The sequence below is a fragment of the Podarcis muralis genome, chromosome 11 (genome assembly GCF_964188315.1).
Source record: "Podarcis muralis chromosome 11, rPodMur119.hap1.1, whole genome shotgun sequence".
NCBI classification, from domain to species: Eukaryota; Metazoa; Chordata; class Lepidosauria; order Squamata; family Lacertidae; genus Podarcis; species Podarcis muralis.
In genome coordinates, this window is record NC_135665.1 from 55,603,501 (window position 1) to 55,709,854 (window position 106,354).

At 44.8% G+C, this 106,354-nt stretch overlaps 3 protein-coding genes across 5 annotated transcripts; all 3 read right to left on the bottom strand.

The window, feature by feature from the left end:
- Positions 1–13,547: 13,547 nt before the first annotated feature.
- On the bottom strand, positions 13,548–41,977 carry SMAD4 (SMAD family member 4). 2 transcript variants are annotated; one of them, XM_028748116.2, is made up of 12 exons: positions 41,562–41,977; positions 27,471–27,792; positions 27,018–27,192; positions 25,250–25,279; positions 23,208–23,423; positions 21,181–21,300; positions 20,944–21,057; positions 20,295–20,345; positions 19,731–19,908; positions 19,144–19,312; positions 17,218–17,356; positions 13,548–16,211 (listed from the first exon to the last, which is right to left on the bottom strand). In XM_028748116.2, exons 2-12 carry the CDS (start codon positions 27,717–27,719, stop codon positions 16,000–16,002), a joined length of 1,653 nt encoding a protein of 550 aa, XP_028603949.1. In that variant the 5' UTR covers positions 27,720–27,792; positions 41,562–41,977; the 3' UTR covers positions 13,548–15,999. The 2 variants fall into 2 exon arrangements, with proteins under 2 accessions (XP_028603949.1, XP_028603948.1); XM_028748115.2 differs by having other exon boundaries at positions 19,731–19,914; positions 41,562–41,976.
- A 2,449-nt stretch (positions 41,978–44,426) lies between these two features.
- On the bottom strand, positions 44,427–55,371 carry ELAC1 (elaC ribonuclease Z 1). 2 transcript variants are annotated; one of them, XM_028749147.2, is made up of 5 exons: positions 55,237–55,371; positions 55,058–55,100; positions 50,046–50,226; positions 48,457–48,924; positions 44,427–45,088 (listed from the first exon to the last, which is right to left on the bottom strand). In XM_028749147.2, exons 1-5 carry the CDS (start codon positions 55,329–55,331, stop codon positions 44,604–44,606), a joined length of 1,272 nt encoding a protein of 423 aa, XP_028604980.2. In that variant the 5' UTR covers positions 55,332–55,371; the 3' UTR covers positions 44,427–44,603. The 2 variants fall into 2 exon arrangements, with proteins under 2 accessions (XP_028604980.2, XP_028604982.2); XM_028749149.2 differs by lacking the exon at positions 55,058–55,100 and having other exon boundaries at positions 55,237–55,353.
- A 3,469-nt stretch (positions 55,372–58,840) lies between these two features.
- On the bottom strand, positions 58,841–101,402 carry ME2 (malic enzyme 2). Its single transcript, XM_028748551.2, has 16 exons — positions 101,247–101,402; positions 86,427–86,548; positions 82,383–82,516; positions 76,454–76,603; positions 74,788–74,863; positions 73,012–73,173; positions 70,976–71,079; positions 70,440–70,549; positions 70,235–70,332; positions 69,157–69,270; positions 68,938–69,052; positions 67,115–67,257; positions 65,685–65,787; positions 64,969–65,039; positions 64,408–64,506; positions 58,841–63,593 (listed from the first exon to the last, which is right to left on the bottom strand). The coding sequence occupies exons 2-16, from the start codon at positions 86,532–86,534 to the stop codon at positions 63,429–63,431; spliced, it is 1,752 nt and encodes a 583-aa protein (XP_028604384.1). The 5' UTR covers positions 86,535–86,548; positions 101,247–101,402; the 3' UTR covers positions 58,841–63,428.
- Between the last annotated feature and the right edge of the window lie 4,952 nt (positions 101,403–106,354).

The window sequence follows — 106,354 nt, forward strand, 5'->3', positions numbered from 1 at the left end:
CGGATCAGCTGATAAGCGGCTTAGCGGATCAGCTGTTAAGCAGCTTAGCGAATCAGCTGATAAGCGCCTTAGCGATCAGCTGTTAAGCGGCTTAGCGGATCAGCTGTTAAGTGGCTTAGCAGTTCAGCTGATAAGCGGATTAGCAGATCAGCTGATAAGCAGCTTAGCGGATCAGCTGATAAGCAGCTTAGCGGATCAGCTGATAAGCGGCTTAGCGATCAGCTGTTTAGCGGATCAGCTGTTTAGCGGCTTAGCGGATCAGCTGTTTAGCGGCTTAGCGGATCAGCTGTTTAGCGGCTTAGCGGATCAGCTGATAAGCGGCTTAGCGGCTTGGGGAAAAGGGGGGGAGGGAAAAAACCCTGCAGGAACTCGCAAGACATTTTCGTCTTGCGAAGCAAGCCCATAGGAAATTCGTTTTGCGAAGCACCTCCAAAACGGAAAACCCTTTCGTCTAGCGGGTTTTCCGTCTTGCGAGGCATTCGTCTTGCGGGGCACCACTGTACCTCCCAATGCCAGGGTCAGCCGAAGACATATTGGCACTCAGGTGAACCACAAAATGGTCCTCCTGCCAGGGAAGAAGGGCTGAGTGAAGATCTACATCAGAAACAAGAGGGAAATACGGATCTGCATTTGGAACACAGTGGGATGAGACCAGTACAGTGGTACCTTGGGTTAAGTACTTAATTCGTTCCGGAGGTCCGTTCTTAACCTGAAGCACCACTTTAGCTAATGGGGCCTCCTGCCGCCGCTGCTGCACTATTTCTGTTCTCATCCTGAAGCAAAGTTCTTAACCCGAGGTACTATTTCCGGGTTAGCGAAGACTGTAACCTGAAGCGTATGTAACCCGAGGTACCACTGTAGTGCCTATTCACCAAGAGGTCTTCAAGGTGCCTGCTGCAGACATTGCTGCCACCATACATTCCTTGGAGGTGGCAGGAGCTGCTGCCACTGTGGATCCTGCCGCCTGAGGCGGTCACCTTGCCTCATGGATGGGCCGGCCCTGCCAAATGCCTTCAGAATAGAAAACCAGGGGGCACTCGTTGCTCCAAGGTGGAAAGCAGACTTACCCACTTTATAATATTGCCAGGAAACTGATTTCTTTTCTCGCACAACGGACCTGGTACAGCCAGATATCTCAACAATTGTGTTTGAACCACAGCTGGGCGGATTGTGCAAAGGAAGCAGTGTTGTGGAAGACGGTCACCATTTTGGCATGGGATTCGGTCATATTATCGGCAAATTCAGGCTGCCCAATCGTAGTCCCGTTTGAGAGGGCTTGCGCAAGAAACCCGCTTTCCCCAAAGACTGGAAATTTTTGTGAGAAGGAAATTGATAGGGAAAGCAGTGGTAAGTGTGAAATGCTTCAACACAATAATGCTTCAGTGTTGGCTGGGGTTACACTCCCCTTGAAGACTCAGGCTTGTAGTTTGAATGTTCTGGATTTCTCCAGCTTTCAGTGCTGGCCAGGAATGTGTTTGCACAATTACAGCTCGTGCAGCAACTGTGCCCTTGCAGGATATGGCCATGGCTATGGGGAGGCACTGTGGGTTAAACCACAGAGCCTAGGACTTGCTGATCAGAGGGTCGGCGGTTCAAATCCCCACAACGGAGTGAGCGCCCGTTGCTCAGTCCGGCCCGTGGGAAGGTAAACGGCGTTTTCGTGCGCTGCTCTGGTTCGCCAGAAGCGGCTTAGTCATGCTGGCCACATGACCTGGAAGCTGTCGGCTCCCTTGGCCAATAAAGCAAGATGAGTGCCGCAACCCCAGAGTCGGTCACGACTGGACCTAATGGTCAGGGGTCCCTTTACCTTTATGCATGCCTTAGTTACATCCTACCTGGACTACTGTAATGTACTCTTAAGTGGCACTTCCTTTGCAAAGTGTTCAGAAGCTTCAGCTGGTCCAGAATGCTGTATCCAGATTGCTAAGATCCTCTGGTGAGTATCTTTTCTCACTCCCATCAATACCAGACACATTTTGTGGTGACACACAAGATCTGCAAGTGACCTGATTTTCATTTTCTTCCAAGACTTATATTCCCTGTGTATGTGTTGTGGCATGTGCAGATGAGCAACGCATTTCAAACAGGACTTGGGAAATCACTCAGATGTTCATGAATTGCCATATTTGATACTGCTGCTGCTAAGGCAACGCACAGCTCTTTTGTAACAGCTTATATTCAAAGCAGTTGAGACTAATTACCTTTTAGCAACGTTTTGCTTTATCTCAGCTGTGGAAGAGGAATATTAAGTCAGATTCAAGTTCTTTCAGGCTTTTAAAACTGCAAACTGGAGAAACATGTCTTTGCATGCGTACATTGTCTTTTTCCAAAGAAAAGGCAACTGATCTAGACTAACAAAATCTACCAGCTGCTCCATACTCATTACGTATTAAATTTCTATACAGCCGTTCATGCAAGGATCACAGAGCGGTTTATAATAAAACAACACAAAAATACACAAAGTAATAAAAACAATGCAGTTGCACACACACATTTTAAAAGGATATAGATAGTTGAATGAATGAACAACCTAGGAGAAGGGATTTGTCTAGAGATGACTCACTTGTGTAGATAGAAACCAGTGTATAGGAAATTGTACCTGATAGTTGTCATGTCTGTGTTTGTGCATATTTGTTGGAATGTTGACAGTGCAATGCTCTGTCTACTCGCAAGTAAGTCCCCTGAGTCGTGTGTTTTAGGGTGCTTTTGACACACAAAAATTGTTGTGGAATCATTCGTGTGGGCACATTTGTGGAGTGGTTTTTTTTTTTTGCAGAGACCACAACAAAAAGTTATCCCATATCCTCCCCCCCCCCACACACACACACTTGATTCAGATTTACCATTTTTTGTTTTTATTTACTTACTGGATTTTTAGCCCCAAATAGCTGTAGGGCACCAGGGTGGTGTGCTAGACCTTTGATTTACTCATGCCTGGACACAGCAGAATGGACTCTCTTCAGAGGCAGCTTCCCTGGGGCATTTGAATGAATTGCACAGAGTTGCATGCAGCAGGCTCTCTTCAACACAGGGAATTGTGTGTGTGTGTGTGTGTGTGTGTACAACATACTGGAAGGGCTGAAGCATATGGGATTCGGCATAATTTAGGTTCAAATCGGGTGGCGCTGTGGGTTAAACCACAGAGCCTAGGACTTGCCGATCAGAAGGTTGGCAGTTCAAATCCGCACGATGGGGTGAGCTCCCATTGCTCGGTCCCTGCTCCTGCCAACCTAGCAGTTCGAAAGCACGTCAAAGTGCAAGTAGATAAATAGGTACCGCTCCAGCAGGAAGGTAAATGGCGTTTCCGTGCGCTGCTCTGGTTCGCCAGAAGCGGTTTAGTCATGCTGGCCACATGACCTGGAAGCTGTATGCCGGCTCCCTCGGCCAATAAAGCGAGATGAGCGCCGCAACTCCAGAGTCGGTCACTACTGGACCTCATGGTCAAGGGTACCTTTACCTTTACCTAGGTTCAAATCTGGCTGCAGGGACCTTTGATCTGTGATTGGAGCCACAGCAGTGCTGAGGTGTAGTGGTACCTCGGGTTACAAACACTTTGGGTTACAAACTCCGCTAACCCGCAAGTAGTACCTCGAGTTGAACACTTTGCCCCAGGATGAGAACAGAAATCATGCGCCAGTGGTGTAGCGGTGGCAGGAGGCCCCATTAGCGAAAGAGCGCCTCAGGTTAAGAATGGTTTCGGGTTAAGAACAGACCTCCAGAATGAATTAAGTTTGTAGCCCGAGGTACCACTGTACTTTGAACCTTTTCCTCTATGGCATTTCCTGGGTCTAAATCCTGCTCTTCCACCCCCCAGCTACTATTTCCCCAGCTGGGACGGTGGAGAGCAATACAGACAGTACCTATTTTGCTCCTTGCCACTTGGCGCAGCCTCTTTTAAAAACCTGTTAGTGCAAGTTGTTATTCTTCAGGTTTCAGTTGACTATCCCTCAGCTGCAGAAGCGCCAAATCCAATTACACCTTTCCATTCACAGAAAGGCTTTTGATCCAGAGACTAATGGAAGAGGATTTTCACCAATTTACCCTATAGGCCTTCCGCCCTCCGCCCTCCATCTACTCCAGGACCAGGGGGGCTGGGGACCCCTCCAGTTCTGCACTGAAGGCGTTGGGGGAGGGTGTTAGGGGAAATATAAATTGGCAAAAATCACCTCCCGTGGCTTGGTATCGGAGACCCATTACTTGAAATGATTGGGAATCCATTGCATATCTGCAATTCCAGGTTGTGCAGTTATAGCTGATTGGGCGCAAGAAGCCCACTTGCCCCAAAGGATTGGACTTTATGTGATAAGGGAAAAGTGACGGGGGAAAGTATGGGATGACAATGTCATCTAAACTCCCCACAAGCAAAGAATTAATACTTGCATCCAACATCATCTAATCTCTCCAGAAACAAATGTTTATGACTCCTCAAAGTCCACTCTTCTGCGTACCAAAGGATTCTCCTTTTGTAAAAGGGCACAATTGCATCGTTTCTCTAGTGCCCATGCAGGCAAATGAAGAATAAGGCCTTATGCCTTTAATGCGGTTGGAGGATGGATGGCAGCTAACGGATTGAGGTTGAATCCTGACAAGAAGTACAGTGGTGCCCCGCAAGACAAATGCCTCGCAAGACGAAAAACTCGCTAGACAAAAGGGTTTTTCGTTTTTTGAGGTGCTTCGCAAGACGAATTTCCTTATGGGCTTGCTTCACAAGACGAAAACATCTTGCGAGTTCTTGTGAGTTTGTTTCCTTTTTCTTAAAGCCGCTAAGCCGTTAATAGCCGCTAAGCCGTTAATAGCCGCTAAGCCGCTAATAGCCGTGCTTCGCAAGACGAAAAAACCGCAAGACGAAGAGACTCGCGGAACGGATTAATTTCGTCTTGCGAGGCACCACTGTACTGTTTTGGGGGGATAGGGCGGGTGGGTGTGGGGGACTCCCTGGTCCTGAATGGGGCAACTGTGCCCCTGAAGGACCAGGTGCGCAGCCTAGGAGTCATTTTGGACTCACAGCTGTCCATGGAGGCGCAGGTTAATTCTGTGTCCAGGGCAGCTGTCCATCTGGTACTCAGGCTGAGACCCTACCTACCAGCAGACTGTCTCTCCAGAGTGGTGCATGCTCTAGTTATCTCCCGCTTGGACTACTGCAATGCGCTCTACGTGGGGCTTCCTTTGAAGGTGACCCAGAAACTACAACTAATCCAGAATGTGGCAGCTAGACTGGTGACTGGGAGTGGCCGCTGGGACCACATAACACTGGTCCTGAGAGATCTGCATTGGCTCCCAGTACGTTTCCGAGCACAATTCAAAGTGTTGGTGCTGACCTTTAAAGCCCTAAACAGCCTTGGTCCAGTATAACTGAAGGAGCATCTCCACCCCCGTTGTTCTGCCTGGACACTGAGGTCCAGCGCCGAGGGCCTTCTGGCGGTTCCCTCACTGCGAGAAGTGAGGTTACAGGGAACTAGGCAGAGGGCCTTTTCAATAGTGGCACCCTCCCTGTGGAACGCCCTCCCACCAGATGTCAAAGAGAACAACAACTACCAGACTTTTAGAAGACATCTGAAGGCAGCCCTGTTTAGGGAAGCTTTTAATGTTTGATATTTTACTGTGTTTTAATATTCTGTTGGGAGCCGCCCAGAGTGGCTGGGAAAAGTCAGCCAGATCGGTGGGATATAAATAATAAAATTATTATTATTATTATTATTATTATTATTATTATTATACACACTACAGACCCTCAAGTCTATGGTGAACTGTTGTTCATATATAATTGAGCAACCATATTTGATAAAAAATGTTTGAACTGAAGGCACATGCCAACTGGTTTATAAATCTATGGAAGACAGACTATGCCTTTAAAGTACATTCTCCAGCCTTCCAAGAGATTTTGTCAATGTAGTTTGCACCTCGTAGTTACAATTCCCAGCAACTCTTAAACTTACAGTGCCCAGAATTATTTGAAGCAGGAAATGGGCTTTGACTGTGCTTTAAAGATCTAATAGGTCTAATATTTCCTAAAATTTATTTTCATCTGTTGTGCTTCTGTCCAGCTCTTACAAAAGAGGCTTCCAGTGATCTCTTAATCCCAATGAGTGCTATACCTGCCTTGCTCAAGCAATTCTACAGCATCTGTAGCTTCCAGACCATTTACTAGTCCCAAGGCCATAGTATTTTGAATTCAGGCAGGTGTACCTGAGGACAGAATGTACAATGAGAACCATCGTACATCAAACAACTCCCATAATTGGCTAGCATGACCACATCTCCAGTGTCATGGAGTCGGACACTGGTTTTCTTCCTATCTTGCTTTGTCCAAGCACAGTGCTGTTCTGAGTATATTTCCTGTTAAGAATACAACAGAAGTTGGAAATGGAGATGAGTCAGCCAACTTGGGCCTTGTTTTTCAAGGTGTGGCTATTGCCGTTCCAGAAAGGCCAGCATCCTTGAAAACAGTCCGTGGGATAATTTCACCAGTGACTCACCTGTACTGCAAATAAAAGAGCCCAAAGGTAATAATTAATGGTATATTGCAACATCTGGATAATTGTCTGCTTTTTGTGGCTGATGTCAAGGCGGGAGGGGATCGCAAAGCTGCAAAGACTTCAGAGGCCTGCTCATTGTTAAAATTAATATTCAAGGCCTACTTGACACCGCAAATTTAAGAGCTATGTAGTATAGTACTTAGGGTGGTGAAATCTTTGCTGATGCTTGGTGGTGTCATTAGAAAATGTTTAGCTGCTCAGGAAGCGGCTGGACAGTCCAGCTTCTCTGAGGGAAGGGCACATTGTCAGTTTGGCTCGGCTGGGAAGAAAACCTCCAACACAGGCAGATTGGAAACTCAAGAGAGGATCTCAAGACCTATGGAAATAAAGAGGAAGGGAACTTCTAGGCAACGCAGCAGAAGGATGAGAACACAGCAACTTGCAAAAAGAGTAAGTGGAGAATGAGACTTGCCAGGTAAGGACAGATAGGGAATTGAAAAGAAAAAGTGTTAAATCAGAGAGGGAGTGCTGAAGAAACTTCACAGCATGTAAGATGAAAAGGAGTTGCATGCTAGGGGGCAAGAAAGAGTACTTGAGAGTTTGGGCAAGAGCTGAAGCAGCAAAGGAAAGTGGGACAAAGTAGGCAGTGATCTGAAAAGCAAGAACCTGAGGGAAGAAGTGTGTGGTGAAGACAGGAGTGGAAGAAAGGAGGTCAGTGTCCGACTCCATGACACTGGAGATGTGGTCATGCTAGCCAATTATGGGAGTTGTTTGATGTACGATGGTTCTCATTGTACATTCTGTCCTCAGAGTTTTAGGGCAGCAGCTGAAGAAGGAACAAAAAGGGTTTTCTTGTAGGACCACTGTAGTCACCCCCAACGACACGTTCTCAAGATGGAGGGTGAGGGAACAGCTGCAGTCGCCTGTGGTTCCTGCGCAATGTTTGCCATCTTGCCAAAGGTTGCAGGCAGCTTTACCTGCAGCAATTGCATGTTGATTGCCCTCTTAAAAGACAAAGTCCAGCAACTGGAGGAACGTGTAGCTACGCTCCAAAGAATTAGAGACCTGGAACTCTTCTTGGAAGCAACAGAGCACACCGTTTCCACCAAGGAAGAGACAGGGGACTCCCCTGAGAAGGTGGCTAGTTCACCAACACAGGAGCCAGATATATGGAGAAACGTGACTCAAAGAAGTAGGAGGCCCAGGGTTCGCTCTGATTGTTTAGAAATACGCAATCGCTTTGAGGTCCTTTCCCCTACCATGGAAGACGAAGAGCAGACTCCATTTGAGGATCTCTCCCTCATTACAGTCGATCAGGTATATGAAGATGAGCAGCAAAGGCAGTCCTCAGGGAATGTCCAGGCGACCTTGGAACGGACAGCTCACAGAAGAACCCCGACCAGACCTAAGAGGAGGCGTGTGGTGGTGATAGGGGATTCCCTACTGAGGGGAACAGAAGCAGTGATCTGTGGGCCTGACAAGATGTCTCGGGAAGTGTGCTGTCTCCCCGGGGCTAAGATCCAAGATGTAACTGAACGACTGCAAAGAATCATAAAACCCACTGACAAATACCCCTTCCTCTTGGTTCATGTGGGAACCAATGACACTGCAAGCAATAGCCTCCAGAAGATCAAAAGAGATTACGAGGCTCTGGGCAGGAAATTGAAGCAATTAAATGCACAGATTGTCATCTCATCTGTCCTCCCAGTTGAACGACGTGGCCCAGGGAGAGAGGGAAAAATAGTGGAAGTGAACAACTGGCTTCGCAAATGGTGCAAACAGGAACGGTTTGGATTCTTAGATCACGGACTGCAGTTTCTTGAAGATGGACTTCTGGCAAGCGATGGGCTGCACCTCACAACGGTTGGGAGGAATGTTTTTGCAAAAAATCTCAGAAACCTCATCAGGAGGGCTTTAAACTGACTAATGTGGGGGAGGGAGACAGTGCTCCTGAAGGTAGGAGTCTATCAATTGATGAAGATGATCATCCAAATGTCATAGACCGAATGGAGCAAAGAGCATGCAGACCTAGTGGTGGGAGGAAAAAATCCTTAAATAAGAGACACGGGGGAATGATTAATGGACTTCAATGTCTGTACACTAATGCGCAAAGCATGGGAAATAAACAAGATGAGCTTGAGCTCCTGGTACAGCAAACTAAATATGACATAATAGGAATCACTGAAACCTGGTGGGATAAATCCCACGATTGGAATGTAATAATGGAGGGATACAATCTATTTCAAAGAAACAGACCAGACAAGAAAGGAGGAGGAGTGGCGTTATATGTCAGGGATGTGTATACCTGTGAAGAGATCCAAGATTTAGAACCTCAAAGCCAAAGTGAGAGCATTTGGGTGAAAATTAAGGGAGAGAAGAATAACAGTGACCTCATTGTGGGAGTTTACTATAGATCCCCAAGCCAAACGGAGGACATAGATGATGCCTTCCTGGAACAGATGGCCAAGCATGCAAAAGGAAGGGAGATAGTAGTAATGGGGGACTTCAATTACCCGGATATTTGTTGGATGTCAAACTCAGCCAAGAGCATAAGGTCAAACAGATTCCTCACTGCCCTTGCAGACAACTTCATTGTCCAGAAAGTGGGAGAAGCAACAAGAGGAACAGCCATTTTAGATCTGGTCCTAACCAATGTTGATGACCTGGTTAGTGGGGTAGAAGTGGAAGGATCATTAGGCGCGAGTGATCATGCTCTTCTGAAGTTTACTATACAGCGGAAAGGAGCAGCCAAGCATACTAGGACTCAATTTCTCGACTTTAAGAAAGCCGACTTCATAAAGCTTAGGGAAGTGCTGGGTGAGATCCCATGGACAGTAATACTAAAAGGAAAGGGAGTTCAAGATGGCTGGGAGTTTGTTAAGAGGGAGATAGTAAAAGCACAACTTCAGGCAATACCAATGAGACGGAAACATGGAAGGTGCCTAAAGAAGCCAGGGTGGCTATCTAAAGAACTTTTAACTGAGTTAAGATTAAAAAAGGATGTGTACAAAAAATGGAAAAGGGGGGAAACCACCAAAGAGGAATTCAAACAAATAGCCAGCACGTGTAGACACAAAGTCAGAAAAGCTAAAGCACAAAATGAACTCAGGCTTGCTAGAGAGGTTAAAAGCAACAAAAAAGGCTTTTATGGGTATGTTCGTAGCAAAAGGAAGAACAAAGAAACCGTGGGGTCACTCAGAGGAGAAGATGGTGAAATGCAAACAGGGGACACAGAAAGGGCTGAACTCCTCAATGCTTTCTTTGCCTCAGTCTTCTCCGATAAAGAAAACAATGCCCGACCTGAAGAATTTGGAGCAAATGATTCAGCAGAGGAAACACAACCCAGAATAACTAAGGAGATAGTACAAGAATACTTGGCTAGTCTAGATGTATTCAAGTCTCCAGGGCCAGATGAACTGCATCCAAGAGTATTAAAAGAACTGGCAGATGTGATTTCAGAACCACTGGCAGTCATCTTTGAGAATTCCTGGAGAACAGGCGAAGTCCCCGCAGACTGGAGGAGGGCAAATGTTGTCCCTATTTTCAAAAAGGGGGAAAGAGAGGACCCAAATAATTACCGCCCAGTCAGTCTGACATCAATACCAGGGAAGATTCTGGAGCAGATCATTAAGCAAACAGTCTGTGAGCACCTAGAAAGGAATGCTGTGATCACCAATAGTCAGCATGGATTTCTGAAAAATAAGTCATGTCAGACTAACCTGATCTCGTTTTTTGACAGAATTACAAGCCTGGTAGATGAAGGTTCCTCTTCATCCTGGAGAAGAGTGACTAGTGGGGTGCCACAGGGTTCTGTCTTGGGCCCGGTCTTATTCAACATCTTTATCAACGACTTGGATGATGGACTCAAGGGCATCCTGATCAAATTTGCAGATGACACCAAACTGGGAGGGGTGACTAACACCCCAGAGGACAGGATCACACTTCAAAACGACCTTGACAGATTAGAGAACTGGGCCAAAACAAACAAGATGAATTTTAACAGGGAGAAATGTAAAGTATTGCACTTGGGCAAAAAAAATGAGAGGCACAAATACAAGATGGGGGACACCTGGCTTGAGAGCAGTACATGTGAAAAGGATCTAGGAGTCTTGGTTGACCACAAACTTGACATGAGCCAACAATGTGACGCGGCAGCTAAAAAAGCCAATGCAATTCTGGGCCTCATCAATAGGAGTATAGCATCTAGATCAAGGGAAGTAATAGTGCCACTGTATTCTGCTCTGGTCAGACCTCACCTGGAGTACTGTGTCCAGTTCTGGGCACCACAGTTCAAGAAGGACACTGACAAACTCGAACGTGTCCAGAGGAGGGCAACCAAAATGGTCAAAGGCCTGGAAACGATGCCTTATGAGGAACGGCTAAGGGAGCTGGGCATGTTTAGCCTGGAGAAGAGGAGGTTACGGGGTGATATGATAGCCATGTACAAATATATAAAAGGATGTCACATAGAGGAGGGAGAAAGGCTGTTTTCTGCTGCTCCAGAGAAGCGGACACGGAGCAATGGATCCAAACTACAAGAAAGAAGATTCCACCTAAACATTAGGAAGAACTTCCTGACAGTAAGAGCTGTTCGACAGTGGAATTTGCTGCCAAGGAGTGTGGTGGAGTCTCCTTCTTTGGAGGTCTTTAAGCAGAGGCTTGACAACCATATGTCAGGAGTGCTCTGATGGTGTTTCCTGCTTGGCAGGGGGTTGGACTCGATGGCCCCTGTGGTCTCTTCCAACTCTATGATTCTATGATTCTATGATTCTATGAGGAGCTAAGGACAGAGGAATGGAGTTATGTGCTGTTAGGAAGTGAGCAAGGAAGGGAGAGTTGGAAGACTGGCAATTATGGACCATGGAGCCAAAGCAGAATAGGGTCGCTACAACTGGAAAAATTTGATGTCAAGGGAAGTCGGCTACGTGGGGTTTTTCACTGCAGTTTTGGGAGCTGACCACAGGTGTTTTTTTAGTGGAAGTGCTTAGCTGTGCAACACACACACCCCTCTCACCAGCAGCCCAAAATACCATCTAAGAAGCATGTAAAAATCCCATGAAACTGAACTGCAGAACACAAGCAGTATTGATGTCTAATGGGCATGCTTGACTTCTGCTGTTTTCCCCAAGCCTTCCAAGTCTCTAATGTACATTGACAGCCAATGTGGTACAGTGGTCAAGAGTGTTGGACTAGGACCTGAGAGACCAGGGTTCGAATCCTTGCTCGGCCATGAAACTCACTGGGGAACCTTGGGCCACTCACTGCCTCTCAGGCTAACCAACCTCACAGGGCTGTTGTGCGGATTAAATGAGGGGGAGAACCATGTACACCTTTGGAAAAAAGGTGGGATATAAATGCAATAAATTTATATTTGAATAGAAGACGCAGCCCGCAATTGGAAGAAGAAATGGCATTTGTGCACCCAATACATTAATGTCTTCTCCTAAGGGTCAAACTAGATTTTTGCAAATAAATTTTTCTTTCTTCATGAGAAAGGGATGAAGCAGACACATTTTATGAGACATTTCCTTCCAAACGTGGAAGAGTGAGGACACCTAGTGGCTACTTGCACTGTCAAGAGTTGTTTCATGCAGCCCAATTATCATCAAAATTTAAAATCTGCCCTGATGGATCATAGCAGAGCCAGCTTCTCTTCTAGTAGATGCAAGACAGATCCCAAACCCTCTGGACAGCATGGTTAAACAGGAACTTCCTGGCCACCACCAGCTGGCATATGGCTCACAGGAAACTCTGGGAGACAAGTTATCCTTCACCACAGGTCTCATTGGTCCATTTCATGGAATTAATCTTGCAGCTCTTGACCAAAAGATTTTTATGTGGGCATAAGCTTTCATAATAGGGATGCGGGTGGCGATGTGGGTTAAACCACAGAGCCTAGGACTTGCCGATCAGGTCGGTGGTTCGAATCCCGGTGACGGGATGAGCTCCCGTTGCTCGGTCCCTGCTCCTGCCAACCTAGCAGTTCGAAAGCACGTCAAAGTGCAAGTAGATAAATAGGTACCGCTCCAGCGGGAAGGTAAACGGCGTTTCCGTGCGCTGCTCTGGTTCGCCAGAAGTGGCTTAGTCATGCTGGCCACATGACCCAGAAGCTGTACGCCGGCTCCCTCGGCCAGTAAAGCGAGATGAGTGCCGCAACCCCAGAGTCGGCCATGACTGGACCTAATGGTCAGGGGTCCCTTTACCTTTTTAAGCTTCCATAAGCACAAACCAGCCAATGAAACATATTTCAACTTTTTTAAAAGGTGCCCACAAGAATGCTTGTTCTTTATGTAGTCTGAGACAGACTTGACACAGCTGCACCTTTTAAGGATTTGCAAACTCATGCAATCCACAACTGCCATTTTCCCCACTGAGAGCAAAGGTTAAAATTAAAACCACTTGGTACAATCGTATTGAAATCTGCGAAGACTAAATACCTTGGCTGTCATAGACAAAAAACAAGGTATCACAGCAGCTCAACATCTACAGCAGGTAAGGTGTTTTTCATGACCAAATAATGCAGAAGTGGGGCTGTTCCCCCAAATATGCTTCTCTTACCAATTCCTTTGTGCAGCACAGCAAACTGTTATTTTCAAGCAATGAGTGTATGCTCCAGGGGGCATTCTTGCTTGTTAAGAATATCCCAGCAGGCAATTATACACAGCCTATCTCTATATTTTATTTTGCAACAGGAGTGACATCAGCTCTGGAGGTTTTCGAAAATGGGGAGTGTTTTCTTTTCCACTTTGAAAGACCTAGAGCAGAGCTGTTTCTCAGGCAAGAGTTTCACAAGCAGGAAGGTGCCAGGACCATAATTACCTCACAATTCTACAGCTGCATTATGCAAGCACATATAGATCCTAGAAGCAGAATTCAGCCTGAGAATTTCAACTTTCACTTACTTACTTACTTACTTACTTACTTACTTACTTACTTACTTACTTACTTATAAAGAAAAAAGTATCTTGTCCCAAACACTGTAAACAGAAGCAGGGGATAAGGGAGGTGACCTATGCAGGTTTTCCAACATGCCCAGTCTCGTGACAAGAGGAGGAATTATGCAAAATAGGCAAGTATGCAAATTTGCTTTATTTCTATTAATTCGTACAGTTTGAAGCATTCCATTTTTCTTCACACAATTCTGGGTTTTCATGATATACATAGTCTCCAGGTTGGAATAAATTGTTTGGCTCCCCCCCCCGGGGGGCTACACAGGGTTCTCCTTCAACCACTGACCATTCAAAGTAGCCCAAGATGTATACGGAGGATAGACTTGGGAGGGGAGCAAAAATTGGCACTCACACACTCTCTCCCCACAAGGCCTCCCATGCTTTTGTTGAAAGAAAGCCAAGGCAACTGGTACATTTGCATCTCTGAAGTGAGACTCGCCTAGGAAAACCTGTCTGACTGCTTTGATGCTTCTTGCACTATTTACAGACTTGGAAAAGCTCTAGCACACATTGGGTTCCAGCTGCCCTCCACTCTGATGCCCTGGTGTGCTTGTCAGGCCCTACACTGATGACTAACTCATTCAGAGGCTACATCTGGGGTTAGGTTAACCATTCTGCTGAGCCTGATTTAGAGAAGCCCCTGTGTTTCAGTTCAACATTTAAGAGCAGGGCAAAAAATTCTCTTCCAGGAATTGCAAAGTTTCAAACACCCACACCCCACCCACAAGATGCAAAGCCTTATTTTATTTTGCTTAAGCGTGGGGGCAGGGAAGAAATTCTACATAAAAAATACTGAGGACATAAAATTACTTAACGTCCATTGGGGCTGTCACTCATTTAAAGAACTCTTTCGTTGATTAATTGTATGGCTTTTAATTGATTATTCAATTAAGTCTGCATACATTTGCATAGGAATAACATAGTTTTGAAGAAAAACCATGCTTTGTCTTTAGGTTATAAAAACAGGCACCATCTTACAGAGCACTCCTTTTTCAGGCAGCAGGGGAGAGGGACGCCTCCACTAAAATTGGAGGTTGCCGCCTACAGTTTTATGTACGCACTTATACTGACAATTATTAACTTTAAAATAAAATAAAGAAGTTGCCTGATTAATCAGGACACCTTTTCAGATGATCAAAAGTTTTATAATCCTTTGGTTTCATAGAAAACTGGAGGGCGAGGCAGGAAATAAGTCAGGCTGAATTGAGGAGGGAGACTAATATAGGCAGGGGACTCAGATAACAGGAGCTGGGTTGGGCATAGGGGAGAGATGCTGCAGGCCAGATGTGCTCCTCACTGTTCTGTATGCCTGCTAGCTATGGGAACTGCCAGTGTCCATTCCTGCCACCGTTTGTTCTTATAATACTGGATCTACGTAAAGGGGAAAGACAGCTGACACCACAGGGTTTGAAAGCAAGCCGGAAAGTGGAGAGAATCGCTCCCATTGCTTCCTGCAGAATTTTCAGGCAGAAACTTTATCCAGGACTCCGGATGAAAGGATTCAAAACGTAGGAAAATACTTACAAAAACTGTCGATAAATTTCTATCAGAGTTCTGAGGGTTTTTTCCAGTAGTTTTATTAACTAGAGAAAGCATAATATTGCATCTGTCATACAGCCAATACATTTGCAACTTCTACCTGAAATTCTCTATACAAAGTCAATGCAAATAGATAAAATCATTGATGGGATAAAGAGCTTAAAATAACCAAGAGGTATAAAAACAAGTTTGCCATCTTGCCCTGAGTAGAAATGTTAAAAAATATAAAATCTGGATTCTCGGCGATGCAACCATCAACATGATTATGAGGTTTTGAAATGGCACTCCAAGTGCAGTAAAACACATATTAATGCTATCTCAACTGTCCAGGTTTTACAGCCTTTTCACTGTAGCGGAAATCAGTTGGGAATAGTAATGAAAATATGTATCATTGCACACTGGTTACATAATTTAGCTGGCAGTTCTCCTTGCTGAATATTTTATGTTGCATTTACATTTAGTGCCAGCTTCGAAGCCCATCCATTTCTAGTGTGTTTCAAATGATTATGTGTACATAAATATTTCACATACAGAGCCTTGCTATGAGACGTGCCCCAGTGCTGTAGCAAAGTGCAGCACCAGAAACCATCCCTTTAGAATAATCAACATGATTTTGCTCATTTGGGGTGGATCTAGCTAAGGGGCAGGCTGAATAAGTGCTTAAGCGGAGCCCCCCAAAATCCATGCCACCAAGTGAATGGAGCCGGGGGGGGGGGGTTCCCTTAATCAAGCCAAGTGAGATTTCCAAGGCCTAAGCACAGCAGTGATCACACCAAGACCACAATCAAAACTTTGCTGCTTGGTGTCAGCTTCCCACAACTACAGAACAAGCCCGAAGGTGTGAAACTATTCAGAATTCCTGCAGGTTCTGATTTATTTTTTCTGCTGAGAGCAAGGTGGCAAAGACATTTTCTCTTTAAAACCTGGTTAAAAGATTAAGCAGAACGGAAGCAAAATATATCTTCCGGTTAATAAAATTGTATTTTACAATCCGCCATCCTCACTCTATAACAGCTAAGAACAGCAGCAAGGTCTCAGTCTAGGGGCTGGGGGTCTGCAATAGGCATGGTATGAAGAACTTCGTCTAGGAGCTGCAGGGCCCGGTGCAGGTGGATTTCGATCCAACACGGCGTCTCCTTAATGCTCTGCCTCGGGTAATCAGGTCCCCAACCTTTGACAAAGCTCATCCTGAGGATGCACAGGCGGCGAAGGTCATCCACGCCAATTCCAGCTGCAGCTGACAAACCTAAAAAGAGCCAGGGACTACATTAAACACCCTTCTTAGCTTTCGGTTTCAGGTAAGCAATTTGCCAGCCTCAACCCAGCTTTCGAGTGGCTTGGGTGCTTATACAGCAACAATGCTTGCTGCCAAACACTTGCCAGATTTCTGAAAATATTTAAAATTTGTTTGCTGGGTGAGCAGCAACAGTTTCCAATAGTCTCAAAATGTTTATGCTCTTGGCTAAGGAAAATATGCAACAAATGTGTAACAGATATTACTGTCCTATTAGAATTCTCAAGGCCTAAATCCTGATGCCAAAGCTCAATTTAACAGAGCCTAACATTCCAGCAGCATTTCAGAAGAAACCTACACTATCCCCCCGAATCCATGATTCTTTTGTCCAGTTTTGGTAGCAGGTCCTAGCTGGTGCTTACCAACCCCTGCTTCTGCCCTGCAGGGAACTTTTTTTAACCATCTTCCAGATTTAAAAAGCAGTAGGAGATATAGCTGTCTCATCTGAACTGCAGCCTCCAGTTTCCTGCTTCATGACATTCCAAGCATTTATCAGAAACTGCTGCACCATGTGAATTCCCATGGGAAAGGAATTCTGTAAATGCTTTCACACCCAGCACTCCTGTCAACTCACCATAGGGGTATGTCATGTTGAAAGGGGACAGAACAAATTCCCTGATGAAAAACAAGATAGACACGTGTACAAGCCAGACATTGTACAAAGCTATGGTTCAATAGGGTTGCGAACCACGGTTTGTTTTGTTTGAACTGACAAACCACAGTTCTATTAATTTGTCTGCCTCCAGAGGTCACTGCATCTGGAAACGGGAGTGATGAACAAAAAAAGAAAAGGAAACAAGTGAACAACTCTAAATCATGGTTTGTTTACACATTTGGAAGCTCAAACCACAGTTTGGCATGATCGAATTTAATTTATCCCTGCCAAAATCATTTCGAAAGTGAATAATAGCAAAGAGAGGTGGGGAAAGCTGGTAATTTGCTTTTATATGCCACTTACTGATGGCTGGAGCGATTCCTCCTACAGATCCTGGCCCAGGAATATTTCCTGCAACTGCAGCAGCTTGAGCAGCAGCTGCAGCCTGTGCTGTAGCAGCCTGCTGTTGCATCTGACGGTGACACTGACGCAAATCGAACACCTTATTAAAAAAAGAAACAGCAGAGATTACAAATTAGTCTTCGAAAGAACACCCACCAAAATTAAAACAACTGGGAATTCCCACCATTTAAGGTTTTCACAATGCAGAATGTGCAGGTAACTCAAAAAATTGGGACAAACTTGTCTAGCTAAGTTTATTTCTAGAACGTAAAACTGACTGTTCTCTCCCTTTGCTCTTCTCCTTCTAAGAATCTCCTTCTAAGATTCTGACGCCACTGGTTTGTATGCACTGTGGAAAACACAACAAGGGCTCTGCGAACTGCGAAGGCAGACACCAGGAATCATGCAGAAGAAGCCACATAAGTGTATTCTGTGTAGGGATGGTTACTCCATAGAGTAGCAACTGTTTGTTAAGTTCTTGCCACATACTTTAGGAACAGAAGATCATGGACCAGACTGAATGATGGTGGCTTCTGTGAAAAGGCACACGGGCAACTTAGGCGCCAAATCAGACCAAACTATTTGTGCACATGAGAATTATAATGATTGGCTGGGCAACAACATAAACAGCACGCTTACACCACATGGTTTGAGGCTATTGAACGTTGGAGAAGTGACATGTTGGAAAGACAGAAGCACACACACACCCGGCCCTGGGGAGGAAGCATTAAGGGTGGGGGTATAGGAGAAGAACGAAGTGAGGGGTAAGTGCTGAAGGGGGTGGAAGTGAATTTGGGGGAAAGAGTAGGGATCTATAGTAAATTATGTGGGAAACTGCAGCCCAACACAAGCATGCATGAGTGCTAGTTAACACATGAAGGTTTTAAGAACACAGAGTTCTGTTCCTAGTCTCAGCTAAGTCACACCCCTTCTCTTCCACAAGGGAAGGTGTTTCTATTCCTTTCTCAAACTCTCTTGTCGCCATGTAATCTACCAGCATGGATGTGTCTGAACTTGGTCCATGTTCAGACCACATGTTTGAAATTATATTCTGTATTTTGCACCCAAGAGTGATCTACCTGTGTTCTCCTTGCTGCTGCATGGAATAATACATGAACCACTTTTGGATTTAGTAATTAGAACATTTTAAACTTATTTATAACAGTGTGTGGACTGCTCATTGCAAGAAGGGTAGAAAGCGGGGCAAGCATTTTATGGTAGACTAAACGGGATATGAAAAAGGGTTTAACAACCAATATTCCACACTGTGCTGCTAGCTAACTGGAGAGTGTGCAAAGCCCCATGTTTTGAATCTAGGCGCCCAGCCAAGTCTTAAATACCCACATGTGGGTCAGATCTATTTTCCTTCCACAAATTAAGGGAGGTCAGCCTGATTTCATGACGTTTGAGAAAGGCCACAAATACATGTTGGCATGAGCATGGGTTGAGTTCTTAAAACAGTTCACATTCTAGTTAGAATTAAAATGACAACCTGTCAACATCTCACAAAAATCTACTTGCGTAAAACGATTAATTTTGATGTTTGAAGTCATCAAGCCTAAGGGTTTTTAATCTGATCGTGGGTCTCATGGCTTAGAGAGAGAATGAATGAATCCAATGTCTGTGAGCCCAGCAGCAAACCTCGAAGGAATGGTCTCCATCTTCCCACCCCTTCCTAAGACTGCTCTTCATAAGCTTATATTTTAATTCTTATTTTGGCTACAGGCTGTTGTTAGAAAATAAAAACTTGTTTCCCTTCTACTTGCAATGCCAAACACAATTACATTGTTTGTGCTAACAGTAAAAAGAAAAAAAGCAAAGGGGAAAAAACAAGTCAGGAAAGGTTTCTAGAAAATATTGACTGCCATCCAACAGATTCACACAAACCTTTATATATGCACTTGGATAAATTTTGTGGACTGCATCGCCTGGCGCACGCCCTGCTTCCCGATCTAGGTAGTAACTCTGAACAAAGACCGCATGATCACTGAGGCACCGAACCCACACGTCACCTTCACCTTTGCATTCCAGCTGCACACCTTTGCCTATATGCAACCTGAAAAAGACCAGACCGCTCAATGCAAGAAGGGGAAACAGTTATATAGAAAATCAGTTCAGTTTGTAGGCAGCTCCTTCAGGGGGAGGGATACTTAAAAAACATTAATTTCCAGTAGGATAGCAGTCCTAATCGGTGGACAGCAAAAACAATAAAGAGTCTTGTGGTACCTTAAAGTGAGAATTCCATGTTTAATACTGCACAAAACAACTGTTGATAACACAGGGCTCCTGGGATTAGCGCTGCCTTTTTTCTGTCTTGAATATTCCAACATTTAGCTTCACTACATGAAATTTCCCTCTGTACCTGCCTTTTTCCTAAACTAAAGCTCCCCAAATGTTGCAGCCTTTCCCCACAGATTCGCTCCAGCCCCTTGTTCATTTTGGTTGCTTACTTTTCCAGAAATAACAAAACATACCTCGCTCTCTCAATGGCTTCTGTTCTATGAACGTTGGAGAGCTGACCGAGGCAAAAGCGGTCTCCACCTGAAGGGTCCACATATCCATCAACTGTAACAATTGGGCAGCTTGAGGGTACTTTAAATGTTTCGCCAACTTGGACATCCATCTCAAAATAGGCAATTGAACACCAGTATTCTGGGGCTGATTTTTATCCCCCCAGGAGTAGGGAGGAGGAAGAAAGAAAAGAGAAGTGAATGCAGAGCACCAGGCAAACAAGCAGCAGAGAAGGAGCAGAGGGAATCAACTTCTAGTACATAGTTGTTCAAGCTTTTGCTAAATCTCTTCACTGTGTGTCTCTAGAAATAGGGAGCTTACTCAATTTTGCCTTAAAGCTTTCAAAACTGTAACGTTTTTCACAGGTGTCTTTAAAAAAGTTTACATATGATTTTTTTTAAAGGTTGCCCATACATCAAATGAATGGCAGAAGAGATTTTAAAGGGAGCATGACGCTGCTTTCAATTTGACATTCTTAGCTCACAGAAGAACACCAATTCAACTGAACGTTCTTTATATGCACTTACCAGGGTGGTTTGAGATAGGTGGCTGGAATGCAAGTTCATTATGAACTGGCCCTAAAAAAAAAAACGCAAAATAAATACAGTCATGGTGCTTATTCTTTGTCTACTCTCCTCACAAGTCCTTGCATCCTCCAAAACCAAATGACCACTAAATATTTGGATTTATTAGTTACAGTAAATAGGGCAGACAGTAGAAATCAGCAGGGGGGTCGTGTACAGTGCAAATTTTATACATAAACTCAGATAACTCAGTCTTTAAAGACACACATAGAGAATGCCCAAATGTGTAAGGCAGAAACGACTTGTGGAATAGTACCCCAACCATTTCTCAAAGTGTTGTTTGTACACACACTTTCAGTTTGTTAAACAGAAGAATAAGAGATGAGCATGCCTACCTGAAACATGCGTGGAGTTTTCCTTATTTTGTTTCATTACATTTATATCCCACCCTTCCCATATCACTTCCTTTCCTGTGTGGTAGGTTTGGGTAAGAACAGTGACCTACCAGACAAGGGCCTCTGTAGCTGAGCAAACACCTAAAGTCAGATCTTTCTGGTCCAAGCCCACTGCACCATCACTGCCTCTCCCGCAGCCACCAAGATGCTGCACAAAAAGTAAGTGCATCTCAATGCGGTAATAAAAGGGTGCTTACAGTAATGTCCAGGATGGGGCATAGGTGGATGATGTTGAAGATGCCCATTCTGATGGTGAGGGATGGTAGGTGTATAGGCGGCAGTTCGACTCCCAGTCCAAGTTGTTGTACTGTCTTAAAAATGCAGAGCAGAAAAGTCTGACCAATTTGCTTTACCTAGGAAACCCACCCCCCCCATTTCATTTGAAAAACTAGCAGTGCCCCAAAACACTGATGTACGGTATAGATAATACTTACTGTGGTGGTAAGTAGCTGGCTGAGCTGTAAAGCCATTCTGCTGTGTCCCTGGCTGAGGCCCTGAAGCAATCTGCAAAAGTCCATCACTGTGGCTACCTGGCAGCATACTGGGGGGTTGACCTGGCAAAATGTAAAACAGTTAATACCTGCCTTAAAATGAGTTATCATTTCATTAGACAGATGTTAGCATCACAATTCTGCTTCTTAGCCCTTTATTTTGTAAAATTGCTTCTTTGATTTTGGCACCTTCAGGAAGCCATGACACAAAATATGGTTCATTACTAACACCGGCTGCTTAATGCCAAATAACTTGTAAACGGAACTGCTCTATATGCCCCAAACCTGTAAGGTGGGAAGAGACAAACTAGAACAAGGAGATTTCTTGTTGTTCTGCAGTGTGTGTGAATGGGCCAGGAAACAGAGTTCTAGCATGCCAGGTAAGAGAAGGCTGTGGATCAAACTATATCAATGCTAAAGACTGATAGAAGTATGGGCTACACCATTGGTAGGCAAACTAAGGCCCGGGGGCCAGATCCGGCCCACAGTCCTGGAATCAGCGTGTTTTTACATGAATAGAATGTGTGCTTTTATTTAAAATGCATCTCTGGGTTATTTGTGGGGCATAGGAATTCGTTCTTTTTTTTCTCCTTTCAAAATATAGTCTGGCCCCCCACAAGGTCTGAGGGATGGTGGATCGGCCACCTGCTGAAAAAGTTTGCTGACCCTGGTCTACACCTTTCCCCCACCCCAACAAACTGTAATGCAGTGGATCTTGTTCGATTCCCTATTCTTTCATTTACATGTGTATGAATTAGTGACAAAAAAGACACCGCTTGACAGCCTTTTTCTAAGTTATACTTGGAGGTGCATGGGCTTATTTTCTTCCTCTGGGTAGGTTTTAAATGACAGTCTGAAAATCTTAGTATTAACTTTCACATAAGTTAGTTTGTTTATTTGTCATAGTGGTTCTGTGTCTGTTTGTTTACTGAACAAGTGAAGTGCAACAATGTACAGTTTCCACTGCTCATAAATTATCTTCTTCAATCCAATCATTTGCACAACACTAGGAATCAAATGATAACAGCTTTCAAGACTTACATTCCTACTCAGCTTAAGGGTTACTTAAGAAGCATGTGTCATATAATTACAAAGCATATCAAATTTCCCCACTAATTAAATTGCAGTAAAATCAACAATGAAATGTAACGAAATATCAATCAAGGATGTGAAGAGGAGAAAGCATGTAAGGTAATTTGAGACTGCGGCTGCATTCCAAACCCCTGACCAGCAGCAGTGGGGCTTAACAGGAGTGGTGCAACCACTGCAGCATCCACAGTCCTGCAGTTCACACTGGCCAGAGTGGAAGGGAAGCAGGGAGAGAAGAGGGGGAAATGTCTGTATGCTACACTAGTCCCCATGCTAGCACAGTGAAGAGGCCAGAATGGGCAGCCGCCATCATGTGACAGCAGCACAGCTAGCCCTACCCCCTCCGTCGCATTTTGGTGTGTTCCACTGGCAACAACCAGCAGGGAGAACACTGGAAGTAGCTTCCATTTGGGCAGGTGCCATAGGGCGTTCTCCAGTGGAAAAGCTCCTGTGCCAGCACAGCCAGGTGGAGGAGCACCACCACCTCATCCAAACCCCCTCCAATACGGCAGATCAAGGTTTGCGTTGCTCTTTGAACCACATCAGTACAGTGGTACCTCGGGTTACATACGCTTCAGGTTACAGACTCCGCTAACCCAGAAATAGTACCTCAGGTTAAGAACTTTGCTTCAGGATGAGAACAGAAATTGTGTTCCGGCGGCACAGCGGCAGCATGAGGCCCCATCAGCTAAAGTGGTGCTTCAGGTTAAGAACAGTTTCAGGTTAAGAATGGACCTCCCGAATGAATTAAGTACTTAACCCGAGGTACCACTGTATTCCAATTTGTAATCTCGCCAGTTTGTAACAGAAGTTAATTTTGCCAAGTTTGAAAGAAGTTGAAACAAGTTTTGTAATCTTTAAAATAAACAGAGTTATCTTACTTGTGGAAGCGACAGGAATGTTGGGAAAGTTGGTGGTGCTGGTGGTGCTAGACTCAGAAGGAGCTAACATGGATGGGGTGCTGTAGGTTTCAGTAGATGCCCTGTTACTAGGCGGATGCTGGATAGTCTGAACTGAATGGCCTTCAGCAGTTGACAGCGATGTCTGCCCCTCAAATTCATGAACATATTCATCTTTCACCAACATGCTTGAGGGTGCTGTGATAAGACAAAAGGTTAAGTTACAAGGAAATATTAAGGGAGGGAATACATTTTTTTAAAAAAATAATCTCAGAAAGGACAGCAATTGTTGACATTATCCACAGACTAGAATGAGAAGATACTGTTTTAAATTACAAGGAAGGAAATTTAGGATAAGTGAATTGGGGAAACTCTTCTAACTATGAGGGCAGATCTGTAATAAAGTGAGCTGCTTGGTGAGATATTCAAAATAAGGTTGGACAGGCAACCCCTTTAGGGATGTATTTCCCCCCATTATTTATTTCATAAAATGTGTACACCACTTGACTGTAAAAGAAAACATCAAAGCAGTGTACCAAATGAGTAAAACAATAAAATTATATTTAAACATTCAACAATTAAGATCAGCAATAAACTAAAAACAGTCATCAGCATTCTACATAACAAAAACATTTTAGGGGCCAAAACTCTTAAAATTCAGAACTGGTATTATGCTTTATGTATGTACAGATTATTCAGTTTTGGAAAGTGGAGCAAACAAAGCAATTCAAATCAAAGCATATTTGCCTGGTCTATGCCTATTCCAGTTTATTTTGTTGGGCCTCCTAATCCCTTGGATCCATCCCACATTTGTGCTCTAGGGATTAAATTGGAAATCTCTGGGGCTTGCTTAGAACCCCTAAAAGTTTCAACTGCTTTAGAAAATCAAAATAATACAGATCAATTATAATAAGAATAGAACACAGATACCTCTTTATATTATGTAGGTACAATTCAGCACCATTATCCAAAGATGCACATTTGGATATGTAAATAATTCAGTGATAAAACAGAAGTGGCCATCAAGAATGCACAAAGCTGATACTGCAGATATACAGACTTCCTACACTTTTTTGGGGGGGGGGGGTTCACTTCCCCAGCAAGCAATGGAAATGGATTTAATTCCAGTTTGACAAAACGAAACCATCAACAATTCCTAAACTTGTTTTCAACAAACTTTGAACAGAAAAAGAGTTGAAGATATCCAACCTAATCATCTTGTTAGTGAACACATGGAACAAATATAATTAGAATTTTAACATTTTAGATGCATGCAATATTTTATTAAGATTCCTAAATTAACTTTAGTTGATTTAATTTAGTTAGCTACATCCACTAGCAATGAAATCGTTGGTGTAAAATGTCAGTATACCCCAGCCTAAGAACCTTTCTCTCTCTACCCCTCATGTCTGTACACATTTGTGTGGCCCATAGTACAGGCGACTCCCCACTTACACAGGGGTTACCTTCCAGTGCCCCTCACACATAAGTGAAAATTGTGTAAATGGGGAACACCCTCTAAACACCCTTTAAATGCCCTCTCTGGTGTGCTCTCTCCAAAAATCAAAAATATTGTACCTAAAATATCCACAACTGGAACTGAAGCTCTGGGGCTGGCTGGAGGCAGTGCAGGAAAGCGGCAGCTACTGCTGTGCTACCCCACACATCAGCTGTTAGGTGGGGAGGCTGAGCAGCATAAACAAAGCCCTGCTGGACCTCTCTTCTCCTCTTCGGTCCTCTTTGGACTCCGGGGCGGGTCTCCTAGCGAGCCACAAGGACTCTCCATCTCTCTCCCTCCATTTCCAAGTATGAATTAAATTATTTTACTATTTCCCGGCACCACACCTATATGCAGGCGGGCATGAGTCCATCACACACAAGTGGAAGATGTCTGTATATCAATTAACTTGAGTATTCTCAAAGTAATTTCCCTAGCAATGCTTTGCATATGCTTTAAATTGAAGAGGCGTTCACCTTAAAAGATATTGCTGTTTATACTTCCTATGATTTCACATATAGCTTACCTGAACTCTGCAGTGTCAATCCTGAAAGATCTTTAAAGAGAAAAGAACATATAAAGTCACTAATTCAGTTTTAAATACCAATAAACAAATATTTTACTATCTATATAGCCTATAAACAGGTGGGTAAGTAACTGCAGGCATACTGCAGATTAAGCATAATTAAACATTTCCTTCAGCATTTGTGGAAAACTGGAAAAGTGAAATTTTACTCTTAAAATACTCCTTAAAATAACTTTCTATCACAACTTTTATAACAAACTGGAAAACTGTCTCCTTACCTATTCACTTCCCTCTACCACCAATACTGGAGGTAAATATGGAATTGTTTCTAAATATGGAAAGGTTTTAGTTGTTTTTATATATGATGTTTTCAATTTTTTTGAATTGTTATAATTGCTTTTAGATAGGAAATTGTGTAATTGTTGTTATAGCTGATGCTTTTCATGTGAAATCATTTTGAGATTTCTATGTAAAGCAATTCATAAATGGAATTTAATGAATAAATTACATGATTAAGGTCTTCCCTGCTCAGTCAGTGAGCTGGCTTTAATAATAATAAAAAGCCTAACAGATCTCCAAACTGGACAAGGGACCGACCCTTCCTCTCCACCACGAAAGACACCCCCCTTTGGTGTTTAGACTCTCATCCAACCCCTATTAGAGGAACTTTAAAAGATCCTTCAAAAGGAAGGAAGATTCATGAGACACAACTGTTTTCAAAAGCCTTCCTGAATGCTCTATACATTTTGTTGGAAGACACTGCATTAGCAGTAGGTGCCACCTGTGAGGGATAGCCTAAATCTTGTAAGATAGAACAACATTGATCAAGGGTCAACTTTCAGCAAGAACAGGTTGGCTGCAGCAGTACAGAACACAACCCTGATGCAACAGGTATCCCGATCCCTTCAAGGAAAAGACACAGCTAGACAAAAAAATGCCAGAATACTGCAGTAATCGAAGCCAAAGAAGAATTCCCAAGGTCATCTATGGCACTGGACAACAACTGGTAGCACAGGACCTACTCCCAGGTCATGGCCGAATCTAAGGTGGCAGGACTACCACCATACAAATATATGGCCTTTTTTATTTTTAAAAAAGGGGGGGTCACCAAATGAATGTTTAGGTTGGATCTCAAGTCAGAAAATGGTGAAGACAACTGCTCTGCGATATGGTATTTCAAATAACCCTGTCCAAAGAGAGGCAGGAACTCTCTACTCATGTTAACCCCACAGCTGTTGTACCTCTTCCTACTATTGCTTTCCCTAAGAGCAGAGGAATACAGAACATCACTCCCTGGTGTAAGATTTGGCCTGCATCCCCACTAAAGTGGGAAGGAAAGGTCTGGGTTGTTCCACTGTCAGGAAAGCCTGTTCTCTCAGCAGATCTCCCCAAGCGCTGAAGCTACTTTGTGTGAGGGAAAGGCACAAAGAACTGCTGGCTTAAGTGACAGAAGTGAAGATCAAGAGGACCTGAGGGCTGCAACCTTGCTTCTACCAGCACAGCATTCATGGTAAGAAGCAACCTACCTATAGACTAAAAAGCAGTATATTCCTTCGTCCCTTAAAAAAAAGCAAATACATGAAACTGGGTTTTGGAGGGATGGGCCCTTGTCCAGCCCCAAGGGTGTTTTGCAATAATCTAGAATCAACTGGCTAAGTGAGGTATCATGAAAAAGCACAGGACAGCAAGGTGAATGAAAAACCTGCAATACTCTACCTAATGAAACATTAATAAAATGCAACTCCACATACAGTATGAACATACTTACCAATGCCAGGTGATACAACACGCTCATAATGATATGGATTCACGCAGACACTATCACACTTCAAGTCAAAAGCATACTGACAATATTTGACATGTTTGAGTTCGTTTTTGTGAAGATCAGGCCACCTCCATAGCCGTGCATAAATTACATGAGGAAAACCCTTACGACCAGCCACCTAGAAAGATTGAAGATCAGAAAAATTTCAAATGAGAATAGAAAATCACAAAGGATGCCAAGGATCAGAATCAAATGTCACTAAGCGGTAGCAACACAACACTTTATACCCTGTGAATACCACCACAAGGAACCAACCCCATTTATAAACCACAAATTGATTTCCATGATACAAAGCAAATTATGCTCTCGTACCACTACTCTCCCTACTTCAAAATGTCCCATACCCTGCTGCTCTCAGAGTTAGGATATTAAGGTATCATATGTGCTTCTACCAACCTGAAGTCTTCCATCCAATGTTCTCTGAATTGTAACACACTTGCTAGGATGAGCTCCATTTGTAGTTATAGCTGTAATCAAAGAATCCAATTCATCTTTTTTCTCCTTCAGTTTCTTTACTAAGCTTTCAATTGCTCGCTTTGCAAATGTTTCACTCTCCCCTCCTTGTCGATGGCACATCAAACTGTGAACAATGCTCAGACAAGCATCATTACTTGTTGGTGTGTTAGTAATAGACATATTGTCCATTTGGTACAGCTTTTACTTCCAAGACCAAATAATCTTGCCAGTCAGTGGGCCAAGAACTGTCTCCAACATGCACCTAGAAGGAATAGAGAACAAACATCACAAGAATGCCATGAAATGTTTACTGTCTGGGCCACCAGGAAGTATCATGTATGAGAAATCAACATGTTTTTTCCATGTGCAATATTTGAGTGCGTTCAAGCTATTTTTCGAGACGATTATTCAACAGGAAGTAAGCACACTCCTGTTCTTCTGCAACTATGTAACAGCCTTCCCACAAGTATCTATACTTATTTGACAATGTTTTATTCTGTTCCCTGCCCCCAAAATGTAGCTCAGCGGATCTATCTGGTTTAACCCATTATACACTTTGTTTTTCAAAAAGTAACTGCTGTAATAGGATTGCTGCATTGATAAGAGCCAAATCATGCATGTGAGTTTATCTCAATTTTAAAATTAGTATCAATAAGAAATTGAGTGAGGGGGTGAGGAAGAGCCCATCATTTTCATTAATCACCACACATATTTTTATAATGTCTTGTTCCGCTCTGAAGAGCCACAGTAGACATCAAAGCAGAGGATACATTTAGTGTCTTCCAAATTATGTTGGCTTTTTAATACTTTGCCGCTGCCAAATCAGAGATTGGGGGGGGGGGGTGTCCAAATCTGACTGGCAAAGCAGCAGGGCAGAAGGAGTGTTAAAAGTTTTTCTCATGCACAATTTTTGCTTTCCTTTATAAAGGGGAAAAGATATAGAGATGAAAGCAACTGGGAAAGCCATTTCTGATTTGATAAACTGTCCAAAGAAAAAGTGCCAAGCATTCCACACACATACACATCTGCAGCAATATTTAAGTTTCCTGGACACACTAACCCCTTTTTGCAATAGAATATAACAGAATAGAATATTACCAGAGAGCAAGTTCATGCCCCTAGCTCTGCCCCTGAAGATATACAGTTTCCCCTACATTCTCTATTCCACAGTATTCACATATTAGGCATGCTTCATGATGGATTCCAGCTCTAATGGAAACCTATGCACATAGGCTTTCCCCTTACGGAAGTCCATGTGCAGCTCCGCTCTCTGGTAACTGAGAGTCCTGGATGGCCTCAATAATGGGCTGCATCCACTTAAGTCATACTTACAGCAGACTCACTGAAATAAATGAGAATTGAGTTAGTCATAACTTGTTTCTTTGATTTCAATGGGTATACTCTAAGCATTTAGTCTGTATCCAATCCACTATACCCTGTCAACAGAGTAGCTGTAATTCTTTCCAATTAAGACTTATTGTACAACTGACATTTAACATTCAGAGCAGCCAGGAAGTTATAAAATCACTTCCAAGAAAGCATTAGCAACACACAAACGTCCTGTTGAATCACAGAGCTATCATCAGAATACATTTTATGCATGTGTGGCTTAAAGTAGTCCCCACAAAAATGCCACTTTGAGCTGACCAATGCACTGATTTGGTATGGGATTATGTCTTTTCAACGGAGGCGTAGGAATTCAAAGCAGATGGCAGTTCTTCCAATTAACATTGCTATTATGGTGCAACATGCTGCCTCTTTTCATTCCTCGGGATATTTCTGTCCCAAAGGGGTATTTGAACAATTAAGAGACAACATTGGTAAGCTGCATTGCATGCTTTAAATGTCATTGCAGATACTGCATAGCTTGCTTTAGCATCTCTTCTATTTACTGGTGTTTACGCCAAAGAAAACAATATCAACAGGGTTCTGTGAAATCACAGGATGTTCTGATGTGTCAATTAAAAGTTAGAAATTCCTTCCTTCACTTCCTGGTTCCCTCCAGATGCTGCTGAGCAGCCTTGAACGGCCTCGGCTCGCATGGCCAAATGTCATGAACAAGGAGAGTTGCACTCCCAACAACAGGAGGGCCCAGGTTGGGGCTGAATGCTTTAGTTTCTCAGCTTAACACATACCACCCGCTTGCTTTTCTCTCAGTCACTGATAGGATAGCCCTAATTTGCTGCCATTTGCTGCCTTGTGGTGCTGGGACACACGATTCAGAAGGTGCGCATCCATAAAGCCAAAATCCCCTGTATCAACTTTCTTGAACTTTGGGTTCCCAGATGCAGCTAGACTACAATTCCTTTCACTCTTGGCTAAACTACCGTATTTTTCGCTCTATAAGACGCACCAGACCACAAGACGCACCTAGTTTTTGGAGGAGGAAAACAAGAAAAGAAAAAATTCTGAATCTCAGAAGCCAGAACAGCAAGAGGGATCACTGTGCAGTGAAAGCAGCAATCCCTCTTGCTGTTCTGGCTTCTGGGATAGCTGTGCAGCCTGCATTCGCTCCATAAGATGCACACACATTTCCCCTTACTTTTTAGGAGGGGAAAAAGTGAGTCTTATAAAGCAAAAAATACGGTATTTGGAAATTATCAGAGTTGGAGTCCAGAGCTGGGAACCCAAAGTTGAAGAAATGTGCACTTTATTTTTTTTAAGAGTTCCAATAGAAAAGATGACAGGCAAAATGCTCTCTGCTAGTGGTGATTCTAGATGGCTTAACTACAGCATGCATGTAAAATCTCCATCTACAGATGTCCTTCCAGTACCCTATTCTCTCAAAGGCTCTCTATTATCTACTCTCAGGGTTGACTGGTATGTGTGAGTAAATGCACATCCCTCAGTCTTGATGCTTAATTCCCAGGATGCAGTAGTCTTGTGGGGGCAGATTCATCAAGGATGGGCAGGATCCATCATGCCAAGAGACCCTAATCAATCTTACACCACCAGCTCCCATTCCTCATCACCCACATACTCATAAGGACAGATACAAAACCATTATTATACATTTGGCACAAGCGGAAACATGGAAATGTAAAGTGCTTCTCATGATGTGGCCACCAAATGCAAGGTGCTTCAGCTTAGATTGCTGTGACATCTGTTCCACAAGCCCTGGCTGGCATCCAATTAATAATATACTTCATTAATAAAGAATAGCTAGAGGCCTCAAGCTGCCACTGCATCTATTTGTGAGCTGCTATATAGACTTGAAGGTAGCGAGGTGGGGCAACACAAGTGCAAACTTGTCTTCCATGTTTGCAGGTCACATTGCTCTACATGTTTCCCTCTTTAACACCCTTCTCTTGTTGGTTGCTTTGTTTTCCTCCTTGCTTCAGGCACCCGATACCTTCACAAGCCTCTTCCTCCTACATCAGGGTTGGCTAACTCGAGGCCCTCCAAATGTCATTGGGCTCATATCTCCCATCAACCTTACCCAGTACAATGATCTGCACCCCTGCTCCTCCTCTTCGCTTCCTAGCTACAGTCTGACCCTGATTTAATACGCAAAATGGACAAACTGAAGCTCAGACCAATATGTTTACTGGGATCCTGCTGAATTGGTTAGTAACCTGACTGTTAGTCTTGGGAGTTGAAATCATGCTTATCACTGTAAGAGGACTGATGTGATGGATGTATTATCACAACGCTTACTCAGCCAGTCTTCAGTTGGCTTTCTGGGCTATATTTCCTAGGGTACAGGTGTGGCCCTCCAGGTTTCATTGTTTCCTGTACCTCTTAGCACTGCCCAAGACAGCAGGGGTTGATGGGAGTGAAAGTACAACATAGGTACTGCACCACAGTTTGCTCACTGCTGCCCTATGCAATTCATAAAGACCAGAACCAGGCCATTAACTCTTCCTCTTTCTGATCATGTACACCATATTTCTTCTGCCCAGGCAGACACATGTGGTTTAGAGAAGCAAAAATACACCCATAGGCATGTGAAGTATTTTATACACACAATCATAGAATTGTAGAGTTGGAAGGGACCCCGAGGGTCATCTAGTCCAATCCCCTGCAAAGCAGGAATCTCAACCAAAACATCTATGACAGATGGCTATCCATCCTCTGCTTTAAACATCCAATGAAGGAGAGTCCATCACCATCTGAGGGAGCCTGTTCTGCTGTCAAACAGCTCTTATCACCAGAAAGTTCTTCCTGATGTTGAGTTGGAATCATTTTTCTTGTAACTTGAAGCCCTTGATTCAGGTCCTCTGGAGCAGGAGAAAAGAAGCTTGCTCCATCTTCATGGGACAGCTCTTTAGATATTTGAAGATGGCTATCATATCTCAGTCTCCTCTTTTCCTGGCTAAACATACCCAACTCCCCCATAGATGATGCTAAATAGACTGTTTTGAAACATATTCCTAGAATTGGCCTCTTCTGTTTTTTGTGTGGGAAAATTTTCTTGATAAATTAATAAGGATGTCAAGAGCCAAGATATTCAACACTAGAGTGATGCTGCTACTGAATTATAAGGCAAAACAATAAATACATATCTCAAATGATATGTATTAAACCATCTAATGGACCAAAGCTTTGACCTCAACTCATTTCTAGACCAATAATCTAGTACACAGCTTAGATACTTAACTGCTGAAAACATGGCACAAATTCAATAATCACAATCACTGACACCAGCTACAACAAATTTCAAGGCTGGGGTGAATCATTCAGCAACTGTGCAGAGCAATGCTTTTAAGATCATCATGCCACTGGTCTAATGGAAGCCATTCAAGCACTTGAATCAACAAGAGGCTACTGAAGTTTTAATCTAGCTTTTGAGAGCAGTAGCAACCGCCACTGCCTTCTCAGCAAATAAAAATAGGATTTTAATTTGTATTCAAAAGGGGGGGGGGATTTCATAGAATCATAGAATCATAGAATCATAGAATCATAGAGTTGGAAGAGACCACAAGGGCCATCGAGTCCAACCCCCTGCCAAGCAGGAAACACCATCAGAGCACTCCTGACATATGGTTGTCAAGCCTCTGCTTAAAGACCTCCAAAGAAGGAGACTCCACCACACTCCTTGGCAGCAAATTCCACTGTCGAACAGCTCTTACTGTCAGGAAGTTCTTCCTAATGTTTAGGTGGAATCTTCTTTCTTGTAGTTTGGATCCATTGCTCCGTGTCCGCTTCTCTGGAGCAGCAGAAAACAGCCTTTCTCCCTCCTCTATGTGACATCCTTTTATATATTTGTACATGGCTATCATATCACCCCGTAACCTCCTCTTCTCCAGGCTAAACATGCCCAGCTCCCTTAGCCGTTCCTCATAAGGCATCGTTTCCAGGCCTTTGACCATTTTGGTTGCCCTCCTCTGGACACGTTCGAGTTTGTCAGTGTCCTTCTTGAACTGTGGTGCCCAGAACTGGACACAGTACTCCAGGTGAGGTCTGACCAGAGCAGAATACAGTGGCACTATTACTTCCCTTGATCTAGATGCTATACTCCTATTGATGAGGCCCAGAATTGCATTGGCTTTTTTAGCTGCCGCGTCACATTGTTGGCTCATGTCAAGTTTGTGGTCAACCAAGACTCCTAGATCCTTTTCACATGTACTGCTCTCAAGCCAGGTGTCCCCCATCTTGTATTTGTGCCTCTCATTTTTTTTGCCCAAGTGCAATACTTTACATTTCTCCCTGTTAAAATTCATCTTGTTTGTTTTGGCCCAGTTCTCTAATCTGTCAAGGTCGTTTTGAAGTGTGATCCTGTCCTCTGGGGTGTTAGTCACCCCTCCCAGTTTGGTGTCATCTGCAAATTTGATCAGGATGCCCTTGAGTCCATCATCCAAGTCGTTGATAAAGATGTTGAATAAGACCGGGCCCAAGACAGAACCCTGTGGCACCCCACTAGTCACTCTTCTCCAGGATGAAGAGGAACCATTGATGAACACCCTTTGGGTTCGGTCAGTCAGCCAGTTACAAATCCACTGAGTGGTAGCATAGTCAAGACCGCATTTTACCAGCTTCTTTACAAGAATATCATGGGGCACCTTGTCAAATGCCTTGCTGAAATCAAGGTAGACTACATCCACTGCGTTCCCTTCATCTACCAGGCTTGTAATTCTGTCAAAAAACGAGATCAGGTTAGTCTGACATGACTTATTTTTCAGAAATCCATGCTGACTATTGGTGATCACAGCATTCCTTTCTAGGTGCTCACAGACTGTTTGCTTAATGATCTGCTCCAGAATCTTCCCTGGTATTGATGTCAGACTGACTGGGCGGTAATTATTTGGGTCCTCTCTTTTCCCCTTTTTGAAAATAGGGACAACATTTGCCCTCCTCCAGTCTGCGGGGACTTCGCCTGTTCTCCAGGAATTCTCAAAGATGACTGCCAGTGGTTCTGAAATCACATCTGCCAGTTCTTTTAATACTCTTGGATGCAGTTCATCTGGCCCTGGAGACTTGAATACATCTAGACTAGCCAAGTATTCTTGTACTATCTCCTTAGTTATTCTGGGTTGTGTTTCCTCTGCTGAATCATTTGCTCCAAATTCTTCAGGTGGGGCATTGTTTTCTTTATCGGAGAAGACTGAGGCAAAGAAAGCATTGAGGAGTTCAGCCCTTTCTGTGTCCCCTGTTTGCATTTCACCATCTTCTCCTCTGAGTGACCCCACGGTTTCTTTGTTCTTCCTTTTGCTACGAACATACCCATAAAAGCCTTTTTTGTTGCTTTTAACCTCTCTAGCAAGCCTGAGTTCATTTTGTGCTTTAGCTTTTCTGACTTTGTGTCTACACGTGCTGGCTATTTGTTTGAATTCCTCTTTGGTGGTTTCCCCCCTTTTCCATTTTTTGTACACATCCTTTTTTAATCTTAACTCAGTTAAAAGTTCTTTAGATAGCCACCCTGGCTTCTTTAGGCACCTTCCATGTTTCCGTCTCATTGGTATTGCCTGAAGTTGTGCTTTTACTATCTCCCTCTTAACAAACTCCCAGCCATCTTGAACTCCCTTTCCTTTTAGTATTACTGTCCATGGGATCTCACCCAGCACTTCCCTAAGCTTTATGAAGTCGGCTTTCTTAAAGTCGAGAAATTGAGTCCTAGTATGCTTGGCTGCTCCTTTCCGCTGTATAGTAAACTTCAGAAGAGCATGATCACTCGCGCCTAATGATCCTTCCACTTCTACCCCACTAACCAGGTCATCAACATTGGTTAGGACCAGATCTAAAATGGCTGTTCCTCTTGTTGCTTCTCCCACTTTCTGGACAATGAAGTTGTCTGCAAGGGCAGTGAGGAATCTGTTTGACCTTATGCTCTTGGCTGAGTTTGACATCCAACAAATATCCGGGTAATTGAAGTCCCCCATTACTACTATCTCCCTTCCTTTTGCATGCTTGGCCATCTGTTCCAGGAAGGCATCATCTATGTCCTCCGTTTGGCTTGGGGATCTATAGTAAACTCCCACAATGAGGTCACTGTTATTCTTCTCTCCCTTAATTTTCACCCAAATGCTCTCACTTTGGCTTTGAGGTTCTAAATCTTGGATCTCTTCACAGGTATACACATCCCTGACATATAACGCCACTCCTCCTCCTTTCTTGTCTGGTCTGTTTCTTTGAAATAGATTGTATCCCTCCATTATTACATTCCAATCGTGGGATTTATCCCACCAGGTTTCAGTGATTCCTATTATGTCATATTTAGTTTGCTGTACCAGGAGCTCAAGCTCATCTTGTTTATTTCCCATGCTTTGCGCATTAGTGTTTCACTTGCCAGTCAATCAAAGGAAAGCAATTAGACAGCACCCATTAAAATTAATGGACTAAGTTAGTCAGGTCTTTTCAATGGATCAACTCTGAACAGGACTAACATTGAATACAACCCCCAATTTTAACCTTGCGATGCATAACTACCTCATCCTGCAACATCATATATTTATACATTTCCTTTTACTGACCTGGGTGAAATATGCTTAATTAATGTTGTAAAAACAATATGATAGGAGAGCAGCTCAGGAACTCCAGATATTTAAGCTTGCTTGCTTACTTAAAAAAAAAAATCTACCTGTTTTTTATTTGTGTGTGCACACATGCACACTCACATTTAACTCTTTCTTACACATGTTTAATTCTCAGGTTTATATGTAGATTCCGATCCAATGCACACTTACCTGGAAGTAAATTCCTTTAAGCTCAACAGAGCTTCCCTCCAAATTTATCTCTATCTATACATGACTGCACTGTAATAGGGCTTACCCACACTTCTATTTTCTCCTGCTCTTTCTAGGAAGGTATAATGCTCCGTGTCCGAGACAGAATGGGCTCCCATCCCCAAGCTTTCCCCACAAAAACCCACTCTTCAAAGTTCAATCGGAGTAAACGTCAATTCAGGTTTCGAGCAGACTAATGCTTGCTCTTACTGAGCTTTAAAGAGTATAGTTTTGTGGGGAAAGCTCTGGAGAAGAAGAAGAAAAAAGAGGTTCAGACACAAAGCTTTAAATCACAAATTGCACCTGGAAAGAGCAGAGGAAAGGTAAGTGTAGATAAGCCCATAGTTGGCATATAAAGTGATTAATCCTTAAAGACATATAATCATCATTATATATCCTTGACAACCATATGTCAGGAGTGCTCTGATGACGTTTCCTGCTTGGCAGGGGGTTGGACTCGATGGCCCTTGTGGTCTATTCCAGCTCTATGATTCTATCCTCCTTCCTCTCAAAGGCACCCACAACAGAGCCTTCCTCTCAAAGGCTCCACTGAATTCAATGGGATGTACTTCTGAGCATACGTAGTTAGGATTGTGGCCTAATCTGATATTTATTGTTTAGTCGTGTCCGACTCTTCGTGACCCCATGGACCAGAGCACGCCAGGCACTCCTGTCTTCAATCTGATATTGGCTACGGTCAAATTAACAACAAAGCTAGCTTTACAAGTTAACAACCTCTATAAACCTAGGTAAATAAACATAACAAAATGTATTTATTGTAGAATTTATATTGCACCTGTTTACAGTTGAAGGCAGTCAACAATGCAAAAAAACCCACACAATAAAAATGGTGACAAAACAAAAAACAACAAAGAAACAGGAGCTTCTAGAACATACAAAGCTGAAGGAGTAGAAGCGAAATCAAACAGGAATATTCTTTACAAATGTACAACTAATCCAAGCTTGTAAATAGCAGCTTGACAGGTCACCTGTCCAGCAAACCCAGTGCTGGTAAATTGGAAATATGTCAGTTCTTTTTTTTCATGTAGCTGAGATGCCCACATGACTAACAGAGCCATTGCCAATGTTTTTGAAATGTTCGTATTGTTTTCACAATTTTGTTGTTTCCTGCCCCGGTCTCCTTTGGAGGAAAATGACTGATAGAAATGAAAATAACAGTAATAATCCTAAATTCAGTAGTCCAAAATAAGTGGAGGGCAGCAGGCTGGGGAAGGCTCGTTTAGATTATTCATTGACTGATGTAAATCTGCTTCAACGAAACGCATTCTACAAGAAGTAGACTTAGGTGTGCCTCTCACTGTCCCCTTTCTACCTCAAAAGACCTCCTCTTCTTGTCACCAATTAAAATCTGTTACCTTTAAGTAGCAAGAAGTTGTTTTTCAAAAAATGCTTCATGTGGTTGTATAAAAGGTTCATGAAAATGACTGCAGCATTTGTCCATCTGTGCCAAACACTGAAACCATCAACTAAGCACCCAACTCCATTTGATCTTTTTATTCACTCCAGAAGTTATGTGGCTTTTATCCTTGTTAAAAACCTGTGACAATTTTATTTAAAAAATCAAGAAGTTACACCTCACTTTACAGCCACACAAGGCTCTCAAAAACATTTACAAAATCACCACAATAAAAACATCATAATTATCTAAAAGTAGCAAAAAGCAAACAGTAAGAAAAGCTTTCCAAAGAAGCCACAACCATCACATGGAAGCTCAGAGAGAAGTGGATATCATGTTAGCGCATCCCACAGTAAGGTGGGAACTACAGTGGTACCTCTGGATGCGAACAGGGTCCATGTTCATAATAATAATACAGTAAAGGAGGGGGACCAAATAAATAATAATTTATGTTTAACCATGGGTCAAAAGCTCTGGGTTTCATTAAAAAGTAGCATCAAATTACATTGTGTGAAAGCATGGTTTAGCATCAAAACAAAAGAATAATGAATAGGGAGTATATACAAACAGGAAAACTGATGATAAAGATTTCAACATAGCAACATACAATAATGAGATAAGGGACAGCAAAGACTTAAGACATATAAATGGATACTTCTGTCAGAAGCAAAAACAAACAAATAAATCCCAAAAGCTTTGAATAATCAAAAGGAATCACTTAACTCTGGCTAGCAATAGGACACTGTTTTGTTTAAGAATGTGAGAAATCCCACATAATAGGGGAGGGGGAGGAATGGAAGAACTGAGCTGGAGAGCAGTGAGAGTGCTTGCAGCATGCAAAGTGCTTGAATACGAGAAAATAAATAAGTTTCTATAAAGTAATTGAGATTATAATGTCAGAGGTGTCCCTAATACTTAAATGACATTAAATGAGTACACTAAAATGTTACATACTGTTACTAACCAGAACATCCAATCCATTAACAATACAAAGGGAAAAAAAGATGTAATGGCAGGATGCGGGGGAGATTGTCAGGAGGCAAAGAATGCTTATTTACTGGAAACACTCTCAAATGTTTGCTCCCAGTAAAAAGCCATTTACAACTGCATGGAAGATCACCTTATCATCTGAAAGAAAACAGCATGGCAAGGGTAGCTAAAAGTGTACAGAATTAACTTAATGGACAGCTAGGATAATTTGCTTAAGTGTAGCTATAGCAAGGGAATCTAATCACAGTCAAAAAGTAAGATGCCTGCAAGATTCCCATATTCTCCGATATCTAGGAAATGTGATCATCCTATTCAGAATGGATAGTAGTTTTTGCATCTAAGGAAAATTCGACTCAGACAGCTTGACTTAGCCCACTCCTAACAGGCTGGTGGACTCACAGTCAATGATGCATACAAGCAACTGATCAGTTTTTTAATGTCAAAGAAAAAAATAATTGGTGCATTAATTGTGGTGGGGAAAGCTATCTAAAGAGAATGTATCCATAAAGCATGGGTGCTAGTCTCTGGCCCTCTAGATGTTGTTGAACTCTGAACTCCCATCAGTCCTAGCCAGTGTGGCTAATGGTCAGAGATAATAGGAACTGTGGTACAAAACATTTGAAGAGCCACAGATCACCCAGCCCTGCCACCAAGTCTATTGGAAATAGTTATCCCGCTCTATCACCCACTGAATGCTACCACCACACTGTCAACCCTTTCAACGGCAGTCACAGTGTCTAACCTTTTCCAGTGCCTGGTTGCCTGAAGTTGGCCTTCATTCCCAGAATACTGTCTGCTCATAAAATGCTCATAGCTTTATTCAACTCTGTTTGCTGGACTTGTTCAAGGATGTGTTATCATCTGACATTACTTTCAACCCACTCCCTTCCAACACCTGCCAGCACCCAAGGCCACATACTAATCATGACACATGTTCAACACATTCGCTCTAATCCTTGCTATCCATCTCAGTGATATTTTTTTCTGCGCTTCTGAGTTTAAGCTTATTTTACATATAGATTTTTCCCATTCCACCAACTTAAGTGGCGTCAGCATGTCATGGAGTGCATATGGAGCTTGTTCTCACAGGAGGCAGCAATGGCCACCAACTTGCATGGCTTTAGAAGAGGATTAGACAAATTCGTGGATGATAAGGCTTATCAAGGGCTACTAGCCATGATGATGATGCTCTACCTTCATGGCAGGAGACAGTAATGCTTATGAATAATAGTTGCTGGAAACTTCAGCGCTCTTGTGCTGGGGTCCTGCATGTGGATGTCCACAGGCATCGAGCTGGCTACTGTGAGACCAGCCTTATCCAGGAGGCTCTTATGCTCTTAATCCACATTAATGATAGTGAAAAGAGGATAAAATGTGTGTGATTGCATGGGATGGATGACATGCATCCCTACTTGACAGATGAACAGTAGAATAAATATTCGCAGCAAATCCATCCCTACTTAATATGTGATGGAAAAACATATTGTTAAGCTACTATAAGTTCATTGCCATTCACAATAGAGCTCTTTTACTATGCAGTATTTTTTATTTACTTAACAAAATGTATATAGCGCTTGATTGTAATAAAACCACTCAGTGGTTTATGTACCTCTGAGCGACGCAATGAGGCAAGATTAGTTTTAACACAGTGCATTGGGGAAGTTCTTTTGCACACAAGTCTGAGCTACTAAGATTAAAGTCAATAGATAACCCACCCTTCTTTTCACAAACTGAGGCTGAAAGGCAATAGCTAGCAATACCCCCAAGGCTAAATCTAGATTTGGAACCTAGATCCAACACTGACTCACATTTCTACAGTACTTTTACATCAGGCTTTGTGTTTTAACAACAATGTGAAGAAGCATAAAGAACTTCTTTCGACACTTACTAAAGAAGTGAATAGCTTCTATAACCTTGTATATCAGTACTTCACAATCCTTGTATGACAAAGACAAGCTTCTTATATTGACTGTACAAAATGCTTCCCACTTACTACCACTGATTCAGGCAGTATTATTCACTTCCAGATCACTTTTTTCGGGCACATCACAGCATGCTTTACAAAGCTTCTCTCTCGACCCACCAATTCACCTCTTGTGAGTGTGTAATCTCCTTCCATATTTTAAATATGGATGGGGGCTATTATCCAGAAAGACATAATAACAGAGTTTTTAAACATGACATTCAGGAGCAACTTTTCAGTTCAAGTTTTAATGAAGTTGGTTATAGCCAACTTCTTCATTAACTTACTGTAGAGGTATACAGCAACCCACAGAAGCATATGAAACATTACAGCTAATTATTAAAATTAGTTTTCTGAATTCATTCTTTAAATGAAAATTAACAGAAGTATCCATGCATTTTATAATCATACCCACAGACATAACCGTCTCATGTTGCTGAAGGCACTTCATTACTATGGTTACTACTAAAGGCTAACAGGTGTTTTTTTAATAAAAAAAAATGGCATGAGCTTTCACGGACTAGAGCCTGCTTCATCAGATGCAGAAGAACTCATCACAATAAGATTGCTAGTCTCCAAGGTGCCACAGGACTGTTAACCGCAATAATTCAAAAAGAGCAGCCGTGTGGCCTGTGAGAGATTTAGCAGATGTACGGTGGCAACAGTTCTTCTTCCCTGCATCAGATGAAGCAGGCGCTATTCCATAAATGCTCATGCAAACAATAACTCTGTTTTAGGTTTTTACGGTGCCACTAAGCTCTTTGTTCTTTTCGCCACAACAGTGTCACCACAAGCTTTACAACACTTTAAAAAACTAGCAGGTTTACTGTGGCAAGTGTTTTTGCTCCGCTGCAAACAAAACAAAAACCCACTCGTGCCACTGCAGGGGGTTGGACTAGACGACCCTCGGGGGAAAACTCCCCCCCCCAAAAAAACTTCACGATTCCACCAACTAGTCCCGTTAAGCCTTTAAAAGGTACCATATTTGGGGGGGGGGGTCTCCTTCCGCTGCAAGCGCAACAGATGAAAGAAACACTTCTGGAACTCTTATACCGCGCAAAGGGGGCAGGGAAAAAAATTAGAATAATGAAGTCTCGAAGCAGATTTGCAGGGGGCTTCCACGGAGAGCCCCCCTTACCCGCCCAGAGCCACTGCTCGGGCTTCAATCTTAGTTAGGCAGGAGTTACTCGGGAGTAACTCAAGTGAGCAAACGTGCAGAGTTTCCTTTTTAAATCATTACAAAAGGGGGTCCCGGGGGAGGGGGGGGGAGAGTAGGGAAAAGAGACCTCCCAGGCTCCCTTTGTCTCTCCTTCTCTGCTCGCGGCAGATTTATTACAATCACAGCCTCGCAATGTTTATACACACAGATTACTCCTCCTCGCCTCTTAACTCGGGAAGGCGCTTCAAGGCCGAGGAAGTAGTAAATAAAGCGAGCGGAGCGAAAACAAAAGCCCGAGCGGCGGAGAGGGGAAAAGAAGAAGGGGCTGAGGGGGCGTTACCTGGGCCTCGGCCGGGACCCCGTGTCGGGCGGCGGTGGCGGCGGCGGCAGCAGCAGAGGCGCCGCCGCCGCGGCCTGCCCGCCCGCCCGCCCTCCGGTGAGGGGCCTTCCTGGGCGCCCCTAACCCACCTCCTCGGCCGCCCCTCGCGATCGCCTTCCCGCCTCCTCAGCGGCCCTGAGGGAGACGAGCCGGGAGGGGGGAGGCTTCCTGAGGGGCGCCGCGGCCTCTCGCTCTGCGCACGCGCGCGCAGACGGGCGGGGGGGGGGCCGAGGCGCGAGGAGGAGGAGGAGGGAGGAACGTTCCAGCCGCCGCCGCTGCTGCTGCCACCTCCTACGTCGTGCCGCTGGCTGGCTGGTGTTGTTGTTGGTGGTGCCGCTGTTGCCGCCGCCGCAGACACGGCCAGGCAGGCGCCGTAGCGCGCATGCGCCACATCCGGGGTTTTTTTTCTCTCTCTCTCTCTTCCCTTCTCCCTCCCACCCTCGCGCGCTTGCTGCTGCTGTCGCGCCGCCGCACGCCACCCTCTGCTACGGCTCCTTCACCACCTCCCGCAAGCGTGCACACAGCGCGCATGCTCAGTCGAGGGCAAGCCAGGCGACGGCGCCCTAGCTTAGGTTTTTTTTTCCTCCTTGGAAAAGAATGCGGGCGGGCGCGGAGTAACCGCGGGAACCAGGAGAGGGAAAGAGAGTTGGGTTTTTGGTTTTCAGGAGCGTCGTCAGCGTGCGAACACAGAACGGGCGGGCGGTTTTTTTTTTAAAAAAAACATTCTTTTGCCCTGAAATTGCAGGCTGGCGAGGAGGGGTCGATTCCTTCCCGGAAATACGGCCGATTTTGCTAAAAAAAAAAAAAACCCGCACTGCTTATTGCTTGCAGCGTGCACGCGGTACTGGATTGCTACCAGGCGACAGCCACCAGCCTTGATCTGCCAGCAGCGCTGGGTGCACACACACATTTTCAAGCAGAGGTTGAATGGCCATAAATCATAGGTGACCTAGTTGAGATTCGCGCATTGCAGGGGGTTGGACTAGATGATCCTCAGGACCCCTTCAAACAAGTCTGTTTGAATAAAGCAAGGGATCTGAAGGGAACCACCAAATGACCACCCCCTCCTCACTTTTTGAATGGGGTGTAAGGTCCTTACACCCGGCCCAACTTCAGCTTGGGTCAACAAGGCGAGAGAATCCAATTGTCAAAAGCTGGGCTTGCTTGCTGGTTGCCAAAGTCCAGGGATTTCCACGGTTCAGAATCCCAGCCCCGCCAACCATAAAAGCACCTAGCACTTGGGGTGCGATTAGATGCAATAATTGCAAGTTGGATCAGGGACCTGCTTGCAGGGAGAAAGTGTTGAACTCCCAGTGATTAGTTGCAGGAAATTTTTCCTTGGCTCTGGACGCTGAAAAGGAGGAAACCCTGGGGATAGCTGAGCCAGGCTATACTATTTAAAGGGGAGAATGTGCGCAGCAGTTGGGATCTTCGGCCCAAGCCACGCCCTCTTTCTTTGAACATGGGAAAGATTCAGCCTTCATGCCCAATGTGCGTGCCAAGTTTAAAATTAGATCAAGGACATCTGAGCTCGGATGGGATCTCGGGGGAGGCAGAAGTATTTTTAAACTCTGGATGCACTTGGATCCAAAAAGCAAAAGGGGAAGTAAAAGATATCCAGTTTCGTGACATTTTAGAAGCTGCAGAGGAGATGAACCACATTTCGCAATCCCTCGTGCAGCTCGCTTCTATGCAGCGGCTTCTGCTAAAGCGAAGCCTCCAACACAGAGCTGCCTTCTGCTGCATTCCTTTCCACGCAACACAATGCAGTAATTTGAACACCAGTTCTTGTGGTACTATTAGTAAAGGTAAAGGGACCCCTGACCATTAGGTCCAGTAGTGGCCAACTCTGGGGTTGCGGTGCTCATCTCGCTTTATTGGCCGAGGGAGCCGGCGTACAGCTTCTGGGTCATGTGGCCAGCATGACTAAGCCGCATCTGGCGAACCAGAGCAGCGCACAGAAACGCCGTTTACCTTCCCGCCAGAGTGGTTCCTATTTATCTACTTGCACTTTGATGTGCTTTCGAACTGCTAGGTTGGCAAGAGCAGGGACCAAGCAATGGGAGCTCACCCCGTCGTGGGGATTCAAACCGCCGACCTTCTGATCAGCAAGTCCTAGGCTCTGTGGTTTAACGCAAATCACAGGTGCCAAATAAACTGCATTTGTAAGAAACTGACATTTGATTACGATGGTACTGCACTTTGGAACTCCTTGCCTCTTGACATGAGGCAGGCACCTTCACGGTACTCTTTCTGCCACCTGCTAAGAAATATTTGTCTATACACACCTACATAGATATCTATCATGTTGGTGTGTGTGTTTAACCTGTTTTTAGTTTATCACTGATTATATATTGTTTCAACTTTTAAAAATAGTTGTTCTTAACAGTTTTGACTGATCATTTTAGCGTTCTTTTTGTAAACCGCTTTGAGGTTTCTGACAAGTGCGATATAAATTATATGAAATAAATGAACAATGGTTTTGTGAGTTGATGTGCAGTCTGTGGATGAGATCGTGCACTAGAGTTCTCCGACTGCACATATTTCCAATCTCTGTTTTATGATTTTGGCACATTGCACAGGTCTGTGTTATGGCAGATGGATCATGGAGCCTGATATCACCTGCAGGCACTAGGATCTACCCACCTTTTCCCCATTATAATTCCATCCCAGATTGCACTTCACGCCAAGCCTATTTTCAGCAGATATGCATTATGACTCTTAAGAATGCTTAGTTTAGGAAACTGAAATTTGTAATGGTTTGCCTGAGATCAAAAGCTAAGCCAGCTCATTATGCCTTCAGCAGAAAGTAAGCTTGCTAGCCCAGTCTTTTGATGATTTAATTAATATATTTGTCAAAAGGAAAGCAAGGATTAGGTCTTTCAAGTAGGAAAAGTGCCCCATAAGTAAGTCCAATGGATCAGGTCCGTAAGTGCCTCCAACTGGGCATTAAGAAACTAATTTGGTAGTAAACTATAGCTAGAGGTTCAGCCTATCAGCAAATTAATTTGGTGACGCTATTGTTACTTTTTTCATTGGAATATCAATGGTCATAAAATCCTCGGCTAACACCACTTCTTGGCCACCCAACACCCGCTCGGCTTGCCTCTTCAGCTCCATGACATCCACATCTCCTTCGCCAGTCTGACCTGCGGGCTTGTATCTCTGACTGAAGTGAGACAGAACCAGTTTCTTCGCTTTGCACAACTTTGCAAACTCCGCCGCCACCTGTGGGGTGCTGTGACCGTGCTCCTTCGCTTTGTCTGCCTGGGCATCGTCCAGCGTGGCTTCGTGAACCAAGAGATCAGCTCCATAACAAAGGGCCGCCGCTCCGTCTCCTACAATGCCAGAGCAGTCTCCTAAAATGCAAACTTTTCTCCCAGGAAGCGGCTCTTCCGTGACATCTGAAGGAAAGATGGTTGTACCATTTTCCAAGACAACTGTAGCCCCGTCTTTCAGTCTGCCGTATATAGGGCCTGGTGGAACTCCTAGAAATTAAAGCACAGGTCCAAAGCTATTTGTCAAGAAGCTTGGCTTGCAACAAAATTTCAAACCCACTTCTGAGCAATCGGCAATTCCCCAAAAATTCACGCAACCATGCCACCAAGTTTCTAGTCCTTATGAATGCATATTTGCAAAATATGCAGGCATTTTTACAGCATACTTTTTCCTCTGATGGTACCTATCCAATGATCCGTCCCAGATCCATAACCATTCCTTCCCTGCATCAGTGACTGCTGCTAAAGAACATTTAGCTGGACGGCTCAGATGGTTAGAATGTGGTGCTGATAACTCCAAAGTTGCAGGTTCAATCCCCATAAGGGGCAGTTGCATATTCCTGCATTGCAGGGGGTTGGACTAGATGATCCTCAGGGTCCCTTCCAAGTCTGTATGATTTAACATTTTATGCAGGGGAAATACTGAGTTTAGAATAAAGTGCATGCAGGGTTTCCATTTTTAGGTACTGAATTGTTTCTGTTGCCTAACAACTTTTACACATGAAAAAGTTCCATCCTATTCAGATTCCTTTTCAACCCTTTCTCGCTCCATTCATTCCCACATGACTTTTTGCCCTATAGATAATATATATTTTAACACCTGCAATATCTGCAGTGCTTCAGCCAAGGCCAGCCTAATACTCCAGCACATTAAATATAGCTGTCGGTTAGCCTTGGTTGAAAAATAAAAAGGGTAGAGCTATAATCTTATGCAACACTGATTTTTCCCTCCCTGTTACATGAAGGATTCTCTACTTTGAAATGCTGTTTTGGGGGGTGGGGAGGTGGAAGGAGCTCTGCTCTTACCCCCCCCCCCTAGATTTCTGCACTAAAGTTTTCAGATCTGATCAGAATCATTAACCAACATTACCTGTGTCTCTAAAAGAGAGAAATGTGTGCATTAGTCTATAACAGCGAAGGGAAAGAAGAGCGCAGGCATCTCAAAGACTGGCCTCAAAAGCACACCCCACATGAAACCAATGGCGATTACATGGAGCAGACAATGGCTTTGAAGACACACACACACAAGCACTGCGCTAAATTAATTATTCCCTAAGGTGCCAAAGCACTCTCTTTTATGGGTAAAAGCAAGCCGTTTCCCCTGCTCGGAAAGTTATTAGTCACACTCGGGAGCTGCGGTGTGACGTCAGCGCTCACGACGATCAGCAGAGGCACTGTGGGAATTTGAATCCATCAAGTGTACAGCAGTGGCTAAGAGGTGGCGGTGTGCACCAGGAAGCCCTCTGCTCAAATCTCTCACGGCTCCCTCTGCCAGCAGCACAATACCGACCTACAATTCAGGGTCATTGTGGGAACCGTTGAGATACTCTGCCTGAAGTAAATGCTAAGTACGACCATCGTTTACAAGTAGGCCTGGCTGATACAGTGGTATCTTGGTTCTCAAATGCCTTGGTACTCAAACAAATTGGAACCCAAACACTGCAAACCTGGAAGTTAAGTGTTCCGGTTTGCGAACTTTTTTCAGAAGCCAAACGTGCTCCATTCTAAGCGTTACGCTTCTGATTTGAGTGCCACACTTCCGTTTTGAGCGTTATGCTGAGGTCTGTCTGTTTTTGCTATTTATTTTGCGTTTCTGCGGCTCTTTTTGTTTTGTTTTTGTGACTGTGTGGAACCCAGTTCGGCTACTGTTTGATTGTGTGATTGCGGTACGTTGTTTATTGCTTTCATTTTATGGATCAATGGTCTTGTAAGATAGTAAAATTCATGTTAAATTGCTGTTTTAGCGGGTTTTTAAAAGTCTGGAACGGATTAATCCATTTTGCATTACTTTCTATGGGAAAGCACGCCTTGGTTTTGGAATGCTTTGGTTTTGGAACGGACTTCTGGAACGGATTAAGTTTGAGAACCAAGGTACCACCGTATATCGATATATCACTCAGGAACAGACCGTGATGTCGGCTTCATTCAGCGCTATATCGCTGGTGAAACCGCCACCACTCCTGAGTCCCTCTGCTAGCGACTTCCTCCAGCGAGTGTTGCTAGCAGAGGGACTCAGGAACGGTGGCAGTTTTACCAGCGATATACCGCTGAGTGAAACCGCCATCCCACTCTGCCTCCCTCTGTATCTTTAACTGCTTGGCTGAGGAGTGTGCAGTTGCCGCTACCCTCGGCAGAGTAATTAAAGGAGCCCCCAGCCCGGCGCTGGCTCCCACACAAGTGGGGGGAGCACCAGGGGTGTCTGATCTGGGGATCGGGAGCACTCCAGCACCCCAGCCGAGCCATACAAACAAGCTGCTTAGTCCCAGCCCGCTGGAGGTAAAATCGAACCTTGACTGGGATCCAATGAATATTAGTACATTGACCAGGATTTGGCATGGTGTGTGCTAATGTTGATTGGACAACTGGATTAACATGATCAGGAGCACCCTAGATGCTAAGAGCAAAACCAGTCTTCAAGTATCAATCCTCCACTAGGGCCACGGCCTTTTCAGTGATGGCTCCGACCTGGTGGAATGCTCTGTCCCATGAGACTAGGGCCCTTCAGGATTTAACCTCCTTCCATCGGGCCTGTAAGACAGTTATTCCGCTTGGCTTTTAATTTGAATTCAGCCTGCTCTTTTATTTCCCTTCTCTTCCCTCCCCCTCCCCTTTTATGAAGATTACCCTCTCTGAGACCCCACAGTTAATTCTCCCCTGGCCTCCTCGCTGGCCCAAGTAGGACTAATTCAGCCAGCTAGCCCTGGTGACTATCTAATGTTTATTAGATGGATTTCCCCTAAATTGATTTCTGAACTTTGAATTTTATTGTTATTCATGCTTTTATACTGTATTTTATGCTGCTTTTACAATTAAGTGTTTTAAATTTGTTGTTAGCCGCCCTGAGCCAGGTTTTTGAACCAGGAAGGATGAGGTATAAATAAAATTTTATTTTTATGATTATTATTACCAAAACAGGACCATCCACACACAAAAGGGCACAACTGGGGAAATTGCAAAGTTTGCTGATGTAAAAATCTTACCAAAACAAAACCATTCTAATGAGGACTGAGCATGCTCAATTGGCTACACAACACTGTCTGCTGGGCAAGGGAAGGACAATGGAATGGAGTACCCTGAGGAAAGGGCTTGGCTGGCTGGCACCCTGAACAGGAAACCTCCATGCTGCAACTTTCTGTTGCAGATCTCACTAAAAAAAGGGGGGCAAAGACTAGAGGTAACCACTGGGTGCCCTTCAGAGGTGTAGATTCCCACAATCCATAATCAATGGCCATGCTGGAAGAGGCTGCTTGGAGTTGCTATCCACGAACTCTAGAGGGTACCTGTTGGTTGTCCCTGTTTCGAAACACCTGCTACAGGACAGTTTTCCCAAGGGTCGAAAGAGGCAGGCCTGTTATTACCTAGTTCCTTCAGCTTCTGGGCGTTGAGTTTGCCAGGCCGTGGCTTCTCTTCCACGAGAAATCCGAAGGAAGGTATGCGGTGAAACAGCCTAAACGCCTTCACCACAAACTGAGAGTTGTCCACCAAGGTGTACGAGTCTTCTAGAGGGTCCAGGCGAAGGGTTTTTCCTGGTACCTCTTCAGATGAGACCTTGTCTCCGTCCACAAAAGACAGCTCCTTCCGTTCCTCTGCAGGGCACTGGTCTGGCGTAGGCACCAGTTCGTGAACGACCCAAGGGAAGGCGAGCTGCGAGTGGGAAAGCTCCAAAATTCTGCAAAGGAAGCTCCTCAGCCCAAGAGGTCCATAAATCTCAACCGGCAGCTTGTTTGTGGCAGGGCTACTCTGGAGGCTGATCGTACAAAGAAGCCCAGGCAGGCCAAAGACATGGTCCCCGTGGAGATGTGTTATAAAGATCTTGGCAATCCTACCTAAAAACACAACAATGGATTGGAGATGAGAGAATTCAGGAGGCATACGTTGAAAACAGCACATGGAGAAAACAGAAGTTCACACCAGGGAAGTACAAATATGTTAGGATATAGTTCCGTTCCACCTTTAGAACAGGCATATGGAGTTGTTCTTTTTCTTAACTGCCATCGCTTCTGTTGGCGAGGTCCTCAGAGGTATTTTTGGTTCCAATATTCCTTTATATTTTATCCAGATCTTATATAATGATTTCCTTATTAGATGATTCAGGAAACCCCTGTGGACTTCACCTTGTCATAAATTAGATAGGCATGCCACCCTTATCGATTATCATATTCGGTATGAGTCAATATTTTATTATTGTGATGCCTCCTGGCTTGCACTTTAGATTCTTCATTTTATTTTATTCTTGGCTATGTTTGCCCTTCTTAACAAAATCAATAAATATTATATGAAATGAAACATCAAATGAATAAATAGAAATGGTTGGCGACACCTTGTTGTATAGGATTGCAGCCTTAAGCGTGGAACTGGAAACACATACTTTTCCAAAGCTGCCAGCTTGGCTAGAACTTCTAGCTTCTGCTGGAAGAAACAAGATTTACCAACTATAGAAGAATGGCAGATGAAGATGATGGACTATATGGAACTTGCCGAACTGACCAGGAGACTCCGAGACCAGAGAGAAGAGACGGTGGAAGAAGATTGGAATATTTGAAAAAATATGTTAATATTTAAATCTTAGAATAGCTTTGGAAGTGGATTTAGGCTCTAGGGTTAGAAGTAGAAGATAGTGTATTTTATTTGCAAGTGAAGATTTTTATGGTTAAAGTAAGTGTGATAAAAAAAATGGTTAGAAATTATGATATATGTAAACTGCTAAAGAGGAGGTAAAATGAAAATCAGATAGGGGGGGACTCAGGGAAGCTCACCTAACAATGTTTAGAAAAAATAAGGATAAGACAAGAATCTGTTTCTATTGTTTGTTTTCCTGTTTGTGCTGTTTAGTTGTGTTATAAAATGAATTAAAAAGGGGGGGATAGAACTTCTAGCTTCTACCAGCGACTTTAGAAAAGAGGTTGTTGGCATCTATCTGACTCGAGAGACAATGGAGTTTGCTGACCTGCTTTCAGATGACTTTTCATGAACTGGGTCTGCGTCCCCTCGCCACAATCGAACAACCAGCTTTCTCCTTCAAAACGGACCACTGTAGCCGAGGCCCCTCTCGTTGGAGACGGGTACGCAGCCCCGGTTCCCAGGAAAGTAACATCCATTGCCATTTTGCTCCAAATCAGCGTGGCACCCTAGCGGAGACAGTAACAAATGGGATTTACTTTTGGGCTTTCTGGCCCCATGCACAAAGAGAAAAGCTATGTGACATCAAAATGTACTGGTAAAGGCTAAGGCTGCAACCCTACGCACACTTACTAAGGCGTAAAGGCCTAAACACCAGGATTCTTGAATACCCAATGAAGCTGAATGTTACAAGATTTAAGGCAGACAAAAGAAGTCTGCTCCCAAAGATGTAATGACTGATGGCCGCCAAGTTGGATGGCTTTCAAAGAGGATTGGACAAAGTCACGGAGGATAAGGCCTTCAGTGGCTACTAGCCATAATGGCTATGTTCTACCTTCACTGTTGGAGGAATTTGATTCCGAACACCAACTGATGGGGATTGTAAATAGAAAGCGTGCAGCTGTGCTCAGCTCTTCCTTGTGGGTTTTCCATAGGCATCTGTAAGAACAAACTGCTGCCTTTGGTCTGATCCAGCAGGAGTCTTCCTAGGTTCCTAAATTCAATGGAGCTCAGGTTTACTCCTATCATAGAATCACAGAATAATAATAAAAAGGTAAAGGTACCCCTGCCCGTACGGGCCAGTCTTGACAGACTCTAGGGTTGTGCGCCCATCTCACTTAAGAGGCCGGGGGCTGTCCGGAGACACTTCCGGGTCACGTGGCCAGCGTGACAAGCTGCATCTGGCGAGCCAGTGCAGCACACGGAACGCCGTTTACCTTCCCGCTGGTAAGCGGTCCCTATTTATCTACTTGCACCCGGGGGTGCTTTCGAACTGCTAGGTTGGCAGGTGCTGGGACCGAGCAACGGGAGCGCACCCCACCGCGGGGATTCGAACCACCAACCTTTCGATCGGCAAGCCCTAGGCGCTGAGGCTTTTACCCACAGCGCCACCCGCGTCCCAATAATAATAATAGTAATAATAATAATAATTTTTATTTATACCCCGCCCTCCCCAGCCAAGGCCGGGCTCAGGGCGGCTAACAAGCAATAATAAAAACAAGTTGAATGAATACAACTTAAAAACAAGATTAAAATACAACATTAAAATATAGAAACATTAAAATATTAAAATGCAGCCTCATCACAGTAGGAGAAAGGAAAAAGAAAGAGGGGGAAGGAATCAAATTGGCTCCAAGCCAAAGGCCAGGCATAACTACTCTGTCTTACAGGCCCTGCGGAAAGAAATCAGATCCCGCAGGGCCCTGGTCTCATGAGACAGAGCGTTCCACCAGGCCGGAGCCAGTGTTGAAAAGGCCCTGGCTCTGGTTCAAGCTAATCTAACTTCCTTAGGGCCCAGGACCTTAAGGTCCTCCGTGGGGCATACCGGGAGAGGTGGTCCCATAGGTACGAGGGTCCTAGGCCGTGAAGAGTTTGAAGTAGGGTTACCAGACGTTCCCAGGGACAGTCCCCGGATTTGCAAATCTGTCCCCAGACAAATTCCGTGCCCGGAATGTCTCCAGATTTGCAAATCTGTGACCGGGAAACGTGGCAGCGGCAGCCTCAGCAGCCCGGAGCCAGCCTGGTAGCGCAGTTGGCTCTGGCTGGCTTCAGGAGCTGCTCGCTGCCGCCACCACTGCTGAAGGAGAACCGGGGATGTCTGGCAGTACAGATCTCCTGCCCCCTTCCCCCTTTGTTTTGACAGATCGAGGGAGGCTCGGGAGTCATGGGCGGGCGGCTGTTGCCTAGGAGGGGCGCAAGGTGCTCAGTTTTTTTGCCAGACAAGGTGCAAAGCCCTTCTTTCGCACCCTGTGAAACATAAATGTAGTTTTTTTAAAAACTGGGCAATGGCCGCCCGCCCACGACTCCCGAGCCTCCCCCGATAAGTCAAAACAAAGAGGGAAGGGTGAGGAGATTGGGGAAGGCTCGGGAGTCACAGGTAGGAGGAGAACCTTTGCTCAGTTTCTTAAAAACTCTGTGCATTTATCTTCCACAGGGTGCGAAAGAAGGGCTTTGCACCTTTATACAATATGCATGTGTGCTTGGGCCCAGGGTCTTTTGCCTCACCATCCCCACTACTGACTCTCTGTTGCTACTCAGCTTAAAAAAAAAAAAGTGTCCACAGATTCATTGAAAAAAAATCTGGCAACCATAGTTTGAAGGGACTCCAAGGGTCATCTAGTCCAACCCCCTGCAATGCAGGAATCTCAGCTAAAGCGTCCATGACAGATGGCCACCCAACCTCTGCTCAAAAACCTCCAAAGAAGGAGAGTCCACCACTTTTCGTGGGAGTCTATTCCACTGTCAAACAGCTCTTAACTGTCGTAAAATTCTTCCTGATGTTTAGTCGGAATCTCCTTTCTTGCAACTTGAAACCATTGGTTCGAATCCTACCCTCCAGAGCAGGAGAAAATAAGCTTGCTCCATCTTCCATGGGACAGCCCTTGAGATATTTGAAGATGGCGATCATATCTCTTCTCAGCCTCCTCTTTCCCAGGCTAAACATACCCAGCTCCTTCAAGCGCTCCTCATAGTTTCAAGACCATTGATCATCTTGGTTGCCCTCCTCTGCACACATTCCAGCTTGTCAACATCCTTCTTAAATTGTGGTGCTCAGAATTGGACACAGTACTCCAGGTGTGGTCTGACCAAGGCAGACTAGAGCGGTACTATTACTTCCCTTGATCTAAACACTATACTTCTGTTGATGCAGCCTAGAATAGCATTTGCTTTTTTGCTGCCACATCACACTGTTGACTCACTGTTAAGCTTGTGGTCCACCAAGACCCCTAGACCCTTTTAACATGCTAGTAAGCCAGGTGTCTTTGTCCATGGAGTTTTCTTGGCAAGGATACTGGAGTGGCTTGCTGGTTCCTCCTCCAGGTGGATCACGTTTGGTCGAAACTCTCCACTATGACCTGTTCATCTTGTGTGCCCTGCTCGGCGTAGTTCATAGCTTCTCTGAGTTCTTCAAGCCCCTTCGCCACGGCAAGGCAGTGATTCTACACATGGACATCACCAGATGAGCAGCATCGAAATCAGATTGATTATATTCTCTGCAGCCAAAGATGGAGAAGCTCTATACAGTCAGCAAAAACAAGACCTGGAGCTGACTGTGGCTCAGATCATCAGCTTCTTATAGCAAAATTCAAGCTTAAACTGAAGAAAGTAGTCAAAACAAAAAAAATTCCTTCCAGTAGCACCTTAAAGACCAACTAAGTTAGTTCTTGGTATGAGCTTTCGTGTGCATGCACACTTCTTCAGATATGCATGCACACGAAAGCTCATACCAAGAACTAACTTAGTTGGTCTTTAAGGTGCTACTGGAAGGAATTTTTTTTGTTTTGACTATGGCAGACCAACACGGCTACCTATCTGTAACTGAAGAAAGTAGGAAAAACCACTGGGCCGGTAAGATACAATCTAAGTCAAATCCCTTATGAATACACAGTGGAAGTGAGGAACAGGTTTAAGGATTTAGATTTGGTGGACAGAGTGCCTGAAGAACTATGGATGGAGGCTCGTAACATTGTACAGGAGGCAGCAACGAAAACCATCCCAATGAAAAGGAAATGCAAGAAAGCAAAGTGGCTGTCCAACGAGGCCTTACAAATAGCGGAGGAGAGAAGGCAAGCAAAATGCGAGGGAGATAGTGAAAGATACAGGAAATTGAATGCAGATTTCCAAAGAATAGCAAGGAGAGACAAGAAGGCCTTCTTAAACGAGCAATGCAAACAAATAGAGGAAAACAACAGAATGGGAAGAACCAGAGTTCTGTTCAAGAAAATTGGAGATATGAAAGGAACATTTCGTACAAAGATTACCATAATAAAGGACAAAAGTGGTAAGGATCTAACAGAAGCAGAAGACATCAAGAAGAGGTGGCAAGAATACACAGAGGAATTATACCAGAAAGATATGGATGTCTCGTACACCCCAGGTAGTGTGGTTGCTGACCTTGAGCCAGACATCCTGGAGAGTGAAGTCAAATGGGCCTTAGGAAGCACTGCAAATAACAAGGCCAGTGGAAGTGATGGTATTCCAGCTAAACTATTTAAAATTTTAAAAGATGATGCTGTTAAGGTGCTACACTCAATATGCCAGCAAATTTGGAAAACTCAGCAGTGGCCAGAAGATTGGAGAAGATCAGTCTACATCCCAGTCCCAAAGAAGGGCAGTGCCAAAGAATGCTCCAACTACCGCACAATTGCACTCATTTCACACGCTAGCAAGGTTATGCTTAAAATTCTACAAGGAAGGCTCAAGCAGTATGTGGATCGAGAACTCCCAGAAGTGCAAGCTGGATTTAGAAGAGGCAGAGGAACCAGAGACCAAATTTACCTTTACAGTATAGTAATAGTGAAATTTGGGGGGTGGGCCAAGGGAGCTATAGCTTGTTTACCTTATACGTAAATCTGGCACTGCAACCAACCATCTAAATCAAACATTCTGCAACAAAAGCGCGTCTCCCCAGATAGAATGGCCTGTGCCACTTCAGGTTGCAAAGGAGGGGTAGCATTGCTTCCAAACGGAAACTCTCGCTGCAGGAAGAAAACCAGCATTGATCAATGCTAGAACCAGGCTGTTCCATGTCAAGCTTTCCTTTCGCAAAGAATGCTGGTGTGGTTTTTTTTGTTTTAAGACAAGAGCATTTAAAAACGGCATGCATTTTAACCCTTTCCTGGCATGCATAGAACCTCAGCCAATCTGCAGACGTCATTCATCGACCTGGGAATTCCGCCCCCCCCCCATAGCGTTGGACTACAATTCCCATCATCCCTAGTCATTGCTGGGGCTCATGGGAGCTGGAGTTCGCCACCTGATTTTGCTCCTGGGCGTAAAAGCAGCTCGTTTACAGTTTCATGGGGCGTTTGGTGTGTGTGTGGTTTTTTTCCTACCCACCTGGGGTTTTCTCTCTCGGAGTCCTCTTAGCTTGAGAGCCCGGCTACCAAGGAAGGGAAATAAGAAAATAAAGAATAGGTGATTTTTGTTTAAAGAGGAAGTTTTTTCAGGGCTCTAGCAAGCCTCCCTGCTTGAAAATCAGGTTTGCTCATTCGGACCTTTCCCGGTCCAAAACGCACCTTGCAAGCAAGCAGCCGGAAGCGGAGGAATGAACTGCCCTCTTTGCAAGCTCAGAGGCGCCCTTCTCCTGCGGGATGGGGGGGCTATTCCGCATGCTCAGGAAGTGAGCAGAATAGGAAAGGCAATAGGTTCCGGGGTTGAGTCCGTTCAGGGGGAGGGGGAGGAGAAGGAGGAGGAGCCGCTGCAGAGGAAGAAAAGGAAGCGCTTTGGCATTTTGGATGTAGCTGCTGGCGAGTCTGGAGGTGAAATGGCTGGAAATCGGGAACGCTTCTAATTTCATTATTTTATGCAAAGTATATTAAAAAGTGCATAAAAGGAAAAGGTACAATCGGCAGCTGAAACTGATGAAATAGGCTGAATTAGCAATTTTAACTAGTAAAATTAGAGAGCGCTTGGACTAAAATGGTCAACCCAAAGCTTTACTTTTCTGGTTTATCACCACGACAGTTCTCAACACTGGGTTTTAGGAAAGCAAATAATTTAATTAGGCAGCGCCTATATGATACTAAGCGGCAGAAAAATTTGGCCGCCATAAGGAAATTTTGTCCATAGTTATGATTATTTCCCACCTAGTCATTTTGACACGTTGGCACCCTATTTGCAAAATTTAGCAATTCCAAAATGCAGGCTGCACTTGAGGGTCGATTTCGAAAAACTCCCCTGGAAAAACGGTTATGTCCCTGTGGAAATGGCAGTATTGAATCAGTAGCTCATCTGCTTCTGGTTTGTACTCTATAAAGATTTGAGGAGTGAGGTTATTACTTATTACCCCTCTACTACTATCCATACCACATCGCTCAACCATTGCTATTGTGTCCTTTCTTCTGGCACAGAGATGTCTAACTGGTAGATCCCGTGCTGATCCTGGTGGATCACAGGATCCTTGCGTACAAAAAGTTACGGGGGGGGGGAGCTAAAAAAACCTGAAATCCTCCCCCCAAAAAAGTTCAACAACTCTGGGCAATCCACCCACACAACGCACAATGGGTAGATCACTGCCAGGTGTTTTTTTTAATATTGGGAGTAGATCAGAGTCTCTTGGGAGGTGGACATGCCTGTCATCAAAATAATCAGGTGACAGCAAAAAAATAAAATAAAAATGCAGGGGCAATTGGAATAAGAGCTATTATTTGATTATTGATGTAAACCTCCAGAATGTATTTTCTTCTATCAGATCAAAATGAGCAGATAACATCAAAGGTTGCTAGGTTCATAGCAGGGGCAATCAGAATAAGGGCCACTAATTCAGGACTTTAAACTGTGCTTTTATATCAAATTTCCTTTTCTGCGTATACTGTAATGTTTTACTGTTGCTATGGCCATTGGCTAATGCGAATAAAGTTTTATTTCTCTATCCAGAATGTATTTTGTATAGTTAAGTTTTTACCTCTATCTTCAGTACATTTTTATTTTGTTGTTATGGCTAGTGGCTGATGCAAATAAAGATTCTTCTTCTGATGAATTAGAGAGCAAGGCAAGATAGTTTTTAAGGAGGACTGGGAAATGTTTGTAGATTTCTTTAATTTTTTTTGTAAATGTGTTAAAATGCAAGGCGGTTTTGAGTAAGAACAGCAGCAAAGTGTACCTGAGAAGGTAAAGGACCCCTGGGCAGTTAAGTCCAGTCAAAGGCGACTATGGGGTTGTGGCACTCACCTCGCTTTCAGGCCAAGGAAGCCGGTGTTGGTCCACAGACAGTTTTCGGGGTCATGTGGCCAGCAGGACTAAACTGCTTCTGGCACAATGTAACACTGCGACAGAAACCAAAGTGCACAGAAACACCGTTTACCTTTCTGCCATATTTACTTGCACTGGTGTGCTTTCGAACTGCTAGGTTGGCAGGAGCTGGGTTGACAGAGCAAGGGGAGCTCACCACGTCACAGGGATTCAAACCGCCAACCTTCTGATCAGCAAGCCCAAGAGGCTCAGTGGTTTAGACCACAGCGCCACCCGCATCCCCTACACTGAGAATACGGTGGAGGAGAGACAACATAGTATAATTTTAATATGCAGCAGTATTAGGAAATTTGGGGAAACCATGGAAGGGTGGAGGGGAAGTCGAACATTAATGGAATGCTAATTGGAAAATGTATAATTTGTTTTATTTTCTTTTGGAAAACTTGAGAATTAAAAAGAAAAGGTACAACGTATCACTATATATGCAAACAGCTGCCATTTCATATATGCTTGTCTAGTATGTAGATATGTAAGTGGTTATCACATATATAGCTTTATATGTAGGGGCCACCCTGTGGAAGCCACAGAGACCTGCTTCTGCATGGACAATTTGGGTGCATCACCCACAAGCAGTTTATCACATGCATCAGCTTAATCATATGTAGAGGATTTTATGCGTCAGCCTTCCTGGTGCCCATTCCAGATCAGTCCTGTCCACTGATGCCAATAAGTGTTGCAGTTGCCCTGTGGCGGCACCACTATGAAGATGATTGAAAGGCATATTGACAAGCTGGGAGGATATTGACAAGCTGGAACGTGTGCAGAGGAGGGTGATCGAGATGATCAAGGGTCTGGAAACCAGGCCTTATGAGGAATGCTTGAGGGAATCAGGCTTGTTTATTTACGGGACTGCCTCTCCTGGTAATGCCCCGCAGAGGACCTTAAGGTCCATGAATAATCATAGTTTAGAGGTCCTGGGCCCTAAGGAAGGGCCTTCACCAGGGCCAGGGCCTTCTTAGTGATGGCTCCAACCTGGTGGAATGCTCTGTCCCATGAGACCAGGGCCCTGCAGGATTTAACTTCCTTCCGCAGGGCCTGCAAGACAGAGCTATTCTGCCTGGTTTCAATTTGAACTTAGCCTGATCTTTTATTCCCCTTCCTTCCCTCCCCCTCCCCTTTTTATGAAGATTACCCGCTCTGGGTAATCCCACAGCTAATTCTCCCTTGGTCTCCTCGCTGGCCCAAATAGGACTTACTTAGCCAACTAGCCCTGGTGATCATCTTAATATTTATTGGATGGATTTCCCCCCTAAATTGATTTTTGAATTCTGAATTTATTGTTATTGACGCTTTATATTGTATTTTATGCTGTTTTTTGGTGCATCAATTAAGTGTTTTAAATTTGTTGTTAGCCGCCCTGAGCCCGGTTTTCTGAACCGGGAAGGGCGGGGTATAAATAAAAATTTGTTTATTTATTATTTATGTTTAGCCTGGAAAAGAGTAATCTGAGAGGAGATATGATAGCCATCTTCAAATATCTTAAGGGCTGTCCCATGGAAAATGGAGCAGGCTTGTTTTCTCCTGCTCTGGAGGCTAGGACCCCAAACCAATCGATTCATGTTACAAGAAAGGAGAACTTTCAGACGGTAAGAGCTGTTTGACAGTGGAACGGTCTTCTTTGGGAAATTGTGGACTCTCCGTCCTTGAGAGGTTTTTAAGCAGAGGTTGGAAGGCCATCAGTCACGGATACTTTAGTTGATATTCCTGCATTGCAGGGGGTTGGACTAGATGACATTCAGGGTCCCTTCCAAATATTATTCTATGGTATAGGAAAGCTGCATCAATGAATGAGTGAGTAGAGAGGGCTCCCTTGTGCGTGAGTCGAAGGCTCGTGCAACTTGGCAAAATAACAGTTTCACACACACAACATAGGCAAAAGGGACGGCTTTTACTATGAAAATAGAAGACCATAACACATTATCTCAGTACAGTTACAGTATTACCAAAGGAGAAAAATAAACCCACATTTTTAAACAGTGTTTGTTCATTTTTAAGCCACACAGACTACTTCGCAATAAAGCATATTCTGAAAAAAGGTTCATCCTGAGGATTTGTATTTTGACTATGCAAGAATTGCTCCCACAAAGGTGTTTGATTTGCTTTAGAAACAGCCCAAACAGCATTTATGCAAGACACAACAGCTGATGGAACTAAAATTGCCTTACTTTTGTGCTCCGCTTGGGACATTTTGGGCTACCAGAGAGAGTTGGGGTTTCTTATTTCCCATTGGGATTCCTCATGAAGAGGAGCCAGAAAAATGAAAGGGTTTTCCCACTTGAGTCATAAGAAAACCGTCCCTTGTTTCTGTATACAGTACATGGTTTCAGGGCCAAATCCAGGAGCCCAACCAGCACATGGCAGTCAACAGAGATTTCCTATTGTATAAATCATCGTGTACACATGCATATGTTCCCTTTAAATTCAGACCACATTGGGTTTCGGCACATCTCCAAAAATGTAGTTTCTGACACATTTCTGGTGGCATGTGCCTAAAGCAGATCTGGGCTGAATTCAATAAACAGTGGCGGTTACGCAGACCCAAAAGGGCATCATGGGTTCAGGCGGTTGTGTGAACAGCTCCTTCACTGACACTGGACAGCTAAGGAGAGAGACGGGTTGACTTTTCCAAACACGAGTTTCACCTCTCAAAAAAGAATTCCAAGCTAACAAGATGTACAAATACATAATGAACCCTCTTCTGAAGAATTGCTTTCGGTCTCTCTAAAGCAGCATTTAACCTTCTGTCGCACTCACGGAAAAGCAATCTTCGTGCGCAAAGCCTCAAGAGCAATCATTAAAACAGATTTGTTAAAAACGACTTACAGAATAAATAAACGTCGCTAAAAAGAAAACAAGGGTTAGGAAGTGGGGAAGTGCAACGATGAAGCCATGTTATAAGGCAAACAAAGGGGAGGGGGAATCCCTTCTAAAACAGGTGCCAGGTGACGCTATTTTGTGTGCAAATAAAAAATAAAAAAGACATTACAACTAAGACACATTTTTAAATAGCATTGTCGACACCCCGTTGTTGTTTTTGCCAAGAACACAAGAGAAACTTACGCTTACAGCTACGTTATAGTGCCTTGTTTTTCACATGTTGTTTTACTTGTACTATTTTTTTAAATGGTATTCGTCAAGGATCTTGCAAAGGTTGACTTGAATGGAAGGCTCACATCCCTGGAGGAGGAAGGCTGATTGGATCGGAATTGAACTACGCTCAACAAACACAAGATTCACCTCTTCCCAGACTACCACTCCACACTTGAGGGGGGCAAATAAATATCTGAATATCCCTATTTTATTTTATTTTTTAAAACACCTTCCTGCACACCACAGAACTAGTATAAAAGGAAAGCTGGTTCAAGGCAACTTTCTCCTTGACATGTTAGTTTTGCATGTGCACAATGCGCTCTCGCTTTTTATTCTGGGGAACGTTTAAGCACGCAATCCCCACCTGGAGTCTGAAGAAGGTGCAATCCAGCAACAGATGCACCACCAGAGTCTGATAGTTGTGTAAACTCAGTTCTTACAAGAGCAACATGGGGAGAAGGGAAACATTAGCTGGACCATCTCTCAGACTAAATACATTCCGTCAAAGCTTGTGTACTTGGATCCAAGTCTGACCACACAACTACCTCTAGAATCTAGCAAATTATGTGCCCAATTGCATTAAGCTAGCTATGGCTATGAAGGGCGGTGGGTAGACCGTTTCCAACTATGCGAGTGCTCCTGTATCTTAAAACTGTAGCATGGAAAAGACCCTTAAAATACTCCTTTGAATTTTCTATGTCCAAGACACACTGGGCTGTTCATACCGTATGTATGATCTAATTCTTAAACCCTTGAGGGTGTGTATAGGAGAAAAGGACCATTCTGTTCTGCTTTCTGTTGAGAAATGTGGCATAAGCACTGCTGCAGGAACAGTCCACAAACCTCAGTGAAATCCAGGAGACTTCACCCAAAGAACAGTAGCTGGCTTGCACAGCCCCAATGAATTTACTGGAGCTTGTGCAAACTCTGGTAAATTATGCCTTTTGTAACCACAACCTTCGCTGGTGCAAAAAATTCATCTCTTTGCTGTATGAGCATGCAATCACCTTGGGAGACAAAAAATTAGGCAAAGAGGTGAAGTAGGGGAAATGGCAGAGAAGACATTAGCATAATGCCAATCTAACACTAAGCGATGCTTGTCCAGCAGCTCATCAGTCTGCTGAGAACATTCGAATTAAATCTGTTCAGAAATGTACCCCATATGCTCGATTGGTTTAATTTCTTTCATCACAAATGTCTTCCATCCCTTTTGGCAGGCAGAAGAGCCATTAAGGGCAGCGAGTGTGGAGTGCCAGATATAAACCCCGATATCTCATTGTTGCTTCTACACAAAATGAGGCGGTCAAGAAATCCTAATCCGTTTCCCAAGTCTGTTTAAAACTAGAGCTGCTGTCGCCTGGTGCTTATCGGAAGAAGTTTCTCCGTAGTAAACAGGGAACAATGCCCACTTTCCCACTATCATCGCAATTTTAGGTAACAATTCATTTGAGAGATTAAAAAAAACCACACAGCCAGGCACCAAATAAGTCTTTGTACTAAATGTACAATCGGTTGGAAAATCCGTTTTGCAACAGCTGTACACATAGCGGATCTATAGTTAAGGGTGGCTCAGTCGGGTGGAAGCCGTGGTCGGACTGCTCACTGACCACGTTGCAGGCCAAACGCAAGCCTTGCATCTGGTCAGGTCAAAATGCAACTTAGCACTGGGGAAGCCCACACTGAAACTGCCCCTTGTTTTAAGAGGCACAGTTCTTGCTATTATGTTGTAAAATAAAGCCAGTTCAAGCTAATTCCTAAATACATGCCTCCATCCAAAGTTTGGGAGTGTATGCGTTTTTGAATGCAGAATTTCCATGGGAACTGGGAATGACCTGTACAGGAGGCTGAAATTTAAATATGGGAAGACCACCCCGATGCTGATGCGATTGGGACAGAGCTCTGAGGATGCACTGGAGGCCCAGGATTTGGGGCTACGGAGTGTAAGCACCCCACAGAGAAAAACTTTGAAAAGGCAAAATTGCAACATTGTAGAAGCCGACACTGGTACGCGGGGTGGAGAACCTTTGGCCCTCCAGATGTTGCTGAACTCCAACTCCCATCAGCCCCAGCAAGCATGGCCAATGGCCAGGGATAACAGGAGTTGTAGTTCAGCAACATCTGGAGGGTCAAAGGTCAAAGGGTCAAAGGTTCTCACACCCCTTGTATAGATTCAAAAGACTTAAGTCACTTACACACAGTTTACTGTGGAATCTGTGCTGTTCATGCATAAAAGTTTTTTGCTGCATCCCTGAAACATCATCCTCATCAAAATGCCACCCCATAATTTAGCCCACTGCATTTAAGCCAGTTCTATTGTTTTGTTCTTTTGTGAGGAGGGTGTTACTTGCTGGATTTTCTGCAGAAACAGTAAACCCCTATTAAACTGGAAAATAATATGGGAGGGCATTGTGACATTGTGTGGATTCTGCATTTGTGAACAGCACAGACTTCACAATAAACTGCCACGTGGAAGCACTTTGAAACCATGCTTGCTGGCAAGGGTTTGTTTTGGGGGTTTTTTGTAGCAGAGCTAAGAAGGGCAAAGTTGCTTACTCAGAGCTCAGAACAGACAACTCACCATGTTTACCTGCAAAGGAAGCTGGTAGCCCGTCCTAAAATCTGACATTGCTCAATTGAGGCCACAAAGCTCAGCACATCAGACAACTGCAAGGGCCATCAGGGCACATATAAAATAGGCAACCAGAGTAAAAAAAGGGATGAAGAGATTTGGTAGCCAGCTTAAGGCCCAGTTTATGCATGCAACAGAATCAAGAGGTAAAACCATTTGGGCGCTGTACCACTTCAAGATGCTGGAAGGTTGCCTGTTTGAATGTTTTCTCCATAAAAAATAAGTTCTGTGCAAGCAGAAAAACAGCACATGCCAGAAGGCTAGGCCGAATCTTTCTGACATGCTCATTTTCTACACTCGGTGAGTTTATTCGTTTCCAATATAGATAAAGGAGATCATTTGCAGTCTGAAGTGGGGCAGCTCAGAAGAAGCTCTACCACTAAATATATAAACTGGGTCTATATAACAGGAATGACAAGATAATTAAGGATTTCCTGTATATGGTTAAGTGACCCTGAGGACTGTAAAAGTGATTTTTTTATAAAAAAAAAATCAGTGTAAGTTTTTGTATCTTGGTTCCAGATAAGTCACTTCCATCCAATGGAATGCAAATCGCCAGAGGGAAAATCTATACCAGGAGCAATCCCAGCAATTGTTATGGGGCAAGGCTTAAAAATACTTTTGTCGTTGTTGAAAAAAATCAAAGTCTCAAAACGTTCCTGGTTTTAAATCTGTTCCGGAAAGAGATTCCCTGCAGAATTTCAGGTGCCACCTGAGGAACACGCCCCCTTCGGCGAGTCACTGTGTTTTGGGTGGATGTGCCGTAGATTCTGGCCAATCATACAAATCCGGCAGAAACGATTCGTACTTGTAGTTCCAGATCCTCGACCGTATGTGCTTGTTCTTGTCTGCAGGCTCAGGGTAATGGAACGCCATGTTGTTGGCATACAAAAATTCCATAACCTGGAGCGGGAGGAAATCAGATTATTGATCTGCAGGATTCCCATGATCCATCTCAGAGATGGTGAACACAGAAAGCTGCCTTATGCTGGTCCATCTCCTTCAGTATTGTCTACACCCTGGCTAGCCAACCTGGTGCCCTTCGGATGCTGGACTACAAAACCCATCATCCATGACCGTCGGACCATAGTGGCTGGGGCTAATGGGAGTTGGGAGTCAGGCAACAGAGGGTGCCTCTCTATGGGTCCCTCTCAACCCTGCCTGCAATTGGATCTGGGACTGTCCGCATGCAAAGAAGATGTTCTGCCACTGAGCTACAGTCCTCCTTGTGGTCCTCCAGCTTGCCGTTGGACCCTCCAGCTCCCATCAGCCTCAGCCAGCAAGGCCAACCGTCAGGGATGACGTAAGCAACATCTGTGGAGAGCCACAGATTCCCCATCACTGGTGTCTTCCTATTGCAATATTTTGTTTCCAACCACGAGCAGCCAATTGCTTCTGAAAGCTCACAGACAAGGCTTGAAGCAGCCAATTGCTTCTGGAAGCTCACAGACAAGGCTTGAAGATGGCCTTGGCATTTTGGGCCCAGACGTGTGCTACCTTTGTCCTTCAAGGTTTCCGTTCAATGATGATCGTCATTATCCAAACCTTGTTCGGACACCTAGAATGGGCAGTTTAGGTTCATCCCACACAATCAATTCCAGCCCATAGAACATCATCGGTTGTCCCGACCCGCTCCACCCTGCGATATTCAGAAAAATTAAGGTGGGCTGTACATCTATCCAAACGCTCCTCCTGCCACCCCCAAAATTGCACTTACTTTAACGGCAATGTTAATGGAAACCTCCCGGATGTTTGCAAGAGGAGGATAAAGCCGTCCCTCAGCAAGTTCTTCCTCAGTCAGCTGCTCTGTTAATGCCTTTTTTAATACAAAGAGAAAAATATTACACAGGAACGAACCAGCATCTGGGATTACACTGGTCCTGGGCGATTTAAGGCTTTAGAGATGATAACCAACACTTTGGCTGAGGCCTGGAAATGGCTCTCAAGCCAGTGAAGTTGCTGCAATGATGGGAGCCACGCAATCGCAGTAACTGGTTCCGGTCTACATCCTTGCTGCTACGTTTTTGAACCAGAGGACGTTTCTAAACCGTCTTCCAAGGCAGCCCCATGTAGAGCACATTGCGGTCGCCCTAATCTAACCAAGGCATTTGACGTCATGGCGCAACCTCCTCGCTTCTAGCCTCTTAAGCCAACCAATGCACAGGTCAGTTTTGAACTCATATTCTATCTTTTCCATTTGAAATCCCCTTCACACGTGTGGCAACTGCAATGCACATACTATTTCAGCCACCAGGAGTTTCGCTTTCGGACCACATACCTTCGCAGCCTCCAGGAAAACTTGATCGCTAATGTGCCGAACCCCACTGAGAATAACAGCAAGAGCAACGCCTAAAGAACAGAGACATTCAAAGTCGTTTTACAAAAACGTCTGGATTTGCGGAACTGAAAGGCTTTTATGCCGCTGTTTGCGTAGAAGCTAACAGCAGTGTTTATTTTTATAAGCGTTGCTACCAACAATGCTCAGCACTGAAAGCCAATAGCATGAAGGGAGCTGAAGAAGAAGAAGAAGAAGAAGAAGAAGAAGAAGAAGAAGAAGAAGAGTAGTAGTAGTAGTAGTAGTAGTAGTAGTAGTAGTAGTAGTAGTAGTTTGGATTTGATATCCCGCCTTTCACTCCCTTTAAGGAGTCTCAAAGCAGCTAACATTCTCCTTTCCCTTCCTCCCCCACAACAAACACTCTGTGAGGTGAGTGAGGCTAAGAGACTTCAGAGAAGTGTGACTAGCCCAAGGTCACCCAGCAGCTGCATGTGGAGGAGCAGAGACGTGAACCCGGTTCACCAGATTACGAGTCTACCGCTCTTAACCACTACACCACACTGGCTCTCTGTGGGGCAGCACAGAATTCCCTGATGCCCTTGTGGCAAAAAATATTTTTTATTATGAACTTGTAACCTGCCATCACAAAGCCCATCTCGCAATGCAAGAGGCCTTTGGATTATTACAAGCCAAAATTGTCTCTTAACAAACTGCTTTACCTGGAAATATGTACGCATTGTTTCCTTGTCCAGGTTTGAAGGATCGCCCATCACTCAGCTTCACTGGCTCAAAAGGGCTGCCGCTTGCGAACAGACAACGCCCCTGTCGAATAGAAAAAAGAGGGAACGATTCATCAGGAAGCCACTTCTGCAAGAATAAGGGCAATACAGTACAGATGAAGTTCCACTGCAATTTTATACATGTGAGTATTTGTACACTGGGCAGACACAACACTTTTAGCTACACCAAGAGGTGCTCACACGTGTCTCCAGCCAAATAATATTACAAACTGCCAGGGTGGATTTGATTTAAGTCAGTAAGACTTGGTTTAAATCATTTAATTTTTTTTACATAAAGGCATTCCTGCTGGTATAATCTTAATATTTACAACCAGATGAAGGTTTCATTTTTGGAATAATAAATTTTCAGAGTAGTTTTTACGGTTATATCAAAAATTACTGATTTGGTTGTACTATTAGAAATAAAGGTAAAGGTAAAGGGACCCCTGACCATTAGGTCCAGTCACGGATGACTGGGGTTGCGGAGCTCATCTCGCTTTATTGGCCGAGGGAGCCAGCGTACAGCTTCCGGCTCACGTGGCAAGCATGACTAAGCCGCTTCTGGTGAACCAGAGCAGCGCACGGAAATGCAGTTTACCTTCCCGCCGGAGCGAATAAGTTAACTGTTTTTATATTTGGACAACTTTCCCCACTGTGGAAGGACGTGTGGATCCAGAATTGGCCTCCACAGTCACTTACGGACTCACTGTTAAGACTTTGTTCATGGAAGACAATCTTACTTGGCTATGAGTGATCATTGGAGGAGGAGGAGGAGGAGGAGGAGGAGGAGGAGGAGGAGAAGAAGAAGAAGAAGAAGAAGAAGAAGAAGAAGAAATCAAACCACTGTGTTAGCAGCACCCAAGTGACCTCCCCGGCGTGCAAAGCTGGGCAGTGTGTCTCTTGAGGTCCTCGGGAGAGAGGGAAAGGACCATTAATACCAGTTCTCTGCAGGTGAGCTGATCAGCCACACTAGCGCACGAGTCACAACCACATAATGAGAGCCAGTGTGGTGTAGTGGTTAAGAGCAGTAGTCACGTAATCTGGGGAACCGGGTTCGCATCTCCGCTCCTCCACATGCAGCTGCTGGGTGACCTTGGGCCAGTCACACTTCTTTGAAGTCTCTCAGCCCCACTCACCTCACAGAGTGTTTGTTGTGGGGGAGTAAGGGAAAGGAGATTGTTAGCCGCTTTGAGACTCCTGAAGGGGAGTGAAAGGCGGGATATCAAATCCAAACTCTTCTTCTTCATAATGTCTTCAGCACAGAAGGTGCTTCCTGATCAAGCTTCCGGCAGCTCAGTCAAACAAGTCAAGTTGCACAGTCCAGGAGAAAGGCTGTGATGACCAGTGATGCTTCAAGTTATTTGGCTCACCTCTGTTAATGTGTATGCCTCCTCAGCGGTGCACTCGGCTTTCGCAGTAGGGTTACTCAGTGCAAATATGATCGGTCTCTGGTTGATGGAGCCCATCGCTTTGAGAACGTCGTGGGAGAAGAGTCGGCCTGCGCCTGCGACCCCTGGAAGAAGCAAATAACATGATGCCTTTCCCCCCGCCCTCCTGCCAAAAAGAGGCTCACATGCACTTTTTTGAAAAATGGTAGCAATAAGACACTGGAACACTGCAAGTATTTCTGCGCCCACTGGGTTGGACACAGCACGGCCACTCTGCTCCTTATTTCTCATGCTCCTCCTTGCCTCAATGCCAGTGGAATATGAAAGCAGTTACTGCTGGACAGGCAACACACGGACTCAGCAAGGTCTTGTCTCATGGCAAGTTCGTATATTCCCTTGTCTCCACACGTAACTGACAGGGACAAGGGTGGCGCTGTGGTCTAAACCACTGAGCCTCTTGGGCTTGCCGACTGAAAGGTCGGTGGTTCGAATCCCCACGACGGAGTGAGCTCCTGTTGCTCTGCCCCAGCTCCTGCCAATCTAGCAGTTCAAAAGTACGCCAGTGCAAGTAGATAAATAGGTACCACTGTGGCGGGAAGGTAAATGGTGTTTCTGTGCACTCTGGCACTTGTCACGCCTCAGATGATGCATACAGAGTCTGGGATGGTTTATATGGGGAGGGGCAGTCCTTGAGGTATTGAGGTCCCGAGCCACACCTCTGTGGGAAGTTGCACAACTTTAGGGGCTACAACAGAGAATGCCCCCATCCCAGCAAGCTTCTGAGTGGAGAAACTATCAAGAGGGGTCCCTCTGTTGATCTTAATATCCAAGAGGGACTGTAGGGAAGGAAGCGGTCTTTCAGATATTTGTGGCCTACACCTCTTAGGGCTTTAAGCATCAAGAGGACCTGGGCCCAGAAATATTCAACCAAATGCCTACGGGAAGTCATTAAACAGGGCCTGCCACCTCTGATCCTATCAGTACTAGCAGCCACTGATAAATTTATAGAGGATAAGGCTCAGTTCTGCTTTATCAGGAATGGCACAGGATGACCAACACACCCATACTGAGAGTTCAGTTGGGATGCGGGTGGCGCTGTGGTCTAAACCACTGAGCCTCTTGGGCTTGCCGATCAAAAGGTCGGCGGTTTGAATCCCTGCAATAGGGTGAGCTCCTGTTGCTCTGTCCTAGATCCTGCCAACCTAGCAGTTCGAAAGCACACCAGTGCAAGTAGATAAATAGGTACTGCTCCGGCGGGAAGGTAAATGGTATTTCCGTGTGCTCTGGTTTCCATCACAGTGTCCCGTTGCGCCAGAAGCGGTTTAATCCTGCTGGCGACATGACCCAGAAAGCTGTCTGTGGACCAACGCCAGTTCCCTTGATCTGAAAGCGAGATGAGTGCCGCAACCCCATAGTTGCCTTTGACTGGACTTAACCGTCCAGGGGTCCTTTACCTTTACCTTTTACCTTACTGAGTGTTCACATGGGTGTCCCCTCAGGCCTGTTGACGGTACAAGCACACACAGGCCAGTCACCGTGGAAAATATAATTCTTGCAGGTCTGGTGCTCAGTAAACACATAGCCTCCTTTGGGAAGGCAGCCCTGTTTAGGGAAGCTTTTAATGTTTGTTGCATTACTGTATTTTAATATTTTGTTGGAAGCTGCCCAGAGTGGCTGGGGAAGCCCAGCCAGATGGGAGGAGTATAAATAAATTATCCACTTGACATTAAAAGCCCTCCCTGAAAGCATCAGTATTATTATTACTGGGCTGCTAACCCGATATGAGAAGCATCCGCAACACTCACCAATGATAGCTGAAGGCTGAAGCACATTCACTGCTTCTAAGAAGGTCTTTGGCACCTGGTCTGGGGCTGCGTGAGTAAAGGACTCTTGGTTGGCGTCGACTGTTTGTTCCCGACCCTAGGCATTTTAAAAATAAAGAGTTATTGAGAGTTGGCAGGGCAGGGGGTGGGGTGGGAAGAGTAGAGCAATAAGATTGTGCCCAACCAAACCCCAAGCCTCACCTGAACCAATAAGCCGTATTTGTCGAACATCCATATTTTCTTATAAGCTTCTTCCGGAGAAAGACCGCTTTCCACCATAGCCATGACGATGAGATTTGCAATTCCAAGGGCAGCCTGATAAATAAGAGAAATGCTGGGGAAATACCGTATTTTTCTGTGTATGAGATGCCCCCATGTATAAGATTTTGGGGGACTCCAATATAAGAAAATGTGGGGGAAGATGTATAAGACGAGCCCCAATTTTGAACATTATTTTAGAGACAACTGAAGGCGGCCCTGTTAAGGGAAGTTTTTAATGTCTGATGTTGTATTGATTTTAATATTCAGTTGGAAGCCGCCCAGAGTGGCTGGGGAAACCCAGCCAGATGGGCGGGGTATAAATAATAAATTATTATTATTATTATTATTATTATTATTATTATTATTATTATTTAAAAAACATAGTCTTACACACAGAAAAGTATAGTATGTCACTCTGCAGAGCTGCTGACCAACTGCCTTTCAATAAATTAGTTAAGTAGCCTGGAGCAAGGCAAACCATGAGCTCGGGTGCAGATGATGCACTTAGCCAAAGCATGGTTTAGCTCAAGGCATCAGCAGGAGGACCAGGAGTGAGACAGCTTACAATCATTTCTCCAGGAATACTTGTGAGCATGTACTAAGCCACAGTTTGGCTTGGTGGGTCATGTGAAACAGGCCAATATTATACGTGCAAAGCTTTCTGTAATCCCTTATTGTGTTTGATCATTGCAACAAAGCTGTAAAAGGTCAGTCGCAACCCTTTTCCAGCTGGGAAAGAACTACCGTATTTTTGCTCTATAAGACTCACTTTTCCCCTCCCAAAAAGTAAGGGGAAATATGTGTGCGTCTTATGGAGCGAATGCAGGCTGCGCAGCTATCCCAGAAGCCAGAACAGCAAGAGGGATTGCTGCTTTCACTGCACAGCGATCCCTCTTGCTGTTCTGGTTTCTGAGATTCAGAATATTATTTTTTCTTGTTTTCCTCCTCCAAAAACTAGGTGTGTCTTGTGGTCTGGTGCGTCTTATAGCGCGAAAAATACGGTGCATGCCTCACTCACCTCTCCTGCACCAAGGAACAAGATCTGGTGCTCTGTAATTGGTTTACCAAGAACTTTCTGCGCCGCCAACAACCCAGCTAAGGCCACCGAAGCTGTCCCTGTGAAAGGAACAGACCTTGCTGAAAAGAGCTGGAATAAAAGAGGCGTCTACAAATACAGCCAGCAAAATATCATCAAAACAGATAACCAAGAGGGGCTGATTTACCCTGTATATCATCATTGAAGGTACAATATTTCTCTCTGTATTTCCTCAAAAAGCGGAAAGCGTTGTGGTTTCCAAAGTCTTCAAACTGAATGAGGGTGTTTTGGCCGTACCTAGAGGGCAGCGTGAGAAATACGGAGTCAATAGCTGTGCTGCAAAGGGCACAATGTTTTAATACTTTGTGCGTGTTCATGCATGACTTGGAAACAACCATGTAAGAATCTTGCCACGTAAGGAAACAAGGCAAGAAAACCTCTGTAAATCTAAGCTGCTGATTCTCTTCTTTACAGTGAGTTGGTTGTTCCATCTAGCCAACTATGGCCTTCCTTATTTTTTACTTTTACTTTGCTTCAGGACGAGAACAGAAATCGTGCTCCGGCGGTGCGGCAGCAGCAGGAAGCCCCATTAGCTAAAGTGTTGCTTCAGGTTAAGAACAGTTTCAGGTTAAGAACGGACCTCCGGAACAAATTAAATACGTAACCAGAGGTACCACTGTACTTGGAACATGGGTTGATGTTTGTGATTATTGGAACGCATACCTGTCTACAATGGCTTCCATGAACTCGTCGATGAGTTCATCGTACAGCTGAGAGCGGTCTCGCTTCTGGTAAAGCCCCATATAAAACGGGTCATGCAGAAGCGTCTGTGGAAAACGAAGAACAAAAGCCATTAAAGGAAGCGCTTAGATCATTCTGCAGTACCCTGCTCTACAGAGGACTTACTTATTTTGTGCCATTTCCCAGGAAGTGTGGACTCTGGCAGCAGATATCAAGTAGCCTTTCACACCTTAGTCAAATTTTAAACGCGTCACCATCTCTTTAAAAATAAAACTAAGAATACTACACTCCCAGACGAGGACCACCGTCCCCACCATGTCCAACAACCCAAGGACCCCAGACAGAAAAACATCTGGCTGAGTTGGCTTAATAATGAGCATTATGGGAGAAATAACAGCAAAAGAAGAATGGCAGATGAAACTGATGGAATATGCGGAGATGGCAAAACTGATGGGGAAGATCCGAAACCAGGAAGATCGAGTATTTTCTAAGGACTGGAGTAAATTTGTAATTTATTTAAAAAAACACTGTAAACAGTTAAAACCTTTGGCAGGGATGTAATGACACTTGTAATGTGGAATTATTTATGGTAATTATGGTTATATAATAGATGGATAATAGTAAAAGATGCAGCAAATTTAAACTTAAACATGGAACCCATGGAGGGAGAGAAGGAGATCCAAAAGTTCAAAAGAACCTTGTATTTTAATGTTTGAAATGGTTATGTTTTATATGTATAAAATTATCCAAAAAAAGCCTAATAATAATAAGCTTTATATGTATTTCATGTGTATTTTAATGAACAGAATAGTGTTAAAGATTATGAGTCATAGGTTGTGGAGTGTGTGTTATGAATTTAACAGTGCTTAGCTTATTTTCTTATAGCTGTTATTTTGTTGTTAATATTGTTTAATAAAGTATAAATGTTGGATTGATTTGTTAATCATATAATACAACATTTCCTGTAATCTTGACTTTTTTAAGTTGCTGCTTTGTTAATAGTGTTTTATAGATTGTAACTGTTTTATGATTTGCTAACTATTTTATATGATTTATACTGTATTTGTGATGTCCTATTATGTTTTATTACATTACTTTTATTTATTGTTTGCAAGCCGCTTTGGGATTCGTCCGAACGAAAATTGGCATAGAAATGCAATCAATCAAATCAATCAACCATTCTGCAAGAAAAGAGTGTCTACCCAGGCAGTAGAATTGGATGGTGGAATGAATGAATGGCCTGCACCACCTCAGACTGTAAAATGGAGAGGACTACATTGTTTTCAAATGCTACTCTACATGAAACTCCCTCTGCAGAGAGAAAACCAGCCTAGGCAAATGCTAGAACCAGGTTGTCCTATGTCTAGCTTTCATCTTGCAGAGAAATCCATCAAATCAAATCAAAATCCAACCTGCCATGAAATTCTTGAGAGGACCCACGGCTCTGGAAAAGGCTAAAAAGATAAAAGGTAAAGGACCCCTGGACGGTTAAGTCCAGTCAAAGGAGATTATGGAGTTGCGGCGCTCATCTCGCTTTCAGGCCGAGGGAGCCGGCGTTTGTCCACAAACAGCTTTCCAGGTCATGTGGCTAGCAGGACTAAACCACTTCTAGAGCAACGGAAACACCGTGACAGAAACCAGAGCGCACGGAAATGCCGTATACCTTCTCGGCGCAGCAGTACTTATTTATCTACTTGCACTGGTGTGCTTTCAAACTGCTAGGTTGGCAGGAGCTGGGACAGAGCAACGGGAGCTCACTCCATCGTGGGGATTCAAACCACCAATCTTCCAATCAGCAAGCCCAAGAGGTTCAGTGGTTTAGACCACAGTGCCACCAGTGTCCCTGACTGGAAAAGGCTAGGGCTTTTTGTGGCAAACCAAGTGGCAAACCAAAATGTGGAAGTCTAAATAACAACACCCCATAAACAAAGGGAAGGCCAAACCTCCCACTAGGTCTGAGCGATGTAGCGATACAAAACTGGTATCGGGAGAGGGGATGAGGCAGTGTTGTAACTTACCTGATTGTCTGTGCCGACATCGATACACACAGGGAGGCACTTGTCGGGTTGTATTCCAGCACATGCTGTGTATAAGCAGAGCTTGCCAACAGGAATCCCCATCCCATACACACCCAGATCACCAAGGCCCAATATCCGTTCTCCATCTGTGACAACAACAGCCTTGAAGGCACAAGGGGGAAATTAACTTCAGGCACACGGGTAAAAGATGGAAGAGGTACAGTATAAATCTCTACAGTCTTTCTTTTCTGGTAGGTAAGAATGTTTAGGCTGAAGAAGCAATTGTTTTCCTAATTAGGATAGGGATACTAGGAGTACCTGGCAAGCTTAACTATTAAATCAGTTTGTTCCCCTTTCCCAGAGAATCCTGAAACCCTTAGTTCAGGGGTGAGGAGGAGCAACCAAGAAATTTCTCAGCTCCCTGACTAAACCATAGGCATAAGAGGGGACGATGAGATGTCACTTTGAGATTGCAAAGAGGTGGGGGCTGCACAAATAAAAAAAAGAATAGACTTGGATTGCCTTGGATTGGGGAACAGGGGGACATGCATGTGGGATGTGATACGTAAGTAGCAGTCAAGTCCAACATTCCTTGTTTTCCTAGAGAATACGTGCAGGGGAATGTTTGGTCCAGCCAGTCGAAAACTTCCTGTTTCCTCCTGGCGTGGAGCATCCTTCCTCTTGCATGTGACTAGAGGTGGGCGTGACCTTACCTGTCTAGGTAACAAACGGACAAGGCACGCAACACACCTTCTATTTTTTACTTCTTCTGTTGTTGGAGCAGTTCTTTTTAGCTAGAAATGCTCTGTTGGCATTCTGCCAACAGAGGACACCGGAATTATCCCCATATGGGATAGATCAACAGGTATATACTTTGTAACTAAGTCTGCCTTCAGGAATCCAACTGTGAACTGATGATGTGAGTAAACTTCTTTTACAGTGGTACCTTGGGTTAAGAACTTAATTTGTTCTGGAGGTCTGTTCTTAACCTGAAACTGTTCTTAACCTGAGGTACCACTTTAGCTAATGGGGCCTCCTGCTGCCACTGTGCCACCGCCACACGATTTCTGTTCTCATCCTGAAGCAAAGTTCTTAACCCGAGGTACTATTTCTGGGTTGGCGGAGTCTGTAACCTGAAGTGTCTGTAACCTGAAGTGTCTGTAACCCAAGGTACCACTGTATATACTTTACACAAGATTGTGGCGTGTTCATTCTTTTAAGAGGGATATAAGGGAACTTACCAGGAACCTAATATTGAGAGGTTTAAACAAGCCTGCAACCAGCTATCTGCTGTGTGTTTAAAAGGGGAATGTAAAACTCTGCTGTTATAGAACTTGCTAGCGCAAGTTCTGAAGGATATTAATAAACAATATATCCTCTCCTGCCTCCCTGAACATTCCCACAATGCACACACATTTTAGAAAGCTCTGTCAATTATAGAGAAGCAAGGAGATGCAAACAGTTGCCTAAATCAGTTTTCCCCCACCTGGTGGAGCCTAGCTGTTTGGCTCAAAGAGTAAGCACAGTGGGTCTCACAAAAATGGTCCTGTTTTGATGAGTTCCTAAGTTTCATACTCAGAAACCCAGAAGCGGAGCACATGTTCGTCAAGACATGGGACAAGGTGGCTGTGCAATATTCATAGTTCTTGCATGACACAAATCCCTGACTGCAAGACAAATAACCCCCGGTATTTATCTATCCAGTTTCCCCATTGCTGAAAAAGCAAAGCTGGAATTAAGAGAAGCACACACATATGAGAAGAGGATGCATCGTACCTTCACATCGTTTTCTGGCCAGTTATTCACAACTGATCTGATATGGCCCCTATCTGTTATGGCAATGAATAATCCTCTGCAAGAAAATAGAAACATATTACTCACTGTTGCATTCAAATCATTCCTTTTCTTTGCAGTGTGAGCTTAGCAAAGGGCACCCTCTCAATTAATAAATCAAGCTAAAGATAGTGCTTTAAAAAAAAAGAAGACGACACAATGAATATTAGATTGGAATTTTGGAATGTATTATTAAAAGGTTATGGCGTTTGGAAAATGTGAAATTAATCCACCCCAACTTCAATCTGTCACATGAAATAAAATTAGACAGAACTTCATAAATCAGCAAACTAAGCTGACAGAAGTACTTAGGGTTTAGATCAAGTATAGGTCTGAACAGGAGAGAAAGAACAGGGGAGGTTGGGAACCAGTCCTAACATTCTCTTCTCCACACTATTCTCTGCGAACAGAAATTCACAGCTGCACAAAAGGCAAAGCAGATGTTTGTCACTTGTGAGGGAAGGCAAAGTTGTCTGTTTTGCTGGGTTGGAAAGCTCACATTAGCGTGAAAGGAACAGGAGGATGAGGATCTTAGTGAAGCAAGTTGAAGACTGGAAATCAAATCAAGTAGGTAGGAAAGCTCAAAAGAATGGTGCTGAATACTGAAGGGTGCAGAGAAGTTAGCTCATAGAATATCTGCTTGCCCTCCCTGCTCGCAGACTGTCTCACCGGAGTGGTGCATGCTCTGGTTATCTCCTGCTTGGACTACTGCAATGCGCTCGACATGGGGCTACTTTTGAAGGTGACTCGGAAACTACAACTAATCCAGAATGTGGCAGCTAAACTGGTGACTGGGAGTGGCCGCCGAGGCCATATAACACCGGTCCTGAAAGACCTACATTGGCTCCTGGTATGTTTCTGAGCACAATTCAAAGTGTTGGTGCTGACCTTTAAAGCCCTAAATGGCCTCAGCCCAGTATACTTGAAGGATTGTCTCCACCCCCATCATTCTGCCCAAACACTGAAGTCCAGCTCCAAGGACCTTCTGGCGGTTCTCTCACTGCGAGAAGTGAGGTTACAGGGAACCAGGCAAAGGGCCTTCTCAGTAGTGGCACCTGCCCTGTGGAATGCCCGCCCATCAGATATTAAGAAAATAAGTAACTATACAACCTTTACGAGACATCTGAAGGCAACCCTGTATCGGGAAATTTTTAATGTCTAATGTTTTACAATTTTTTATGTGAGCCGCCCAGAGTGGCTGAGAAAACCCAGCCAGATGGGTGGGGTGTAAATAACAATATTATTATTATTATTATTATTATTATTATTATTATTATTATTATTATTATCTGAATTCAACAACTGCCACTGTGAAACAGATTAGGCAATGGACTACCAAACACAAATCTAAAGGAAAGATAGATGAAGAAGAGGAAGGCTTGAGGAAAAGGGTAAACAGATATATTAAAGATGTCAATTTGGACAAAATTAGTCCATTATTTGGCTGCAGGCTCCTGGTTTATTTTTTATAGCACATGCACACAGTGCTTTATCAAGTAACATAAGCAAGCAAACAGACAGCTCTTCAGTCACCATGGTACAGCAACTGTAAATTCTGAAAAGCTTCATTGGTTGAGACATAAAAATCAGAATATAAAAATGTTCTTACTTTGGCCTCCTAAAGATATGTCCATACTGGGAACACGCTAAGCCTACTGTTGGTGTATAAACAATTGGCATTAATTGCTCAATATCATCTTGCAATACCCTGTAGAACAGCTTCTCGTTTCTTTCCTGCATGCCCATCACATAGATGTATCTGTAAATGAAACAGTGGAGATGCAAGATTAGATTTATTTTTATACCTTCCCACTAATGAGGAATGCTCTGAAGCTGAAATGAAAGACGGAGAACAATAACAAAATCATTCTTTTTTCCACCTTTTGCTTTTTGAATTTGTGGTTCTCCCGTGCTATCCTTCTCAGGGAGAAACTATTCATTTCACTTAGATGAGTATCTCTTCTCTTTAAAAACAAAAACAAAAAACACAAGCAGTGTTAAATTTCAGCAGCAGGGCAGCAAAAGGGTGGAGGGGAGAAGGTAAGGGGCTGCTTAATCCTCTCCCTTCCACTCATCTTTCTGCTCAAAGTATCCGCAGGCTGCTTTTCACCAATAGGGGAAAAGATACAAGTATTCCATATATATTCCATATATATTCAAATCAGAACCAGTGAAGGTGGTGAAGGTCCTGTGTGAGTGTCTGGAGGTGGTTGGAGGATGGATGGCGGCTAACAGATTAAGACTGAATCCTGACAAGACAGAAGTACTGTTTTGGGGGGACAGGAGGCGGACAGGTGTGGGGGACTCCCTGGTCCTGAATGGGGCAACTGTGCCCCTGAAGGACCAGGTGCGCAGCCTGGGAGTCATTCTGGGCTCACAGCTGTCCATGGAGGCAGAGGTCAAATCCGTGTCCAGGGCAGCTGTTTACCAGCTCCACCTGGTACGCAGGCTAAGACCCTATCTGCCCGCAGGCTGTCTTGCCAAAGTGGTGCATGCTCTAGTTATCTCTCGCTTGGACTACTGCAATGCGCTGTACATGGGGCTACCTTTGAAGGTGACCCGGAAACTACAACTAATCCAGAACGCGGCAGCCAGACTGGTGACTGGGAGCGGCCGCCGAGACCATATAACACCGGTCTTGAAAGACCTATATTGGCTCCCAGTACGTTTCCGAGCACAATTCAAAGTGTTGGTGCTGACCTTTAAAGCCCTAAACGGCCTCGGTCCAGTATATCTGAAGGAGCGTCTCCACCCCCATTGTTTTACCCGGACACTGAGGTCCAGCACCGAGGGCCTTCTGGCGGTTCCCTCACTGCGAGAAGCCAAGTTACAGGGAACCAGGCAGAGGGCCTTCTCGGTAGTGGCGCCCTCCCTGTGGAACGCCCTCCCACCAGATGTCAAAGAGAACAACAACTACCAGACTTTTAGAAGACATCTGAAGCAGGGGCGCCGACTTATAAAAAATATTGGGGGGGCCCATACCGGGGTCCTGCCCCGGGAAGTTTTCTAAATTTTAGATGAAAATTAGTGAGTTTTAAAGTTTTTTAAAAGTATTTTAGAGTCATATGATCAACATTAGAACGCTAAACACGTCTGCAGCATGCACTGAACGAAACTATCCACACTGAATGACTGCGCCAGCAGGGTGGGCTTTATTATAAAGCCTCACCATCGCAGGAAGGGGATCGCTCGCTAAGGATCTGAAAATCGCAGCTGCCGCTTCCCTGACGGTCCTGCTTAGAATTCACTAAAGGAAAGGGTCTCATTATGCAAATATTTCATTCCAGAAAGGGAAAGGGGGGAGGGGAGATGTCAGTTATTTAAATATGACAGCTCGCCGTGCATCCTCTCTCCCCAACCCCCACCGCCGTCCCAAATTAAGGCTGCATCTTCCTTGGGTTTACTCTCCCCTCCTCCCATCCATTCACATCAGCGAGTATCCCCGGAACACCCCTCCGAAGTGTGTGTGTTTTTCCCGATCGGAGGAAGGAAGGCTGAAAGTGGCAGGACCCCGTGCCGGATAACTTCAGCGAGTGGTAGCGAAGCAGCCCCAAAGGGGCTTCCCTCCCCTCCGCCACTACCACGCCAGGATCCCTGATCCGATCTAGTCCCCGTTGCAGCTGAGCGCCGGTTCCTTCGAGCGCAGAAGTAACCCTGAAAAGGTTAAGGAAAAGCCCCGCCATCCCCAGTCGTGCTGCCAAATCCCGCTCTCCCTTTAATGCCTGAAGGGATTAAGCTGGCTGTGTGTGCTGCAGACCAGAAGGAAAAACTGGGGAGGTTCCGAAGAAAACTACCCGCCTTTAACCACCAGGGTTAGGAAGACGCACACGCACCCCGCCCCCGACGTAGTAGGGCTGCCCCCAGAACCTGCACACCGGGGCTTTCTGGATGATCTGGAGAGCAGCCAGATTTCACCCCCAATTGCACCCTGGCGGCGTCCACCGAGTGGATGCATTCCAGAATCGAGCTCCGGCATCCTCTACTTTTAAAAGCGAAAAAAAATATATATCGAACGGTATGCAAAGCAGATCGCCGGACTTCCTACGCTTTATCAAAAGCAACCAGCCACCAACCCGAGTCATTCATCTAGAACAAGTTGGTCTCTCTCTCCCCATACACACACACACACACACACACACAAGTGTAATGGCTAATATGTCCCTACTGTCCTGCCATGAAAAGATCCGTGCTGCCCTTTTGCCAACAACGAGCCAGCCAAACGCTGGCGACTCAAACTCCTTCCCTCCCGCAGCTTTCAAGCCATCCCCGAACTGCAAACGGGGGGGGGACACAACTCCCGAAACTGCAACCCGAGCGTTTTCCAAGCCAGTCCTTGTTTGCCCGGTTCCCACCAATCGATCTTTCTGTGCTGGTCGCTGACAGCGCTGCAAAGGCAGCCCGGAAGCCGCGCGCAGGACTCTGTCAAGTGCAATGCACCCCCTCGGGGATCCGTCAAAACCTTGCCGTTCCCGAGAGCCGAAAAAGCCCCGAGAGCTGCGAGCGGCGCCAGTGCCTCAGCGCCCAGAAACTCCGCTTTCTTTTCATCACCGCCAATCAATTAAGCAGGACGCGGACGTAACAATTTCTTATTAATTACCGAGCGAGAGACTTCGTGTGTGTTGCACAAAAAAGAGAGAGAGAAAGAGAGAGGAGGAGATAGGAAAGAAAAGAGCGAGGAAGGATAGAGCAGCTGGGAGTCTGGAGACGCCAGGTTCAGTCTGGCAGCATGCATCGGAAAGGCACCCTTTTTCATATTTAAACCACGCGGAATATGTACATTTTTGATTCCTACTTATGCTTTCAGGGGGTTGTGAATGACAGTCGCCATTTTGCTACAATGTAACAGAATATTGTGTCTCGGAGTTCTAAAGGTTCGCTCAGGGGAAGCGCTCGGCCAATGGAGAAAGTGGATACCGGCCCGCCGCCCAATCAAACTCCGAGGGCGGAGCAGGGGCGCCGACTTATAAAAAATATAACTAATAATTTTCTTAAATTATTGGGGGGGCGGAGCCCCCCCAAACGAATTTTTGAGGGGGCTCGGGCCCCCTCAGGCCCCATGGAGTCGGCGCCTATGATCTGAAGGCAGCCCTGTTTAGGGAAGCTTTTAATGTTTGATGTATTACAGTATTTTAATATTTTTTTGGAAGCCGCCATTATTATTATTATTATTATTATTATTATTATTATTATTATTATTATTATTATTATATTGTTTCCCCCTATGGAACAAAAAGCAGCTTTTAAAGAGGAGTCAATTTTGAGCAAAAATTGTCAGAAGAGGGGGGGAAATTAAGCGGGGTGCTGCAGAAAGTATGCAGTTGGTCGAGAGAAACGTGGACTCAAAAAGGTTGAAAACCTCTGGACACTCTGTTCATGGAGGTTACTTCCAGTTAAGCTAATGCAGGATTTTGGACTCCAATTCAAGGTTGTTTTTACAACCGACACTAAACTTTTTGTTTTTATTTTGCATTTAACAGTTGCATTCGCTGAACCAAGCGGTAGTTTCTTCCAAGAAACACACACTGGATCAGGATTATGGGAAAACCTACTTAAAGGGCGGTGGAAATTAAGGTGATCTGGTGTAATCATCGTTTGCTCAATGGACATGGCACTCCCTTGATAAGAGAGCTGTTTTATTAGGCAGAACACTGCTTTATGGGCACGCTATCTATCTTTCAGTTACTGCCCAGATCCTAAGTGCCTACACATTAACACTCAAGTCAGTAATTACTCTTAGATCGATATCAGGGGTGGGGCAAGGGCTCTAGCTCAATGGCACAGAATCTAAATCTCAGGCAGAAGGTCCCAGGTCCAAGTAGGGCTGAGAATCTCAGAAATGGAGAAAAGAAAGCAGGTTGCTTTACTAGTAAATATATTTAATAAGAAGCAAAGCAACAAAGGCTTCAAAGAGGGAATATTTGGAAAATGGGAACGAGTTGAAAGAAGCATGGCCTATACCTGGTCAGAGATGCTTTGATGGAAGCCCTGATGATGTTTTGATGGACGTGTTTATTTTTATTTTATATTCTTTATTGATTAATAAAATTGCATGTCTATACAAACATTATGTGCTATCTCTTTACAGGTAGAAAAAGGAAAATTATATAAAATAGAAAATTTATAAAGAAAGAGAAAAAAAGTAACAAAGATAAGAATCAAATAATTTTTTTTTAAAAGACAAAGTTATTTACATAGTAAAAGTACTCATCGACACAATCTTTCCCATCCTTCTCATTATACTGTTTGATATAACATTCTTTTTTACATTTTTACACAGGTTTACATTCTATAATATCATTTCTTTCTGCTTTGTATACATTCCTTTGATCTTTTTCTTTACAATCACTCAATTTCTGCTAATATGGAGTTATTTGTACAATGAAGTTTTACATAATTCTTAAATATTATCCATTCTCTAGTTATTTTTTGTTTCAATATTCCTCTAACTGATCCCATCAGTTTTGCTAATTGTAGATATTCTAACATGAGTATCTGCTAATCTGTAATCTCTGGGAGCATTTCATTTTTCCAGTTCCTTGCTATAAGGGTTCTAGCTGTTGTTATACCATACATAAACAATGATCTTATATATTTTTTAATTTCTGATGGTAATATACCAAGTAGGAAAATCTTTGGGAGTTTTTTGAAAGTAATTTTAAATAGTTTCTTAAACTCGTTATAAATATCATTCCACTATTTGCCAACGGCTACACAGGTCCCAGTAGTGATGTATGGAAGTGAGAGCTGGACCGTAAAGAAGGCTGATCGCCGAAGAATTGATGCTTTTGAATTATGGTGCTGGAGGAGACTCTTGAGAGTCCCATGGACTGCAAGAAGATCAAACCTATCCATTCTGAAGGAAATCAGCCCTGAGTGCTCACTGGAAGGACAGATTGTGAAGCTGAGGCTCCAAGACTTTGGCCACCTCAGGAGAAGAGAAGACTCCCTGGAAAAGACCCTGATCCTGGGAAAGATGGAGGGCACAAGGAGAAGGGGACGACAGAGGACGAGATGGTTGGACAGTGTTCTTGAAGCTACCAGCATGAGTCTGACCAAACTGCGGGAGGCAGTGGAAGACAGGAGTGCCTGGCGTGCTCTGGTCCATGGGGTCACGAAGAGTCAGACATGACCAAATGACTAAACAACAACACACAGGTCCACCACATATGATAGTATGACCCCTCCTCTTTTTTACATCTCCAACAGGTTGATGTTTTCCCTTTATACATTTTAGCAAGCTTTTTGGGGGTAAGATGCCATCTATATACCATTTTCATGGTATTTTCCCTGAGATTATAGCATGCTGTGAATGTAATGTCTGTTGTTCGATGGACGTGTTTAGGCACTGTTGAGTGTTCTCTTATCAGACATTTTTAAAGGGCTGAGTCAATCTGCTATTTTCAAAAGCTGAGTTTGGGCCAAACTGGCTTTCCCCCATGGATTTGGAGCCGTGACACATGTCCAAGCTACAACAGCAATAGTAATAAAAACTCGAGAATGAATGATACAAGACTAAGTGCCTACCAACACACACTTACTTTTCCAAAGGGTCGGTCATTTTTGCCACATTCCTGTGAAACCGTAAGGCTTGGATGTCTTGCGTCTCAAACTTTGGAGGTAGAAGTCCCTGGAGGCCAAGCATTTGACGTTCTTTTAACGTGAAAGCCATGCCCTGGAGACAGAGAGGAACAAGAGAAGTCAGACGCTGTTCAGCCTAGGAAAGAGGAGACTGAGAGGAGATACAATAGACATCTTCCAATATCTCAAGGGCTGTCACACGGAGGAGGGAAAAAACTTGTTTTCTCCTGTCCTGGAGGGCAGGATTTGAACCAATGGATTCAAGTTACAAGAAAGGACATTCCGACTCAACATCAGGAAGATAGAACGGACTCCCTTGAAAGGTGTGGTGGACTCTCCTTCCTTTTTAAGCAGGTTTTTAAGCAGAGGTTCAATGGCCATCTGTCAGGGATGGAGCCAATGCAACTTGTTTCTCATTTGGCAGCTGGCAGTAGAGGAACTCCTTTCGCCACCAGCACCCGCCAAGGGAGCTGAGGTGGTTTCACCCTGCGCCTTGCAGGGCCATGGCCAATGAAGCACACTCCTCCCTCTGCTTTTCAACACTGCAATGTGTTGGCTGGGGATACATATTGCGATGTTTGGCTGGCGATACATCGTGATGTTGAAAGGCTGATCTCGCCTAGCGCTAGTCCAGGATTCTATTTAGTCCAGGAGACCACAAGCAGGACATGAGCAAAACAGGCCCCTCTCACTCTTGTTTCCTAGCAACCAGTATCCCCAGCCCAACTCTTAAGATTTGCTTCTGTGGGTTAAACCACAGAGCCTAGGACTTGCCAATCCGAAGGTCAGCAGTTTGAATCCCCGCGACGGGGTGAGCTCCCGTTGCTCGGTCCCTGCTCCTGCCAACCTAGCAGTTCGAAAGCACATCAAAGTGCAAGTAGATAAATAGGTACCGCTCCAGCGGGAAGGTAAACGGCGTTTCCATGTGCTGCTCTGGTTTGCCAGAAGTGGCTTAGTCATGACCTGGAAGCTGTACGCCAGCTCCCTCGGCCAATAGAGCGAGCTGAGCGCCGCAACCCCAGAGTCGGTCACGACTGGACCTAATGGTCAGGGGTCCCTTTACCTTTACCTTAAGAATGCTAAGGAAAATAAAAACAAGCACCCCTGTTCTAGTTACCAACACTAATCTAATTCAACAAGCCAAAACAATTCTTGGCAATTCTCAGTATCTTCTAGTTGGGTTTTATTTTTTTTTTTAGCAAAGCTGAATCTCAGTGAGCCTGACATCTTATTGAGCTAACAGGGCCCATAGTTTCCTCAATTTTAATCTGCCAGGGATGAGGAGGCTTGGAGAGTAATGAAGGATATTGTTTTTTGAAGGAAAGTCGGGGTCACTAATCTCAGATGGCATCTTGTTCCGTCTCTTCAGAGGTTTGAACAGAGGCCCTCCTTTTTCAGAAGACTGAGCTTCAATATGGCCTACTTAGGGCTTACCCAGATGCTCAGCAAACATCTGTTTAAGAAATAATAAATATTAAAACATTATTGTTAAAATGGGCAAGGGTTCTTTTTTGGGGGGAGGGGGCAGAAGAGAACCAGGCAGCCATTATTTAGCACTTTTATTTTTCCAGAGCCCATTCCCTCTCAGCAACCCCAGCTACGCCTTTTGACATCTATCTGTCTCGACTTCATTCTTAATCCTCTTATGACTCAGCCTCAATAAAAACTGCCGGATTGAACAATAAACCCAGCAGTGACCTCGGGGTTCATCACTCCTATCATTTTGTCACACGGAATTGCTTCTTATTTTTCCTGTCAACAGAATCCTAACTCTTTTTTTGGCGTGGGGGGAAGAGATCAGTCTGTCAGAGCTGCGTCCTGCCCTACCTCCCCTGTGAACCTCCAAATGTCGTTGGACTCCAACTCCCACGAGCCTCAGCGAGCATAGCCAATGGTCAAGGATGATGGGAGCTGCAGTCCCAATGACATCTCGAGCAACCTTTTCAGAAGTGAGAGCCACCTTTAGATTAAACATGCATTTGGGGATCCACTTTTAAACGAACACCATATACTTGTACCATTGTAGTGTTGCGGCTGTGACCCATTGTAGGGCAAGCTATAGGTTGGAGGCCAGCTAACTAGAGGGCCACAAGTTTTGTGGTAAGAGACTTTGGAAAGGGGACAGTAAGTAGGTCAGTTGGGGCAGCCGACACCCAAACCTATTGCTGTACCCAACACCCCACTCTTGGCTCTGGGCTGGCAATAAGGCAGCCAGGTGACATTCTTCTGAAGGTCAGATTTAGCCAAGAACCACTCAAGATAATCCTGAGAGTTTTCAAGGAAATGAGCCCCGTATTTAGCAGGCACCCAGCACCCGCCCCACTTCTTGTTACTTTCCATTCACTAGTTAGGAACTTTGCAGTAGACCAAAAGTATGTGGAGAGTGTTGTTGAGAAAAGGCCTGCTTTAAAAGGTAAAGGTAAAGGTACCCCTGACTATTAGGTCCAGTCGTGGCCAACTCTGGGGTTGCGGTGCTCATCTCGCTTTATTGGCTGAGGGAGCCGGCGTACAGCTTCTGGGTCATGTGGCCAGCATGACTAAGCCGCTTCTGGCGAACCAGAGCAGTGCACAGAAACGCCGTTTACCTTCCTGCTGGAACTATTTATCTACTTGCACTTTGACATGCTTTCGAACTGCTAGGTTGGCAGGAGCAGGGACCGAGCAACGGGAGCTCACCCCGTCTCGGGGATTCGAAACAGCGACCTTCTGATCGGCAAGTCCTAGGATCTGGGGTTTAACCCACAGCACCACCCGCATCCCTGGTGCTTTAAAAGTTACTTACCTTAAATAACCCAATTCCCTCCCTCCTGGTAAATGCTAATCTTAAACCATATGGAATGAACCTCTTCTCTGATGCAAACTTTTCCTCTTCTCTACCCTTTCTCTCAAGATTCATTCTCATAATTCCCACAGCTTCTTCTTCTCGTCTCAATTCTCCCTGTGCCATTCCTTGTCACTTGTTTCCTTTATCCTCTAGCTGACCAGTTCCCTGTGCTTTCCCTACCAGCCCTGCACCCGCCACGTGAAAAGTTTTGATCCCAGCCACACTGACAATGTCTCCTTCCCTTATGGAAGAAGGACTGCAAACTGTTGTGTTTCCCGATCAGCTAAGCATTCCATGATACTGCACCAACACAAGCACAATGCACTATCACCACCAGTATTATACTGGTATACAGAAGTACCTAGGAAGTCAAATGGAATCCATTCCGGAAGTCCGTTTGACTTCTGAAAAGCTCGGAAACCAAGGTGCGGCTTCCAATTGCTTCCCAATTGCGCAGGCGCACCGGAAACAATAGCGGAAGCCATGGCAGATGTTTGGCTTCCAAAAAAAAGTTCAAAAAATGGAACACTCACTTCCGGTTTTTGATCGTCTGGGAGCCAGAACTTCCGACTCCCAAGGCGTTCAGGAGCCACGGTACGACTGTACAGTGGTACCTCAGGTTACATACGCTTCAGGTTACAGACTCCACTAACCCAGAAATAGTGCTTCAGGATGAGAACAGAAATTGTGTTCTGGCGGTACAGCAGCAGCAGGAGGCCCCATTAGCTAAAGTGGTGCTTCAGGTTAAGAACAGTTTCAGGTTAAGTACGGACCTCTGGAACAAATTAAGTACTTAACCCGAGGTACCACTGTACTCATATTACAAGAGGAGGATTTGTTGTGATTCTCTACGTTGTTGCCCTTCCATTCAAACTACCGGTAATAAAGACATGCAAAGTTAGATGTGGTCATTCAGGCTTTGCTTCAAGTAAGGCTTCTATCTCATTTACAATACAATCTGAACCACACCGACTCAGAAGTCAATCCTATTGAATTCAATGGAGTTTACTCCCAGGTAAGTGTGGGTAAGAACTGCAGCAGCCTTAGTCTTTCCTTTTGAGGCTACGAGTCTCAGCACAACAACCCCCCCCCCCCTTGCAGAAGTTTTTAGCTCTGGGTAAGATCCACAGCACAGATAGCAATTCAAGAACAGTCGTGAAAGACATTCCATGCGACCGACCTTATTTGTTCTCGGGTTCAGCATCAAGACCTTCCCTTTTTCTTTTGTATGTACTCTGCGACAGGCCAACACGCAGGGAGCGGAAGCTATTCTTAATCTGGAGAACATTCTGTATGGTTTGCCTGGAGAAAGAAAACATTGCGTTACACGTTACAAAGAGGGCAGTCTTGTTTCACGCTGGCAACACACACAGGTACAAGAAAACCCTTTATGGATAGTTAAGCTTTTCTCATGCTGGCTAGATAACACCTATAGCCTTTCAAAACAGCAACACTCCGTCTACAAGCAAGGCGTGACACCATTTGGAGGAATGAAAAAGAGCTAAGAGAAGGGGTGGAAAGGAACAGTAGTGCTTTGCTTTACCCCTGGCACTTTGTGGCTGCGTATATGAGGGTGCGTGGGACGCAGGTGGCGCTGTGGGTTAAACCACTGAGCCTAGGGCTTGCCGATCAGAAGGTCGGCGGTTCGAATCTCCGTGATGGGGTGAGCTCCCGTTGCTCGGTCCCTGCTCCTGCCAACCTAGCAGTTCGAAAGCACGGCAAAGTGCAAGTAGATAAATAGGTACCGCTCCGGCGGGAAGGTAAACAGCATTTCCATGCGCTGCTCTGGTTCGCCAGAAGCGGCTTAGTCATGCTGGCCACATGACCCGGAAGCTGTACGCCGGCTCCCTCAGCCAGTAAAGCGAGATGAGCGCCGCAACCCCAGAGACGGCCACGACTGGACCTAATGGTCGGGGGTCCCTTTACCTTTACTATATGAGGGTGCAGCACGACTACAGGAAAAAAACAGGTATAGGTAAAGGGCCCTGGACAGTTAAGTACAGTCAAACACAACTATGGGGTGTGGCGCTCATCTCACTTTTCAGGCCAAGGGAGCCGGCGTTTATCCACAGACAGTTTTCCACATCGTGTGGCCAGCATGACTAAACTGCTTCTGGCACATTGGGACACCGTGATGGAAACCAGAGCGTACAGAAACACCATTTACCTTCCTGCTACAACGGTACCTACTTATCTACTAGCACTGGCGTGCTTTCGAACTGCTAGGCAGGCAGGAGCTGGGACAGAGAAATGGAAGCTCCCTCTGCCACGGGGATCCGAACCGCCGACCTTCCGATCGGCAAGCCCAAGAGGCTCGGTGGTTTAGACCACAGCGCCACCCGTGTCCATCGTGTGCCATCGCTCACCGAGTTGCAGAAATCGCAAACTTAATTCTCATAACCCTAGAGCAGCAGTTCTCAACCTGTGGGTCCCCAGATGTTGTTGGACTACAACTCCCATCATCCCTGAGCTCTGGCCTTGCTAGCTAGGGGTGATGGGACTTGTAGTTCTGGGGACCCACAGGTTGAGAAAGGCTGCCCTTAGAGGCTCAGAGACGTCCAATGAAGCTGAATGCTGGAAGATTCAGAATGGAAAAAAGCAGGCATTTCTCTGCACAGCTAACCTGTGGAATTCATTCGCACAAGATGTAGTGATCGACACCAACTTGGACGGCTTAGGAAAATCCATGGAGGACAAGGGCTAATCCACGGCTACGAGCCATGGTCAGCCTCCATGGTCAGAGGCAGTAATAATAATAGCAATAATAATAATAATAATAATAATAATAATAATAATAATAATAATTTATTATTTATACCCCGCCCATCTGGCTGGGCCTCCCCAGCCACTCTGGGCGGCTTCCAAAAGAATATTAAAATACTATAATACATCAAACATTAAAAGCTTCCCGAAACAGGGCTGCCTTCAGATGTCTTCTAAAAGCCTGGTAGTTGTTGTTCTCTTTGACATCTGGTGGGAGGGCGTTCCACAGGGAAGGCGCCACTACCGAGAAGGCCCTCTGCCTGGTTCCCTGTAACCTCACTTCTCGCAGGGAGGGAACCGCCAGAAGGCCCTCGACGCTGGACCTCAGTGTCCGGGTAGAACGATGGGGGTAGAGCCGCTCCTTCAGATATACTGGACCAAGGCCTTTTAGGGCTTTAAAGGTCAGCACCAACACTTTGAATTGTGCTCGGAAACGTACTGGGAGCCAATGTAGGTCTTTCAAGACCGGTGTTATGTGGTCTCTGCGGCCGCTCCCAGTCACCAGTCTAGCTGCCGTGTTCCGAAGGCCAGCTGATAGAAAGCGCAGAAGGAGAGAGGAATGTTCCCACAGGAGTCTGGTTGGCCAAAGGATGCTGGAGCAAATGGGCCACTGGCATGATGCAGCAGAGCTCTTACTATGTTCTTACTGTAGCTCAGGCATGTCCAAGAGGTAGATCGTGATGTACTGGTAGATTGCAGGGCATTGCTGGTAGATCTCTGCCCCCCCCCCCAGCTCAACAACTCTGCCTTCCCCCCCCCAAAAAAGCTCAACAACTTTGGTCCATCCACTAACAACCACGCCTAGGCCAACCCCAACCTCTCTCACCACCAAAGAAACACAAGTAAACAGCAGAGAACCGGCACGAGTAACGCTGACACCAAACCCTACCTACATTAAGCAAAATAGAAACATCGCCACCCGACCCCACCCCACACCTTCCCCCCCCTCCAGACCCTTTTCTTCCTAATGTCTCAACAAATGAAACTGATTTGTAAAAATGTTACATGGAAAAAATAGGAGAGACATTACACATCCCTCTGTAAAACAAGAAAAATCTTTAATAAAAATAAATAAATAACTGCGGGGGGAGGAAAACAATGGGTAGATCACTGCCCGTTTTTTTAATACTGTGAGTAGATCGCAGTCTATTGGGAGTGGGACGTCCCTGCTGTAGCTAAACCAAAGTACCTGTAGCTGAAACAATCCCATTTCAGGGATGGGGTACGTGGGGTACATTCTACCATTCTTCCTCCTGTTGCTTCCTTGGGTATATTTTAAGATTGCTAGCCCTTTGCAGTAGGGACTTTAGTAAAGCATCATATACATGGCACAATATAAATAGAATCTTACGAGTTGGAAGGGATCCTAAGGATCATCTCGCCCAATCGCCTGCAATGCACGACTCTGTAGCTGCCCCATACGGGGATGGAACCTGCAACCTTGGTGTTATCAGCACCACGCTCTAACCAGCTGAGCTATCCAGGCACTATAACAACAGCAGCAGCATCTATGAGTCTTAAGTATTTGTTTTGCAAGCTTGGCCGCAACCTGCATTTCATGGTTTGAAGCAGAGGCGATGCCTATAAATGCTGAATTTTTCAACAGGGGGAAAGGGGGGGCTTTCTTTGATATGCCATAGCAGGGATGGCGAAGCGGTGTTTCATTGGTCTCATTTGTGCCCCAGAATAATTTTATCTGGTTTCCTTAGGTCATTTTATAGAATATTAAATGTGGCGGGGGAAGGAGCGAGATGCCAACATATTTTAAACACCAATGAAATGAAATTCTGGTGGAGGCCTCTTTTGAATAGCGTACTGTTGCATGTCTCAAGTTATTGATTAATTAGCAGGGAAGCAGTCAAAGTTCTAGGCACAACACTATGTTAATCAATTATAAACTAGTGAGTTGGGGAAGTGGTTATAAAGGTTTGATGAGGCCCTAAGCTACTGGAGGTAATGGGGCCCTTTATATGTCCAGCTGTCATAGAAAACGGGAGATACGTAGCCGTTCCAGCAACATATCTCTATTTCCTCGCACCCAGAAATGCAAGAAGGGCTTTAACTCTTGCTAGAAGCTCAGCCATGCCCTCATCAGAACTGGAAGGTTCCTATGGAAAAGTCCTGTATACACAGAGACTTTGCACCTGCCCGTTAGGGGAAATAGGAAGCCCCGAACATATATTTTTTAGACGTCCTTTTTATGCTGAGATTCATAGAGACACCATTGACCCTTTGCTGAAGAGGCTCGCTGATCTTTCAGAAAAGTCTAAACTTAATTCTCTCCTCTTGGACAAAGATCACAAGATGACCTGGCTGGTAGCCAGATTCTGCGCCCAGATTTGTAGGCACAGATCATCCTCTAGAATAAAATAGCTTATTAGGGAAAAGCTGAAGTCGTCCTTTGGGGTGCCTCAGGGTCAATTTTTATGGTAGCCCAAATCTCAGTTGTACGGGTGTATGCATATATCTCAATTTTAACACATGAGCTATTGCTGCAATCTGCTCTAATTGTATATTTTATCTTTATGAACGCTGTTTTTATTGTGTTATGCGAGCTGGTCTTTGACCGTAATAATTTACCTCTCTATATTAAGTACGGCTTTGAAATCAAGATTCAGGTCGCTATTATACAAGGGGAGGTTACTGCCATAAATTGCTCTTTAAAAAAAAAAAAAATCCATTGCCAGGAATGTAAAAACCTCCAAATGTCCTTTGGAAAGTTCTGACAGCAACATGGGAACCGATTGTGCCTTTTTATTTTTAGTCTGCTTTGAGTTCCATCTCTCTTAGCTGCCCGCTTTAAGATGCTGGTATTATGGGAGAGAGAAGCGACTTTGTTTTCTAAATCACGAATTTGGTGCACATCTGCAAACCTTTGCTGCGTAGGCCCTTTAAAAACAAATCAAAGTAAAAAGAATAAGGATTTTTCTTTTGAATCAGGCTAGTTCAGAGGGACCTGCGGCCAAGTTTATTCATTTACAGCTTGGGAACAGGAGCAACGGAAACTTCGTTGCTAACAGAAACACAAGCTGCTTTCTGAAGAGCGCTTAGGTGACTGGGGACAAAACACAGCTGGCCTGCTGGAATTAATCGGTCGAGAAAGATCTATGGCAGAAATCTGTATCAAATCCAATTTATTGAAGAGATGTCATTAGTACACAGACAATTCAAACAGGAGAACTTGAGCTAGGTTGAAGATTTTTAGAACCCGTCAACCAACAAAAAGATTTTGGAGCTTATTTGCCACTCGGCTTTTAATGGAACTAATTAACTAATGCTTTGAGGTTTTGCACTGCAATGCCTCAGTGAAGAAGCTGTGAATCAGCCGGAGTTCTCCAATAATCCCCCCTGAAAGGTGATTTCCCTGGACACAGTCTGAAAGGCAACTCTAGACAGATTCGTCAATTGCTACAGGGGTTGCACCTCAAATAACGCTGGTCCTTAGATCCCAATTTGACAGCAATTACCTCTACGTTCTGCTTTGCATTACTGACAGGCATCCATTAGAGGAGGCTAAGCACCTTCAAATATATTTAGCCATGATATAAAGCCAACAGAAGGCACTCCTCCCAACAAATTAATTTACCTGTCTCCAGTTAATGAGCAACCTGTGGAACAGGATTGCTCTCCCGTTGCAGGAGGAGGAACAAATGAAATATGATACAAGTGTCATCTGGCCCCGGTACAATCTAATTAGCCATTACTTATTCTCTCCCGAACTCTGTCCTTGAACTCATAATTTAAAATAAATGCCGATTAAACCATAATGAATTCGGACTTTCTACTTGTCCTTCAAATTAATTTCTTAATTTAGTTTTTCAACACAAGGAGAACACACGCATTAGGTTTGTTTGTTTTTTATTATTTGTTTTTGCCATGGGTAAGAAAAGTTGCCCTCGGTGCTTTAAACCATGGGGGCAAGCAGGAGTTGGGGGAATGAGGTAGCATGGGGGAAATGGGGCAGGGCACTTGCCAAGCCCCTGCTCACCTAGGGGCTACTGCTAATCACCCCAGGTGAGCGTGTGAATATGAGCGTGCAAGGCTGAGTCAAGTGTGCCACATACCAGCTTGGCAAAACAAGGACGTCTTGCAGTGGTTTCAGGCTTAGGGCTCGTCCACAAAGCCCAAGAGATTATTTTCCCCACTTGTCCTGTGCTGTCTACACAAGTCCAAGTAGTTTTTCATTTGTCACAGTTTTCGCTTAGGAAACCCGCTATTTACTGCTGAAGCAGAACAAGCTGCTATCCGCAGAAAAACCAATTAATGTTTTGACCAATTAATGTGTGGATTTCATGCTCTTTATTCAGCTCATAGTAGTGAGGAATGGAAGTTCCCCAAAATGTCTGCTTTATATGACCCCAGAGGACAGGATCACACTTCAAAACGACCTTGACAGATTAGAGAACTGGGCCAAAACAAACAAGATGAACTTTAACAGGGAGAAATGTAAAGTATTGCACTTGGGCAAAAAAATGAAAGGCACAAATACAAGATGGGGGACACCTGGCTTGAGAGCAGTACATGTGAAAAGGATCTAGGAGTCTTGGTTGACCACAAACTTGACATGAGCCAACAGTGTGACGCGGCAGCTAAAAAAGCCAATGCAATTCTGGGCTGCATCAATAGGAGTATAGCATCTAGATCAAGGGAAGTAATAGTGCCACTGTATTCTGCTCTGGTCAGACCTCACCTGGAGCACTGTGTCCAGTTCTGGGCACCACAGTTCAAGAAGGACACTGACAAACTGGAACGTGTCCAGAGGAGGGCAACCAAAATGGTCAAAGGCCTGGAAACGATGCCTTATGAGGAACGGCTAAGGGAGCTGGGCATGTTTAGCCTGGAGAAGAGGAGGTTAAGGGGTGATATGATAGCCATGTTCAAATATATAAAAGGATGTCACATAGAGGAGGGAGAAAGGTTGTTTTCTGCTGCTCCAGAGAAGCGGACACGGAGCAATGGATCCAAACTACAAGAAAGAAGATTCCACCTAAACATTAGGAAGACCTTCCTGACAGTAAGAGCTGTTCGACAGTGGAATTTGCTGCCAAGGAGTGTGGTGGAGTCTCCTTCTTTGGAGGTCTTTAAGCAGAGGCTTGACAACCATATGTCAGGAGTGCTCTGATGGTGTTTCCTGCTTGGCAGGGGGTTGGACTCGATGGCCCTTGTGGTCTCTTCCAACTCTATGATTCTATGATTCTATGATATACAGTGGTACCTCAGGTTAAGTACTTAATTCGTTCCGGAGGTCCGTTCTTAACCTGAAACTGTTCTTAACCTGAAGCATTACTTTAGCTAATGGGGGCCTCCTGCTGCCGCCGCGCCGCAGGAACACGATTTCTGTTCTCATCCTGAAGCAAAGTTCTTAACCTGAAGCACTATTTCTGAGTTAGCAGAGTCTGTAACCTGAAGCGTATGTAACCCGAGGTACCACTGTACATTATTTACACAATGGGCCCCAGGTGATTGGCTAATTCTGGGATTCTCCTGTAGGCCAATCAGGTTGCGGATTCACTTCCACCTGGAGTTGGATTGGGTGGCTCCTGCGGACCAATCAGACTGCTGCATTCTGAATCCTACTGTTCTAGGACCAACCAGACTGCTGCAATTTGGATCCTATTCAACTCAGTACATAACATGTTTATTCTGATTCAGCGGTGAACAGCGGGTTTTCCGGTGGGGGGGGGGAGCAGCGGGACAAGCAGAAGTGGGGGCAACCACTTAACTATCACTAATGTGGTCACTTACTCCACACAAAGAACTGGCCCAGCTTTCCTGGGGGAGGAATCCTCAGCAAACAGGTAAGTAGGAGGTAAGTTGAAAAGCCACAGCAGTTCAGGCGAGGAGGAAATCAGAAAGATGTGGACTTGGCAAGCCACGGATGCAGGGGGAAGTGATGATTTGAAAAGGGATACAGCTGTGATTGAATCCCCTTCAACGTTTTTATTTTGGGGGGATGGGGTGTAAGTGCAAATGTGGCAACCCCAGGATGCAGAAGGGAGCCATGGTGCTGGGACAGGGGGAATCATAGAGTTGGGAAAGACCCCAAGAGTCCATCTAGTCCAACCCCTTGCAATGCAGGAATATCAGCTAAAGCATCCATGACAGATGGCCACTGAACCTCTGCTGGAAAACCTCCAACGAAGGGGAATCTACCACATAGTTGTCAACTTACAGATTTGAAAATAAGGGAGCAGCAGCCTCGAAAATAAGGGATCAGCGGCCAAAATAAGGGATTTTCCGGGCACAGGTATGTTCAACTTCTGAGCCCCTCCGAGCCAAAAGCAGAAAGCCCAGCCAGCAGCCAAACGAAGCCTCATCAATAAGGGACAGCAGCAGGACATGGCACTGGGATAAGGGACTGTCCCACCAAATAAGGGACGCTTGACAGCTATGGTCTACCACCTCCTGAGGGAGACCGTTCCACTGTCAAACAGCTCTTGCTGTCAGAAAGTTGTTCCTGTTGTTTAGTCCTGTTGTTCAGTCCAAATCTCCTTTCTTGTAACTTGAAGCCATTGGTTCGAATCCTACCCTCCAGAGCAGGAGTAAACAAGCTTGCTCCATCTTCCATAGGACAGCCCTTGAGATATTTGAAGATGGCTATCATATCATATCATATGCGGCAGCTAGACTGGTGACTGGGAGTGGCCGCTGAGACCATATAACACTGGTCCTGAAAGATCTTCCTTGGCTCCCAGTGCATTTCAGAGCAAAATTCAAAGTGTTGGTGCTGACCTTGAAAGCCCTAAACGGCCTCGGCCCAGTACTGTATACCTGAAGGAGCGTCTCCACCCCCATCGTTCTGCCCGGACAGTGAGGTCCAGCGCCGAGGGCCTTCTGGTGGTTCCCTCGCTGCGAGAAATGAGGTTACAGGGAACCAGGCAGAGGGCCTTCTCGGTGGTGGCACCCGCCCTGTGGAACTGGTGACAGACATGATTCTCCTCCTTCCCATTTTATCTTCACAACAATCCTGTGAGGTAGGGTAGCTCAGAGACATTGGCTGGCCCAAGGTCGCCCAGTAATCTTGATGGCTGACTGGGGAACCTGCACCCTGGGATGCTAGTTCTACCCAGAGTAAACCCATAGGTCACAAAGTAGGTGCATTAATTTCAACAGGATTACTCTGAGCAGGGCTTGGTTGAATACAACCCCATGTTCGCTAAGTCAGAGGTCGGCTTCCTACAGCTCCCTGCCTGATTTTATGTGGAAAAGTTCTCACGCCCATTTTTTTCCTTGACAAATGTGATTTCCGTTCAATCAGACCAGAGGCACCAAAGGCTTTCCCCTTCCTAATTGCATTACGCATCTCGATTTCACACAGCTAATAATTTTTGGTATCTAGAAGACGGCATTTCTCTGAGTCACGGACGATTGCTGGTTTCTGAGGGGAAACCTCTTATCAGAAGGGCAGCCGGCCAGTTCAAACTAATCGTTAGCACTGTACAAAGGCGCTTATCTAGGGAGCAAACGTTTCCCATCAGTGGGACCCAGTGTACACTGATGTTGAGTTTCAATCTGTTTTTGGTTTATTGTTAGTTTGAGCTTTTCCAAATTATTGTTGTTAATTCTTGTTCTCTTCTTATTTTATCTGCAAGCCGCCTTGAGTCCCTGTCAGGGGGGAAGGGAAGGCATAGCTAAATATATTCTATTTTTGCAATAATATTTCTTATTGATAAAATCATTGTTTTATATTTCCTGTAAACCATTTACAGGTTTATTTTTATTTATTTTTTACAATCTAGCAGTGTATAAATTCCATAAAATAAATAACTATTAGAGCCAGCTGATGCATTTACATTATTCGTCCCCAGCCAGCCCCTAACACTCAGGGGGAGTTATAATTAACATTTTTTTCAAAAAAGAAAATGAAGGCGGGGGCACGAGAGAGTATGTTACACTGCAGTAGCCGTATCATCTTGGAATGTACATTTCTGACGATCAATCGATCGGTCAAATGACTTATATCTGTGGAATACACTTTATTTACACTGCAATATTGCAAACAGTTTGCCCAACAATTTATAAAAACAACTCAACAATGTGGAAGGTACTGTGTCATTAAATCTCCAAAGGAAGGTTTGGATAACAGCCCGGATTGGAAGGATTAACAACTTGAGAGTTGCTGCGTCATGAAACTTCAGATAACAGACTTGGACAACAGCCCAGACTGGAATGGAGTCAGGGGAAGCTGCGCTGGCAAATAGACAGTTGGAAAAATATACAGACACAGATAAAGCTGTATTTGACGGACGAAAGGATATATGATTTCTGACATGATTGAGAATCGTAGAGCCAGAGACAGAGAACTTTAAAGCGTTAAAATTGGAATGTGGAAAATATGAAAACAACGAGGAGAGGCAGGACTGAGATTTGGAGATATGCTTCAGAGGTCCAGACTATGGGGAGGCCCGAAAAATTAATAATTACCATTTGGATTCTAATTTGGTCTTTTTTATTTTAGTTTTTTGTTTTAATTGTTTTATGATTGGATATGTTGATTGGATGTTTTTTATTGGAAAATTAATAAAAATGATTTTTTTTTTTTTAAAAAGGAATGTACATTTCTTCTGAATTTTAAAAAAGTTATTCAAAAGCAGTCAAAGCAATGTTTACACGAAGCATGGGAAAGTGGACGGCTCAAGGATGTAAATTTTATTTATCTGAGCTTGGCCAGTTCCTACTCACATTGACACATGCCCTCCATCAAGACAAGCGAGAGGCAAATTCCAGCCAGGCAAAAACACTCCAGGAGGGTGCAAAGTCAGACCACCGAAAAGCACGGGCTGGGAAGCGGGTGTGCAATGGGGAGAGAAGTTCGAGCGCTGGGCTAGGAACTGAGAGACTAGGGTCCAAATCCACACTCAGCCATGAAGTTCACTGGGTGAACTTGGGATGGTCCTCGACTCTCAGCCTAGCCTACCTCACAGGGTTGCTGTTAGGAGGATAAAATGGGGAGAAGAATGCACACCATCTAAACATAGAAATAGAATAAGCAGAGAGGTCTATGCCGAGAGATCCTGCTCATGGATAAAGCAGAAGTGTCTGTTTTTATTTTCACTGGAAAGGGGGCATGCGGATGAAGAGAACTAAGCCTTCCCTAGACTTCTTCTCCTCCCTTAGCCCAACTAACTTCCAGAACCAGAACTACTAGGGGGAAAGTGCTTCAGGTAATGAGGCACCATTTGGAAAGAGAGGGGAAAGGGCTTCACTAAGATGGTAAAGGTAAAGGGTAAAGGGACCCCTGACCATTAGGTCTAGTCATAGCCGACTCTGGGGTTGCGGTGCTCATCTCGCTTTATTGGCTGAGGGAGCCGACGTACAGCTTCCGGGTCATGTGGCCAGCATGACTAAGCCGCTTCTGGCGAACCAGAGCAATGCACGGAAACGCCGTTTACCTTCCCGCCGGAGTGGTACCTATCTATCTACTTGTACTTTGACGTGCTTCCGAACTGGTAGGTTGGCAGGAGCAGGGACCGAGCAACGGGAGCTCACCCCGTCGTGGGGATTCGAACCGCCGACCTTCTGATTGGCAAGTCCTAGGCTCTGTGGTTTAACCCACAGCGCCACTCGCGTCCCTTACACTAAGATGGTAAGTCTATGTTATTGGCCAAACCACTTCAGGCTCCGTGTGGAGCCTCACAAAACGGAACACTCCTCCATGCAAATCCTTCCTTGCATATAGAAACCTAGCATGTCAGGAGAAGGGGATCCTATTTCCTTGTGCATACTGAACTCCCTGCATTCTGAAAACTAGGAGGTATGGGAGCCTTTCTCCCTGACATGCTAGCTTTCTGTGGGGAGGATTGTTTTCTTTTTTAAAAAGGATCACAAGGGCCTCCAAGCTGCAGTCCAAAATAAGAAAGAGCAGAGACCTTGCACAGGATTAGACCTCATCCAAAGGCATGAGGACCATTAAAAAGAAGGACTTTATGCTCCTTAGAACAAGCAAGATGAATCACAGTACTAAGTGTCTGCTCTTTTTGTGGAAATAGCCAGACCTTTTTATAAGCTTGAGGCAGAACAGCTCATGCTAGATTGGCTCACCACTTTAGCAGAGAGAAAACAGGCTATAATTCATTAAGCTGGGCAAGTTCCAGGTACAAATTGATCGATGCATTATGCCTCTGCTTCAAACAAATAGAGACACTGCCTCTGCAGATTAGATTTCAGAATCAGTTAATTCTTCACATTTTTGTCCCGCAGCAAAAAAGTGAAGACATTTACGTTAGATGTTACAGACATATTGATGCAATTATCTTGCTCAAGATGATGACTACATCAAAAATATATAATGTACTGGAGTGCAGTGAGCAACCACATATTTTCAGGTGGTCCTAAATAATCTACTTCGGACTTCTTGACTTTATAGACAGAGCAACAAAATTGGAAACACGTTAATGCCCGTTTTTAATAGTTTGTTTCTAGACCTGTAGTTAAAGGTAAAGGTAAAGGTACCCCTGCCCGTACGGTGCCCGACTCTAGGGTTGCGCGCTCATCTCGCTCAGCGTGACGAAGCTGCAACTGGCGAGCCAGCACCAGCGCCGCACACGGAAACGCCGTTTACCTTCCCGCTATAAAGCGGTACCTATTTATCTACTTGCACTTAGGGGTGCTTTCGAACTGCTAGGTGGGCAGGAGCTGGGACCGAAAGACGGGAGCTCACCCCGCCGCGGGGATTCGAACCGCCGACCTTACGATCAGCAAGTCCTAGGCACTGAGGTTTTACCCACAGCGCCACCCGCGTCCCTCAGACCTGTAGTTAAAGCCTCCTAAAAGTGTAAATAGTAAAAGTAGGCATACAGTATTTAATTCCTTTGCCTGTGTATGAAACGGAGAGCATCACAGAGACACAGAAAAGAAACTTCAAAGTGGCACTTCTGTGGCAAGCAAAACATATCTACAACCAGCTTGTTCAAACTAGAAGCAAGTTTTAGGTTTGCTCCTTTCAGGGATGAAGGAGTATGTAAGTATGTGATGCAATTGTCTAAGAAGGGACTCTCTAACATTGTCTCTCTACTTTATTTCCTGTTAATGTTAGATCTTAGGATTTCATAAGGCTAAAAAAAGAGAACCTACCTCACCCCATGACAAGCTGCACTCCATTCCCAAGAACAGGGGAATTTAAAGACCACATATCAAACATAGTTTGTCCTTGCATTTTTGTGTGCTTTGTTTTACAAACTGTGGACGTGGAACCATTTTCCAGCTGTGTGGAACTCTGCTTTTGTTGTGATACACAAGGCCATAAAAACTTATCGATTCACTGTTGCTTTCTTGTGATTAAGGCTCTTAACAGGCCTGCTGCAGTTCAGCTATTGATTTTGACCCTGAAAGGCAGGTTATGCACATTTTAAATAAATAAACAATAACCTGCAAAGGAAAGTGGAAGAGCATTGTGTGAAGTGGGTGTGGTTTTCAACCTCTCCCCTCATACCCCTGCTGCTAAAAAGCTGCTTAATTCGGCCTGTAAAAGAACCTTTGCATTTTATTACACAGAACAGAAAAGGATGAGGATGAGGACAGACAACACGTAACTAAGCCCTCATGGCTAGTCTTGCGCTAATTTTCAGGGACTTATGAAAGAAACTGAAGAGAAGGCACTTGTCACTGTGGGCATGTTTGTTACACCCCTCCACCACATAAAATGCAGTAAGATTGACAGCTCCAAGCCCAATACTACAATGCAGAATTTTCCATGCAGCAGTATCTCACAGGACATTTACAATGCTCTGGAATACATAAGCAGGTGACAGAAGCCAAAGTACTCTACATGCAAAGATGTGCACATGGCAGGTGGCTCTAGGAAGTGAGCCACTGAGCATATTACAAGGAACAGATTGAACACTATAGAAAATACCGCAGCCACCAGCCCACCTGCTATGGAGAGACACTCCTGTCTTCTGTGTATGTCCGTAAGGAAATGGTTTCATACAACAGAAAGCAAAACTCACTCTGGCTGTGCTGACAGCACAAGTGGTCTTTATTTGCAGCAATTAAAGGTGGAATGGAAAATATAATATTCCAGTGAACCACAAGCAAAGAAAGGATCAGGAAAAAAGAGTCAAGAATTAACCATCAATTAGTTGTTGCTATTTCTGCAGTTTACGTGATAAACCTACAAGGAACATTTCATTATTTCTATTCTGGTCCCCTTTCTATGGCCCATTAGAATGGAATTTTTCTTTCTCTCCTTGCTGCTGCAAGCTCTAAGTGACATTTTGGCTCTACATATGTCAAAGTCACTGCAAAAGAAATCTGCGATCAAAACCAGATTAGCTGAGTGAAAATGTTTGCTTCCGAGTCTGAAATCTTCACTTCCTGACTTTTACGGTTGAGAAGAGAGAGGTTCACTTCAGGCCAAGAGCTGACACACAAAATGGCTTTGCTCTAAGGGCTGGACGTGCAGCAATAAGGATGACTAGTTTTAAAGCTCAAATACCATCAGATTTTAACTTGAAGGTTTAGCTACCCTTCAGGATAAGTTTCTTTCCCCACACAGCCCTGGCTCTTTATTGACAAGTCTTCACTAAACTGAAGGTTTTTTGCAAATATGCTCTCACTTCCTTTTATAACACACGCACTTCATTTCAGACAGCTTGTTTCCTTCAAAATAAAACCGTAGACACTGTCCCAAGCAGATTGCGCTGTCCCAAGGCACCTTGCCAGATACCAGTTACTCTTGGAAGTAATGATTTGCAAACAGAGGACTGCGAAAAATAAATCGGATATGGATCTGAGCAGGAGGGGGCTCGACCTGCCCAAGCGAAAAATCTGTTTGATCTAATTTCTAAAGACAAATTATTTTTAGGAGATCACCACCCCACAGCATGGATGCTTAACAGTCTACCTAAAGACACACAATTCTACCCGCATCCTAAATCACTCAACAGAGGGCCTGCGGAGAAGCACTATTTCCCAAGCAAGTTTCAAAATGCCATTTAAACAGGGTGACCCATCCAGCGGCCACTGCTATGATTAATTAATAATAATAATAATAATAATAATGATACCAGCTTGAGCTGCAGTTTAATTATGAATTTGCCCATAGCATACACACACGTATACATGAAGAGTATATGTATATATGTAAAGGTACATTAAGAGTCTAAAAGACAGTTTCCGGGAGGGAAAGGGACTGAACTGAAAAGCAACCAGGAAGAAAATAAAATGAATATAACTACAAAGGGCAACCATAAGAAACGCAGGTTGTGGATTTTAATAAAAGTGCGAAATAGTTTACCAGGCAAGTGGCTGCCGACACCTTCTGCTCTTCGTCGCAGCGCTATGTGATGCTATTCCACCATCTAAGCCCTCTGCCAAGCCCACGGTCCTCCTGCAGGCCCCGGGAGTGAATGAAGCACGCAAGCCGGAGTCAGGGAGCGACACCCTGGGGGGCGGGTCTTCCCTCGCTGAGCGACATCGCAGCCCGACCAATGAAAGGCACAGGCAAGTAGACAGCCGGGAGCGGCCGCCAGCCAATGGTGCTTCCGCAGTTCGGTCTCTCTCCCCCCCCCCCCGCTCTCGCCGTGGAACCACGGAAGGCGGAAGGGAGGGGGCGCGTATTTGAATTATGCTGATAAGCTGGCCGGAGCAGCCAATCAGAGCGCTCTCGTAAGGCTAAAAGCATCTTCAGAAGGACCACCGCGCCGGGATGCAGAGGAAAACATCTGGCTGGGGAGATGATGGCGGACTTGGGAGGCAATGAAAGCGACGCGAGGCTGGTGGGTGCGGCTTGGCCAACCGGCGCTGATTTAAAGGGAAAGTCTATGGGAGAGTTCGCACGAGCGTTTGGCGGTCACCTGAAATTCCTCCACGTGTTGCTGGCCACCTGTAGCCAAGCAAATATATATTTTGTTGACAGGGCTTTTTTCAACAGGGACTCACCAGAACTCAGTTCCGGCACCTCTCAGGTGGACATCATTGCCATTATAAGAGAACAATGGAGGCTTTCATTTTGAGTTTCGGCACCTCTTTTTCCAGAAAGATAGCACTGATTGTTTACATTTATATCCCACCTTTTTCTCCAAGGAGCTCAATATGTTTACACTTCTCCTCCTCATTTGATCCCCACAACAACTCTGTGAGGTAGGTAAAGGTAAAGGTAAAGGTACCCCTGCCCATACGGGCCAGTCTTGACAGACTCTAGGGTTGTGCACCCATCTCACTCTATAGGTCGGGGGCCAGCGCTGTCTGCAGACACTTCCGGGTCACGTGGCCAGTGTGACAAGCTGCATCTGGCGAGCCAGCACAGCACACAGAACGCCGTTTACCTTCCCGCTAGTAAGCGGTCCCTATTTATCTACTTGCACCCGGGGGTGCTTTCGAACTGCTAGGTTGGCAGGCGCTGGGACCGAGCGACAGGAGCGCACCCCGCCGCGGGGATTCGAACCGCCGACCTTTCGATCGGCAAGTCCTAGGCGCTGAGGCTTTAACCCACAGCGCCACCCGCGTCCCTGTGAGGTAGGTAGTTTTATTTTATTACATTTGTGCACTGCCCTTCATCCGAGGAATACAGGACAGTTTACAATGTAGAAACACAAAGATACATAACATAATGAAAATCAAAACAATAACCCCCCCCCACACACATAAGACACGTTTATTAATATAAGCTGCCAAATGTCCAAACCGATAGTCAAACAAGAATGACCATGGTTAAGATACATGTCCGAACGTAGAAAGGGAGGTTTATCCTTCCAGCCTTACATGTTTGTACACACCAGAGTTTGGTAAATAGGGACGCCTCTCCAGGTGAATAGAGCAGAGGTGGGTGTAAAGTGTATGACAAAACAATAGTTGTGTAAGAGGCAGCAGCAGAGAGAGATAGCTTGGGATTGACTGAGGGCACCTTGAGATGTGTGACTGTGGCCATATTCACACCATTTAAAGCAGTATGACACCACTTTTAAAGCACTATGATATCACTTTGAACAGTCATAGCTTCCCCCAAAGAATATTGGGAGCTGCTGCACTTTGTTAAGGGTGCTGGGAATTGCTAGGAGGCCCTTATTTCCTCCACAGATACAATTTCCAGAATGGTTTAACTATCAATCCCGCGTCACAGTGAAATTTAAGTTCTGTGAGGGACAGGGCTATCTTGGGAGACAATGGAGGAGTGCACCTCCGGCACATGACGTCAAATTGTTGAAAGGTTGCAGCACCTGCTGTGGGTATAGAGACAGATACTGGAGGGACATATTGTATTGCATCTGGGGCAGATGATGGTGTCCAGTTGTGCTACTGCAGATACACCATGGGGTTTCTTCTCTCTGCACCCAGCAGTCGTTCCTCCTCTGGTCTCTGCTATGGCTACATGGCCTGACTGTCCGTCTCCAGGCACTGGTGTAGCAGCTAGAGAGCATCAGTTTCACAAAAGCTCTCTTATCAGCAGCGATGTGAAGCAGTCGCTTCACTCCCATGGTAGCGTTAATCCTGCTTGCTGTTTTCAAACCCCACTCCTCTTGCAAAACCAAGCTGCTTTTAACCATAACCCCTTTGGGAAACATGGATTGCAAATTGCAGAGGTGTACGGAGAACTGCCAGAAAGCTACACAAGCAGACCATCTCCTGGGGCTTATTCTGATGGGAAGCATTTTCATGTAGGAGTTAGTATGAAATCCATAGGCTGAGCTTCTCACTGTGCATGTGGGCACATGGAAGGAAATGTACAACACATCAAGACACACACACACACACACACACACCACAGGTTAAAGACTTCCACTTTATAGCCTTCAGCGCAGAATGGAATCTCATTTGATGGTAGTGAATATTACAGGTCATGCCTGAAATCTGGGCTCTGACTTCAGTAATAACCTGGGAATGCACACAAACCAAGTGAAGGTTTGGAATAGCAGCCTACAGCAGATAACCAGAAGAGGGCACTCATCAGCTTCTGTTGACAGTGGTACCTCGGGTTACATACGCTTCAGGTTACATACGCTTCAGGTTACAGACTCCGCTAACCCAGAAATAGTGCTTCAGGTTAAGAACTTTGCTTCAGGATGAGAACAGAAATCGTGCTCCGGCGGTGCAGCGGCAGCAGGAGGCCCCATTAGCTAAAGTGGTGCTTCAGGTTAAGAACAATTTCAGGTTAAGTATGGACCTCCGGAAAGAATTAAGTACTTAACCTGAGGTACCACTGTAATGGTATAGTTTCAAAGATTTCTGTGTTGTGTTCTATGTAAATATGTGTTCTTTTCCTGGACATTAAACACAAGGAAAGGCCCTGTGTTATTCAAAAGCTTGCATATTGCATTTTGAACAGTGGCTAGTCTTAGTGAAATATACTACTTCACCGGCACTGTGATTCTAATTGTGTTCACACCCAGTGAGTTCATGGCAGAGCTGAGAATTGTAACCAAATGCAGTTTCACCATCAATACACTTGTCTCATTCCATTGTGCCAGTTAAGACAGATAGGATAGTAAAGAGTAATGATGCCTTTGTTTGAATCCAGCTTCCACAGAACTCCTCACTGAGCCAAACTTGGGGCCCCAACCACGTGCCTTTCTATGCTGCCCCTTGAAGCCCACCCAGCTTGCAACACCTTGCAATGGTCCCATAGCAAAGGAGCATTTTCCCCCCTGCCTTTGCTCAATACCTTCCACCAAAACCTGCACAACCGCTGGGGCTATGGATGTGGTGCTGGCTATGCCGTTCCTTCAAGCCCCACCACTGCCAGCCAGGAATTTAGAATTGCAGCTTAAACTCTTGATTGAGCAATATGCATGCATGCATACATACATACATACATACAGTATTCCTGATTCTAGTTAGAAACAATGAATACAGAAAATGGATGGAACTATGCTTTCTAAGAGCAGCACTTAAGGGATTTTGAACACAATATCCCCCCTCCAAATGTAACCTTAATACGTTTCTCATTTGGAGTGCCAGTCTACAAATATTTACCCACAGTTGTGCTTTTCCTTCAGATACTAGTACCACTTTTTTCTATGTCAGTTTATCTGCCAAGGAACCGGCCAGTGGTTCTCACCCTGTGGATCCCCAGATGTTGTTAGATTACAACTCCCGTCATCCCTAGATAGCAAGGCCAGAGCTCAGGGATGATGGGAGTTGTAGTCCAACAACATCTGGGGAGCCACAGGGTGAGAACTGCTGCAAGCAGAGGTGAAACTAGGTTTTATTTTACCCAGGTCAAAAACCCAGTTTGACACCCCTGCCACGCACATTTGCAGAGAGAGAGAGAGAGAGAGAGAGAGAGAGAGAGAGAGAGAGAGAGGCTGGGAGCCTCAATGGCACCCCTCTGGAGGCTTCACCTGGGGGGGGGACCCAACTAGCCCCCCCCCCAAGTTACAGCACTGCCTTAAGTATATGTCATATAACCTCTGGACATTCCAGACCATCTGGAGAATATTCAAGTGTGCACACTCAGTTCTGCTCCTTGACTAAACCTTTTGGGTCTCACTATGACCCATAGTTCGAATCCCCGTGGCGGGGTGCGCTCCCGTTGCTCAGTCCCAGCGCCTGCCAACCTAGCAGTTCGAAAGCACCCCCAGGTGCAAGTAGATAAATAGGGACCGCTTACTAGCGGGAAGGTAAACGGCGTTTCCGTGTGCGGCTCTGGCTCGCCAGAGCAGCGATGTCACGCTGGCCACGTGACCCGGAAGTGTCTCCGGACAGCGCTGGCCCCCGGGCTATAGAGTGAGATGGGCGCACAACCCTAGAGTCTGTCAAGACTGGCCCGTACGGGCAGGGGTACCGTTACCTTTACCTTTATGACCACATAAACCAAGAGTGCATTCTAATTAAAAAAAACAAACACTACCCTATTTTATTTACTGGTTACATTTTTTGTTCCACCTTTCTTCCGTTATGGAACTCAAGACAGTATCTTTGGGGTTCTTATCTCCCATTGAGGCACCAAACAGATCCTGAACTTCTTAGAGTCAGCAAAATTGCTACATCATGTGTCTTCAGGCCATGCGCTGCACTTTATTGGGGAACATCAGTAGTTATAGGCAATGTTGTCTTTAAGAAAAGCATACCTACCTGCCATTTCTGATCTTCTAAACTGAGGTATCCCAGTAAGCTTACAAAGAAGTGCAGGTTTCTCTGGAAAACCATTTGAAAGCCTTGCTTCATACCAAAGATAGGTAAAGGTACCCCTGCCCGTACGGGCCAGTCTTGACAGACTCTAGGGTTGTGCGCCCATCTCATTCAAGAAGCCGGGGGCCAGCGCTGTCCGGAGACACTTCCGGGTCACGTGGCCAGAGTGACATCGCTGCTCTGGCGAGCCAGAGCCGCACACGGAAACGCTGTTTACCTTCCCGCTAGTAAGCAGTCCCTATTTATCTACTTGCACCCGGGAGTGCTTTCGAACTG

Bases quoted from the DNA above. Each gene is read 5' to 3' on its own strand.
- SMAD4 (XM_028748115.2), bottom strand. From the start codon at position 27,719: ATGGACAATATGTCTATTACTAACACACCAACAAGTAATGATGCTTGT. The intron at 17,357-19,143 runs GTTTGTGTGAAT...TTTTTTAATAAG, and splicing joins ATCCAAGTGCATATATAAAG to GTGTTCGATTTGCGTCAGTG. The intron at 16,212-17,217 runs GTAAGTGGCATA...GGCTCTTTTTAG, and splicing joins AGGAATCGCTCCAGCCATCA to GTTTGTCAGCTGCAGCTGGA.
- ELAC1 (XM_028749147.2), bottom strand. From the start codon at position 55,331: ATGCGGAATAGCCCCCCCATCCCGCAGGAGAAGGGCGCCTCTGAGCTT. The intron at 55,101-55,236 runs GTGCGTTTTGGA...CTTCCTTGGTAG, and splicing joins TCCGGCTGCTTGCTTGCAAG to CCGGGCTCTCAAGCTAAGAG. The intron at 50,227-55,057 runs GTGGGTAGGAAA...TGTCTCCGCTAG, and splicing joins TCCGAGAGAGAAAACCCCAG to GGTGCCACGCTGATTTGGAG.
- ME2 (XM_028748551.2), bottom strand. From the start codon at position 86,534: ATGTTCTCCAGATTAAGAATAGCTTCCGCTCCCTGCGTGTTGGCCTGT. The intron at 73,174-74,787 runs GTACGATGCATC...TGTGCCTTCAAG, and splicing joins GGCCAGAAAACGATGTGAAG to GCTGTTGTTGTCACAGATGG. The intron at 67,258-68,937 runs GTGAGTGTTGCG...TGCTTCTTCCAG, and splicing joins TCAGCCTTCAGCTATCATTG to GGGTCGCAGGCGCAGGCCGA.